General features: G+C 45.1%; 1 protein-coding gene and 1 long non-coding RNA gene across 4 annotated transcripts; one reads left to right on the forward strand and one right to left on the reverse strand.

Moving 5' to 3' along the window:
• Nucleotides 1–24982: 24982 nt before the first annotated feature.
• On the reverse strand, nucleotides 24983–113894 carry LOC137327001 (potassium voltage-gated channel subfamily E member 2-like). 3 transcript variants are annotated; one of them, XM_067992377.1, is made up of 2 exons: nucleotides 91034–91452; nucleotides 24983–27189 (listed from the first exon to the last, which is right to left on the reverse strand). In XM_067992377.1, the coding sequence occupies exons 1-2, from the start codon at nucleotides 91132–91134 to the stop codon at nucleotides 26775–26777; spliced, it is 516 nt and encodes a 171-aa protein (XP_067848478.1). In that variant the 5' UTR covers nucleotides 91135–91452; the 3' UTR covers nucleotides 24983–26774. The 3 variants fall into 3 exon arrangements, 1 of the variants encoding a protein (XP_067848478.1); XR_010964328.1 differs by lacking the exons at nucleotides 24983–27189; nucleotides 91034–91452 and adding exons at nucleotides 81722–82658; nucleotides 113762–113894; XR_010964327.1 differs by lacking the exon at nucleotides 24983–27189 and adding an exon at nucleotides 81722–82658 and having other exon boundaries at nucleotides 91034–91116.
• On the forward strand, nucleotides 36068–51724 carry LOC137327000 (uncharacterized). The gene is made up of 4 exons (XR_010964326.1): nucleotides 36068–36142; nucleotides 46880–47063; nucleotides 49405–49588; nucleotides 51470–51724. It is a non-coding gene; the product is annotated as an uncharacterized lncRNA (long non-coding RNA).
• Nucleotides 113895–144179: the final 30285 nt, after the last annotated feature.

Consider the following 144179-nt stretch of genomic DNA (forward strand, 5'->3'; position numbering starts at 1 on the left):
GGGGAGTATAACAGGGGGGAGTATAAGAGTATAACGGGGGTGAGAATAGCAGGGGGGAGTATAACGGGGGAGTAGAACAGGGGGGAGTATAACGGGGGGGAGTATAACCGGGGGGAGTATAACCGGGGGGAGTAGAACAGGGGGGGAGTATAACGGGGCGAGGGTATAATGAGGGGAGTATAATGGGGGGTGAGTATAACGGGGGGGAATATAACGAGTGGAGAGTATAACAGGGGGGAGTATAACGGGGGGTGAGTATAATTGGGGGAGTATAACGGGGGGGAGTATAACAGGGGATGAGTATAACAGGGGGGGAGTATAACGGGGGGGAGTATAATTGGGGGAGTATAATTGGGGGAGTATAACGGGGGGGGGAGTATAACAGGGGGGAGTATAATTGGGGGAGTATAACGGGGGGGAGTATAACGGGGGGGGAGTATAACGGGGGGGAGTATAATTGGGGGAGTATAACGGGGGGGAGTATAACAGGGGGGAGTATAATTGGGGGAGTATAACGGGGGGAGTATAACAGGGGATGAGTATAACAGGGGATGAGTATAACAGGGGATGAGTATAACGGGGGGGGGAGTATAACGGGGGGGAGTATTAAGGGGGGGGAGTATAACGGGGGGGAGTATAACAGGGGATGAGTATAACAGGGGGGGAGTATAACGGGGGGGAGTATAATTGGGGGAGTATAATTGGGGGAGTATAACGGGGGGGGAGTATAACAGGGGGGAGTATAATTGGGGGAGTATAACGGGGGGGAGTATAACGGGGGGGGAGTATAACGGGGGGGAGTATAATTGGGGGAGTATAACGGGGGGGAGTATAACAGGGGGGAGTATAATTGGGGGAGTATAACGGGGGGAGTATAACAGGGGATGAGTATAACAGGGGATGAGTATAACGGGGGGGGAGTATAACGGGGGGGAGTATTAAGGGGGGGGAGTATAACAGGGGGGAGTATTAAGGGGGGGGAGTATAACGGGGGGGGGAGTATAACAGGGGGGGAGTATAACAGGGGATGAGTATAACGGGGGGGGAGTATAACAGGGGGGAGTATAATTGGGGGAGTATAACGGGGGGGAGTATAACAGGGGGGAGTATAATTGGGGGAGTATAACGGGGGGGAGTATAACAGGGGATGAGTATAACGGGGGGGGAGTATAACGGGGGGGAGTATAATTGGGGGAGTATAACGGGGGGGAGTATAACAGGGGATGAGTATAACGGGGGGGGCGTATAACGGGGGGGAGTATAATTGGTGGAGTATAACAGGGGGGAGTATAATTGGGGGAGTATAACGGGGGGAGTATAACAGGGGATGAGTATAACGGGGGGGGCGTATAACGGGGGGGAGTATAATTGGGGGAGTATAACGGGGGGGAGTATAACAGGGGATGAGTATAAAGGGGGGGGAGTATAACGGGGGGGAGTATAATTGGGGGAGTATAACGGGGGGGAGTATAACAGGGGGGAGTATAATTGGGGGAGTATAACGGGGGGAGTATAACGGGGGGGGGAGTATAACGGGGGGGGGAGTATAACGGGGGGGAGTATAATTGGGGGAGTATAACGGGGGGGAGTATAACAGGGGGGGAGTATAACGGGGGGGAGTATTAAGGGGGGGGAGTATAACGAGGGGGGAGTATAACAGGGGGGGAGTATAACGGGGGGGGGGGAGTATAACAGGGGGGGAGTATAACGGGGGGGGGGGGGAGTATAACAGGGGGTGAGTATAACGGGGGGTGAGTATAACGGGGGGGGAGTATAACGGGGGGAGAGTATAACAGGGGGGGAGTATAACAGGGGGGTGTATAATGTAGGGAGTATAATGGGGGGGGGGGGAGTATAATGGGGGGGTGAGCATAACGGGCAAGGAGTATAGCCGGGGGCGGGGGTGCATAACGGGGGGGATTATAACGGGGGGTGAGCATAACGGGGGGGAGTGTAACGGGGGTGAGTATAAGGGGGGAGTATAATGGGGGGGTGTATAACCGGTGGGGGTGCATAACAGGGGGGAGTATAACAGGGGGAGTATAACGTTGGCGAGTATTAAGGGGGGGTGTATACGAGGGGAATATAACAGGGGGGAGTATAACAGGGAGGGAGTATAACGGGGGTGCATAACCGGGGGGGAGTATAACCGTTGGGGTGCATAACTGGGGGGGGGGGGAGTATAATGGGGGGAGTTTAACGGGTGGGGGGGATTATAATGGGGGGTGAGCCTAACGGGCAGGGAGTATAACGGGGGCGAGTATAACTGGGGGGGGGGTGCATAACGGAGGGGGGGAGTATGATGGGGGGAGTATAATGGGGGGTGAGCATAACGGGGGGGCGGGGGAGTGTAACGGGGGTAGTATAACGGGGTGAGTATAGCAGGGGGAGTATAATGGTGGGGGGGGTGGGGAGTATAACCGGGGTGGGGGGGTGCATAACAGGGGGGAGTATAACGGGGGGGAGTATAACGGGGGAGAGTATAACGGGGGGGAGTATAATGGGGGGGGTGAGCATAACGGGCAGGGAGTATAACGGGGGGAGTGTAACGGGGGTGAGTATAAGGGGGGAGTATAACAGGGGGAGTATAATCGGGGGGAGTATAACCGGGGGCGGTGCAAACAGGGGGGAGTATAACGGGGGGAGAGTATAACGGGGGGGGGGGGAGTATAGCAGGGGGAGTATAACAGGGAGGGAGTATAACGGGGGGAAATATAACAGGGGGTGAGTATAACGGGGGGAGTATAACGGGGGGAGTTTAAAGGGGGGTGAGCATAATGGGGGTGGTGAGCATAACGGGAGCGAGTATAACTGGGGGAGTATAATGGCGGGGGGAGTATAACAGGGGGGAGTATAACGGGGGGTGAGCATAACGGGGGGAGTATAACGGGGGGAGTATAACAGGGGGGAGTATAACAGGGGGGAGTATAATGGCAGGGGGAGTATAACGGGGGGAGTTTAAAGGGGGGTGAGCATAATGGGGGTGGTGAGCATAACGGGAGCGAGTATAACTGGGGGAGTATAATGGCGGGGGGAGTATAACAGGGGGGAGTATAACGGGGGGTGAGCATAACGGGGGGAGTATAACGGGGGGAGTATAACAGGGGGGAGTATAACAGGGGGGAGTATAATGGCGGGGGGAGTATAACGGGGGGAGTATAACAGGGGGGAGTATAACGGGGGGTGAGCATAACGGGGGGAGTATAACGGGGGGAGTATAACAGGGGGGAGTATAACAGGGGGGAGTATAATGGCGGGGGGAGTATAACGGGGGGAGTATAACAGGGGGGAGTATAACGGGGGGGAGTATAACGGGGGGAGTATAACAGGTGGCCGATGTGCGAAACCATCCATTCTGCACTACCGGCAAACATGAATTTCTACCCCATCATGTCCCACAAACCTCATATTCCTCGATCTAATTTTTCACCAGGTACCTGTCCCTCTCTCTCTTGTATTTGCCGATATAATCGGCCCCTCCTGCCTGCCTTGGCCGTCTAGTCCATACATTCACCATCCTCTGTGTAAAGTAGTTCAATCTACACGAACTTTTTGCCCTCCCGCTCTTCTAAGTTTGATGCTATATCCTCTCATTGTAGACTCTGCGACTATGTTAAACTTATTGACCTTTACCTTGTCAATGCCCTTTAGGATTTTTATAACTTCTATAAGACGACCCCCTGAGCCTTCTCCAGTGTAAACATTCTAAAGCCTCTGTAATCTTGCTTCATAATTCAGGTGGCTAATCCCAGCTATCAATTTAGTTGGAATTCCCTACACCCTCCGAATGCCTGGATGTCCTCCCCACAATACAATGACTAGAAATGTACACAATACTCGAGATCAGGCTGGACTAGCACTCTGTATGGCCCAGTCTGGCTACACAGCCCGAGAGTCGATTTGGCCTAACTGCTGCTGCCGCAGGTTTACTGATGGCTTCCATGCTCTCTGGACCGGAACCCTCACATTCTTCTCCTGTGTCATGTCCTGCAGAATAATACTATTGAGCTTATATTAGCTATGGCTTATTACTCTTTCCCAATCTTATGACTTTGCATTTATCCGCATTGAACAATATCTGCCACTCCTCAGTCCAGCTCCCTAATCTATCCAGGTCTGTATTTGTTCAACTTGTTTCATATTATTTGCAGTCCCTCTCTGTTTGGTATCATCTGCAGACATAGAAACATAGACAATCGGAGCAGGAGTAGGCCATTTGGCCCTTTGAGCCTGCTCCACCATTCAATATGATCATGGCTGATCCTCTATCTCAATACCGTATTCCCGCTCTCTCTCCATACCCCTTGATGCCTTCTGTGTCTAGAAATCTATCTAGCTCCTTCTTAAATATATTCAGTGACTTGGCCTCCACAGCCTTCTGTGGTAGAGAATTCCACAGGTTCACCACCCTCTGAGTGAAGAAATTTCTCCTCATCTCAGTCCTAAAAGTCCTACCCTGTATCCTGAGACTGTGACCCTTCGTTCTGGACCCCCCAGCCATGGGAAACATCCTCCCTGCATCCAGTCTGTCTAGCCCTGTCAGAATTTTATATGTTTCAATGAGATCCCCTCTCATTCTTCTAAACTCGAGTGAATACAGGCCGAGTTGACCCAATCTCTCCTCATACGACAGTCCTGCCATCCCAAGAATCAGTCTGGTGAACCTTCGCTGCACTCCCTCTATGGCAAGTATATCCTTTCTTAGGTAAGGAGACCAAAACTGCACACAATACTCCAGGTGTGGTCTCACCAAGGCCCCCAACCTCCTGATCGCTTCCCCCCTTCCCAATCGCCTCCTCCCCCTCCTAGGATGTACCCGAGGGCCGCTGCTGGCAAAGCAGCAGCGCAAAATCCAAAATCGAACGGGATAAACGTCCAAATAATCTGCTTTAATAATGTTGGCTGAGGGATAAACATTGGCCAGGACACCAGGAGAATGCCCCTGCATTTCTTCGAATAGTGTCATGGGATCTTTTACATCCACCCGAGGGGGCAGAGAGGGCCTCGGTTTAATATCTCATTTGAAAATCAGCACCTCCAACAGTACACCATTCCCTCAGTACCTGCATTAGATTACGTATTCGAAGCCTCTGCAGTGGAAGTTGAACCCACGACTTTTTGACTTGGAGGGGAGAGTGCTACCACTGAGCCAAAGCTGACACCTTGACATCTTGAAAACCATGAGATACACACAGGGCGGTGAATAGGGTCGAAACTGGATATCAACTAGGTGTTAAGTGACTAACACAGTGGGAGGTGGCATATCAGTGGGAGGTGGCATAACAGAGAAAAATAAATAGCTTTTACATTGAAAGGGAAAATATTACAAACAAATAAGATACAATGAATTGTTTCCACAACAATCTGAGATGTAATCTGTATTGACTGGGGTAGATTTTGATTTTTGGGCAAAGAGGCCCTTGTCACTTTGAGGCTCCGGCCCTGTTTGAATTCTCCAGGCGAGCTGCAGGGCACCAAACAAGCGTCCCGACACAGCTCGCCAGATTAAACACCGGAAATCGGGTCAGAACTGCCGCCAGCAAGGGGGATCCAGGCTGGCTGCGGCCAAGATTTTTTAAAATTTTTTTATTCGATCACGGGATGTGGGCGTCGCTGGCGAGGCCGGCATTTATTGCCCATCCCTAATTGCCCTCGAGAAGGTGGTGGTGAGCCGCCTTCTTGAACCGCTGCAGTCCGTGTGGTGACGGTTCTCCCACAGTGCTGTTAGGAAGGGAGTTCCAGGATTTTGACCCAGCGACGATGAAGGAACGGCGATATATTTCCAAGTCGGGATGGTGTGTGACTTGGAGGGGAACGTGCAGGTGGTGTTGTTCCCATGTGCCTGCTGCTCTTGTCCTTCTAGGTGGTAGAGGTTGCGGGTTTGGGAGGTGCTGTCGAAGAAGCCTTGGCGAGTTGCTGCAGTGCATCCTGTGGATGGTACACACTGTGCGCCGGTGATGAAGGGAGTGAATGTTTAGGGTGGTGGATGGGGTGCCAATCAAGCGGGCTGCTTTATCTTGGATGGTGTTGAGCTTCTTGAGTGTTGTTGGAGCTGCACTCATCCAAGCAAGTGGAGAGTATTCCATCACACTCCTGACTTGTGCCTTGTAGATGGTGGAAAGGCTTTGGGGAGTCAGGAGGTGAGTCACTCGCCGCAGAATACCCAGCCTCTGACCTGCTCTCGTAGCCACAGTATTTATATGGCTGGTCCAGTTAAGTTTCTGGTCAATGGTGACCCCCAGGATGTTGATGGTGGGGGATTCAGCGATGGAAATGCCGTTGAATGTCAAGGGGAGGTGGTTAGACTCTCTCTTGTTGGAGATGGTCATTGCCTGGCACTTATCTGGCGCGAATGTTACTTGCCACTTGTGAGCCCAAGCCTGGATGTTGTCCAGGTCTTGCTGCATGCGGGCTCGGACTGCTTCATTATTTGAGGGGTTGCGAATGGAACTGAACACTGTGCAGTCATCGGCGAACATCCCCATTTCTGACCTTATGATGGAGGGAAGGTCATTGATGAAGTAGCTGAAGATGGTTGGGCCTAGGACACTGCCCTGAGGAACTCCTGCAGCAATGTCCTGGGGCTGAGATGATTGGCCTCCAACAACCACTACCACTAGAGGAGCACACCTGCTCCTCCTTGGACCCACAAAAATAATTCAACACTCTCCTTTAGAGGGCCTCTTCCCTTCCATCACCCATGGAACTGATCGGAGCCTACAGTGCGCAGTTCCTATCTAAAATGGCAATCGAGGTCCTATTAACATCATGGACCCCGATTTCCCTGATAAAATGAGCCTGTCGTCTGAATCAGGCAGACACCTTGGACACCTTTCAAAATGGAGCCGGCTGCCTTGGGGGTGTTAACGGGGTGGTAACGCTATCGAACTTTGAGGTCGTTACTGCCCATTTAACGAGGGCACTCAAAATCAACCCCAATATGTGCACTACAAATAAAAATGCTATCATCAATATGCTAGTGACCATTTGTAAGATATAAACATTGTAGGAGCCCCCACTGCCTGAGCACTGAACTGGCACAGCGCCTGTCCAGGCCCCAGTACACTAGAATTTGATGGGCCAGGCCTTCTGGCAAACCCTGGAACAGGTTCAGCCCCCAGAACGGGCCTGGTGCCTGCAATGGAGGAGGAGAGTCAACTGCCCCTCAAAAGCAGAAAGAGGACTTACCTGCGAGGCTGCTGCTTGCCCCTTTTTGACCCTCCGATCGGAGAGGGGGCTGGGCCTAAAGGCTTAAGGCCTGCTTCGTCTGGGTGCCCTCCAGATGAGTGCCCAGCTGGCAAAAGAACAGGAAAACATGGCCCGAGGGCTCGGGATGCCCCATTTCCACCTCATTTGAATGAGTGGTGCGACCTGTGTCTATGGCAGGTCGCCCAACACCCCCAGCCCTGCCCTTGGGGGAAGCCCTGGAAATTCCAGGAGGGTGGAGAACAGGTGTCATGGGTCTCCACTCCTATTTCCTGTGCTTACCGCCTGAGGAAAAACTGTTTCCTGGGCGCTGGGCACAGGAAAATCATTCCCTATATGTAAAAGGATGAAGAATAATCCGAGCAGTAACTACTGTGATATTAACCGATGGGGTGAATTTTTTACACCCAACCCCACCCCCCGGACGGGCTGGAGAGGGGGTTAAATTCTTAAAAATGTGAAATCCGACCCCAACCCGGTTTAACCGGGACGGGTTGGGGGCTGGGTGAGTAACCTGCTCTCGCGAGACGTGTCATTAATTTAAATATGTTAATGAGACTGTGTGCCTTAGATTTTAGCGGCCATTCAGATTTAACGATCCTGCGGGCCGTGTTTCCCAGGGCTTGGAAAACCCTGAAGCTAAAGGGAGGTGAGAATGGCCGGATCCAGCAGATAAATGCCTTTCCAGCTCTGCTTGTGGGCCAGGAGGAGCAGGAGTGCTTCCCCCGGCCCCACAATCAAACCTGCCGCAATCGGCCTCTCTCCCCGTGATCCGACGACCTCCCCGCCTACCGTGACCTCCAGTCCCGCCCCCCGCGACCTGCAGGCCGATTCCCCAGTTTGATGCCAACCCACAATCTCCACCCCCCACCCCCCCCCACAACGATCTCTACCTCCCTCTCCCCCTCCTCCCCAGCTGCGGCCTTGTACTGCAGGCTTTCCCGCCCGACAGCCGACCAGCCTTTCAATCTGGCAGGCTGCTGGGCAGGAAATAAAGGGAAAAGATTCAAATGGGGAGGACCTCCGCATTCCCGGCATTTCTGAGCTTCCCGGCTGCTAAAAGTCACCCTCACTCCCTTCCCACTTTCCCGTAAATATCGAGGCTGTTGGATGAATTTTAATCCTGGAGCAGGGAAGAGGGCTGGGTGGGGAGAATTCCTGATGGGAAACCTGGACATCCTTACGATTTTGACGTAAGGACGTCTTTTTTTTTGTCAGTTTCCTGGTGGCAGGCCGTCAGTCAGATGGGGGGAGAGCCAGTGAGTAGATGCCAGCAGGTAAGCCTTAGATTGGGGGGGTGGGGGAGGGTTGGTCATGGTGGGAGCGGGGGTGGGGGCGGTCATGGAGATCGAGGTTGGGGGTCATTGGGAGGTCGAGGGTCAGAATCATCAGGGGTCAGTCATCAGGGGTCGGAATCACCGGGGGTCAGGTGTCGTCGGAAGGTCAGAGATAGTGGGGTCAGAGATCGTGGGGGAAGGGGGTCGGAGATCGTTGGTGGGGGGGGGGTCGCTGCAGGTAGGCTTGTTGGGCCTAGGGGAAGCACTCCTACGCCTTCAGGCCCACAAGCAGTGCTATAAAGGCATTTACCTGCTGTTTCGGGCCTTCTTGCCTCCTCTCACTTGGCATGAAGCAGAAGGCCTGGGAATCTCAGCCCCCAGGAGTTAAAAATAAAAAATCTGTAAAAATGGAGGCCCGCAGCCTGCTTGAAAGCTTTCACTGACCTACCCGCCTCCTATGAGTGGGTTGGTCACCCGCCCCTTGTCCTGCCTCCATTAAAACCGGAAGTGGTTGGAGGCGAGTTGGGGTCAGGTTTTAGTTTTTTTACAATTTTTATCTTCCCACCCGCCCCCAACCCACCCGTCCTTGGGGATTAAAATCTAGGCCATTGTCTCTAAGTATGCATGATCACAGAATAACAAATTTGTCGCCTTTTTCTATTACAGATTTCATAGAATCATAGGGCACAGAAGGAGGCCGTTTGAAAGTTACTACTGAATCTGCCTCCATCACCTTTTCGGGCACTACGTTCTGATCATCATAACTCGCAAGGTAAAAACATTTCTCCTCATTTCCCCTCTGGATTTTTTGCCAATTATCTTCAATCTGAGTCCTCTGGTTACTGAACCTCCTGGTACTGGAAATAGTTTCTCCCTATCTACTCTATCAAAATCCCACATAATTTTGAATCAAATCTCCCCTTAACCTTCTCAGCTCTAAGCAGAACAACCGCAGCTTCTCCAGTCTTTCCACATTACTGAAGTTCCTCATCCCTGGTAGCATTCTGATAAATCTCCTCTGCACCATCTCCAAGGCCGTGACATCCTTCCTGAAATGTGATGCCCAGAATTGGACACAATACTTTAGCTGCGGCCTAACCAGTGAATGATAAATTTATGGACAATTGGTTGCCAACTCCTTATGTAAGCAAATTTCAGACCGCAGGAGCTGTAGGACAGGTGAGGTTTGGGATGAAGTTCACAACTGGTCATTAGATTACAATATGGGGTGGATTACAGGGTTCGTGCATGTGTATTTGGAAGCACTTTCTTGCAACAAGTAGTACAGTAAACCAGGCCTGCCAACTCTCTCAGAAGTCTGACTGAGTGTGTATTCTTCTGATATCCAAAGTTTAGGAGATCACAAGAAGGTTTGTGACATATCCAGTGAGCTAAATATAATAACAAAGGTTTCTGTTTGACTTATGGCCAGTGCTAAAATACCAGGCCGCACTTTGGTTCATATGGAGCAAGGGTTTACCTACAGGAGTCGTGCTGAGCATAAAAGAAGCATTTGGTAAAATCCCCAAAACATAACAGGGGCTTTTCTCTTGCTGGGGAGGAAGAGGAAGCAAGAAATTGCACTACAGGAAGAAATAAAAACCCTCTATTAAAAGAAGGAAGAAAACTCGAAAAATAAGATACGGGGAATTCGAGGAGCTGGGTGATGGTGTAGAACAGGCGATAACGATTCAGACGGCCGCTATACACTTCTCCTGATTTTCATTTCCATTGAAGTCTAGGGAAATGCAGATCTGAAGAGATATATGACGGGCAGCTGAATCAATATAATTTTATCACTTTACACTATCACCCAAAGTCAAAATTATCCCAGTAGAGTCAACCTTATATTTGAAAAACTTATTCAGCATGTTATTTGAGCATGTGAGTGTCAGGAGACTGTAAACTTCTCGTTGTTCTATATTAGAACAGGACAGCTGATTCTAGCTATATGATGCTGTAGAATTTATCTATAATATATTAGTGCATAGCACACATTCCCTGTATCACATTTAACTCCTGTAACACTTGGTTGATAACACCCCTATTGTTATAAAACATGATATCTGATTAACCATGAGCAATATCATGGGAGATATTCTAGTGATAGAATCATAGAATCTTACAGTACAGAAGGAGGCCATTCAGCCCATCGTGCTTGTGCCGGCTCTTTGGAAGAGCTATCCAATTAGTCTTACTCCCCCGTTCTTTCCTCATAGCCCTGCAAATTTTTCTTTTTCAAGTATTTATCCAATTCCCTTTTGAAAGTTACCATTGAATCTGCTTCCACCACCCTTTCAGGCCGTGCATTCCAGACCATAACAACTCACTGCATTAAAAAAAACTCCTCATCTCCTCCTGAATTCAAAGAAAGATTGATTACGTTTGCATTTTTGTTAATTATACTTCAATTAAATTACACTAAAACATAGTTCATGTTAAATTATTTCTAAAACAGACAGTATAATCCAAATTTGACCAATAATTAGAGAACATTAGGTATTTGGTTATCGTTCAGTTATCAACCTGTATCACAACACAAAAAGAACAAATTTACAAGAGATGCTAATATGTTTATGGAATATAATAAACGTGGACAGTCTCATACAACTGGTTTGTCCCATTTCAATCAAATAAAAATGTTGTAGCAAATTAACTGCACCAGGGGGCGCTGTGCCACATATTACAAGTGTAAACAATTTTACAACACCAAGTTATAGTCCAACAAAATTATTTTAAATTCCACAAACTTTCGGAGTTTACCTCCTTCGTCAGGTGAACGGTGTGGAAGGAACCTGACGAAGGAGGTAAACTCCAAAAGCTTGTGGAATTTAAAATAAATTTGTTGGACTATAACTTGGTGTTGTAAAATTGTTTACAATTGTCAACCCCAGTCCATCACCGGCATCTCCACATCACATATTACAAGAGAATTGCAACACGGGGCTCGATTTTCAAAGGGCGGCAGGATGGCAGCGGAGGGCTCAATGGGCACGCGGGTAACCTGACTAATAAAATCTTACCGTTTCCCACGCGATCGTGAATGAATCGGTGGCCCTTAACACGGCTTCCAGGTTTGCCGTCCAAAAGCCGCACAATGGGCGGACTGCACACATGCCTGACAGGCTGTCAGCTGGAGTGGCTCTATTTAAAGGGCCATTGCTCCAGAGGCTTTTGCTGCAGCAAACACCAAAAAGGCACAATGGAGCAGCACAGGGGCAAGGCTGCTCCAAGGTTCAATGATGCCTCACTGCAGCAGCTACTGGTCGGGGTGAGGAGGAGGAGGGAAGTGTTTTACCCCGCGGACAGGAGGATGTGCTCTGCCTCTGCCACCAAGAAGGCCCGGCTCGAGGTGGCAGAAGAGGTCACCAGCAGCAGCAACAATCTCCCGCACCTGGGTCCAGTACAGGAAGCGTTTCAATGACCTAACTAGGTCAGCAAAAGTGAGTACACTTACTGATTCTCCTACATTCCGTGTTCCACATCACCAACCCCCTCCCTCCCCAACTCATTCTACACTGTCAAGACTACTCCATCGCATCACTCCTCACACACACTTAAGGCTCATCCTCAACTTACCTGCACTTCCTCACCTCCCCATTAGTCATCCCACCACTACCACTCACCCCAATCCTCATCCAATGTGATGGCTCTATCTCATACTCACCCTCTGATGCATCTCTTTCTCGGTCAGCCTCACCCAAAGCAATGTATTCATCGGTTGGCCACTTCACCATCACTCACTCACACGTCTGTACTTTCCCCCCTTCTAGGAGAAGAAAGCGCAAAATGCACGCAAGAGGGCGAGGACGGGAGGGGGGCCACAACAAGTAGTGGACCTCACAGAGGCGGAGGAGGAGGCCCTGCAGATCAGCCGCACCCTCGAGTACCTGTCCGTCGGGGACGGCGAGACTGGCACCCTACAAATGTCTGGTGACACAACTTTAACATTCATCACACACAACATGAATTGATGTTAACAATGATTGGCATGTTGAACACCTCAGTGTGCTCATCATAACATGACACATCTGTGATGATGCTTAATATTGCCTTCCGTTCTCTTACAGGCCCTTCAACGACCACAGTGATGGCAGAGGGTGATTCCTCAGAGGAGCTCCCGGCCTCTGAGGGCGCACTGTCACACCTTAGTGAGCCATCCACCAGCGCAGATGCTCACACCTCGGTGGGTCTTAGTAGTCAGTTAGTTGGGTTGGCACCTGGTAAGTCACTACACACAAGTGAAGATGAGCAGATACGTGGCGGGGCAGCTGTGGAGAGTCCGCGTCAGTGGGCGCACTCTTCTCCAGGCTTTGCTCAGCTGGACGCAGACGCTGAACCCCGAGGGCCGTCCTTTAAAAGGAGAATGATCGAGGGACAGCAGCACATTTGCGAGGTTCTGGAACAGGTGCTATGCACACTATCCACAATAGTGCAAAGGATGGAGGAGTCCAACTCCTGCATTAGTGGAATGGCGGCACAGGTAGGTGCGGGAATGTCTGCGATGGAGAAAAGGCTAGCCTCCGTTGAGCTTCAAGCACGGCTCATAAATGTGTCCATTCAGGCCCTGACAACGGTCGTTTGGACTCAGGGTGAACAACATTCTGCCGCCTTATACACTAGTACTGGCCTTACAAGGCATCACACATGTCCTCCAAACTGTTCTCCAGCAGGGTGGAAGGAGTGATGTGGCTCTAACCCAGGGGAGGGATGATGGCAAAAGGGGACATGGAAGTGGGGACGCCACTCAAAGCGCTCCCACGTCTCACCCGTTACCCCCTCTCAAACATTACCTGCAATGCTGCCTCCTCTCCAGGTGGCCGAGTCAACCCATGCACAGATGCAGGTGGAGCAGTCTTTGGAGGGGCCCTCACAGGCTCCAAAACCCAAAGGGCGTAGGCCCAAAGGATCTAAGCAGTCAGGGTGTGAACAAAGGGGATGCACCATTTAGAAGCGGTAGGAAGAGGAAGACTAAGGATTTGTGATCACGAAGGGTATGCACAAGGGTGTCTGGCGGACAGTCATGATTCTCATTTATATTTGGTTTTTGTTATATTCACATTAAATGTTATCACTTTCACCACTACTGCCAAATCTTGCCCATTCTTGACTGGCTTTTGTGATAGCGCCCTCTCATGAGCTTCACCATGAATGGCGACACTTGATGCCCCCCCAGTGGGTCACTTTACAGTGGAGTATGTGTAGCTGCAGGACTGTTTTGTGCAGGGAGTGAGGAGGGGCTGGTGTGGGCGCTGCTCTTTCCAGGTGGTCTGAGGACTGGACTCTTTCACACTTTCTGATGTTAGGAGAACCGTTCACATATCAGTGACTCCCTGGCCTCACGAGCAGCCAGGTGAGCCACTGCTCTGGCCATGGGTTCGTTCTCCTCCTCCTCCTCCTCCTCCTCAATGTGGATGGTAGATGTGGACGGGGCCTCCTCAAGCGGCACCCCTCTCTGTTGTGTCATGTTGTGCGTATTGAAGCGCTCCCCCAGAACGATCGAGGCACCTTAATCGCATCTTGAGCAGCCCTATAGCATGCTCAATTGTAGACTTGGTGGCGATGTGGCTGTCATTGTATCGACACTGTTGCTCGCTGATGGGGTTCCTCAGAGGTGTCATGTGCCAGGTGTGTAGGGGGTATCCCTTGTCCCCGAGGAGCCAGCCCTTGTGGGTGTTCAGTGCGTGGAAGAGCTCCAGGATTTTGGATTCCCTCAGAATGAAGGAATCGTGGCAGCTGCCAGGGAATCTGGTGCACACGTGAAGAAATCTTTTGCGGTGGTCACAAACGAGCTGAGCGTTGATGGAATGATACCCCTTTCTGTTGATGAACAGTCCTGGCTCGTGTGGAGACGCTCGGATTGCTATATGCGTGCAATCGATTCCACCCTGAATCCGTGGGAAGCCAGCCACAGAGTGGAATCCCACTGTCCTCTCCGTCTGGCTGAGGTCGTCCGTGGGGAAGTTGACGTATTGCGACGCCCTGCGAAACAAGTCGTCGGTGACCTGCCTTATGTACTTGTGTGCAGACAACTGAGAGAGCTCAGCGATGTCCCCGGTGGCACCCTGGAATGATCCGGAGGCGAAGAAGTTGAGGGCAGTGGTTACTTTAACAGCGATGGGTAATGAGATGCTGCTAGACCCAGCCGGGAGCAGCTCGGCACGAAGGAAGCCGCAGATGTCTGCGACCACCTGCCAACTCACCCTCAGCCTCAGTATTCACTGCTCCTCAGAGAGGTCCAGGAAGCTGAGCCTCGGTCTGTGGACCCTCTGGCGAGGGTAGTGCCTCCTGCGATGTCGCTCCCTCTGTGCTCTTGTGCAGGTGCCTGTGGCGCAGCACTGTGTTGTGGAGCTCCAAGTGGTGGAAGTGCACACCGTGCCTGGCGAGGATGGTGATGTTGCTCGTCTTCGGATGTAGCAGTGAACGCAGCCATCGTGCCCCCATCCTGATGGTGTCAGTTTGAGGGGTCCAAAAAGTTGGTAAATATGTGTAAACAGAAGAATTCTGAGTGTAAACCAAGGATTTTCAGTGTAAACACAAAGATCTCCCAGCCAAAAGTTTGCCTGAGACACCTGAGTGCCCTGTTGCAATAACTCACTTTTTATCCCCGTCTGTCAAACAAGCATTTAAATGTCCAACTGGCTGCTGGCTGAAACACGTCTCCTTGAACATGGAGTGTTTCCCACAACACGGGAAACACACTGAGGTTGAATTAAAATCGCACCCCTGCCTCAATCGCCACAAAACTAACAACTAATAAGATCAACGATGTCAGTAAGTGGTTTAACTATTGTCCAGCCGGCTTTAATTGCCAATGGGACTTCCGGATTCATGAAGTGTGCCCGCACGCAGATGCGTCCGTGGCAACCCCAGAAGTCGGCGGGTTGGAGCCGGCTTCCGAACCCGCTCGGGATTCTCCCAATTTTCGCAGCCCCCCCCCCCCGCCCCCAAAGCACCCACAATTGCAAGTTAAAATTGGCCTCATGGTAACTTGCCTGAAGTCAAATAAATGCTTAGTTGACATTCAGAGATAAGATGGATGAATTGTGAATTGGAGTCTGAAAGGATGGGCTCAGTGAAAATCTTTCTCGTTTAGCTAGTATCGGGTCAATTTTAGCACGTGCAGGAGAAAGCAGAGAAAATGTTACAAAATGCTTGTGAAATTGCAAAACATTCTAACAAATAAAATCATAAATTTAACTTGGAAATGAACAGAATTATAAGATAAAGGCAAAAATAGGGCTTTATTCCAACATTTAATATAAATTTGTCTTGCTTCAAAACCACCCAGCTCCTTCCACCCCTCAGACTGGTAAAATAAGAAACTGAATTTAAATCCTCAAACTGCCATGATAGGATTTGAATTTACGTTCATCTGGATTATCAGTCCATTAACATAACCACTAAACTGCTGTACCCAATGAGTTCAAAAGTGATCCTGGTGTGCAAGCCACATCACTGCTTTTTCCCTCTAGCAGTGCATTCACATTACAAGTGTAGTGTCAATGTGAAATGGTTTTAGCTTCACATAGGGATATGGGCCAAGTGCAGGCAATTGGGACTAGCTTAGTGGTATAAACTGGGCGACATGGACATGTTGGGCCGAAGGGCCTGTTTCCATGTTGTAAACTTCTATGACTCTATGACCTGTAAAAGGTGAAATTGAAGGAAAAGGAGTAGATCTGAGAAATGTCCATAAAACAGTAACAACCATGAAAAGCTGAACATCCCATCAGAGGAGATCTCAATGATATGCCTGTCACAATGGGAGAGGGACAGCCCCCTTTTCTAACACAGAGGCATCATTAATATGATTAGAAAACTGGCAAGGCTAGCTAAAGAAATCTTTTTAAAATGGTTGGGTCTCCTTCAATAGCTTCATCACTTACTCTGCCAGATTTCATCCATTAGGCTTCTTATATTCTAGGTTACAAAGATTTCGGAAATGGTGTGTATTTTTTCCTTACAGCCTTGTGAAGCGCCTTGGAATATTGGTCTACATTGTCAGCCTTGGTTCAGTGGTAGCAGCCTTACCTCTGAGTCAGAAGGTCATGGGTTCAAGTTCCACTCCAGAGACTTAAGCACAAAATCTAGGCTGACAATCCAGTGCAGCACTGAGGGAGTTCTGCACTGTCGTAGGTGCCGCCTTTCGGATGAGATGTTAAAACTGAGGCCCTGCTTGCCATCTCAGGTGGACGTAAAAAATCTCATGGCACTATTTCGAAGAGCAGGGGAGTTCTCCCTGATGTCCTGGCCAATATTTAGGCCTCAATCAACATTATTAAAAGAGATTATCTGGTCATTATCTCATTGCTGTTTGTGGGACCTTGCTGTGCACAAATTGGCTGTTGCGCATCCCACATCATAACAGTGACTACGCTTCAAAAGTACTTCATTGGCTGTAAAGCACTTTAGGATGTCCTGTGGTCATGAAAGACGCTGTATAAATGCAAGCTGTTATTATATCATTCATTGAATCCTTGAACGTAGAAGTAAAATTGCAGAAATTCCCCATTGCTCTATAATCGTCTTCATCTGTTCATGTGAGCAGCAGCTAACAGGCAGTGAAAGCGATGCAGAAGGCAATGGAAAGTGAGATGCATTGATTTTCTAATAGAAGAAATGTCATGAGGTGTGTGACAGTAACCCAGAGTTTGCTGCGGCAGGGCATTTAATGGAGTCTGCCCCTGCACGTTTAGGTTTTTAATTTTTCTTGCGCAGCGAGTTGCTGAAAGTGTGAGCTGATAACATCGCAGCGAGGGAACCCGAGTGAACAGGGCACGCAACAGGGTATCTCCTTAACCAATCAGATTGAAGGATTGTGAAATTAACAGCAGAAGGACTGAGAAGGAAGTGTAAATTAGAATGGGTGAATTCAATGTCAAATCAGGTAAAGAAAGAAAAATAGAGAGAGGGAAAGAAAAATTGGATTAAGAGAGAGAAAAAACAGAGACAGAAAGGAAAAGTAACATTTTTTGTTTTAATTTTAAATTTGACATTTTTAATATCTCCAACAACAATTAATACCTGAAGGAATGAGGTTCCACACTTGTAATAGTTAATTTTCAGTGCCAGAGGTTAATTGGCAGTAATTAACAATTGTTACGTCATTAAAAGGGTACTGATAATGACTTATAATGACAAGACTTAACTTTCTGTGGCGTGTTTAGTTTGTATCTACCCCACAAATACATCAACTCCACGCCATTCAATGCATTCCAATGGTGGGGCAGACAGCGAGGAGCCGTTTTCATGATGCTAATGGAGGAGCAGCGACACTCGGACAGCAACTTTTGGATATTGGCGTTTAACCGCGCATCTGCCCCTCGCCTGAAGTTGCTGTACCGTTTACACATCGATATCAGAGAGCTCCATTAGCCTCACTGTTATTTTCACAGCAAATTCTGGCCCAGTGTATCAACTGTCAGCACTTATGCTGCTTAACAGATCACATGGGAAAATGTGAGCTTACCTGACAATTCCACTCACATGGGACGAATGTATACAGTACGGAAAAATTTACCACACATGGAACGTTTACGACATCAAGTGAAACAAGAGAGCTCAGGACTGTAATTAAATGTAATTTTCTTAAATTTGAACTTGAACTTTCCATAATATTTACCAATCCCCACTGAAACTCTAACAACAATATCATCAAACACATTTTGTAAAAGAAGTAAATAACCAAGCAGATTTTTTTTACATATCTAAACAGCTATTAACATTTTCACAACTGTAATTAAAACCGCACACACCACCATTGCAGCATCTTTGGACTGTCTGTGTTAATACATCATGCATTAATTATGAATAAAGTACTGCAACTGTGATCTCATTCCTAAGGACTCATGAATATTAATTAAAAATACTTACATTTCAAAACTACATGTAAACTAAGGACATCTGGTCACTAAACTTTATTCTTTCTATATTCTTCAAATTCTATCCCATCAGTATTGTGAAACTTAAAAAATGGCAGCTAGATCTTGTTAGGAGCTAGCTCTGTTGTTCGAATTTGATTTCTGCTTTTCCTACTCATTCGTTGATGTGTCCTCCTATCTTGAGTAGGGGCTTTGGGTGGAAATTTGAAAACGCAATAGAAAAGTTCAAGTTCAAATTGAAAAAATTATATTTTAATTATAGTCCTGCGTTCTCTTTTTTTGTTTGCTTTTTTCTGTTTATTTTACTTACATTATTTCAAAAAATGTGGTTGATCTAAATTTGATTCCCAAATCCATTCTGCAAAGACCAAAAAGTAACAGTTCGAAATGATAGAGATATCTCCCAGGGAAGAATCGAGCTACTTGGATGGGCAGGCTTGTTGGGTCGATGTTTGAAATGTGTTACTACTCTGTCATTTCAGCTGATTACAAGGGTTTTACCTCTGGGGAGGCAGTAATTGATTTCAGGATATTTTTGGTCATTAAATCGCACACTGTAGGAGAACGCCCGTCTGAGAGTTACAGTGGGAGGTCTGGTCCATTTTAATAGGCATACAAAACGGTCGTCCATAGGTAGCTCACTGATTTTGGGCCTACATTGATCAGGCAGCTCAGAGACCGCCAGTCAGGTAAGCAACAGAGGGTGGGGGTCAGAGGTTCGAGAGGGTTTCACGGGTGAGACGGGAGAAATTTTTTTTGTGGGGCCCAGAGGAGCACTCTTCACAAAAATAGGTTTTACACTTACCTTACAGGGCCTCCACTGTAATATATCCATTACAACAGGTATGGGTGGAACCAGAGAGAACACAGCCGTGAAAGTGGACAACAGATGAGAGATGTTGGAGTGGTCAATGGTGTCAAATGCAATGGAGAAGTTGAGGAAAGATGGAAAGATCATGGGTGCTAGATAAAGGAGGGAGCACTGAAAGTTGAGGGCATGTTATTCTCTCTATCAAGTTAGCTTAGTGATTATTTGTCTGGTACCAATTTTAATGCAACACGGACATGACATGTTGATAAAAGGCCTTTCGGTGATTTACTGTGGTCAAGCCAATTCTAATTGCTGTTACTTGCTACTGTTCCAGTGAATTAACTGCTTGCACAGCAACTTCTAGCTATTTTCTGATACCATGAGCCAAGAAAATGTACAAACTCATTCATTCTTAAATAGCTATAATACAAAATTACCATCAAAAACCTCAGTCGTTCATGCTTGAAGAGCCCCATAATTAATATACTTATACTGAACTAACCTTATTAACAGTGGTGCTGTTTACATCATTGGACAGAGACCATGGGGAGACTGCCTATTGTACAGTTATTGCTCTTTAATTCTTCATGCTGTCTTAACAGATCAGCTATAATCAAGTGTTAATCAGAACAAAACATTCAGGATTGTTTTCTTCTATTTGTTGACCCACATTAACTCATGATGTGGAGATGCCGGTGATGGACTGGGGTGGACAAATTTAAGGAATCTTACAACACCAGGTTATAGTCCAACAGTTTTATTTGAAAACCACAAGCTTTCGGAGGCTTTCTCCTTCATCACTAACTCAGGTAAACAAACCTAACACACGGTATCAAATTTACACATGAGAAATGATTATTATTTCAATTTGTTGGCATTTTCTGGCATAAAACTGAGCTGTGACTCAGGTTATGGGTTCAAGTCCCACTCCAGAGACTGGAGCACAAAATCCAGGCTGACACTCCAGTGTAATTCTGAGGGAGTGCTGCACTGTCGGAGGTGCCGTCTTTCGGATACAATGTTAAACCAAAGCCCCATTTGCTCTCTCAGGTGGACGTAAAAGATCCCACAGTATTAATCAAAGAAGAGCAGGGGAATTCTCCCCGGTGTCCTGGCCTATATTTATCCCTTAACCAACATCACTAAAAAACAGATTATCTGGTCATTATCACGTTGCTGTTTGTGGGAGCTTGCTGTGAGCAAATTGGCTGCCGCGTTTCCTACATTACAACAGTGTCTACACTTCAAAAGTTCTTCATTGGCAGTAAAGTGTCTTAGGATGTCCTGAAGTTGTGAAAGGCACTCTATAAATGCAAGTCTTTCTTACTTTTTATAAGCTTCATGGAATCTTCACAGCAAATCCCCCAAAACTCATTGACAAACAGTGAGACTGCAAGAGAAGCTCCATGTTAAAGACACTTTAATTTGTGCAAGATTTATGTTCATTTGATATCAAAATGTTACAGCACTCTTCTTAGTGAGTCCAATCCAGGTTTAGCTGCTGGAGCTAATTCAGGGGAAGTAATGGGTGTCTATCACAAAGGCCACAGCAGCTAATGCAGAGATCTAGAGGTTCAGTAGACACTTGATTGGGGAAGCAGTGAATTGAGGTCTATGGTCTTTAAAGGAGCTTTGACCGTGGCTAGAGCTTTTGTCACAAGAAGCCATGATCAGAACATGGTCAGAATTAGTTATTTTATGTACCCGAGTAAAACAATAAATGATTGACGAATTTATGGTTCAGCAGTTTGATATCAGCCTTGCCTTGTGACACGTTAAACTTATCACTCAAGTAGAAATTTTACGTTCAAAGAGATAGAAAATCAAAGCTCCTGTACATGTTATTTAACTCTTCCAAACAGGATCTAATAACCTTTGGTGGTTATCTGAACACAGCTCCAGCCAAGTTCCTGTAATTACCTGGAATGCAAGTGACCTGCTATAAATGAAAATGCATGTGCAAAACAAGCCGTTCCCTTGATAAACAGAAGTCTAAGGATAAGCAAGGACGGAGTACCAGAGAAGGCGATTGGCAGGAAAATCTTTACATCTGATACACAGGGATATTTGGCCCTGCTGAGCACAGACAAACACATACCTGATCCAAGTGGGATTCTGACTGAAGCGTGCGAGGAGCTGCAATTGCTCTGTGTTATCAGTGTGAGACTCTTTTGCCATTAAAATAACAGCATGGGAGGAGCAGGAAAATGTGTTGCATTTCATCTGTGTTCATTTGCTGCACAAGCCAGTGTTGGTTTACTCTGTGTACTTTGTCTGTGGCATTGTATATATTAGATATTATTCATTGGTATATAGTTGGGAGAAACATGAGTGTGTCCTCCATTGAATGAAATTTGTATTTTTAAAATCAGATTATAAACCTTTGCTTATGGATTATTTGGCTTCAATGTATTTTGAATCATGGGATTCATACTGTGGTCCCAGTGTAACACATCGGGCGCTGGTTGTGCCTGTTCCCCACGAGATTGACCTTGCCCGACAAGATGAGGTCAGCTCATTAGCATACTTTGATGGCGCTCCCAGTACGTTACGCCTGACGCGTTGGGTGCACACTGAGGCCAATACCTTTTAAAGGGCTGCTCCTTGTAATCTCACTCAAATGGATATTGTTGAGTTGCTGGGCATCCAAGACCATGCAGTCACTGCCTCAGTAGCCATGGTGCCTTCACTTGCCTAAGTGAAGTCCAAACACCTAATGATTTTTGCCTTTTCCTGAAAATTCTTCTGTTCTATTGATCAACGGAATGTAGTTTTGCTGGGAAAAATACATCTGCAATACAAGTCATCACTTCTTCCAGAACGTGAGACCCAGCCCCCGCCCACCCCTGCAAGATGCTCCCGGAGCCCGAACCTACCACCTAGTTTGTGTCGGTAGTCTGGAAGTCGGCCGGCAGAATTTAAATGAGGCTCGGGAGTTAAAATAGCCCAGACCTTATGGCTGGAGCATTGGGTGAGTGTCCAACTCACCTCACCACCCATCTGCCCAAAATCAGACTGGAGTTAAAATCAGGGCCATGTAGACTATTTTTTCTAGTGGTCGATGCCTGGACCCTTATGAAGAAGGTCTTAATTCAATAATCATAGAATCACAGAAAGTTACAGCACAGGAGGCGGCCATTCAGTCCATCGTGTCCGTGCCAGCCGAAAAAGAGCTATCCAGCTTTATCCTGCTTTCCAGCACTTCGTCCGTAGCCCTGTAGGTCATGGCACTTCAAGTGCTCATCCAAGTACTTTTTAAATGAGTTGAGGGTTTCTGCCACTACCACCCTTTCAGGCAATGTGTTCCAGATCCCCAACACCCTCTGGATGAAAAAAATTCTCCTCAGCTCCTCTAAATCTGTGCCCCCGGTCACTGACCCCTCTGCTAAGGGTCCTCCCTATCCACTCTATCTAGTCCTGTCATATTTTTATATACCTCAATTAAATCTCCCCTCAGCCTCCTTTGTTCCAAAGAAAACAACCCCAGCCTAGCCAATCTTTTCTCATAGCTAAAATTCTCCAGCCCTGGCAACATCCTCATAATTCTCCTCTGTAACCTTTCTAGTGCAATCACATCTTTCTTGTAATGTGGTGACCAGAACTGTATGCTGTACTCAAGCTGTGGCCTAGCCAATGTTTTATACAGTTCTAGCATAACCTCCCTGCTCTTATATTCTATGCCTCAGCTAATAAAGGAAAGTATCCCATATGCCTTTTTATCCACCTTATCTACCTATCCTGTTACCTTCAGGGATCTGTGGACATGCACTCCAAGGTCCCTCTGTTCCTCTACACCTCTCAGTATCCTCCCATTTATTGTGTACTCCCTTGCCTTGTTTGCCCTCCCCAAATGCATTACTTCACACTTCTCTGGATTGAATTCCATTTGCCACTTTTCTGCCCACCTGACCAGTCCATTGATATCTTCCTGCAGTCTACAGCTTTCCTCCTCACTATCAACCACACGGCCATTTTTTTTATCATCTGTAAACTTCTTGATCAAGCCCCCCACATTCAAGTCCAAATCATTAATATATACCACAAAAAGCAAGGGATCTAGTACTGAGCCTTGAGGAACCCCACTGGAAACAGCCTCCCAGTCGCAAAAATATCTGTCAAACATTATCCTTTGTTTCCTGCCACTGAGCCTATTTTGGATCCAACTTGCCACTTTCCCTTGAATCCCATGGGCTTTTACTTTTTTGACCAGTCTGCCATGTGGGACCTTGTCAAAAGCCTTGCTAAAATCCATGTACACTCCTTGTTACCGCCTCAAAAAATTCAATCAAGTTAGTCAGACACGACCTTCCCCTAACAAATCTACGCTGATTGTCCTTGATTACTCCGTGCCTCTCTAAATGATGATTTATGGTGTCCCTCAGAATTGATTCCAATAATTTGCCCACCACCGAGGTTAGACTGATTCGCTTATAATTACTCGATCTATCTCTTTCTCCTTTTTTAAACAAAAGTACAACGTTAGCAGTCCAGCAGTCCTCCAATCCTCCGGCACCACACCTGCAGCCAGGGAGGATTGGAAAACGATGGTCAGAGCCTCCGCTATTTCCTCCCTTGCTTCTCTTAACAGCCTGGGATACATTTCATCCGAGCCTGGCAATTTATCTACTTTCAAAGATGCTAAACCATTTAATACTCCCTCTCTCACTATATTTATCCCATCTAATATTTCACACTCCTCCTCCTTAACTACAGTGTCCGCATCGTCCCCCTCTTTTGTGAAGACAGACGCAAAGTATTCATTTCGAACCACACCCACAACTTCTGCCTCCACACGTAGGTTACCTTTTTGGTTTCTAATAGGCTCTACTCTTTCCTTAGTTATTCTCTTGCCCTTTATGTATTTATAAAACATCTTTGCATTTTCCTTGATTTTACTTGCCAGTATTTTTTTTCATGCCCTCTCTTTGCTTTCCTAATTTTCTTTTTAATTTCACCCCTGCACTTTCTATACTCCTCTAGGCTTTCTGCAGTATTGAGCTCTTGGTATCTGACGTAAGCTTTCCTTTTTTGCTGTATCCTACCCTGTATGCTCCTTGTCATCCAGGGGGCTCTTGATTTGGCAGTGCCACCCTTTTTCTTTCTGAACCCTCACAATCTCTCCCTTGAATGGCTCCCATTGCTCTGAGGCTGATTTACCTTCAAATAGCTGTTTCCAGTCCATGTTTGCTAAACCACTTCTCAGCCTAGTAAAATTGGCCTTTCCCTAGTTGAGAACTTTTACTCCTGTTCTATCTTTGTCCTTTTCCATAACTATGCTAAATCTGACTGAATTATGATCACTACCAGCAAAATGCTCTCCCGCTGATACTCCTTCCACCTGCCCAGCTTAATTCCCTAAAACTAAGTCCAGAACTGCCCCCTCTTGATGGGTTTGCTACGTACTGGCTAAAACAGTTCTCCCGAATGCAATTTAAGAATTCTGCACCCTCAATACCTTTTACACTGTTGTTTTTTCACCGAACATCGCTGTAACCATTTGTCAGGTTATTGATTTTTCTTTTTTAGCTCCTTAATGATGTATATTTGCACTGTATTTAATTTCAAATATACAGTTCTTTAAAAAGCAACTATATTTAAATAAATTGAAAAAGGCGCCTAAGATCCTAGAGCCTGACTGAAAGCTTCACACATGAACTGTGAGACAAAGCACTGTGAATAATTATCAAGTGTACTTGCACATTACCCCCAAGGAGCTTTCAAAGTGACACGTCGGAGTTAAGACCTTGGTAACAGTCTGTTTGTTATATTGAGTAATTAATGAATAACTCAATTGCACAATTAAGTGGTTGACATTGGGAAATTTATTTGGTTCTGCGCTGACATTTTGACTCCTTATCTTGGTGCATTAAGCCTAAACAAAAAAAAAATCAGAATGAGACATTGAAGTGTGCCTCACAGCAGTTTATCTACTATTCAGTTTTTTTTAAAAAGCTTCTTTTGAATCTGTGCTTAAATGATCGGAACGCAATCTGATTTTTAAAAATTGTATTGGTAAAAATCAATCACACGATGGGCTGTGAAGCATAAGATTTGGTAAAATGGAAGCCTTCCCTTAAAAGCAAGTCTGACACGAGCAAGTTCAATTAAAGATCGAATAGTGTGTGTGTGGATATTTGCCCATTGATTTCTATGGCACTGTTTAGACTTCTTTTTACTGCAGCCCTCTGAGCTGAAGCAATCCTGCATCCTTTTAACCCGTGCGCTGACTGTATAATTAATCTCTTTAATAATTGTGCAATATTTTTAAAGTTTACTGCACTGTACGTGATCAAAAGTTATTCTCCCTAAAAACACAGTGTTCTGTGTACAAAGTTCTGGATAAATGCTCGCAGAGGAAATGGAAATTTTTTGCTGAGTAACTCCAGTTAAAGGAATAAAACTTATGGGTCTTACTGGCACACAATTGTAAATGTTGTAAAGGAAGTTACCTGTACTTTGAAGTCTCTCAGTCCTCCACTCTCACCCAGGGCCCCATTTTAAATTCCCCCACCTGGTGGAAATGGGAGAGGGGAGGGGGCCAGTTATAATGAGGGCAACCATTTACTCCCTCCGATCCCATTTCTATCCCGCCATATGCCAATGTTAACCTACTCTTTTGAGTGGGCGAATGGGACACCCACAGCAAGTCTGCAGAGTCCTGTTTAAATATGCGGATCGGGGCCTAATTATGTCATAGGGACCTGATCTACAATTTTAATTGGAGGCCTGAGCATGGAGGGGTGGGGGGGGAGCAGTGACCTGTCGGGAGCGGGATCGTAGGCCCAGGCAGGTAAGTAATTAAAATTAATTTTAGGTTTCCCTGTGAGCCAGAAGGAGCAGGAGTTCTCCTTGAGACCTTACAAGGAGGCCTTGGGCCTCCCTTGCCCCTTCCCCCTCCCCCCATTGCATCCAGACCCCACCCAATCACTTAGCTGGGTCGCCAGCTGCGAACCTCCTACCACCGAATTCCCGCTCCCGCCCAACGGCCAGGGAGTGAATCTGGCAGGTCAGCGAGCAGATTTATGGTAAATGGGGCCCGGCCATTAAGGTCGTCCAGGTCTCTACATCCTCGGGTTCTCCACCCGACTTGCATCGTACCCAATCCACCCCACCCCCCCGCCCCTTTAAAATCGGGGCCGTGGAAATTCTCCAAGAGGAAGATCTTAAAGTTCCACCTCTGTGATTGACTGGAAGGAGTGCCCCTTTGACCCATTGCATCTTCAGTGAATTCTATTTCCTGATGACAATATTACAGGAAATGGGCTTCTTGGTCACACTACAGGGACAATTCTAACTAGAACACCTCTGACTGCCCATTTTTGAAAGGATAAAACATGTGCTTACAAGAGGGCTGCCAGACACCAGTCGCTGTACAGGTCCCTTTTAGGGTGGTTTAATGTGTAACTGAGGTGTGGCAGTTTCACATGAAGACCGTTAAGAGGTTTTTAATTTAATTTAAAGATTCCTGTTTCTCTTAAGAAGAAACAACGGCACAAGAAGGCTACGCCGTTTGGTTATCCGTGTTTTCTTATTTCAGTTCATCTTATCACAGTAGGAGGAGTTATTTCTTTATCAAGTGATGTTTGTTGCTAGCGATTATTTATATTGTAATGTCACGGTGTCATCTTGGTCCGACAGGTTCTGCAGAGCCTTGGCCACACTTTCGTTGACGTAGAAATTTGAAAAATCTGAGTTCAAAGCCTTTTCCCTCCTTTTCTTTGCGTTGTTAGCGATGTACATGTGGTATGGGTCTTGGGTGTGTTCTTGTCTCCTTGACCTCACAGTGCTGGCCAGCATAGAAATAATAATGAAAGTGAAGATGCCAAACATTACCAGGATGTACAAATAAGCAAATTCAAAATCTTCTTCCTGGAGGGTTTTATTCAAGGCTGCTGCCTGCTTTTGTTGAGCCAAATAGTCTTTGTAAAACAGGATGAAAAACTTTTCAAATAGGAGGGTTATGTTCGACATTTCTGAGCTGCTTGTATCAGCAGCTGCCATTGCATCAGTCCTAATGGAAAAGAAATTTAGAAGGAATTCTGATTAGTATTTCAGTGCCTTCCTCTTTTTTTCCCTCCTCCTTCCCACCACAATATTTTCCTCTAGCAAGGACAATGGAAACACAGATCCTACGCTCAACCTTGCCTTGTGACCCCAGTGACGCCCTGCAGTCAGCTGACTTGCTGCACGCAGAAGCATAGATGGAATGTCTGGAGATTTTTTCCATACCGTGGAAAATACCACCCAGGTAGTTAGCAGCAAACCGTATTATACATATAATCAGGAGGGCCCTAATAGATATACAAATCTATAACTCTATGGCAGGAGGGTCGGTAATCAGTGGACACAGATTTAAGACAATTGGCAAAAGAACCCAGGGGGGAGGTGAGGAGAAATTGTTTTCACACAGCGAGTTATTGTGCTCTGGAATGCACTGCTTGAACGGGTGGTGGAAGCAGATTCAATAGTAACTTTCAAAAGGGAATTGGATATATACATAAAAAGGAAAAATTTGCCGGGCTATGGGGAGAGAACAGGGGAGTGAGGCTAATTGGATAGTTCTTTCAAAGAGCCGGCACAGGCATGATGGGCTGAATGGCCTCCATCTGTGCTGTATTATTCTGTGATAACTAAGTGCAAGCACTGAACACAATCCCAAATACAGTACACTGTTGCCTTTCAGACAGGACTAGGCAGCATTGTTGTGCTGTGGACCAAAATATTGATACCAATGTGTTTTGAGGGGAGAGGGTTATCATTGTTTTACCCCTGATACCTTCTTCGCCCCTCTCCCCCAACCCACTTTTCTCTTTGTTCCCGAAGGCGGTGATTCACACTGGAGTACAGTTGCCAAGAGTTCCAGCACCCCTGCTGATATTCCATCTAAGTACTGTAGTTATAATAGGCTATTTGATTGTCGAGAGCATCACAGATGAAGCTAATTTTGTATTCACCTGACATCCACACACAAACACTTTCCATCAAAGGGGTCAATGGATAATGAGGTGAGTTTTATGTGACTCCATGCCTCGTGCAGACCCTCGTTTGGTGGGAGGATGGATCAGAGAATCAGGCGCAGAGGTCAACAAACTGATTCATGCCAATCCCTGATTTTTACAGTGATCAAAATTACGGAGTGAATATTGGCACCACTGTGTCAGCCGATGAGATGGAGGCGGGGGTGGGACTTGTGGTTTTAATTTATAGAGTCTCCGAGCTCATGACCGAAAGTACAGTAAACAGAGTCTCCCAAGTATTGCAGGATTATTTCTCCAGCAAAGTGCAGTGAGTGGAGGATAGTTACATAATACAAGCTATGTGTGTAAAATCAATCCTAGTTACTTACGATGTGGAGATGCCGGTGATGGACTGGGGTTGACAATTGTAAACAATTTTACAACACCAAGTTATAGTCCAGCAATTTTATTTTAAATTCACAAGCTTTCGGAGGCTACCCCCTTCGTTCACCTGAGGAAGGGGGTAGCCTCCGAAAGCTTGTGAATTTAAAATAAAATTGCTGGACTATAACTTGGTGTTGTAAAATTGTTTACTAGTTACTTACAGCAGAGATTGATGGGGGAATTACCCAATCATCTCCATTTTGGCCAGGACTTGTGCTGTCACTATGTGCAGCCTTAAAATTAATTAGTGCCACGCAAAATTTACTTGAAATGATCAGGAGTGGGAACCCTGGTTAATTTATCTCCTCCCTATCCCAGGAACACTGAGGCCAATTGTAGTCTCCTCGGCACAGCCCTGATTGAGATCCAACAACTCATTATAGGTGAGGGGCCTTTCTAGTCTGTATGACTCAGTACCACACCACAAAGGACACTTACTCATGGAGCCACTGAGAAAGGCCATCACTTAATTTTTTTTTTAAGCTGTTGTCTCTGTCCCCATGCTGCCCTCCTACTGTTTCAGGGAGAGTGTTTTGAGCACTAAACCAAGGCTGCCATCATAAAGGTCTCTTCAGTGATTTTTTTCCTCCCTCCCTTCAAGAATGGACTTGAATGTGAGGGGGGCTTGATCAAGAAGGTTGCAGATGATAAAAAAATTGGCCGTGTGGGTGATAGTGAGGAGGAAAGCTGTAGACTGCAGAAAGTTATCAATGGACTGGTCAGGTGGGCAGAAAAGTGGCAAATTGAATTCAATCCAGAGAAGTGTGAGGTAATGCATTTGGGGAGGGCAAACAAGGCAAGGGAGTACACAATAAATGGGAGGATACTGAGAGGTGTAGAGGAACAAAGGGACCTTGGAGTACATGTCCACAGATCCCTGAAGGTAGCAGGACAGTTGATACGGGATACTTTCCTTTATTAGCCGATGCATAGAATATAAGAGCAGGGAGGTTATGCTAGAACTGTATAAAACATTGGTTAGGCCACAGCTTGAGTACTGCATACAGTTCTGGTCACCACATTACAGGAAAGACGTGATTGCACTAGAAAGGGTACAGAGGAGATTTACGAGGATGTTGCCAGGACTGGTGAATTTTAGCTATGAGAATAAATTGGATAGGCTGGGGTTGTTTTCTTTGGAACAAAGGAGGCTGAGGGGAAATTTAATTGAGGTATTTAAAATTATGACAGGACTAGATAGAGTGGATAGGGAGGACCTATTTCCCTTAGCAGAGGGGTCAGTGGCCAGGGGGCATAGATTTAAAGTAATTGGTAGAAGGATTAGACAGGAACTGAGGAGAATTTTTTTCACCCAGAGGGTGTTGGGGGTCTGGAACTCACTGCCTGAAAGAGTGATAGAGGCAGAAACCCTCAATTCATTTAAAAAGTACTCGAATGTGCACTTGAAGTGCCGTAACCTACAGGGCTACAGACCAAGTGCTGGAAAGTGGGATTAAGGTCGATCGCTCTTTTTCGGCTGGCACAGACACGATGGGCTGAATGGCCTCCTTCTGTGCCGTAACTTTCTATGATTCTATGAATTCACCTATACAGAGCAACAAATTGAAATAACAATTGAGACTGGGATCTGAACACTATCTGAATGAGATAGGGGGGTGGGGGGAGAGGGATTTTGTGCTCATCAAGATGAAGGATGTTATTGTTGGAAACTAGAACACTTTTTCCATTCTTATTATACACAAGCAAAAAAAAAGATAAAATGCATGTAAGGCAATGTGTGGGAAATAAACCGGAGGAATTAAAAGCAATTATGTCACAGGAAATATAGATTTAATGGTATCAACAGAAACTTGGCTGCAATCTGGATGGGAGTGGAAAATAAACATAATCAGAATATAATATTAGAATGGGTAAGGAAGGAGGAGGAGTGGCAATATTGGTGAAGGAGGATGTACATGCTGTGGTGAGGAATGATGTTCTCAAAAAAAGAGGTTCAGGCAGATGCAATATAAATAGAGATCAAAGATTTGTAAAAAAGGGATTGTTACATTAGTGGGGTTGTGTTACAGGCCCTTCTAATTGTGCGAGGGAAATGGAAGAGGAAATCTGTAGATCGATCAGATCTAAACTAACTGAGGACCCAGACAGATTGCAACCATGTTAATGAGGCAAGAGGGGCATCCCCAGGCCTCCCTTCTCATTTTCCTCTTCAATCCTCAGTGGGGCACCCAGTAGAAGTGGGTCTTTAGGTCCTGCACCCAGCTCCTCTCCAATCAGAGGTTCAGAGAAGGTCGGGCAGCAAAGACAAAGCTGCTGTTTTTTGCTGTTCTTAATGCAGGCAGCCATTCCCGCTGTTGCAGGAAGACTTTCCTCCCCCATTTCCAGGTACTAGGCTCTGCCGGGGGCAGGCCTGTGCCAGGGGAGCATCTTGCCCATGTAAATAACCTGAACCCAGAAATAAAAGCGGCTTCGGGTCATTGCAGGGGTAGCGCCCTTTGGTTGTGCTCTGCTTGCTTGGGAACCAGGCACACATGGCACAGGAAAGCTGGCCCCATTTCAAGGAAAAGTGGATGGAATCTCTTGTGCATCACTGTAAGCCAATGGCCTAAATTATAAATAGATGGAATAGCAGAATTTGATCCCTAAACTACTGTTTAAAAATCCAGGAATCCAGTATAATAAAAACAGAATTTGATATATTCTATCACTGTAAATTGGTGGCCCTGCTCATAGTCCACATCAGCAGCTTCAAGGTGTTTTTCCTTCATTGGTCTATGCCATGGAATCTCATGAGCCACATATTCCATTAAAATCAAGGTGACAGACTTAGCTCAGTGGCAGGACTCTTGCCTCTGAATCACAAAGGTTCTGGTTTCAAACCCCACTCCAGAGACTTGAGCACCTAATCTAGGATGACACTTCATGTGCAGTGCTGAGGGAGTGCTGCATTGTTGGAGGTGTTAGATTTCGGAAGAGATGTTAAAATGAGGCTCCATCTGCTCTCTCATGTAGATTTAAAAGATCCCCTGGCACTATTTGAAGAACAGTAGAGGAGACCTTCTAGTGTCCTGGCAAATATTTACTCCTCAACCAACATCACTGAGAAAAGATTGTCTGGTCGATTAACTCTATGCTGTTTGTGGGATCTTGCTGTACACAAATTGGCTGCCACTTCTCCCTGCATTACACTGGCTGTGAAGTGCTTTGGGACGTCCTTAAGTCATGAAAGGCGCTATATAAATGCAAGTTCTCCCATTAACAAGTATAACAAATCTAGATTTTCTGATTTAGGATTTATCCATGAACGAAACAGTAGCACTAAGAACAGTGCATAGAATTCAAAGAGGACGATCCAGCCAGTAGGAAATATAAACATAAATAGAACTCATTTCTCTGGGCTTTACGGTCTGCATTGCCAGGGTTGGAGAGCAAGATATGGCCCACAGTCAGTAGTTTGAACACCCCTGATCTAAATGTTTCAAAAGCCCTCAACAGCTCTATTATTTGAATCAAAGTACAAGGATTTTTCCAAATAATAAAGTAATAAAACTGTATGGCAGCCAGCAGTTATATAGTCACAGTATAATATGGTACAATATCCTGTTTACTCAGCATTTTGGTAATAGCATGAGAACAGTCAGGTTACAAGTATTGAGGCTCTCTCATTTCTTATTTTAATAGCTAAATTCAGAAAGCAATTCTCTTTAGAGAGTAAATAATAACCGTACAATTAACACTGACTGTAAATATAATGAAAGGTATTATAGACAATGGACACACCTGGCTTCTTACGTACAAAATCTCTTTTGATCTTGAGGCTAACCAAGAAAAGATATTCTTTCATTGCGGAAGCAGGTGTTTAAATATAAAGATTGTATACTCACTGGGGTTCAAGCTCTTTTTTTTGTAAAATTACCATGAAGACCTGGAAGCACTAAAATCTGAAGCAATAGCAAATTCACTGCGCAGTGTAGCATACAAGTGTCCCACCAAGTAACCTTGGCTGAGTCGGAACGATAACTAAACAGATCAAAAATTGCTTACTGCATTATAAATAGTTCTTAATTACAATATCTAATCTGCTACCGACTGGATAATCAAATATTATGCACATTCTAATGAGTAAATGCACCACCTGGTGTGCTGCTGAGCTATGCAGGTCAAAGAGGTCCCAGGCTTGGCCCCCTGCCCTGTGCTCGGGTAGCTGGTCTCAGCAGTGCTGGCAGTAGTGGGACTACAGCTGGCCTCAGTACTGCGCGACTAAGGAGGGGCAAAACCTCAGCCGCCATTCCCTGTTCTGATTGCTATCCAGGTGGAATGCGGAGGTGTGGGGTCAAAATGTTTCCATTCTAACTCCACACAAAATATCCCTATCACTGGAGAGCACCAAAAAAAGACGTTTTTAGAAGAACAAAACAGACCAAACACTTGTGTGGACAGAATAATTAAGAATGGAATTTGTTACCCTGTGCTTGTCTCATTTGTGAGGCTATTGAGCCATTTGCAGCACAGAAGGAGGCAACTGGCCCATCGATGTCCCTGCCAACTCTTTGCTAGAGCAATCCAAAACTAATCCCACTGCCCCATGCTCTCCCCCTGGGCCTATAGAACCACAGAAGTTTTGCAGCACAGAAGGTGGCCCAAATTACAAAATAATTTTCAAACATAGTTTGTATTTCTGACATTACCTTCACCCAGAGTCTCCATTGAAGAACAACATAAACATAAAAGGCAAGCTCCACGAGTATGTTGACAGAATGAGGGAGCCAGATTTAGCACTGTAAAGGTCAGGAGCTCATGGACACGGTTCTCCCAGAATCTGACCTAAACAAGTGGTAGTATGAAAGCAGCTTATCAGGGTTACGCCATCATGGAATCTCGGTTGCGTTGTCCAGTGGTTTGGATTTATTTCTCAATTAAATGATCATTACTGCTAGCCCCCAAGACCTCAACTAGCAGAACATGACAGTTTGAGGCACAAGCCTCCTCACCGTCACCATAGCACCGTCAACATTGAAGAAATGTGATCGAGAGTAACACTGAACTGGAAACCCGTTTCATTTTACAGGATTGTGTTCATTTTTCACATAAAGACAGATCACATTGTTAAACCAACAGGAGTAATTACTGTTCTTAACAAGTGGCAGCGGGCAGGTCTAGCATCATCAAGACCACTGCAACGATCACCTTTAATGGGAGATGCCCTCCGTAGAGAGGATTGGTTTATGCCAGCTTTCCCTTCCACTGCAGAGTGCTCTTTGTATGAAGTGTTCCACCTAGTGGCCCAGTTAAGAGCTAGCAACAAGTTGAGACTAGAGTTCAAACTGAGGCTCCATGGCTTGGGCACCATGGTTTCAGAGTTTATTTAATTTAATTTAAAACGTAAATTGGGTGACAATTTTGCCAAGCACCTCCATTCCGTCCACTTGTGATGTTGGATAAAGCAGTCGGCCATTCTGCAGTTTCCTGAAAGTGAGCTAGATAAACCAACCCTTATGGAAATTATCCATTTTTCCAGGAGGTGAATAAAAATGTGATTAAACCATTCCCACCTTGCAATAAAGCAAAACCCCCCACTGCAAACTGAAATATTGGTGGGACAACTGGTATAGTAACAAGAAAGAAAGTTGCCTCAAAATACCTTGTTACAATTACAGTGAATTGAGAGAAAGCCTGTCAAATCAAATACAAGGAAAGCAGCTTTATTCTAGGTTGTAAAATAAAAGGTACACCATGTCTACTTATCCTTGTAGTGGAACTAGATTAAATATTATGCGATAGAAATTGGTATGGATTGCGCCATTTTTTCAGGCGTAAAACAGGTGCAAAGCATACCAATTTAGCAGCGGGACTGCCTGCGCTCAATCTGTGCTGGTTCCTTCTGCTAAATTCACGGGGTCCTTTTTTTAGGCAACCTGTGTGATCAGCAGGGCCCCGCCCCTCCCACCGTAGTCCGTACCAATCCCCCCCCCCACCGGGACTGACCTGAGGGCCGCTGCCGGCGAGGCAGGCAGCCCGACATTGATCTCTTCGCTCAAGCAAATTGCTGATGAGGCCCAAGAAACAGTTTCCATCGATCCTCGGGCCTCTCGGTTCACGTGAGTTTGTCAGACCAAAGTCTGCCCCTATCTGTCCGCTATAGAGTAATCTATGGACTACGGTGAAATCATTTAAATGTAAGGAAAAGTTAATCTGTACAAGTGAAAGCCTCTGTTCCACATCAAATAGGATGTCTATCACCTGGTCATGGGCCAAGATATCTTGTATTTTCAGCATTCAAATGTGTTGAGTAAATTGGTCACTCAATATGTCCCACTAGATTGCTTCATGATATCATTGGATTCCATTTGGGAAAAGAAAGTATCTATATGGGATGACTTTTATGTTCTACACAAACAAATTATTCAGCTGTAAACTGGCAGCCAGGAAAAATGTCAATTGGTTATTTGCACACTTGACTTCTTATTTCAAAATAGGCACAGTACGCTTCTCAGGATGACGTACTATCATAACGCTTCAATCCCAGTTTCCTGAGTCCATGCCACAGGATTGCTAGGAATGAATGAAAGGTTTGGCTTTTAAACACCTTTTTAAGGGAAAGTAATTAGGTCATTATCCCTTCAAATATATTCAACAACTTGCAATGTTTAGGCTATTGTGAAAACAATCTCATGATAAAGTTTTACAAAAACAGATTTAGGAGGGGAATAAAACATTAACCTAGAATAACTGTTGGCAATATGAGTGTACAAACATTTACTGAGTTAATATGAAATTCTTCTCTCTGCTATTTTAAGGAGGTGTTAAATCATGTAAAATAACTAGGTTAACGCCAGTGTTAAAATAGTGGACAGAAGAATGTCATACAAACATGTTAAGCATCGCCTGCAAATATCGCCAAGAGTAATTTCAAGGCTGGTGTATGTCTAAATTTGTCATCTCTTTTTACTGCCTGTGCCGATGTGATCACAATTTATTTTCCAGTCGAAATGTTTGCTACATTCACCAGTGCCACAAGATGGTGCCATAATACCATATATCTAAACACAGGCAAACAGAACACCAAGAACGTTAAGAATTCTGAAGCCAGGATTTGTGTTACAGGGGAAAAAACAGCAGGCATTCTTCCATGGCCACCTGGATTGTGGTTCACTATTGGAACCTCTGAACAGGTCATAAATTTTAAATACCTGGAAGAATGTGTTTTTGTAGCAAAATAAGTTTTAACGAATCTGACAAGTACTGCAAATTAAGATATGCATGGCTCTCTAATTCTATCCAGTATTCCATAATGGAATGTGAAAGTAATGTCATATTCAGTGTGCCACTTAAGAACAGATGGGACAAGAAAATGCCAATGAACGCACTGAGCAAACATTATCTGACACATTGGGCATGATTTTGACCCTAAGCCAGGAAGGGGGCAGGGAGTCAAATTGCGGACAGGAGACCCGGAAGTACGGGTTTCCCGGATGTCCTTATGATTTTGACGTAAGGACGTCTTTTGTTTTTTTTTTGTCGGTTTGCCGTCCGACTGACCAGCCTGAGTGACAGGCTGGCCTCAGTCAGATGGGAAAGCAGCCAGGGAGAGGACGTCTTCAGGTAAGTCTTTGTTTGTATGGATGGGGGGAGGGGGGCCTGGGTGGGCATGGGGCACAGGGGCATGGGTTGGCACAAGGGCATGGGTTGGCATGGTCGTTTGGAGGTGGGGGGAGTCTGTCACGGGGGGCGTCAGGATCGGGGGTCAACGGGGAGGTCCACGATCTTTGGTGGGGGGGAGATCAGGAGGGTGTCCGTGATCGTTGGGTGGGTGGTCGGAGATTGGGGGAGGGGTCCATGATCGTTGGGGGAGTCGCTGCAGGTAGGCTTGTTGGGCCTGGCGTGGCGTAAAAGAGAAGGCCCTGGAATCCCGGCCCCCAGGGGTTGAAGTTGGAAACTCTGGAAAAATGGAAGCCCGCAGCTTCCTTGAAAGGTTTTAATCAACAACCCACCTCCTGGGAGCGGATTGATCGCCTGCCCCTCGTCCCACCCCAGTGAAAACTGGTTGGGGGGGGCAGGTCCGAAATGGTTGTGATTTTGAATGCCCCCCTGCCGCCAACCCATCCGTCTTTCCCTTTTAAAATTGTGCCCATTATGTAGATTTTGCACGGTCATAGAGTCTCCTTAACTTAATTTAAAAAAAGAAAGACTTGCATTTATATAGCACCTTTCACAACCTTGGGACAGATTAAACTTAAATGTAGGTATAAAAAAAACACCAATTATTTTGAAAAAGGAGTACACTGTGATAGCTTGAACAAAATCTTAATTCCTGCCAGGTCAACAAACATATCTTATGACGCAAATTGAATAGTTTTGAATAATAAAAGTCAATGGATCATGAAACAAGTGGGAAACAAATGAATACAGATTTCACATCACAAGACCATGACATAAATGAAGCCTTTAAGCACTGCAACAGTTTCCTTTTACAGAAAATAAGACATTATTACAATTTATTAGTTTATTTCTGAAATACTCTGAACAACATTATGAAATAAGAAATGCTTTTAGGTTCTGTGCATTGGCTTGATTCTGCTTTACAATATCGGCATGATTATACACCGAGAATCACATTTAAACTGTCTGCAGGAAAACCTTTGAAAGTTAGAAAAATATTTTAATGTTCAAGAGGGTTCCGGGTTTCAGCCATGAAACTGTTTGCATAAGCCAGACTACAAATGTAAGACCCTTCAATTCTGCTGACAAACTTACAGTATAGTTTTATTTGAGCAGCAGCTGGCTCAAACTCTGCCCCTTCCTCTTTACATTTGAAGTTTGTATTTTATTGGAATGATGATTATAAAAACAATCTAACATTGCTTTCTCGGTGCTAAACTGTATTTCTCGCACTGTTGTATAAAGCTACTGAAACTTGACTCCCAATTTTTTGATGTCATATATTTTACGTTATGATGATATGGAACACTTGTTATGTGGCATGTGCTTCATTATGGCTTGTAAAGCACTTAGCTCCTGGGCCTGTACTGTAACAGGGGATAAGTATTTAAAAACAATGCTAATGTGATAACAAATGTTAAGGTGCAAGCACAGTACAAAATCACCAAGATGGCCAAACAAATTGAATTTGGCCACAATCCAGAATCAATTCCTTCAGAGTTATTTTAAAAGGGAAGATCGCTGAACCCATCGAGAATCCCAAACCATCCCTTACAAATATTTGGAATGAGGCATGTGTTCCCCTTTAAAGGCTGTAACAATATCCATTCACTTATTTCTGAAACATTTTAAAGAACATTATGAAGCAATAAATACTTTATGGGTTCTGTGCATTGACTTAATTCTGTTTTACAATATCACTACTATTAGAAATATTTGTGAAAATCAAAATTATCTGCAGGAAAACCTGTACTATAGTTTCTGGCTCAGTTGTTCAGATCTGGGTACAAGTTCAATGGGATTGGATTAGGTGAAGTCATTTCGACCTGAAAATGCAAACCAAGGATAATTGTTCATCCTGAACAAACAGGATAAATGTATTTTATTTTCACATTACGATACATGCTTTGTTATTTATGTTCATGTTCTATCATGCTGTGCATAGAAATTAACTTATATTGATGATGAGGGAACCAGTCAAAAGTTATTCAGAAAGAAAGAATTAACTTGCATTTATATAGTGACTTTCACAACCTCAGGCTGTCCCAAAGTGCTTCACAGCCAATGAAGTACTTTTGAAGTGTTGTCATTGTTGTAGTGTAGGGAGTATACTGTGAGCTCACTTATAAGGACATCTGGGAAAAATCAGAAAATCTACCTCCAGGTCACAGTTTTTCCCCTTATCCTGTAGGTTAGCTTGCCTTGTTGTGACAATATGTTTATTATAAAATCCAGTCTCACACCTTCATGTTGTCATTTATGTACTCAAAATACAGATGAGTGCTTTATAGACTGATATCACTCTGTCCAGGGCAGTTTCTCCAATTTGATTCAAAACCATTTAGCTACATCCATCACTGTTCCAATATACCAACCAGAGCACTATTCTGTGTGGAAGGAGTGGAGGAAGAGAGACATCAGTGAAGTCACTTAGCTGAAGTAATGGAGAAATTTCTGGTGGGACAAGACACTGATGGTTCCAGAGAGAAACACAAAAGCAAAGACCTACTGAGAATCAAGATCTTAGAATTCATAGAATCATACAGCACAGAAGGAAGCCATTCAGCCCATCGTGCCTGTGCCGGCTCTTTGAAAGAGCTGTCCAATTAGTCCCACTCCCCCACTCTTTTTCACCATAGCCCTGCTAATTTTTCCTTTTCAAGTATATATCCAATTCCCTTTTGAAAGTTAATATTGAGTCTCCTTCCACCACCCTTTCAGGCAGTGTATTCCAGATCGTAGCAAATCGCTGCTTTAAAAAAAAGTCTCCTCATCTCCCCTCTGATTCTTTCGCCAAGATCACGTGAGAACCAAGAGGAAACAGAGGAATTGGGGATTGGGAAGGGAAGACTTACAAATAGACTCCCAGAAAATGAGGGTAATTTTATGTCCATTAGCTCTTTCAAGAATAGCTGGAAAAATATTTATTTAAAAATGGAGGAGAAGATACCTGCAACAAGATCATTAACCCATGTATGAAGAACATTTACAATTTTGCTACGAATAGAGAAGGGAGCAAACCTTCTCCCGAGACTGCAGGTTATAGAATAAATTCACCAGTCTTGAACATCCAGCAGGAAGTTCCACTCAAAAGGAATGGAGGTTGGAGAATCAACACAACGGTGTTAGCACCCTATCTCCGACCTACACAACGATCGAGTGTGGCTTCCTGCTAAGAGCACAGGACCAGTGAATTTACTTTTATAAGGATAAGGAGATGATAAAATCTTCCACGGAACACAACGTGTTGTTGGGACAGTGGATGCGGCAGCTGCAGAACGTAACTAGTTGTAGTTTTAAGTATGGATTGTAAGGCTGCAGGAAACTTTCTTAGAATTTTACCATGTTGCAGGTTTATCTGTGATTGGTTGTGATTTCATGATTTTCTGATTCTATTCTATGGTTCCCTCCCTCAGGAGATGAAGTGAGTTTGGGAGAACCCATGGTACAGCAAATTATATATAATGTGATGAGGGAATAGCTCACTGGCTCAAACAGCTTTTACTTGTTCCATATTTTCTTAGGTTCTTAACACTATCCCTTCATTTCAAGAATCTTAGCTCTGAAATTATCTGATATCTATGGTTCCAGGGAGAAAGAGAGAAGCAAACACCTACTGGGAATCAAGATCACAGAATTCATAGAATCATACAATACATAAGAAAGAAATACATTCAGCCCAATGTACCTGTGCCAGCTTCTTGAAAGAGCTATCCAATTAGTCCCACTGATACTAGCAAACAGATACTTAATGCAGTCACCTGAAATTCCTCTCTCCACTATTTTACTGGAGGTAATAACCCATTTATTTTAACACCTCTGCTTAAATAGCAGAGAGGGTTATAAGATGAGCATGTCAAGCATTCATCCTTAAATATCCTGTGGCATCATTTCAAAATATTAGTTAAAACAAGAAAGAAATTGTACCTTTCATATCCTCAGGACATACCAAAGCATTGCACAGCTTATGAATTACTTTTGAAGTGTGAACAAACAACATATCAAAAGTTTATGGGCAGTGGGTCATCAGCAGAATTGGTTGGACAGCAGGAAAATTAAACCACTGAACACGACTGACAAAAACAAATAAGCAATCTTAGCAAACCTACTGTAAATAACACGATGCAAATGTGGCAGCCTATTTGTGCATAGGAAAATGCTCAACAAAGTACATTGTTGAACAGAGTAAAGGGACCTTTATTCCACATCTGTCACATCTTTATCTGAAAACATATTACACTGCCATTGCAAACAAATGGGAAAGTGTTTCATTTCACTAGTTTACCAAGAGGAGCAGAAAAAAAGCACTAAAAAAAAACATAAATTTTGAAGCTGGCAACTTCTTCCAATTGAGATTCTTCTTAAAATAAAAATCAAACTAATGTCATAAATACGGGGGTATGATTTACACAAAGCTGTGATTTAGAATCCTAAAAGTACCAAAAATAAAAAAAAACTCACAAACTCTGGAAATTTGAAATGAAAATGGGAAATACTGGAAACAGACAACACAGCGAAGGTTTATGGGTTGTGGCTCTTCATCAAAACTCACTGGTCGGACAGGAAAAGTAAACCACTGTACAAGACTGACAAAAAATAAAAATAGCAATCCTAACGTAAATAGCATGATGTGGAATCTGTGCAGCTTTGTTTTTTATATTCCTTACACTATACAGTTGTTGCAAATTCTTTAAAGAAAAGCACTCAAGAAATAAAAAGGGAGCACAGATTGTAATCTCCCAAAAGAATATCTCAAGCCAGACCATTCCACCTCTAATAAAGGTTCCGATCCAATGCTTCAACCTACATTTCTCTGTCAATCCCACCTGACAAAGGGTCCCATCAAATATGTTAACCTACCTTTCTCTATCAGACTCACCCGATAAAGGGACCACCCAATGCATTAATCTGTCTTCATCATATCCATTCAATAGTGGGTCCCTTCTGATTCATTAACCTACCTTTCCCTTTTAGACACATCTACTATGATTTCCAGCACTTTACGTTCTTGTTTATATTAAGCTGTATAAGCCTAATTAAAACCATACTCACTGGATGCTGCTTCTATCAAGATCCCAACTCTCATAAAAATATCTCGGGCCAGATTTTGCTGTAGCAGAGCACCTAACAGCATCTGACATTAGTTAGAGTTGCCCCTGCACCGTTCAGCTCAAAATCTTTTTGCCCACAAAGTTGCTGAAAGTGCGAGCTGGTAACGGCGCAGCGAGGGGTAATGGGGCATCTGGGACCTGAGTGAACAGGGCAAGCAACAGGGTATCTCCTTAACCAATTTAAGGATTGGGAAATAAACACAGCAAGGACTGAGAAGGTGGGTGAATTAATGTCAAATCAGGTACAGAAAGAGAAATAAAGAGAAGGAAAGATTGGATTAAAAGAGAGAGAAAAAAAGAGACAGAAAGGAAATGTAAGGAAAAACATTTAAAATTTGACATTTTTAAAATCTCCCCGAAAATATTCAAAACCTGAAGGAATGAGACTCCACACTTGTAATGGTTAATTTTCAGTGCCAGAGAGGTTGATTGGCAGTAATTAGCTATTACCTCATTGTTAAAAGCGTACTTACGCTACTAATTACTACCCCTAAATATCTGCGGCGGGTTTAGTTCGTATCTACTGCTCAAATACAGCAACTTCACACCATTCAATGCCTGTCAATGGTGAGGCAGACAGAGAGAAGCCGTTATCGCAAAGCTAACGGTGGAGCAGCGCAACTTGGACAGCAACTTTTGGACATTCGTGTTTAACCGCGCATCTGTTCCTCGCCTGAAGTTGCTGTACCATTTAAGCATAAATAAGCCATTAGCCTCACCGTTGTTTTGACAGCAAATTCTGGTCCATAAACTTTTTTAAACTGAACACTTTTCCATATTTTAGAAACTCCCTTTGTTACCATTATCCAATGACTGTACATTTTAATTCTGTGTTTTAAGGAACTGTGGGAGCTAAATTGGGCCGTGTAGCGCCCGTTGCATCGGCGCTGTGCGGCCTCTCGAACATCCAAGATGGCGTTTTGGCTGCGCACTTACATTTCCTGCGTGACGTGCGCTGGATGCCATCTTGGTATAGGTAGTAGTGCATGCGCAAATACCGAACGCAGGAAGCATGTAAAGTAAGGAGAAAATGGATACAATCAGTCTGGAATGCTGATTTAAAGTGTTAGACGCCATTTTGGCACTTAACACTCAACTCAACGCAAAGTCTTAACCATCTGAACGTGTCTTAGAGTGCCTGGGGGATCTCCACCAGCGCTATTTAAAGGGACCATGCAGGATTTACAGGTTAGTGGCTGGGTTATTGCTTCTGGCTGCCGAGACGTTTGTAACTGTTTTTGGAGGTCTCCTATAATTGAATACTAGGACGCGGGGACATAGCCTAACATTTAGAGCCAGGACATGCAGGAGTGAAGTTAGCAAATGCTTCTACACACAAAGGGTGGGAGAAGTTTGGAATGCTCTTCTGCAAATGGCAGATGATGCTAGCTCACTTGTGAATGTTAAATCTGAGATTGATAGGTTTCTGTGAACCAAGGGTATTAAGGGATATGGGGCTAAGGCGGGTATATGGAGTTAGGTCACAGGTCCACCATGATCTCATTGAATAGCGGAACAGGCTTGAGGAGCTAAATGCCACTGCCGCTTGCTGCCTCCTTACGTGCCACCTTCTCCTGCAAGGAAGCGGGACGTGTGTTTAGGTGATGTGCCTGTCATGGTTGAATAGTTGCCAGTGTGTGTGGCCTGTGAGTTGCGGGTGGGCGGCTTGAAACAGTGGTAATGTGTAAGGGTGAGAGGAAGCATCTGATTGGAAGATTTGAGTACTGATAGAAAGAGTTTGTTGGTATGTGGGTGTTGTGGGGGGGGGTGTACAGTGGATGCGGCTAGTGGTGTAGATGGTAACAGACACCAGTTGACAGTTGACCTCGCTCAACTTGACCACTCGTGTCAAAGCATTGAACTTCTTCCTGCACTGCATCCATGCTCATGGTGCTGTGCGCCTGGCATTGACTTCGTCCCCCGCTGCCTCCCACTGACTTTTGAGCATATGTCTGGAGGACCTCTTGCCCCCCTCTTCCCCACCCCCCACTGTGGATATGGGATGCCCCTCCTTCTGTCCACCTCTTGCACCAAGGTCTCTAGTGCATCAGCAGAGAACCTTGGTGCACGCACTCTCGCAGGTCTGGTACCAACTCAGATCGGCAGATTGGTGAGGTCTGGTGTGCAGATCGGAGGATGTGGGATTTAGTAGTGCGTAACCTTTATTCAATGTTTTAACATAACTCATCAGTGTGTAAACATAGGGATGGGACCTGCATCTGTGTTTTACATGTGTGATGTCTGATCTCCGTTCAGACTTGGTGCAGGCAGCAGACCATTATTTTTAGCAAATAACAGGTACTGGCTGCCTTTAAGAGATTTTAAGAGACATCCTCCCTTTAAGAGATTGGGGCTCCTCTGCTGGTGGAAAGTGCTAATTGCATTGAATCCCCATATCAACGCTGATTTTAACGTTACTTGAAGGTAAGTCCTCAGGCCTCACAAAAGTCTCATCCTGCCTGTGCAGGGGCCATAATAGGCCTTATCGAATTTTCCCCGCTGTGTTCCATGGCCTACCTATTCACAACTTCATTAAATCTATTTTTTTCTAATGGGGTTCAATTGCAACCTAGATTCCATCCTGTATAAAAAAAAAACTCTTTGTATTGACTAAATAATACAGCAACTTTAGTAAACACGCAATACTAATGTAATGTTTGAGCACCAGGAGACAGTTTTTTGGGTGAGTTTTTTTTTTCCCTCCAATTTCCTCCCCTCTTCTTTTAAAGGTGCCATTGCATGCTGAGGTATGGTTCTATAGGTGCCAGGAACTCCCTCGGTATCTAGCCCAAGTGGTCATTCTTCTTCCCCTCTGAGCCTTGGCAATGAGCATCAACAAGCTATTCATCAGTGTAGGGATCAGAGCCTGGCCTGTTCCTGTCCTCATCCACAGCCCACACACATGCACTTTCAAGCAGTAGTACATGAACAGCGATCAGAGGTGGAAACCCTGGCTGATTTCCGTTCTCATGCCTGGGGCATGAAGGCCATAGCAACGCCACGAAGGCCACCCGAGTTGAGATCAGCTAATTCGACACAGACTGCACTTGGATGAGTTGTGGTATCAAAAGGTTGGATGGGTTCATTGAAAGCATTCTTAAAACTTTTTTTTGCTTTCAGGCTCAGCGTGATGCGACATACAGTACAGTAACCCTTTTATTCGAAGGAAGACGCCTCTGATGGTGCGGAGAGAGGGTTTTACAAAATCACCCTGTAATTTGGATCAACAATTAGGAAAATGTTCTTTTTTAATAATGTTGAATTAGAAGAGTATTTTGCTCAGGAAAGTAGGATGTAATTATATAGGGCTTCACTGTATGTGTTTGGGTAATTAGAAGAATGTTGCAGTGAATGCTTAAAGAAAGACCCATTTCAACCCTGTCTTAATGGCCGCGGCATTTAAAAGAACAAGCTGTGACAACTGGATTTAATAGGGTTTGATTTTACTCTTGGGCTTCGAAGTGGCGGGCACCTGACAGTGTGTTATTAGCTTGCACCCGAATGCATGCTGAGACTCCGTATGTTTCAGGTCAACCCAATAGCATTTGTGCCTTTGTTACCTCTAGACTTGACTATTCCAATGCTCTCCTGGCTGGCCTCTCATCTTGCATGCTGCATAAACTTGAGCATCAAGTCCCGTTCACCTATTACCCCTGTGCTCGCTGACCCACAATGGTTCCTGGTCCAGCAACGCCTCAATTTAAAAATTCTTATCTTTATTTTCAAATCCCTCCATGACCTCGCCCCTCCCTATCTCTGTAACCTCCTCCAGCCCTACAACCCTCCGAGATCTCTGAGCTCCTCCAATTCTGGCCTCTTGCGCATCCCTGATTTTCATCGCTCCACCATTGGTGGCAGTGCCTTCAGCTGCCTAGGCCCTAAGCTCTGGAATTCCCTCCCTAAACCTCTCTACCTCTCTCTCCTCCTTTAAGGCGCCCCTTAAAACCTATCTCTTTGACCGAGCTTTTGGTCACCTGTCCTAATATCTCCTTATGTGGCTCGGTGTCAAATTTTGTTTGATAACGCACCTTTGAAGCGCCTTGGGACGTTTTACTACGTTAAAGGCGCTATATAAATGCAAGTTGTTGTTGTTGTGACTGAACTCCCAGCGTGCATGGGGGCACCTCTCATTGAGAGTTCGCCCATTATTGGGCAGGGAAATTGTGTCTCACTGTAGCATTTTAAAAAGGGGCCTAAGTGCTTTTGTAGGCAAAGGAGAATGATACATGATTACCATGCAGCCTTGTCCACAATTGGTATTCACTCCAGCAGCACAACGCCCTGATTTACTAATGAGGTAATATTGCAGCAAGCATGCTCTTTCCTGCAGATGCTCACTGGGGTCTGTGGCTGAGCTTGTTGGTCAAGGGTTGGCGATGCATATTAATTGCAATTGCACAGATCAACACACCTGGCTTGCAGTACTGAAAAAGGTTAATGACTTCACCAGGTATGTCAAAGTAGAAGATTCCACCCTAACCTTATTTTAATGCTATGTATTAGGAATGCATGGCATGTACAGTTATCTCCCACCCACAATGTCTTACAGTATTGCTTGCCATGAACTCTCATTATGCAGCAGGGTACACTTCACAGCCACTCTCTAACCCAGTAAACACTCATTTATTGCACTCTCAACTGCTGTTTGCCCTGATAAATCCTTCAATCTCTGTATCTGCATGGCGTACATTCATGCAATCACTCCCACAACAGGCAGCATGCAAATACATGGCTTTCCATGTCAGCCGTGGCTCAGTTGAAAGCATTCTCGCCTCTGAATCAGAAGGGTGTGGGTTCAGGTCCCACTCCGTGGACTTGAGCACAAAATCTAGGCTGACACTCTAGTGCGATACTGAGGGAGTGCTGCACTGTCGGAGGTGCCGTCCTTTGGATGAGATGTTAAACTGAGGCCCCACCTGCCCTCTCAAGTGGACTTAAAAGTTCCCATGGCACTATTTCAAAGAAGAGCAGGGGAGTTTTCCCTGGTGTCCTGGCCAATATTTATTCCTCAACCAACACCTAAAAACAGATTATCAGGTCGTTATTACATTGCTGTTTGTGGGACCTGGCTGTCCGCAAATTCGCTGCCGCGTTTCCTACATTACAACAGTGAATACACTTCAAAAGTATTTCATTGGTTGTAAAGCGTTTTGGGACGTCCTGAGGTCGTGAAAGGCGCTATATGAATGTAAGTCTTTCTGTTTATCCCTGTATACCCTCCGACCAATTTCAATTTGTCAACCTCCTTCTATTCACCTGGCAAGAGAAGACTGTGCATAACAAGCCAGAGAGAACACACGCTCAGGAGCATTCTCCAACCTCCATCTTTATACCCCCAGGGCAGGGAGAACACTGAGGAAATAGCGATAGGGAAATAGAAGGCCTGGTGCCAGGTCATGGTTTGCACTAAAGTTTTCCTGTTATTTCTTCTCATCTTATTTATTTTCTCGCTCACTCACTGGAATCGAGCCAAAATGCTGAAGCAAACTTATGCGTAAAGCGACATCGCAAGTGTTGCCATGACAACGGCAGTGTAACATTTGTTTCTCTTCTCTCTCTCTCTCTCTAGATGAACCACGTGAAGCTGAGTCAATGTCCAGGGAACCAGGGAAAGCCAACACCTCACAACCTGCACTATCCCTCACTCTACCCTTATAAAGCATCAGCTGAGGTACATTCACTCCAGGAAATTTTGAGAGCGAGATTGAAGAGAGTGCACTGGGCGATACACAGAACACGAGTGAGCTACAGCAGTAAGTGAATTCATTGGAGAAGCAGGAATCTGTTGTCTGGAGGGCCAGCTCCTATCTGTCCTCAGCTAATTAGGGTAGGGACCTGGACTTCAGGGTAAGGTTGCCAACCCTCCAGGATTGCCCTGAAGTCTCCAGGAATTAAAGATTAATCTCCTGGACACTGCTGCGAGCAACCTGGGGAAATATCATAGGGGCATTAAAAAAGTAGTGCGTTTTTTTCATTTACTTTGAACGCTTTCTTTTATTAGTTATAAAGATATTGGAGATGGGAGAAAAGGATTTTTGCCTGGGCGGGGCATCATGTGATAAAACCTCTAGGAATATGCCCAACCAGAGTTGGCAACCTTACTTCAGGGGCCTACTTTTAAAAGAACGATGCTTTCTGAGCATCAACAATTACTGCATTCATTGGAGATTGTGCCAAGCAGATGACCAGATGATGGCCAGTGTGGAGGGGTCCACGGCCCACCTGTGTGCTGTGTTGATGCACAAAATTGAAATAATGAAATCCACTATGGAATGTGTGGCTACTCTAAGGACATCTGTGTTCCACTACCTAATCTGGTGCTTCTTCCACATGTTCCTGCAGGGGCAGGAATATATGAGATGTGTTTATGTGTTACAGATTTTCCTGCAGGGACCTCTATGAGCATGAGCCTGAGATGATCCCTCAGAGTTCCTAAGCCAATCTTAGCATCTCTCTTGAATGCTCAGATTCCTGCCATACAAGACTTGGGTTCTGTGTGTAACAGGTTGTCTCCTCCGCCTTGGACAGGATTGGTGATTGCATAGAAGGAACGGCAGGTAAAGGCTTAACAGTCTAATTATTGTTGTGCAGGTCGGTGAGCATGGTGAGATGGTTCCCAGTAGCAGGAGTAGACATGCAATGGGCTTGGACGATGTTGCTCTCTCTCTTGGGAGGACACCCTCCCGCCATGTCCTGCCGGGCCAGGCTATCTCTGCAGCTGTCAAAGTAGCGCAGCCAGCAGCTGGACCATTTCAGGCTCCTGTTTGCAGAGGTTGAGGACCAACTCAATCCCAAGTGCTGGTGACAGACAGACAGCAGCCAGCCACTTCATCTATTCCTGCCATTGGGGGAGCATGTAGAAGAAGCACTAGATTGGGTTGTCAAGAATTAAATGGAAGCACTAGAGTGGCAGGGCGATAAAATTTGTTGGCGGTTCAGTTGCGTTGATCAAGAAATTGGACCTTTGCCTACACCTTGATTAGCGTATTTAAGGGGCCTAATGCCTGTTTTACGCAGATCCCCTGGACACTTAAAAATCGCCGGCTTCCAATTTGGCAGCTGACGCACTTCTGGGAGAGGATCAGGTGTGGGAAACTGACTCCCAAAATTAATTCCCGCACTCTCCTTTTTTGCCCTCAGAACAGGTGCAACGTGAGCCAATTTCTCCCCTATCGTGTCCAGAGAGTGTCCTTGTTGTGATGTCGGAATGCTGCATTAGCACGTGATTGGAATGGTATGTTTGGCAGCTCGACAGCAGGTCAAGACAATGTAGGTCAAGGAGCATATATTAAGGAACAGTGAAAATGCAGTGAGGTCTGTTGGTTTCAATTTTGTGCGTCAACACAATGAATGGCTCTAGCAGCTGACAAAGCTGTCTCATTAGCTGCGTCCTCAGCCTTCTGGACATCACCTCTTGCTGATATTCACTGCCGTCTTCCCTGGGTGGTCCACGTTGATTTCTCGTTGTACTATGAAGTTGTGGAACAAGCAGCAAATGACAATAATGTGTGAGTCTTTAGCTTGGCAGTACTGTAGAGCACACTCTGATCTGTCAAGGCATCTGACTCTTTGCTCAATGATGGCTCATTGATGTGTGTACTTCATCATACTCACGTTTGGTAGAAGTACACTGCTGTCATAGATGTGTCATAAGCCACAGTTTCAGAGGGTAGCGTTGGTCTCCTAAGAGCAAGTTTTCAATTTTTTTTCTGGGTCAAGTAGTGGGCCCACTTGGATTGCCTTAAAATAAAGGCATCAAATTGGCTGCAGGGGAAACTGGCATTCAGCTGCATGCTCCGAAGTACAGATGGTCACAGATGAGTTGCACATTGATGGAGTGGAAGCCCTTGTAGTTAATCAATGCACCACTAGAGTGTGCAGGAGCATGTTGGGCTGCATGTATTCAATCAATGACACCCTGGACTTTGGGAAATCCTGCCACCTGGATAAAACCCAGGGCTCGCTCCTGCTGTTGCAAATTATTCACTGGGAAAGTATTGGAGTTCTTAGCTCTGGGAAACAACATATTGGTCAATTTCTTAATACATCTATGGACTGCAGATTGACTGATAGTTGCAATGTTCTCTGTGGCAGCTTGGAATGAGCCTGAGGCAAAAATACTTCAAGATTGAAGTGATCTTGACAACCGCTGTCAATATAATGCCATCCCTTCCCTGGAATCTGGCTGTAGGTCAGCTTGCAACATACAGGACAATGTTATCGCAGCCTCCATGGTGAATCATAGTTTCTACATACATTGCTCCTAAGACAAGTCCAGGTAAGTCCACCATTGCCTATATATGTAGTTAGGAAGGAAATGGCAGGTGGTACAGACTGCCTATAATGTAACCTGACTTGCCTGGCATCACTCCATTTCCTCCTCTTCCTCCAAATAGCACATAGAAACTTAGGAATCGCTAGATGAAAAAAAGGTTTGCCTTCTACCAACCTGGTAGTCACATGATACAATGATACTGGAGTTATTGACTAATCATATCAATCAATCTCCATCAATTAGTCTACAACAGACCCAGAAATGACATGAGGAAAATCCCCAGTGGTGGAGAAGTCCAAAGTTACCTCTTCCTCCCAAGCATGCCGCACTTACCACAAATAGAGAGGGATTCCTATAGGGAGACCCATTATCCCAAAGAGTATCTTTTACAAAAAAATTAGTGCAACAACAGCCCCAAAAAATGAGCAAAAAAACAAAGATGAGCAAAACATTGTTTTATATTCATTCTGGAGATAGGAACATGAGTAGGCCATTCAGCCCCTCGTGCCTGCTCCACCATTTGATAAGATCATGGCTGATCTGTGATCTAACTCCATACACCTGCCTTTAGCCCATATCCCTTAATACCTTTGGTTGCCAAAGATGTGGGCATTGCCGGCATTTATTTCCCATCCCTAGTTGCCCTGAGAAGGTAGTGGTGGACCTTCTTCTTCAACCACGAAAGCAGCTTGCTAGGCCTCTTCAGAGGGCAGTTAAGAGTCAACCACATTGGTGTGGCATTGGAGTCACATACAGGCCAGGCCGGGTAAGGACGGCAGGTTTGCTTTCCTCAGCAACATCAGACAGCTTCATGGTCACTTTTACTGATACCAGCTTTTTATTTCCAGCTTTTTTGAACTGAATTAAAATTCTCAAACTGCCATGGTGGGATTTGAACTCATGTTCTCTGAAATTATTAGTCCAGGCCTCTGGATTATTAGTTCAGTAACATGACCGCTACACTGCCGTACCCAGTTGGAAAACAAATATAAAACACAGCTGTAACCTGGAGGTTGCCCCTTTAAACATTTTTTATTGAAAAGCATGGCCTAGCAAACATAGACATGCAATTTATTTGGGCAAAATTAAGGCTGTGAATTTCCTTAGGTGTTCTTCCGATTAGCCGCCATAACCTAGGTGGCCGAAGGGAGAATCCCTAAGGAAATTCCCAGGTAAGGAGCTGTGTATTAACAGCATAAAGGACAGAAAATGATGTCACTTCCTCTGTGCTATCATATTAAAATTAAGCACCAACCTATATCTGGTAGCAGCTTCCTGCGTTTTTTGCCGCCAGAAGTTCACACGAGTCACACTGTGGGCAGAGATCAGAGGTTCGGAGTAACCGATCTGCACCCACGTTTCCAATCCATAACGTCCGGATTGCGTGCATTTTGTGCTTGAGCACATAATGTTGGCTGACACTCCAATGCAGTGCTGAGGGAGTGCTGCACTGTCGGTGGTGCCACCTTTTGGATGAGACATTAAACCGAGGTCCTCTGCCCTCTCAGATGAACGTAAAAGATCCCTCGGCACTGTTCTCCATGGTGTCCTGGCCAAATATTTATCCCTCAACCAACATCACTCAAACAGATTATCTGCTCATTATCACATTGCTGTTTGTGGGAGCTTGCTGTGCGCAAATTGACTGCTATGTTTCCAAAATTACAACAGTGACTGCACTTCAAAAGGTACTTCAGTGACCGTTAAGCATTACAGTGATGAAAATCAGCAACAAACATATTTCATAAAATGCAACCGTGCACTTACAGCACCATCAACATTTGAAATGTGTGTAGGACAACTGGAATGTTGCTGACTTTACTAGAAATCCACCCAGGGAAAGTGATGACTTCCTCGAACTAATTGTACTATTTTTCTAAAAAGGAAACAGAATCAAACAAACTTTATCAAGTTGCTGGGAAACTGCTGTTTGTCCCATCGGGGAAATGTCCTCTCAACTGGTCACTGACAAGAGCAGGGAACGTGGAATTAAATGGAGCCTCATTGAATGACATTGCCTCCAAATTGATTAATTTCACTGGAGGGTGGGGGAAAAATTGCTTTAAGGTCTGAAGTGTACATCATTCGAGTCAATTGCACAGTGATTTCAGACAGTGACTAGTTTCAGCACAACACTAAAGTGACTTCTAAGGTCACAGAGCTAAAACGATTGAATTAAATTGATCCATTAAACAGCTATAAGGGGATGAAACACTATTCTTACTATAACAGAAACTGATGCTTCAATAGCATTTTGTAAAATTTTTCTGTATTTTGTTCCTGTTCCATTGAATAATGTAAACATGATTAATATAACTCATAATTAATGTAACTTATAATTAATATAATGCAAGTCATAACTATATCTGAATTAATAAAATTCAACAGAAATAATTTATAATTAATAGAACTCGTAATTACTAGGAATAAATTGATATAGTTCACAATTGATATAACTTATATAATTAATATACCACTGAGTAATTTACTCCCTCCCCTGTTTTCGTAGCAATTGATGAACTCTTCATATCAGTCACTGTGTTAAACGAGTAATAAATCTTTTAAGTTCACTTTTTAAACGTGTACCAGACTAAAAAAAAGGAGTTTGGTTTTTTTAACACAAAGAACAGGTCAGGCAACCCAGAACACAGAAAACAACACCTTTCCACACCTATACTCCTGGTATCACTTCGCATTTTTCTGTGTTAAATTTCATCTGCCACGTGTCCGCCCATTCCACCAGCCTGTCTATATCCTCTTGAAGTCGATCACTGTCCTCCTCACTGTTCACTACACTTCCAAGTTATGTGTCATCTGCAAATTTGGAAATTGTGCCCTGTACACCCAAGTCCAAGTCATTAATATATATCAAGAAAAGCAGTGGTCCTAGTACTGATCCCTGAGGAACATCACTGTATACCTCCCTCCAACCGAAAAACAACCGTTCACCACTACTCTCTGCTTCCTATTACTTAGTCAATTCTGTATCCATGCTGCTACTGCCCCCTTTATTCCATGGGCTATGATTCTATGATTCAGTGGTATTCCAGCTCTGTGTGAAGGTGAATCTGTGCTCTTCTTTACGATTTACTGCATTCCACACACATAGTCTGGGTTTTTAGAATCATAGAATCATAGAAGTTTACAACATGGAAACAGGCCCTTCGGCCCAACATGTCCATGTCGCCCAGTTTATACCACTAAGCTAATCCCAATTGCCTGCACTTGGCCCATATCCCTCTGTACCCATCTTACCCAGGTAACTGTCCAAATGCTTTTTAAAAGACAAAATTGTACCCGCCTCTACTACTGCCTCTGGCAGCTCGTTCCAGACACTCACCACCCTTTGAGTGAAAAAATTGCCCCTCTGGACTCTTTTGTATCTCTCCCCTCTCACCTTAAATCTATGCCCCCTCGTTATAGACTCCCCTACCTTTGGGAAAAGATTTTGACTATCTACCTTATCTATGCCCCTCATTATTTTATAGACTTCTATAAGATCACCCCTAAACCTCCTACTCTCCAGGGAAAAAAGTCTCAGTCTATCCAACCTCTCCCTATAAGTCAAACCATCAAGTCCCGGTAGCATCCCAGTAAATCTTTTCTGCACTCTTTCTAGTTTAATAATATCCTTTCTATAATAGGGTGACCAGAACTGTACACAGTATTCCAAGTGTGGCCTTACTAATGTCTTGTACAACTTCAACAAGACATCCCAACTCCTGTATTCAATGTTCTGACCAATGAAACCAAGCATGCTGAATGCCTTCTTCACCACCCTATCCACCTGTGACTCCACTTTCAAGGAGCTATGAACCTGTACTCCTAGATCTCTTTGTTCTATAACTCTCCCCAACACCCTACCATTAACGGAGTAGGTCCTGGCCCGATTCGATCTACCAAAATGCATCACCTCACATTTATCTAAATTAAACTCCATCTGCCATTCATCGGCCCACTGGCCCAATTTATCAAGATCCCGTTGCAATCCTAGATAACCTTCTTCACTGTCCACAATGCCACCAACCTTGGTGTCATCTGCAAACTTACTAACCATTCCTCCTAAATTCTCATCCAAATCATTAATATAAATAACAAATAACAGCGGACCCAGCACCGATCCCTGAGGCACACCGCTGGTCACAGGCCTCCAGTTTGAAAAACAACCCTCTACAACCACCCTCTGTCTTCTGTCGTCAATCCAATTTTGTATCCAATTGGCTACCTCACCTTGGATCCCGTGAGATTTAACCTTATGTAACAACCTACCATGCGGTACCTTGTCAAAGGCTTTGCTAAAGTCCATGTAGACCACGTCTACTGCACAGCCCTCATCTATCTTCTTGGTTACCCCTTCAAAAAACTCAATCAAATTCGTGAGACATGATTTTCTTCTCACAAAACCATGCTGACAGTTCCTAATCAGTCCCTGCATCTCCAAATGCCTGTAGATCCTGTCTCTCAGAATACCCTCTAACAACTTACCTACTACAGATGTCAGGCTCACCGGTCTGTAGTTCCCAGGCTTTTCCCTGCCGCCCTTCTTAAACAAAGGCACAACATTTGCTCCCCTCCAATCTTCAGGCACCTCACCCGGTAGCTGTCGATGATTCACTATGCTACCGTACGGGTACGGTAGCATAGTGCTTATGTTACTGGGCTAATAATCCAGAGGCCTGGACTAAAATCCAGAGTCATGAGTTCAAATCCCACCACGGCAGCTGGCGAATTTAAATTCAATTAATTAATTAAATTCAATTAATTAAATAAAATCTGGAATTAAAATACTAGTATCAGTCATGATGGCCATGAAACTACCGGATTGTCGTAAAAACCCATCTGGTTCACTAATGTCCTTTAGGGAAGGAAGCCTGCCGCCCTTACCCGGTCTGGCCAATATGTGACTCCAGACCCACAGCAATGTGGTTGATTCTTAATTGCCCTCTGAAATGGCCTAGCAAGCCACTCAGTTGTAAAATCTCGCTACGAAATGTCATAATAAGAATAAAACCGGACGGACCACCCGGCATCGGACACGACAACGGCAAAACAACAAGCCCAGTCGACCCTGCAAGGTCCTCCTTACTAACATCTGGGGACTTGTGCCAAAATTGGGAGAGCTGTCCCACAGACTAGTCAAGCAACAGCCTGACATAGCCATACTCACAGAATCATATCTTTCAGCCAACGTCCCAGACTCTTCCATCACCATCCCTGGGTATGTCCTGACCCACCAGAGGTGGCGGTACAGTGATATACAGTCAGGAGGGAGTGGCCCTGGGAGTCCTCAACATTGACTCTGGACCCCATGAAATCTCATGGCATCAGGTCAAACATGAGCAAGGAAACCTCCTGCTGATTACCACCTACCGTCCTCCCTCAGCTGATGAATCAGTCCTCCTCCATGTTGAGCAACACTTGGAGGAAGCACTGACGGTAACAAGGGCACAAAATGTACTCTGGGTGGGGGACTTCGATGTCCATCACCAAGAGTGGCTCGGTAGCACCACTACTGACCGAGCTGGCCGAGTCCTGAAGGACATAGCTGCTAGACTGGGCCTGCGGCAGGTGGTGAGCGAACCAACACGAGGGAAAAACTTACTTGACCTCGTTCTCACCAATCACCCTGTCGCAAATGCATCTGTCCATGACAGTATTGGTAGGAGTGACCACCGCACAGTCCTCGTGGAGATGAAGTCCCGTCTTCGCACTGAGGACACCATCCAACGTGTCGTGTGGCACTACCACCGTGCTAAATGGGATAGATTCAGAACAGATCTAGCAGCCCAAAACTGGGCATCCATGAGGCGCTGTGGGCCATCAGCAGCAGCAGAATTGTATTCCAGCACAATCTGTAACCTCATGGCCCGGCATATTCCTCACTCTACCATTACCAACAAGCCAGGGGATCAACCCTGGTTCAATGAGGAGTGTAGAAGAGCGTGCCAGGAGCAGCACCAGGCGTACCTAAAAATGAGGTGCCAACCTGGTGAAGGTACAACTCAGGACTACATGCATGCTAAACAGCGGAAGCAACATGCTATAGACAGAGCTAAGCGATTCCACAACCAACGGATCAGATCAAAGCTCTGCAGTCCTGCCACATCCAGTCGTGAATGGTGGTGGACAATTAAACAACTAACGGGAGGAGGAGGCTCTGCAAACATCCCCATTCTCAATGATGGCGGAGTCCAGCACGTGAGTGCAAAAGACAAGGCTGAAGCGTTTGCAACCATCTTCAGCCAGAAGTGCCGAGTGGATGATCCATCTCAGCCTCCTCCCAATATCCCCACCATCACAGACGCCAGTCTTCGGCCAATTCGATTCACTCCACGTGATATCAAGAAACGGCTGAGTGCACTGGATACAGCAAAGGCTATGAGCCCCGACAACATCCCAGCTGTAGTGCTGAAGACTTGTGCTCCAGAACTAGCTGCGCCTCTAGCCAAGCTGTTCCAGTACAGCTACAACACTGGCATCTACCCGACAATGTGGAAAATTGCCCAGGTATGTCCTGTCCACAAAAAGCAGGACAAATCCAATCCGGCCAATTACCGCCCCATCAGTCTACTCTCAATCATCAGCAAAGTGATGGAAGGTGTCGTCGACAGTGCTATCAAGCGGCACTTACTCACCAATAACCTGCTCACCGATGCTCAGTTTAGGTTCCGCCAGGACCACTCGGCTCCAGACCTCATTACAGCCTTGATCCAAACATGGACAAAAGAGCTGAATTCCAGAGGTGAGGTGAGAGTGACTGCCCTTGACATCAAGGCAGCATTTGACCGAGTGTGGCACCAAGGAGCCCTAGTAAAATTGAAGTCAATGGGAATCAGGGGGAAAACTCTCCAGTGGCTGGAGTCATACCTAGCACAAAGGAAGATGGTAGTGGTTGTTGGAGGCCAATCATCTCAGCCCCAGGGCATTGCTGCAGGAGTTCCTCAGGGCAGTGTCCGAGGCCCAACCATCTTCAGCTGCTTCATCAATGACCTTCCCTCCATCATAAGGTCAGAAATGGGGATGTTCGCTGATGACTGCACAGTGTTCAGTTCCATTCGCAACCCCTCAGATAATGAAGCAGTCCGAGCCCGCATGCAGCAAGACCTGGACAACATCCAGGCTTGGGCTCATAAGTGGCAAGTAACATTCGCGCCAGATAAGTGCCAGGCAATGACCATCTCCAACAAGAGAGAGTCTAACCACCTCCCCTTGACATTCAACGGCATTACCATCGCCGAATCCCCCACCATCAACATCCTGGGGGTCACCATTGACCAGAAACTTAACTGGACCAGCCATATAAATACTGTGGCTACGAGAGCAGGTCAGAGGCTGGGTATTCTGCGGCGAGTGACTCACCTCCTGACTCCCCAAAGCCTTTCCACCATCTACAAGGCACAAGTCAGGAGTGTGATGGAATACTCTCCACTTGCCTGGATGAGTGCAGCTCCAACAACACTCAAGAAGCTCGACACCATCCAAGATAAAGCAGCCCGCTTGATTGGCACCCCATCCACCACCCTAAACATTCACTCCCTTCACCACAGGCGCACTGTGGCTGCAGTGTGCACCATCCACAGGATGCATTGCAGCAACTCGCCAAGGCTTCTTCGACAGCACCTCCCAAACCCGCGACCTCTACCACCTAGAAGGACAAGAGCAGCAGGCACATGGGAACAACACCATCTGCACGTTCCCCTCCAAGTCACACACCATCCCGACTTGGAAATATATCGCTGTTCCTTCATCGTCGCTGGGTCAAAATCCTGGAACTCACTACCTAACAGCACTGTGGGAGAACCGTCACCACACGGACTGCAGCGGTTCAAGAAGGCGGCTCACCACCACCTTCTCGAGGGCAATTAGGGATGGGCAATAAATGCCGGCCTTGCCAGCGACGCCCACATCCCGTGAACGAATTTTTAAAAAATATATCTCTGCTAGGGGATCCGCAATTTCCTCCCTAACCTCCCATAACGTCCTGGGATACATTTCATTAGGTCCCGGAGATTTATCTACCTTGATGCACGTTAAGACTTCCAGCACCTCCCTCTCTGTAATATGTACACTCCTCAAGACATCACGATTTATTTCCCCAAGTTCCCTAACATCCATGGCTTTCTCAACCGTAAATACCGATTTGCACTAAGAGTTTGGAATGTGTTCCTTGCTGATGTCAGTAATCTCTGTCACGCTATCTCTCTGCAAACTACACATCAAATACCATAATAATTACCTCAATTGCCTGAGGAAAACATCATTATAGAAGGAATGTCAGAAAGGATCCACCCATGCCTCAGGATCTAGGTCCCTATATAGATTGTTGGAACTGATCAAAAAGCAACTGCAGTCTGGTCTCTATACCTGCCAACTTTGGTGATGATGCAGAAATTAAAGTTATGAGTTGCTTTGACCACCTTACACACTGATTGTCTCTGAGTACTGGAGGCAGAAGATTAAGCCTTTGGCTATTACAGCAAGGAAGTATTTGATCCTTAAGGTGACTCTACTTTGGTCGTAAGAGATTCAGTAAGGTAAAGTCAGTGTGGAGCCCGAATCAATCTTGAGCAATATCTAACAATGTCGCAAATACATTTACTTCTTGTCTCCTTGGCAGAGAGCATCAATGTGCGAGTTGGGGGAAGGGGCCAATTTGCATAGGTACAACTAATACTGTCCTTGCCTATGCCCATAGTATATGCTTTTGGGTTTATATCGGTTTCCTGGACCTGAAAAACAGGAAGTTTGCAGGCAATCCAATGCAGCAGATGGTCTACCAAGTGCAAGTAAGCAAATCCTAGGTTTTACCAGGACAATATTTGACTTAGATAGTAGATTCATTGACAGCTACAACTGTGCACACCCACAGGTTAATTAAGCTGGCCCCATTCAAATCCAATTCTTTATTCAAGAGAAGTTGCTGTGATTTGAATCCATCCCAGACTGGTGGAATGAAAGTCTTCTCTGGCTATAAGGGTCCTATGTGAAATGAATCTTGGCAGCTTCCATCCGTTCTCAGTGGCATGAGCCTACTGCAGCACAAAACGGCCTCTAATTTGGCACTAATTGTCAATATCACTCAGACCAGTGTAAGGATGGTTGGTGTGGGAAATGAAAAATATGCCAGACTGGTGCATAGAATTACATAGATTACACAGAATGTACAGCACAGAAACAGGCCATTCGGCCCAACAGGTCCAGGCCGGTGTTTATGCTCCACACAAGCCTCCTCCCACCCAACTTCATCTAACCCTATCAGCATATCCATCTATTATTGTCTCCCTCATGTGTTTATCTAGCTCCCCTCAAATGCATTTTTGCTCTTCGCCTCAACTACTCCTTGTGGTAGCGAGTTCCACATTGTATCCACTCTCTGGGTAAAGGAGTTTCTCCTGAATTCACTATTGGATTTATTAGCGACCATCTTATATTTATGGTCCCTAGTTCTGGTCTCCCCCGCAAGTGGAAACATCTTCTCCACGTCTAATATTTTTACAATTAATAAATGAAAGTATTCAAAGAAATTGAAAAAAACTCCATTTATTTAATGCCCGTAAGATTTTTTTCTCCAGGGTTGCTCGCAGCAGTGTCCAGGAGAGTATTCTTCAATTCCTGGAGACTCCAGAGCAATCCTGGAGGATTGGCAACCCTACATGTGGGCCTAATAAATATGTAAATATAAGTTCTTTGTTCCTACGCCAAATGTCACAATTATTTTGCGAGGCTCCGCCCACAGCATTAGCCTCCCCCCGTAAAAACTGGGTGCATTTTCTGTGGTCTTGTCAGCGGTTTTCTGGATAGACTTCTGTCGCCGGATGGTGTCATTTTGATCTTTCTGTTGTCAGGTACCAATTTATACCCTACAGCATGTTTAAGGCCTGCTGCTTTTCTTGTGGCAATGGTTGTGTACACTTACGATGAACAATTTACCCTTTAAGCCACACTGGCCCTTGCTTTAGCATGGCCACATGGTATGGATTCAATGGGTTTTCTGGTGAAGAAAAAGATTCTTCAACTTTCTGTACATTCAACAGTTTTCCCTCCTGGAATAGGTGTACATGTATTTCAAATCAGATCATTTGCACAGGTCAGGTACTTAATTATTATGGGTAAATTCACTTATGTCCCAGAAATTTTTCAACAAACATCTGATTAAAAGGCTTTAGTTTGTGCCAAGAACGTGACAGAAAACAGCAGACCTCAGAGTGGGATATGATTGGTTCAGCACTAACCGTGCACAGTTAAACTGTCTTAATGCTTGCCAGTCCAGAAATAGTCCCTTTGAAGATTATTAGCAAACAGGTCAATACTAAGAACTCATATAGGGGACTGAGTGACTATCTGTTTGATCCCTCTTGTCAAAACTATGTAAATAACAGAGTCCACTACAACCTAACAGACTTTGGTAGTGCATTGGGTAATAAAATCCTCAATGAATGCTGCCGGTTTAACCCTTAGGCACCAAGAGCCAGTTCTGTGACCAGTTCGAACTGGCCTCGGGGGCCAGGGTAAATCGTACCAAGAGCGAGGCCATGTTCTTTGGGAACTGGACCGACCGATCCTTTGTCCCCTTCACTGTCAGTTCGGATTACCTGAAGGTGCTGGGGATCTGGTTCAGACGGGCCGGGGCGTGCACCAAAAACTGGGAGGAGCGTATTGCCAAGGTCAAGCAGAAACTGGACTGTGGGACCGACGATCCCTCTCGATCGTGGGCAAGAACCTGGTCATCAGGTGAGAGGTGCTCTCGGTGTTGCTGTACGTGGCGCAGGTCTGGCCCATACCTCGCTCTTGCGCCGCGACAGTCACCCGAGCCGTCTTCCACTTTATCTGGAGATCAAAAATGGACCGTGTCCGCAGGGTCACGATGTGCGGCTGCATCAAGCTGTGCGTAGAGCCTCGGTACGCAAACACAAAGTGTCACTACGTGCTGAGGTTCTATCTGTCCCCGGTGCTGAGAAGGATGGGCCTGGCCATGCTGCAACGGAACGCTCCATCCAGTTGGACCGTTCCGCCCCACCTGTCCTTCATGGAAAAGTTTCTAAAGAAAAACACCTTTGACCACAAGACGATCAGCAAGTGGTCCACACGAAATGTGTTCGAGACCTTGCGGGAAAAGGAGATGGTCGATCTTGTCGGTTGGTTCCCCGAGCAGACTGTCAATATCATTTGGCAGAACGCCTCATCGCCAGAGCTGTCAAACAAGCACCAAGACCTAGCTTGGCTGGTGGTGAGAAGGGCCCTTCCCGTCAGATCCTTCATGCACTCCTGGAGTCTCAGCACCACTGCGCGCTGTCCCAGAGGAGGCTGCAGTGGAGGCGAGACCGTCACCCATCTCCTTCTGGAATGTGCCTTTGCAAAGAAGGTCTGGAGAGAGATGCAGTGGTATCTGTCCAGGTTCGTCCCGAGCAGTTCCGTAACACAGGACTCTGTGCTCTTCGTGCTGTTCCCGGGGACGCACACCGAGACAGACATCAACTACTGCTGGAAGACCACCAACTCGGTGAAAGACGCCCTTTGGTCTGCCCGAAACTTGCTGGTCTTCCAGTGCAAGGAGCTGTCCTCGACCGAGTGTTGAAGACTGGCACATTCCAAGGTCCAGGACTACGTGCTCAGGGACGCACTGAAGCTGGGTGCGGCCGCCGCAAAGGCTCTGTGGGGAAAGGCAACCGTTTAGAGCCTTTCCGCCACTGTATACCGAAGGGCTGAAATCAGGGAAAAAACCCTCTCGGGCAGAATGTAAAATTCAAACTTATGTAATGAAATGTAATGTAACTGTAATGAATCTGCAATGAATCATCTGTATTGATTGTGATGCAATGAGGCACCCTAGAGTGTCATGAACTGTAATTATGTACAACGTGTTCATTGAACTGTACTTGATGTAACCTGCAAATTGTATGATCTGTATTGTGTACATTTGGAATGTGATATGACAACTGTATTGTATGTATTGCTGCAAATTTTATGAATAAAGTTTATTTTTTGAAAAAAAACATTTAGAGCCTTCCCGCCATTGTATACCAAGGGGCTGCAATCAGGGAACCCCCACCCTGGGCAGAATGTGAAATTCAAATTGATGTAATGTACCTGTAATGAATCTGTAATCAATAATCTGTATTCAGTGTAATGCAATGAGGCACCCTAGAGTGTCATGAACTGTAATTATGTATAATGTGTTCATTGAACTGTACTTAATGTAACCTGCAAATTGTATAATCTGTATTGTGTACATTTGGAATGTGATATGACAACTGTATGTATTGCTGCAAATTTTATGAATAAAGTATATTTTAATGAAAAAAAATCATCTGGTATGAGCCAGTTCCACGGGTCGCTGGTGAGTTCACTTGCCCACTGGCAGCCCTTTCCATTTTGGTACAATCTTACACTTTAGATCTGGTCATGTATATCAATTCAGAGCAACTAAACTAATCCCAAGTCTCCAGGGGATGAGTTCTTAGGTAAGATTAGAGAACGAGCTCTATGGCCTTAAATGAAAATGCTTAAAGGGAAACTTCATCTGGATAAATAAAATATTTAATGGTATAGAGAAGACAAACAAAGAATATTACCTCAACGGAAGTAGGACATAAATATATATTAATAAAAAATAAATTTAAAATAGATATCAGGAAGAAATTCAAATGTCAGTAGGGTGAGAGGAAGTTCGTGTGGAGCATAAACACCGGCATAGACCAATTGGGCCGAATGGTCTATTTCTGTGCTGTAAATTCTATGTAATTCTGTACTTTTGATTTTCAACTTCAGTCTATGACTCCTCCTTTTACCCTCAATGGTCTCCTATACTACAGGCCTTCACCTTGATTTTTCGATGATAATAAAAATCTTCAGAGAAAAAAGCACCCCAGCAAGGTAGTTTTTAACCTATCAAAATCCACCTCCACTCCAAAATGGCCAAAAGGAATAAGGTGGAAAAGTACCTCAGCATCCACAAGGTAAGAAATTTGTTCTATACAATGGGAGAAAGAAGTTCCCAGCTCTGTATTTGTACAAAATTATAATCAAATGAATCACTTGTCAAGTCACACAGAAGAACCTTTCACACCAACATGAGGCACTTAATATGTCACATAGAATAATTACACACATGCAATAATTTTCTGTCATGGGCACAAGTCATGCTGTCTCATAATTGGCTGGAATTTTTGTTATTTTATGAGGAAGTTTAAACAGAATTCTGCAATTCGGACCAGACCCTTTAATAACATACTATAACATTTTAAAAGTGTATAACTAAATAGCTTTTACCAAAACAGTGATTAAATATTTCTCCAATTTCTACCAACTAACAGGCTGTTACCTACAGATGTTGAAATGAGCAATAAAACTGCATACAACTATCCTGACTTAATTCTTTTTCATTAAGGTGTAGTCAGGTTCTGTGGCTTGTTTGCAAGTTTATTCATCTCTTTTCTCATTTGAACAAATTCCAAATGATCATTATATGGGATAGGGCTGATTTTGTGGTCTGGCCCTCCCAGCAAGTAGCATTGCTCAGAAACAGGCTGAACAACTGCAACTGGGGCTGTTATTGTTCGAGGAGAATACGAGGTGATTTCATACAGGTGTTTAAAATTATGAAGGGATGGGACAGAGTAGATAGGATCAGACTTGTTTCCAGTGATTGAGGGGTCTAAAATGAGGGGACATAGATGTAAGATTAAATATAAGCGATTCAGGACAGAGAGGGTTGTGAGGCTGTGGAGTTAGCGATTGAAGCAGAGACCTCGTCAAAATACATTAGACAGGTGCTGGAAGGAATAATGGGGTATGGGAACAAGGCAGTCACATGGGATTAGAACTACTGCTTATATAGAGGATAAACACCATCTAGACTGGTTGGGCCGAATGGCCTGTTTCAGTCATGTAATTTCTATATAATTCTCCAAGATGTGCACCTTACAAACTTGCTTCCCCACAGTGGGGCTGGATCCCAGAATAACCCTTTGAGTTTAATCTTTATTCATATATTATTCACATTATTATAGCGAAACATTTTCTCCTTCATAAACTTAATAGCTAAATTGCTGAAGCATTGCCAGAATTCACAGTAATCAAATTTCACACCCAAATTAATTTTCAATAAACATTTATATTTTTAACTATTCAATCATGGAAGTAAAAGGTAATCCCATGAACTGGTGATAAGATGCCCCAATGATCCAATGGCATATAGTGACCCACTCACTTAATAATCTTGCTGTTAAGTCAAATGTAATGAACTGGGGCTGCCCTGGCAAACAGGGCATTAATGACTTGCCTTATGCAAGAAAGGATAGCAAACTAATCTGGCTGAAGTTGCCTGTTCCCTTTGAAATGAGCCAGTGGGCAAGAAATTAAGCACTGTAGTGACTCTCTAAATGTTCTCTGTTTCTTGATGAAGTTTGTAGATCTCCCTTTATCAAAGTTCTTCCAGGGCTTCTGGGGTGACCATAGCCTCCATACATAACCCCAAGGAGATATTTAAATAAGATCTCCTGGTGGCTGGGATTCTATATGAGGGCTTGAATCACCTGTGGTGCTGTTGTACAAGCCCACCTTCCTGGGTTGTTCCATCTCGTCCAACAAATAGATGGTAAAGAGGGGAATCCACATGGGAAAAAAGTACTTTGCTGCCTCCCCCTTCATTTTAAGTAAATTCCCCAAACAAGAAACAGTCTCCAAAATAAAAAAAAGCAAGAAACATTTTGACAAAAAATAATCTAAAGTAAGGTTATGAGCCTCGAACAGCACAATGAATCGGAGCAATTCACTTTTAAGATTCCAGCATCAGCCTTCCTCAACTGCTCTTCTGTGTTGCCCCTGTTTTATTGTGGCATAAGTTAGATTGGCGGATTTTACGGCATAAATTATGGAATTTAGGACCGATGGGCCCTGAAATTCTCACCTCCCCTTGACATTCAACGGCATTACTGTCGCCGAATCCCCCACCATAAACATCCTGGGGGTCACCATTGACCAGAAACTTAATTGGACCAGCCAGATAAATACTGTGGCTACAAGAGCAGGTCAGAGGCTGGGTATTCTGCGGCGAGTGACTCACCTCCTGACTCCCCAAAGCCTTTCCACCATCTACAAGGCACAAGTCAGGAGTGTGATGGAATACTCTCCACTTGCCTGGATGAGTGCAGCTCCAACAACACTCAAGAAGCTCGACACCATCCAGGACAAAGCAGCCCGCTTGATTGGCACCCCATCCACCACCCTAACCATTCACTTCCTTCACCACCTGCACACAGAGGCTGCAGTGTGTACCATCCACAGGATGCACTGCAGCAACTCGCCAAGGCTTCTTCGACAGCACCTCCCAAACCCGCGATCTCTACCACCTAGAAGGGCAAGAGCAGCAGGTACATGGGAACAACACTACCTGCACGTTCCCCTCCAAGTCACACACCATCCCGACTTGGAAATATATTGCCGTTCCTTCATCGTCGCTGGGTCGAAATCCTGGAACTCCCTACCTAACAGCACTGTGGGAGAACCGTCACCACACGGACTGCAGCAGTTCAAGAAGGCGGCTCATCACCACCTTCTCAAGGGCAATGAATGCCAGCCTCACCAGCGACGCCCACATCCCATGAACGAATAAAAAAAAAATTCCACAGAGGATGTCCCAGTCTGCCTTGTGACTCAGGTGGGATCCCCAGGGAACTGGCATAAACAGCCAATTAAGCTATGTCCCGGAGGCTTCACCGCACTCCCGCCAGATATATGAGTCATAGAGTCATAAAGTTATACAGCACGGATAGAGGCCCTTCAGCCCATCGTGTCCGCGCTGGCCATCAGCCCTGTCTACTCTAATCCCATATTCCAGCATTGGGTCTGTAGCCTTGTATGCTATGGCATTTCAAGTGCTCATCCAAATGCTTCTTGAATGTTGTGAGGGTTCCTGCCTCCACAACCCTTTCAGGCAGTGAGTTCCAGACTCCAACCACCCTCTGGGTGAAAAAGTTCTTTCTCAAATCCCCTCTAAACCTCCCGCCTTTTACCTTGAATCTATGTCCCCTTGTTATAGAACCCTCAACGAAGGGAAAAAGCTCCTTAGTATCCATCCTATCTGTGCCCCTCATAATTTTGTACACCTCAATCATGTCCCCCCTCAGCCTCCTCTGCTCCAAGGAAAACAAACCCAATCTTCCCAGTCTCTCTTCATAGCTGAAGCGCTCCACCCCTGGTAACATCCTGGTGAATCTCCTCTGCACCCTCTCCAAAGCGATCACATCCTTCCTGTAGTGTGGCGACCAGAACTGCACACAGTACTCCAGCTGTGGCCTAACCAGTGTTTTATACAGCTCCATCATAACCTCCTTGCTCTTATATTCTATGCCTCGGCTAATAAAGGCAAGTATCCCATATGCCTTCTTTACCACCTTATCTACCTGTTCCGCCGCCTTCAGGGATCTGTGAACTTGCACACCAAGATCCCTCTGACCCTCTGTCTTGCCTAGGGTCCTCCCATTCATTGTGTATTCCCTTGCCTTGTTAGTCCCTCCAAAGTGCATCACCTCGCACTTTTCCGGGTTAAATTCCATTTGCCACTGTTCCGCCCATCTGACCAACCCATCTATATCGTCCTGCAGACTGAGGCTATCCTCCTCGCTATTTACCACCCTACCAATTTTTGTATCATCAGTGAACTTACTGATCATACTTTATACATTCATATCCAAGTCATTAATGTAGACCACAAACAGCAAGGGACCCAGCACCGATCCCTGTGGTACCCCACTGGCCACAGGCTTCCAGTTACAAAAACAACCTTCGACCATCACCCTCTGCCTTCTGCCACTAAGCCAGTTTTGTATCCAAAGTGCCAAGGCACCCTGGATTCCATGGGCTCGTACCTTCTTGACCAGTCTCCTGTGGGGGACTTTATCGAAGGCCTTACTGAAATCCATGTATACCACATCCACTGCGTTACCCTCATCCACACGCCTAGTCACCCCCTCAAAAAATTCAATCAAATTAGTCAGACATGATCTTCCCTTGACAAAGCCATGTTGACTATCCCTGATTAATCCTTGCTTCTCCAAGTGGAGACTAATTTTGTCCTTCAGAATTTTTTCCAATAATTTTCCTACCACTGATGTTAGGCTCACTGGCCTGTAGTTCCCCGGTTTTTCCCTACTCCCCTTCTTGAATAATGGTATTACATTAGCGGTTCTCCAGTCCTCTGGCACATCCCCTGTGGCCAGAGAGGTTCTGAATATATGTGTCAGAGCCCCCGCAATCTCCTCCTTTGCCTCACACAGTAGCCTGGGATACATTTTGTCCGGGCCTGGGGATTTATCCATTTTTAGGCCTGCTAAAACCGCCAATACCTCCTCCCGCTCGATGTTAATATGTTCGAGTATATCACAGTCCCCCTGCCGTATTTCTATGTCTACATCGTCCTTCTCCATAGTGAAAACAGATGCAAAAAATTCATTTAGAACCCCTCCTACATCTGCCGGCTCCACACACAGATTGCCATTTTTGTCCCTAATGGGCCCTATTTTTTCCCTAGTCATCCTCTTACCCTTAATATACTTATAAAACATCTTAGGATTTTCCTTTATTTTGCTCGCCAGTGTTATTTCATGGCCCCTCCTTGATCTCCTAATTTCTTTTTTAAGTATCCCCCTGCACTTTTTGTACTCCTCTAGGGCTTCCTCCGTCTTTAGCCTTTTGTATCTGCCAAAAGCCCTCCTTTTTTTCCTAATCCATTCTCGTATATCCCCTGACATCCAAGGTTCCCTGGAGTTCTTGGAACCACCTATGGTGAGAGATCAGGAGACCCCCCGCAGACCTCAGGGCCATGGTGTCATCCTGGTGTTAAACCCATCATTTGCATACCGCACCTTATCTAGGGTGCACAGATCTTACACCTGCCCTCACTTCTGGCAGAAATTAGGACTGAACTTAAGAGGAGAATAAAGCAAGCATATCCTTTCTAACTCCCAAATTCCAACAGCCACACTAGATCTACCAGGTGTATGCGCTATCAAACCATCTGAATTGTGGGGGCCCATGTCTCTACTGTCCCCGAGGAGAACTTTCTTACAGTCATGGTGGAAACAATTCACTCAGATCAATTTGTTAGATAAGTAGTGTATCCAGCAAATTACTGAGGTACATCCCCTGGACCTGATGGCTTCCATCCTAGGGTCTTGAGGGAAGTGGCAGTAGGGATTGTGGATGCTTTGGTGATAGTTTTCCAAAATTCCCTGGACTCAGGAGAGGTCCCGGCAGATTGGAAAACTGCTAATGTAACACCGTTATTTAAAAAGGGTAGTAGGCAGAAGGCTGGAAATTATAGGCCAGTTAGCTTAACATCTGTGGTGGGTAAAATTTTGGAGTCTATTATTAAGGAGACAGTAACGGAACATTTAGATAAGCATAATTTAATAGGACAAAGTCAGCATGGCTTTATGAAGGGGAAGTCATGTCTGACAAATTTGCTTGAGTTCTTCGAGGATATAACGTATAGGGTGGATAAAGGGGAACCAGTGGACATAGTATATAGGCCTCCTAATAGTTGCAACTCTGCTGGAAGAAGTATTAATCAGGAGATAGTCGGGGCATGTAATAAGGGAACAGCCATAATTATGGGGGATTTTAATTATCATATTAACTGGACAAATCAAATTGGGCAGAGCAGCCTTGAGGACGAGTTCATTGAGTGCATCAGGGATGGATTTCTTGAGCAGTATGTAACTGATCCTACAAGGGGGCAGGCAACCTTGGACCTGGTCCTGTGTAATGAGTCAGGATTAATTAATAATGTCCTAGTTAAGGATCCCCTTGGAACGAGCGACCACAACATGGTTGAATTCCATATCCAATTAGAGGGTGAGAAGGTTGATTCTCAAACTAGCGTACTGAGCTTGAATAAAGGAGACTATGATGGTATGAGAGCGGAATTGATTAAAGTGGACTGGGAAAATAGATTAAAGGGTAAGACGGTACATGAGCAGTGGTGTTCATTTAGGGAGTTATTTTACAACTTTCAAAATAAATATATTCCACTGAGGAAAAAAGGGTGTAAAAGAAATGACAGCCATCCGTGGCTAAGTAAAGAAATCAAGGATAGTATCCGACTAAAAACAAGGACATATAAGGTAGCCAAACTTAGTGGGAGGATAGAAGATTGGGAATTCTTCAAAAGACAGCAAAAAGTAACTAAAGGATTGATTAAGAAAGGGAAGTTAGATTATGAAAAGAAATTAGCAAAAAATATAAAAACAGATAGCAAGAGTTTCTATAGTTATATAAAAAGAAAAAGGGTGGCTAAGGCAAACATAGGTCCCTTAGAGGATGAGACCGGGAAATTAATGGTGGGAAACATGGAGATGGCAAAAATGCTGAACAAATATTTTGTTTCAGTCTTTACAGTAGAGGACACTAAGAATATCCCAACACTGGACAAATAGGGGACTCTCGGGGGGGAGGAGCTAAATACGATTAAAATCACTCAGGAGATGGTACTCAGTAAAATAATGGGACTCAAGGCGGATAAATCCCCTGGACCTGATGGCTTCCATCCTAGGGTCTTGAGGGAAGTGGCAGTAGGGATTGTGGATGCTTTGGTGATAGTTTTCCAAAATTCCCTGGACTCAGGAGAGGTCCCGGCAGATTGGAAAACTGCTAATGTAACACCGTTATTTAAAAAGGGTAGTAGGCAGAAGGCTGGAAATTATAGGCCAGTTAGCTTAACATCTGTGGTGGGTAAAATTTTGGAGTCTATTATTAAGGAGACAGTAACGGAACATTTAGATAAGCATAATTTAATAGGACAAAGTCAGCATGGCTTTATGAAGGGGAAGTCATGTCTGACAAATTTGCTTGAGTTCTTCGAGGATATAACGTATAGGGTGGATAAAGGGGAACCAGTGGACATAGTGTATTTAGACTTCCAGAAGGCATTCGACAAGGTGCCACATAAAAGATTATTACTTAAGATAAAAAATCACGGGATTGGGGGTAATATTCTGGCATGGGTGGAGGATTGGTTATCGAACAGGAAGCAGAGAGTTGGGATAAATGGTTCATTTTCGGACTGGCAACCAGTAACCAGTGGTGTTCCACAGGGGTCGGTGCTGGGTCCCCAACTCTTTACAATCTATATTAACGATTTGGAGGAGGGGACCGAGTGCAACATATCAAAATTTGCAGATGATACAAAGGTGGGAGGGAAAGTAGAGAGTGAGGAGGACATAAAAAACCTGCAAGGGGATATAGACAGGCTGGGTGAGTGGGCGGAGATTTGGCAGATGCAATATAATATTGGAAAATGTGAGGTTATGCACTTTGGCAGGAAAAATCAGAGAGCAAGTTATTTTCTTAATGGCGAGAGACTGGAAAGTACTGCAGTACAAAGGGATCTGGGGGTCCTAGTGCAAGAAAATCAAAAAGTTGGTATGCAGGTGCAGCAGGTGATCAAGAAAGCCAACGGAATGTTGGCTTTTATTGCTAGGGGGATAGAATATAAAAACAAGGAGGTATTGCTGCAGTTATATAAGGTATTGGTGAGACCGCACCTGGAATACTGCATACAGTTTTGGTCTCCATACTTAAGAAAAGACATACTTGCTCTCGAGGCAGTACAAAGAAGGTTCACTCGGTTAATCCCGGGGATGAGGGGGCGGACATATGAGGAGAGGTTGAGTAGATTGGGACTCTACTCATTGGAGTTCAGAAGAATGAGAGGCGATCTTATTGAAACATATAAGATTGTGAAGGGTCTTGATCGGGTGGATGCAGTAAGGATGTTCCCAAAGATGGGTGAAACTAGAACTAGGGGGCATAATCTTAGAATAAGGGGCTGCTCTTTCAAAACTGAGATGAGGAGAAACTTCTTCACTCAGAAGGTGGTAGGTCTGTGGAATTTGCTGCCACAGGAAGCTGTGGAAGCTACATCATTAGATAAATTTAAAACAGAAATAGACAGTTTCCTAGAAGTAAAGGGAATTAGGGGTTATGGGGAGCGGGCAGGAAATTGGACATGAAGCTGAGTTCGGATCGGTCAATGCCCTGTGGGTGGCGGAGAGGGCCCAGGGGCTATGTGGCCGGGTCCTGCTCCGACTTCTTGTGTTCTTTAGATTTGTGGTTGGGGATCAGATCAGCCATGATCTTATTGAATGGCGGAGCAGGCTCGAGGGGCCGATTGGCCTACTCCTGCTCCAATTTCTTATGTTCTTATGTTCTTATAGCCTTTACAAATAGCATCAGTGCCCCCGGACTAGGAAGAGAAGAAAAATCAGCCTAGGTTCCTACTTCTGATCACTATCTAGTAGCCCCTGTCAGAAATGCGTACGTGTGAACATTGCATGAGGGCCGAAAAGAAAGAAAGAACTTGCATTTATTGCCTTTCACGACTGAAGTCCCAGAGCACCTCACAGTTAATGAAGTACTTTTGAAGTGTAATCACTGTTGTAATGTAGGGAAACAATGGCAGATAATTTGCAAACAGTAGATCCCACAAACAGAAATAAGATAAATGTTAATTGAGGGGTGCCAGGAGAAATCCCCTGCTCTTCTTTGACTAGTGCTATGGAATCTTTTGCATCTGCCTGAGAGGGCAAACAGGGCCTCAGTTTAACATCTTATCCAAGAGATAGCACCTCTGACAGTGTAAGACTTCATCAGTATTGTACAGAAGTGTCAGCCTAGAGTATATGCTAAGTGGTGCTTGTAACCTGGTGTTGTAAGATTCCTTACTTCTGATTCAGAGACAACAGTGCTACCACTGACTAGAGCCTGCTGTGATCTTCCCTACAATCAAATACTCTGCCAAGAAAACTGTCTAGGCTTACATATGAAGAATGACCATTTGGATGAAGTACTGGAGGGCAATTGGCACCTATGGAATTGAGCCTTAATAGAAGCTAACACCTTAAGGAGAGATGACGAGAATACTGGAAAATGATAACTCTCCATAATGCAAAAATAATGCATACAACCACTGGATCCAAATATTCTAGCATTAAAAGTACTGTCAGAAGGAGCATGGCTGAGTCATCAGATTCATTACGATATAAATACTGATATTAGATTGGGGTGGGAGGGGTTGTACGAGGGGTGTGAATGTGCCCCGAATGTTTTTGGTGTCCAGGGCCCCAAGAATTCTTAATCAAGCTCTGTTTAAGACAATCTTACAAGGGTTTTACTGTACTGTGGCTTCCAAATACTTCATTTTCCATTCACATACAGTTTGTATTGTTCATGGCCTTCCCCTCCCTATTTGTGTAACCCTTTCCAGCCCTACAACTCCCCTCTCCAAACTTTCCATTCCTCTGACTCTAACATCTTGTGCATTACTCCCTCCTTTTAACCCATCATTGGTGCCCGTGCTTTCGGCACCTAGGGACCATGTTCTGGAAATCCCCTCCTAAACCCCATCCAGCCCTCCACCTCCCTCTCCTGCTTTAAGACCCTGCTTAAAACCCATCTCCTTAATAACGTTTCTGTGAAGCACTTTGGCATGTTTTTCTACGTCAAAGGAGTGTTGTTGTTGCTTTTATGTTATTGCTCAAATTTCACCACACTAAATTGATTTGCATCTTTTCAAATAACGTTTCGGTTGCACAATGTTTATAAATATTTAACTAATCATCACCTTAGGCTTTAAAGGAAATTAATCCACGTGTCTCAGGAGAAGGCATTGCATCATAGAGGTTATTGCAACTGAAGCACCGGGTGTCCTTGGCAAGGAATTAAATGTTATCTGAGAAGCTATGAAATAACTCACACCGTGTGAGAAAATTTGTGAAAGTTGACAGTGAGGACAATACACTATTCATACCTGATAATTCTCTTTTTTTCAGTACGTTTCTAATTATCTGCTATGAGAAAACAAGACCAGTTGTACTAAGTGAATGGAAAACTTCATACACTTTAATCAGTTGCAGCAATAATGACCAAGCAAGGTTCACAAAGTAATGGAGCATGATAGTAAGATATGGACTCTATAAATGATGAACATCAGATTGTCATGAGAATGTGCTGTCATTGCAAAACATCTAGGGGACAGTCCAATTAGTCATCGGTTTACTCTACTCCTTCGATTGTTGTCTTGGTATTTGGGTTAGATTTTGCTGGACAATCGCCTATAATGGGCCTGTTCTGGCACAGACTGAGTCAGTTCAGATCGAACTGGCCCACAGAACCAAACTTGAACTCAGACACACACACACACAAAATGATAACATGTTCTACTAGAATGGTGGCTAGTCCTATCCCTAATGTAAATACATTCAAGTTTTGGGGTAGATTTTTGCCTTTACTGCCTGGGTGTAAGTATCAGCTAAGCAAAGCACAGAGAGGAAAATTGGGCAGGAAGATTGGCGTGCCTGTTATAGAACTCACCCAATTTTCCTTTCGTTAATTTAAATGGAAGGGTCAGGCAGCTTCTGTTAGAGACGTGTAATTCTCCCTGACATATTCTCCTCTCTGCGATCTTCCCAGGCAATGTTTAAATGCCCAAGTAGTAAAGACAAAAATCTACTCCTTTGTGTTTGGCAACATATTTAAAGAATAAATATTTATTGCCCCTCCCCCCAACCGGAACCCCCCCATATTCCTCGGTTCAGGTCATTCACCAGTGCGGAACTACCCCTGGCTTTGTGCCTGGAAGCACAGCAGAAAAGCCAACCTCGTTCCAGGCCTGAAAGACCCGCAACAGCAGTTCCATGTCCTCCAAAATCAGCAACCAGGATGCCTCCACCTCCTGGGGGTGAAATTTGTCTTGAAGCAATGGAAAAGCAGTTCAGGCCGGGTGTAAAACGGGCTACCTATGTCTGTTCTGCTGGGTCCCTGGAAAGGCAAAAACTTACCTTCTGTGGCTGCAAGTGTGCACCTAGACCCTGCTCAGATCAGAGGATTGTTTGAGAGACAGTGCCAATAATTCCCAAATTAGAGGCAGTTTTCTTCCCACTAGAAACTGAATTCAGGCTGCCCAAACTCATTTCACATAGGACCCTTAAAGCCAGTAGACCAAGGAGACTTTCACCCCATCAGTCTGGGCTGGATTTGAACTCAGGTTCCAAGGGTGAAAAGCTAGCTTTAACCCACTGTGCCTTCCAGTTCCACGAAGATTGTTATACTTGATAGGGAATGGCCAAACAGCCTTGTGTCCTGAGACAGGTAGAGGCTGATCCTTAGTAAGTAGTCAGAAATAATGAAAAGGCAGTTGAATATAACTTGGTTTCCATAAAAATATTGATTTCAGTTTTGTCCTTTGTGTTCTTAAATCTAACATGACCCGGGGTCATACAGCCAGCTATACAAAGATAAACCCAGTGAACCATTAACGTAATAACATTCAAAAGTCAAGGTCGCGAAAGGCCATTCACACCATTGAAGCTCTAAGCTCCCATACCCTAGCGTGCCCATTATAGTATCCAATTGCATTTTGAAAGCAGGCCAATATTTCCATCTTTACCACCTGGCCTGGCGGATTACTCCTAACATTTGTTATTCTTTTCCCTCGAAATAATACTGTGCAATGTTACAAACACACCTGAACATTGGTATGAAACTCCTTTTTTCACCTCTTTAATATTTAATCATTATTTTTCTGTTTCCTTCATTTGACATGCAGAGAAACCACATAAGAACTTGTTAAATCATTTGTTTCTAATAACACACGGCATGATTTCAAGACACAGAATTACATAGAATGTACAGCACAGAAACAGGCCATTCGGCCCAACTGGTCCATGCCAATTTTTATGCTCCACACGAGCCTCCTCCCACCCACTGTCATTTGAATTTCTTCCTGATATCTATTTTAATTTTATTTTTCATTTATTTATGTTTTTGACCTGCTTCCTTTGAGGTAATATTCTTGGGTTGTCTTCTCTATACCATTAAATATTTTATTTATCCAGATGAAGTTTCCTTTTAACCATTTTCATTGAAGACCATAGAGCTCGTTCTCCAATCTTTCCTCAGAACTCAACCCCTTCACACTTGGAATTGGTCTTGTTGCTCTTCTCTGTTCCATTTCTACTTTTTTTTGTGGCGTGTCGTAACCAGAATTGTACACAATACTCAAAATGTAATCTGACCACTGCAAAGCCCCAGCATAACCTCTGGAAATAAGTACTCCACTGTATGTCCAGTATTCCATTAGCTCTTTTAACAGCTTCACCACGTTGTCTATACACCGAAAGCCACGTGTCCACTATTGTTGCCACCAAGGAGGTGCCCATCAGTGCAAAGAGCACAATCCTGACAGTGCTGTTGCAGGGACACTGCTGCAACACCAGAGGAGGTGGGCAGAAGTGTCCCAAAGGTGGTTTCAAAGCCGAGACTAAGACCTTCAGCAAGTACGAGATGGGCCCAGGCTGGAGGGACAAGAGGCTGCTGCAGGGTCCCCTCCATCCACTGGGGCCCTCGATGCCTTTACCACCACTTCCTGGGGCCTATTCCGTATGACATCCCCAGGAAGCAGCGGTAAGTGAGCGGAAAAGGGGAAAATCTTCCAGGGACCCATCGTCTACTGACTTTTGCATGTGGCAGGTAAGGAATGAGTGGCAAGTAACGGTCCCGACAGGGGCCAATAAATGGAAATGCCAGTCAGGGCAGTGAGGCGGCAGTAAGACTTGCCGCCCAAATTTTCCATCATTCTTCATTGCAATTCTGCTAATTTCGGGTGGAATTTCAAACGAAAATCCAGCCCAATACATCCTCTACAGAGTTGTTCTTAGAGAGTTATCTATTACAAAGGCATTAAGTAGTTATACAATAATATTGCACAATGTCATTTTCAGGCCATGATTATTTACTAGAAAATAAATAGCATATTTAAAAGACATGGTCTTAAAATGATAAAACATTAGTCTATCTCCCATGCCGGATTTGTATAGGGTAGTTCATGCCTGATGAACCTGATTGAATTTTTTGAAGAGGTGACTAAAGTAGTGGACAGGGGAATGTCTATGGATGTTGTTTATATGGACTTCCAGAAGGCATTCGATAAAGTCCCTCATAAGAAAGAGATTGTTAGCTAAAGTTGAAGCTCATGGAATTAAGGGCAAATTATTGACCTGGTTAGGAAAATTGGCTGAGTGACAGGAGACAGAGAGTAGGGATAATAGGCAGGTACTCAAATTGGCAGGATGTGACTAGCGGTGTCCCACAGGGATCTGTGTTGGTGCCTCAACTATTCACTGTATTTATTGGCAACGTAGATGATGGGATAGAGAGCCACATATCCAAGTTTGCCAATGACACAAAGATACCAGCATTGTAAGCAGTATAGATGGAAGCATAAAATTACAGAGAGATATTAATAGATTAAGTGAATGGGCAAAACTGTAGCAAATGGATTTCAATGTAGGCAAGTGTGAGGTCATCCACTTTGAACCTAAAAAGGATAGATCAGAGTACTTTCTAAATGGTGAAAAGCTCAAAACAGTGGAGGTCCAAAGAGACTTAGGGGTCCATGTACATAGATCATTAAAATGTCATGGAAAGGTACAGAAAATAATCAAAAAGGCTAATGCAATGCTGGCCTTTATATCTGGAGGACGAGAATACAAGGGGGTAGAAGTTAAGCTACAGCTATACAAAGCCCTGGTTAGACCACACCTGGAGTACTGTGGTCAGTTTTGGTACCACACCTTAGGAAGGATATATTGGCCTTGGAGGGAGCGCAGCATAAATTTACTAGAATGATACCTGGACTCCAAGGATTAAATTACGAGGTGAGGTTACACTAACTAGGATTGTATTCCCTGGAATTTAGAAGATTAAGGGGTGATTTGATTGAAGCTTTCAAGATATTAAGGGGAACATCCAGGCTTGGGCTCATAAGTGGCAAGTAACATTCACGCCAGACAAGTGCCAGGCAATGACCATCTCCAACAAGAGAGAGTCTAACCATCTCCCCTTGACATTCAATGGCATTACCATTGCCAAATCCCCCACCATCAACATCCTGGGGGTCACCATTGACCAGAAACTTAACTGAACCAGCCATACAAATACCGTGGCTACAAGAGCAGGTCAGAGGCTGGGTATTCTGCGGCAAGTGACTCACCTCCTGACTCCCTAAAGCCTTTCCACATCTACAAGAACACAAGTCAGGAGTGTGATGGGAACAACACCACCTGCACGTTCCCCTCCAAGTCACACACCATCCCGACTTGGAAATATATTGGCGTTCCTTCATCGTCGCTGGGTCAAAATCCTGGAACTCCCTACCTAACAGCACTTTGGGAGAACCTTCACCACACGGACTGCAGCGGTTCAAGAAGGCGGCTCACCACCACCTTCTCAAGGGCAATTAGGGATGGGCAATAAATGCTGGCCTCGCCAGCGACGCCCACATCCCATGAACGAATAAAAAAAAATTGATAGGGTAGATAGAGAGAAACTATTTCCGCTGGTTAGGGAGTCTAGGACGAGGGGACATAGCCCAAAAATTAGAGCCAGGACTTTCAGGAGTGAAGTTGGGAAACACTTCGACACAGTAGAAGTTTGGAACTCTCTTCCACAAACGGCAGTTGATGCTAGCTCAATTGTCAATTTTAAATCCGAGATTGATAGATTTTTGTTAACCAAAGATATTAAGGGATATGGGGCTAAGGTATGGAGTTAGGTCACAGATCAGCCATGATCTCATTGAATGGCGGAACAGGCTCAAGGGGCTAAATGGCCTGGTCCTGTTCCTATCTTCCTATGTTCCTATGTTCCTATGGCATTGCACATAGAGAGTCAAGACCAAGTCCAGTATTCAGGTCAACAGGGGTTAGAGGGTGGGGCTATTATTGGACTCAGGAAAGGTAGGGGAGGAAAGAAGGAGAGGTAGAGAGAGAAATGGAGGAAAGGAAGAGAGAAAGAAGGAGAGAAGAGGATAGGGGAGGGAAGGAGAGAGGGGAGGGGAAAAGAAGGAATGGGGATAAGGAGAAAAGGAAGGGTGGGGGAGATGAAGGGAGCTGAGGGTAGGGGAAAGGAGGTAGGTTGTGATTGAGGAGTTCCAGTACTCCATTTGTGATAATAAAGATGACATCAAACACTGACAGCTGCTCAAGATCCAGAACTTAAATATTAGTGAATTTTCACAGCTGGAAGTAGACCATGATTCACAAAAAAAGTACTTTTTAAACATTCTAATCCCCTTTTCTCTCCTAGTTATAGTTCTACTTTTTTCCAGGTATTTTACTAATTTTTCCTTTTCTTGTGTTTTTTTGAATTATTTACTCCTTTTCTAAACTTTTATAATTGATGTCTTCTCTTCATTGTACTATTCACTGGCTAGTAGCCAAAGCTACAGGTTAGCAGCAAGATCCTGACCCATTATTTGATTAGAGATGAGTAGTAACTTAATTTTTAAAAGTTGATGTATTTTTGCTCAGAATTTGCATTTTGCTGTCATGTATTTTTGTATCCGTTAAGGTGAGGAATGTTATTACAAGGAAATGGAGTGTTTTTCTACTTTTATTACCCAGTAGTAACACCAACCACTTCTTGGTCAAGTAAAGCATAGCCAAATACAGAATATGAGCCCTCTGCTCACCAGCCTTGCCCAGACTGGTCCAGTGTGGTTTATTTCTACTTCCCACATCAGTTATCATTACGGTCTCTCTGAATGTTGAGTTGGACTTACACTGGAAACTAGGGCGAGACTGTACAACTTCATCTCATCTCATCAGGGAAGGAGGTGAGGAGGGTGAGGGGGCTGACTGGTAGTTCTAGGGGGTCTGAAATTCCAAACAGTGCATTGTCCAGTTCCTCCACTGTCAATAGTTCAACAACTTTCTCACGATTTTTTATGCGCTGTTACAGAAGTTGGACATTTCAACAAATCCGGTAAAGTATGAGAGAATTGCAGAAAAGCTGCAAAAGGGACAGCGTTGTGGAAAACCCAATCCTTCATGATAATCATTCAAATTGATAATTTGAAAGAATTCCAGCTGTGTTGGAAGAAACCCATTAGAAAAGAAAGGATAGAAAACAGAGAGCAGGAATAAATGGATCATTTTCAGGTTGGCAGGCTGCAATTAATGGGATGCCGCAAGGATCAGTGCTTGGGCCTCAGCTGTTTACAATCTATCTTAATGACTTAGCTGAAGGGGCCAAGTGTAATGTATCCAAGTTTGCTGACGATACAAAGCTTAGTGGAAAAGTAAGCTGTGAGGAGGACACAAAGTGTGCAAAGGGATATAGACGGGTTAAGTGAGTGGGCAAGAAGGTGGCAGATGGAGTATAATGTGGGGAAATGTGAGGTCGTTCACTTTGGTAGGAAGAATAGAAAAACAGAATATTTTTTAAATGGTAAGAAACTATTAAATGTTGGTGTTCGGAGAGATTTGTGTGCCCTCCTACACAAAACACAAAAAGTTAACATGCAGGTACAGCAAGCAATTAGGAAGGCAAATGGTATGCTGGCCTTTATTGCAAGGGTGTTGGAGTACAAGAGTAAGGAAGTCCTGCTACAATTGTATAGGGCCTTAGTGAGACCACACCTGGAGTGCTGTGTATAGTTTTGAACTCCTTATCTAAGAGAGGATATACTTGCCTTAGAGGTGGTGCAATGAAGGTTCACTAGATTGATTCCTGAGATGAGAGGGTTGTCCTATGAGGAGAGAGTGAGTAGAATGGGCCTATATTCTCTGGAGTCTAGAAGAATGAGAGGTGATCTCTTTGAAACATTTAAGATTTTGAGAGGGCTTGACAGGGTAGATGCTGAGAGGCTGTTTCTCCTGGCTGAAGAGTCTAGAACTAGGGGGCAGAGTTTCAGGATAAGGAGTAAGCCATTTAGGACTGAGATGAGGAGGAATTTCTTCACTCAGAGAGTTGTGAATCTTTGGAATTCTCTACCTCAGAGGGCTGTGGATGCTCAGTTGTTGAGTATATTCAAGGCTGAGAGCAATAGATTTTTTGAATCTAAGGGAATCAAGAGATATGGGGATCAGGTGGCAAAGTGGAGTTGAGGTCAAAGATCAGCCATGATCTGATTGAATGGTGGAGCAGGTTCGAGGAGCCATATGGCCTACTCCTGCTCCTATTTCATATGTTCTTATGAAAGCTGAAGAAATTTCCCTGTGCTGCAACAATATAAGTTTTACTGAGGATCTAATAAGACATCCTGGTGGATAAGACCATCCTATGTGAAGAGAAGTAATTTGGGACAGGGAAGAACAAGTTGTCCCTGGTGTAGAAGAAAATTAGCAAGAGATTACTAATGAAGTGAATACAATCTCTCTGGTTAGATGAAACACCCAGGCTCTCAAAAAGGGATACTGTGCTCTAAAAACCAGGGCTGGGTTTCTGGCCAGAAATACAAGGTCATCTTAGGCAAGTTATGGGGATTGAGAAATCCACACAAAGAGCACAATTCTTCGATTATACTGTCTCATGTATATGTCAGTTGTGAGCCAAGGCACAGCCCATTGCTGGTGCAAACTGTTGTGCAATTAAAATATCTTGGCTAAGCAAACCAGATTTCTGCAGATTTGTGGTTAATTGATTAATTATAGAAACTGCATTGGGTAGAATTGGGACAAAAACGTATTGTCCTGGCTCCACTTGCACCACAAACTGGACAAAAGGAAGGAAATTACACCTTTGAGCTGCCCGTTAATGAGTTTAAATTCTAGTCCACAATTCAGGATGAAGAAGAGTCCCAGTCCATAATATATTTTCCAATGTTTGTTACAATTGTACCTTTGAAGTGACATTTTCTCTATCTCACTGAATAATTATCATTCTTATGACTCGACAATCCTTCCCTGTACAACACTCGATGTTCTTTTTCCAGTAATAACAACATCCAGGATTACAATCTTAATTAAGATTACAGTATATAATTTTGGATAAGAAATCATTTCTAAAGATATCCTCCTTCACCCATTACCTTTATTCATTCCTTAAATTTAACATTACCCCTAGTAAGTTTGAGGAGTTTACTTATGGTCAGCTCTTCTCTTGGGGTTTGAATATCGGAATACACAGAAAGGGCAGGAATTGAAAGGCTCCACTGCCAGTATAGGCATGATTGGGATATAAGACTGCAACATTGTGCTCTCAGTCCCTGCCCTCAAGTCTCATTTGTGTGCTCTTTTAGTAAGATTTTTTTTATTAGCAATTGCAAGTAAGTAAATTCGATGTTTAAAGTTTAAAATTTCCAAGTATTTTGAACCTTACACAATAGCAGCTTGATGCCTTGCTTTCTGCTGATTGGGAACCCAAGTCCTACTCGTTCAGCAATTAATCAACTGCCTAGTGACTGCCAGAACGTCAAGTATTTAAAGGCCCAGCACCCTCACAGGGGTAGATTTTGACTTTGTGCAGAAGTGTAAAGCGGGTGATAGTGATTCAACAGCCTGATTTACATCTCTCCCAATCTTTTATTTCCATTTGAAGTCAATGGAAATAAAAATCGGGAGAGATGTAAAACAGGCTGCCGATTCGCTTTCACCCGTTTTACACTGTCGCACAAAGATAAAATCTACCCCACAGTATGTTCTGAGTAAAAAAAAGCTTGATGTACTAGGTTGTTTTCTGAATTGTATTATTTTAAGTTGCACAATTCATTTTCCAATAAAATATAAGTGCCGTGTGAAACTTCCATGTGCATTTTATGGGTTCAATAATAATCACTTTATAATGGCAAAGCTGCAATTTGAAAAAAACCTGCACCACAACTTACAATATCCTTTCCTGGGGTTGAACATCACCACAACAGCCTGTTGGAGAGGGACACCAGGTTCCATGGTGTCCCTGCTGGTGACAAACTTTTGAACTATCAAAAAAAATACTCAGATTACTATTTTTTTAATGAAACAGGGAGTACGTTGAACAAAAAGTACTCCTCCTAGCTCTCCTTTCCCCTCTAATAAAAATGCATTTATGCCTGTAACTGTTTCAAATAAATGTTCTTCATGCGTATACTTAGAATATAAAATTAAACCAAATTTTGAATTCAAGTTCAATAAGGTTCCGAACTCACAACTTGTAGGGGGTGGTGGTGTGTGTCAGCTTCACCTCTGACTTCTGAGCGGTCCGAATCGCTCCCACTCCCTGGGTTCTAGACCTTGGACTTATTTGGGGGTTGTGACAAAAAAATGCAGCAGACAACTGGGTTTGGTACAAGAAAAGAAACTGGGTTTATTGAAGTCACAAATGAACCTATAACATTAGGATAACACTGAGATACAAAGAACACTTAGTTAAGAATGGGGAACACACGGCATAACGAGGGAAAATCACCCTACTAATCCCCTTACCCTTGTCCCACCCCCAAAACCTAACTAAATTGAACTAGGAGAGGTCAGGAATCATGCTCACCAAACCAGGGTTCCTTGACAGTTCGAAATCCAGCCAGGTAAGCCGGTTGCAGTTTTGGGGTACGCTCTTTGTGTCCTCTGGGCCCTGCCGTCCCCACGTGGTCCTGGTCTGTGGAATCTGCGAAGGTTCTTCAGTTGGATAGAGTCTGTTGGTACGGTAAGGCGCAGTTGTGGGTGGACGATCTTCGTGTAGGGCTGCTCCAAAACTGCTGTTTAAAGCTGAACTGCTTAGAACCTGCTCCAAAACCAAATTTTTTTCTGCTTCGTAGCTGGTCCCCAGTTATACTGTTTTTTGAATTTCTTATCTGATTCCCAAAACAAGGTTAGTTCTTTGTCTGATTATGGTGGGCTTCTTCCGGTGATTGTTGGTTTCCTGTCCCCATAACTAGGCTTGAACTGAAAGCCATTGTATTGATGGGTTTGCATAATTGCATTGATTGATTTATGCAAGGTTTTGAAGGGCTTTAGTTTCGTGTAAGCTGAAGTCTTTCTCTGGGTTGATTGTTTTAAAGGGCTACTCTCATTGTCTGGTTTTCAGGAACAATCCACACTGTCCCAACAAGCCCAGGCATGTCTGCAGGGATACATATTTAACCCAGCAGTTGGGTCCTCTGCCATAAAAGTCTAAAAAGTCATATCCTCGTTGATGATATGAAAAATGTGGGAATTTTTAGAACCCTTCAAACTCGAGTCAGTTAAGTTCAATGCTTAGCCACAAAGGGATCGATTTCAACTTTTGCCGCAAAACTGGCGGTCGGCAGGCAGAGCTTCTCCTGGCATCACAAAAATAAAAGGTGAGAAAGCTGTTAAGACATTTTAGAGCGGCCTCCAGGACTTCAAGGATTCAAAATCATGAGGGGTTTAGACAGAGCAGAGAGAGAGAAACTGTTCCCATTGGCAAAAGGGTCAAAAACCAGAGGACATAGATACTGGTGGAGCTGAAATCCGAGATCTCAGCAATCGTGGGGTACACTCATCAACAACCTGCAACATGTGGAAATGACGGCTATGATCCATAATGCAGCCTGAACAGCACTTGAGACTCTCAGCACCCATATAAAATGGGCACTGCACAAAAGGCCACTTCTCTCATGGTGGGTCTTTGCTCTTAACATAGGAACATGAGTAAGCCATTCAGCCCCTTAGAGGCATAGAGTACAAAAGCAAGGAGGTTATGATGAACCTTTATAAAACACTGGTTCGGCCACAAATGGAGTATTGCATCCAGTTCTGGGCACCGCACTTTATAAGTAAATTCCTCCAACTTACCAGGGGTAATGTTAAATTTAAGGAATGAATAAAGGTAATGCCTTAGAGAGGGTGCAGAAGAGATTTACTAGAATGATTCCAGAGATGAGGGACTTCAGTTACGTGCATAGACTGGAGAAGCTGGGGTTGTTCGCCTTGGAGCAGAGAAGGTTGAGAGGATATTTGATAGAGGTATTCAAAATCATGAAGGGTCTGGACAGAGTAGATACAGAGGAACTGTTCCCATTGGCAGAGGGTTCAAGAACCAGAGGACATAGATTTAAGGTGATTGGCAAAAGAACCAAAGGCCACATGAGAAAAAACTTTTTTTTACACAGCAAGTGGCTGTGATATGGAATGTACTGCTTGAGAGGGTGGTGGTGGCAGCAGATCCAATCATGGCTTTCAATAGGGAATTGGATAAGTCGTTGAAGGGAAAAAATTTGCAGGGCTACAGGGATAGGGCGGGGGAGTGGGACTAACTTGGATTGCTCTTGCAGAGAGCCGGCACGGGCTCGACGGGCTGAATGGCCTCCTTCTGTGCTGTAACCATTCTATGATTCATGGGTGCTAAATTGGGCCGTGTAGCACCCATTGTTTCGGCCACCCGAAGTGCCAAGATGGCACTCGTTTCTAGCGTGACGTGCGCCGGACGCCATCTTGGTATAGGAGTTAGTGCAGGCGCAGATAACGAACGCCGGAAGTGTGTAAAGTAAGGAGAAAATGGATACAATCAGTGTGCAATGCTGATTTAAGGTGACAGACACCATTTTGGGACTTAACGATCAACTTGACGCACAGTCTTAACCCCAACCATCTGAACGTGTCTTAGGTGGGCGCCCACCAGCGGACCCCCACCACCACCAAGGGACCATGCAGGATTTACAGGTTAGTGGCTGGATTATTGCTTCTGGTTGCCGAGACATTTGTAACTGTTTTTGGAGGTATCCTATACTTGAATACTAGGACTAGGGGACATAGCCTAACATTTAGAGCCAGGACGTGCAGGAGTGAAGTTAGGAAATGTTTCTACACTCAAAGGGTGGGAGAAGTTTGGAACGCTCTTCTGCAAACGGCAGTTGATGCTAGCTGAATTGTGAATTCTAAATGTGAAATTGTTAGATTTCTGTGAACCAAGGGCATTAAGGGATATGGGGCTAGGGTGGTTATATGGAGTTAGGTCACAGGTCCACCATGATCTCATTGAATGGTGGAACAGGCTCGAGGGGCTAATTGTCACTGCCACTTGCTGCCTCCTGATATGCGCCACCTTCATCTGCAAGAAAGCAGGATGTGTGCCTGGGTGATGTGCCTGCCATGGTTGAATAGCTGCCAGTGTGTTTGCCCTGTGAGTTGTGGGCGGGCGGCTTGCAACAATAGTAATGTGTAAGGGTGAGAGGAAGCATCTGATGGAAAGAGTTTGTTGGTATGTGGGTGATGGGGGGTGTAGTATGTGGAGCAGTGGATGCGGCTAGTGGTGCAGTTGGTAGCAGATGCCACATGATAGTCAACCTCACTCATTTTGACCACTCGTGTCAAAGCATTGAACTTCTTCCTGCACTGCATCCATGTTCATGGTGCTGTGCTCCTGGCATTGATTTTGTCCCCCGCTGCCTCCCACTGACTTTTGGGTATATATATCTGGAGGGCCTCTTGCCACCCCCCTCCCACCTCCCACTGCGGATATAGGATGTCCCTCCTTCTGTCCACCTCTTGCACCAAGGTCTCCAGTGCATCAGCTGAGAACCTTGGTGCACACACTCTCGCAGGTCTGGTACCAACTCAGATCGGCAGGTTGGTGAGGTCTGGGGTGCAGATTGGAGGATGTGGGATTTAGCAGTGCACAACCTTTATTTAATGTTTTAACATAACTCATCAGTTTGTAAACATAGGGATGGGACCTGCATCTGTGTTTTATGTGCGCAATGTCTGATCTCCATGCAGATAGCAAGTAACAGGTACCAGCTACCTTTAAGAGATTTTTAAGAGACAGCCTGCCTTTAAGAGATTGGCGCTCCCCTTGCTGGTGGAAGTTGTGAATTCATGGAATCCTAGTTAAACGCTGATTTCCAACGCAGATTGCAGGTAAGTCCTCAGGTTTGACGAAAGTCTTGTCCTGCCTGAGCAGCGGCCATTGGGCGCGGGGTAATAGCGGATAGTGCTACCCCCGCCCAATAACAGGCTCTATCCAATTTTCCCCCATGGATTCTATGATTAGGCCGCTTAATGGGTGCCGCATGTTCTGCCTACTTGTACCTCAAAATTGCAATCGGGATCCTTTGTACCCCATAGGACCCCGATTTGCAAATTAAAAAAGACCTCCTGCCTACCTGAATCAGGTAAGCTTTCCAACTGCCAGTCTAAATGTCCCTACCGAGGTGGCAGCAGCTGCAGCACCGGCGTAAACAAGGTGGTAAGTGACCTGACGGCATTCTCCAACTGGTACCACCCTGTTTAAGCGGGCAGCCACAGTTAAAATCAACCTTAAAATTTTGAAGTGTCGAGCTACTTCTTTGAATGTACATCTGAATGTCAAAGAAAATGCAGTCAATAGAGTGGGTGACGTGAGCAAGATTTTGATCACTGAGTAGGTCAAGCCTACTAAAGCTGCTCGCTTTAAAAAGATTCTACCTGTTTAAAAATGATGCTGTATGATTCATCTACCCACATAATAAACTTGCAGAGCCACTTGTAGAGCCTTATGCTGCGTATTTGACCCAATATACACATGAATTGGACTGTATGGCATCACAAACAACATCTTTGGGCAGTCCTTTGCTGTGATGTGCTGTGTTAGAGGCATGAGTAGCAGGTTTTAAGCTCCTACTTTCCCATATTACAAGTTACTGATCTCAACTGGGTCATTCGGGGAATTATTGGTTGCAGGTTAAGTGACTATTGTGCCAGTCTGAATGTCAGAGTGGTGCTATGCCAGTCCAATGGCAGACAGGAGGCCCTGAAAGTGTCCAACAAAAAATTTAATTTCCACATCTTCTGCTCCCTTTTCAAGCAAGTGGGACTCTTGGGGAAGGTAATCAAACCTGTCTGGGTTCAATTACTTTTCCTCAGTAAAGGTTTCAGGCCTTCATAAGACCCTTGCGGGGGGAACTCGTGCCAGCTCCCAGCTTATAATGGCAGAATGGGCACAATTTCCGCTTACGCCCTCCCCGCCCAAATTTAAAGGGGCATTATAAACAGGAAATTGGAGAGTAGACGTGAGAGAAGCATCATCTATCAGATCAGAAACTGGTACACGCTGACAGTGGAAGAGCCCAGATTGCCAGTCATGATATATGATGTTGGTAGAAATTATAAAAAAGGAAGAAAAAAGTTAAAGTATGACAAATTTGAAAAATATGTAAAATGGAGCCTGTTGGCCAAGGGCATTGAGACAATATTAAATAGAAAGTAAAGTGTTCAATAAACTTTAACAATAAAGTAGTTAAAGAAAGTCAAAAATGACATTACAGACTATTTAAAACAAACTGTGTTCAGATCAAATCCATTTTCTCAGATATCCGAACTGTTGTATTATTTTACATTAGATGAGATTAGATTAGTCAGCGCTGTGAGTTAACTTCTCTTTGGTAAGTGAGGCAGTGTTATAATCTAGTGTATTTTGAATGTAGCTCAGTCTAACACAAGCAGGGTAGGATACTTCTTTAGGGATCAGTGCTCCAAGACTCAGTTTGTACGAAAAGGCAGAAAGCTTTTGAAAAGTGATGAATAAAAACTTAATCTCTGCTTAACATGTGAGATGTATTGGGGGTTTTTCCTCTTGAGTTTAAGAAAAAAATCTTTGTAAGAGCAGAGAATTTTTGTGAAGGGTTTTGTGATACCTCCTACAAGTTGCTGGTAAATTGAAGATGGTTTTTAACATAGTGAAGATATTACAAGTTTAGGATCTTCTTTAGATATTCTCCCAGATACAATGGGGCTGGTCATTCTTGAAAGTGGTTTGAGCATCTTATGTTCAGTGGTGTGTCTGTGCTGCCCAATTCTTAACTATATAATAGCATAGCCCCGGGGTGTAACAACATGATCTGATCTGGATATTGTGTCTCTCGCACATGCCCTCACACACACTTCTCCAATCTTTTCAAAGGTGGACTGAGAACCACTTGATGAAAGAAGGCTAGGTATGAATGACTAAGCTGCTTTATTTCACAGATAAAGAGTGAACGTACAGAAGAACAAGTCAAACCAAATTCACTTATTTAATTCTATCTCACTTCTCTGCTCAGAAAATGAGGAAAAATGATAAACCATGTGTCCTGCCCTTTTCATTGGCTGACCTACTTGTTTTTGGCATGCCCTTGTCACTAGGCAACTTCTGATCACAAGACCTGATCTCCTGCAGTGCTAGCTTACAGCTCTGTGCCAGGAGCTGTTTCTCATAGTCTGTTGTTCAAAACCTGATTGCCTCCCAAATATGGGCTTTCCCTTCTCTTCTGTTAATTGGGACTCCAGGAAGCAACGGCACACTGCCTTGGACATCTTCCTGGGCAGGCATTTCCCAGCAGGCCTGTCAGCCAGGTATATTTTCTCCGCAGGCACCTCATGCGATGCTCACATGAATAGAATCATCCTGGTCACAGTGGAAGTGAATATTAATTGGCTACCTACAATGAGTTGATGAATTGCTTAACATCCTTGATTATCCTGGAAAATGGGCATAGGATGAAAGAATAGACCCTCAATGTATCAGTTTGAAATAAGTTGTGAGTTGTGGGATCCCCTAAATTGGTTTGTATGGCTTTAATGCACATTCTTCAATGCCTGCAGCCAGTGGTCTTTCCTTTCAAACCTGTGCAAGATCACTTTGTTTTAAAACACAACGCTTAAACAAAATTTCAATCCCAAAATCCTTTCCATGAAGAAAAAAATGATCAAACATCCCAAAACATGACAGAGGGCAAGATGGTTGCGACTGGCAAATGAGTTTATTACAGTGCGTTGGAACAAGGTAGGGCTGCCTCCTGTCTAATTTGCCTGTCCTGGAGAGGTCGGTTAATGTTTTCCAGCATTGAGTAGCCTTGTGGTGGTTGCTCACTCTTAAGTCCGCCTCGATCCATGGGGTCTGAATCATGCCATTCATGAGCTTCCTTCACTCAGGGCTAAAAAAGTTGGGTCAACCTTTTCTGAATTAAAGACACTAACTGAAGAGTCTTTAAATATGTGGGCTCAGTTCTCTGAAGAAAGACCAGCCTCAGACATTGCAGTGAGCCACATTATTGCTGACACAAAATGGCTGCCTTGACCTTATCAGCTGCAACCGGATTTTCCAATGAAAACAACTGACTCCTTTGTGTGTGATAAGTTTGTTTTCATAATATCATTTAACCTATGCAGTGTCAAAACGCGTAATTTAATTTCTGTCTCTGGGAGACTGTAAATTTCCATCTCACGCACCGTGACATTGTCAGTGACACTAGTATCAGAGGAACAGAGCTGCTCAAACACCAGGAATAGCTTCAATTCCAATGATTTCAATGAAAATCTGGCAGTTTCTATATTGGGCAGTCGATCTGCAACATCAGTTAAATGCCTGGGTGGCAAATTGAAAATCGACCCGGAAGGTTCCAGATTTGCTATGCCTCAATCACTGCTTCCAAAACTTAATCATCATTAAAATTAACCACATGATGACTCCTCCCTCCCTCAGGTATGTTATTCAGTCTTAGCCTCACCCTTTACCTCTAGAAGAAAAATAAATTAATGGCCATTGCCACTTTACATTTGGCCAATGATAGTGCTTTATCCTTTCATTCATTTGAAAGGCAATATTTAAGATTAATGACAAATAGATCAGAAGAAAGTTTACTTTAAATCAGTATGACCGTCCTGATTTTGCAAGCTGCGGTACGGATACATCTGCACCGGCAACAGAGATAGTCAACTTCCCTGAATTTTGTGAGCAATGGTCTCCCTTCATTTGTTTTTTGTATCAACTACCTGCGTTTCTTTTCCACGCTGCATAGCTTGTTGACTGCAGGTTGGAAAATCCAGCAGCTCTTATAAAGAGATCCTGCTCACCGTTAAAGAGGACTGCCTGCGATTATTCTACTGAAAGTGGAGAGGGGGGGGGGGAGAAAAAACAGATTTGGAATCAAGGTGTGCACCTTCAGTAAAGACTCGGAGGTGATGCAGGAATTGCAGCAAAGGAGGGCGGTAAAATTCCAGGTGCAAGCTACAGAGATGGAAGGTGGTGAGCAAGTGAATGCAGTCTCCCACATTTGCTGTGCCCGACAGCAAATGAGGAAGATTGTACATATGCATATTCTTCCTTCGTGCAATGCATGGTCCCAATGTGAAAGTTTATCTTCACTATCAGGCATTCATATAGCACCTTTCATGACCTCAGTGAGGTTATGCACTTTGGCAGGAAAAATCAGAGAGCAAGTTATTTTCTTAATGGCGAGAGACTGGAAAGTACTGCAGTACAAAGGGATCTGGGGGTCCTAGTGCAAGAAAATCAAAAAGTTGGTATGCAGGTGCAGCAGGTGATCAAGAAAGCCAACGGAATGTTGGCTTTTATTGCTAGGGGGATAGAATATAAAAACAAGGAGGTATTGCTGCAGTTATATAAGGTATTGGTGAGACCGCACCTGGAATACTGCATACAGTTTTGGTCTCCATACTTAAGAAAAGACATACTTGCTCTCGAGGCAGTACAAAGAAGGTTCACTCGGTTAATCCCGGGGATGAGGGGGCGGACATATGAGGAGAGGTTGAGTAGATTGGGACTCTACTCATTGGAGTTCAGAAGAATGAGAGGCGATCTTATTGAAACATATAAGATTGTGAAGGGTCTTGATCGGGTGGATGCAGTAAGGATGTTCCCAAAGATGGGTGAAACTAGAACTAGGGGGCATAATCTTAGAATAAGGGGCTGCTCTTTCAAAACTGAGATGAGGAGAAACTTCTTCACTCAGAGGGTGGTAGGTCTGTGGAATCTGCTGCCCCAGGAAGCTGTGGAAGCTACATCATTAGATAAATTTAAAACAGAAATAGACAGTTTCCTAGAAGTAAAGGGAATTAGGGGTTATGGGGAGCGGGCAGGAAATTGGACATGAAGCTGAGTTCGGATCGGTCAATGCCCTGTGGGTGGCGGAGAGGGCCCAGGGGCTATGTGGCCGGGTCCTGCTCCGACTTCTTGTGTTCTTTAGATTTGTGGTTGGGATCAGATCAGCCATGATCTTATTGAATGGCGGAGCAGGCTCGAGGGGCCGATTGGCCTAGTCCTGCTCCAATTTCTTATGTTCTTATGTTCTTATGTTCTCAGGACGCCCCAAAGTGCTTTACAGCTAATAAAGTACTTTGGAAGTGTAATCACTGTTGTAATGTAGGAAACACGACACCCAATTTTCGCACAACAAGCTCCCACAAACAGCAATGAGATGATTACCAGATAATCTGTTTAAGTGACGTTGGCTGAGGGATAAATATTGGCAAGGACATGAACTCCCCTGCTCTTCTTCAAAATAGTACCAAGGGATCTTTTACGTCTACCTGAAAGGACAAGCGGGGCCTCGATTTAACATCTCACCCAAAGGACTGCATCCCGTCAGTGCAGCACTCCCTCAATACTGCATTGGAGTGTCAGTCTAGATTTTGTGCTCAAATCCCTGGAGTGGGACTTTGAACCCACAACCTTCTGACTGAGAGGCGGAAGTGCTACCAAATGAGCCAAGGCTAACACTTGAAAGCGTGCCTTAGCAAACTTAAGGCTTCAAAAATAAAAGGAGGCAAAATCCTTGATACACAAATAGAGAAATGTTCACTAGATTTCAACATTCAATGAAACAACAACAACAACCTTGGTTTAAGAAACACTCCAAACAGACTGCTCCTCGTGGCCCACGAAGAACCATTAAAATTGTTTTAAAAAGTCACTTACCTGGGCCTCCTGTAGCGAGCATCCTTGCTGCCGCCAACTTTTGCCGACAGGTTGAAGACTCCACGGGGCTTAGTCCGTCCCGCAGTTAAAATGGCGTACATGTCCCGATGATGTCATCAGGAAGCGACACTGCCATTTAAATTAGGCCCCCGCTCCTCTGCGGCGGGCAGTTTTCCTGTGCCTGAATTCAGGCAAGTAAAAGTGGTGGAGGGCGGGAATGCTTCGGGAAAGTGGTGCGAACCTCTCCACCGCCATTTAAAATCCCCGCCCGCACCATTCCCGCCAGGCGGGGGTGCGCGAAACCGGTCCTTAGCTGTCTACGTTACTGAGTACCGCTGAGTAACATCCAAGAAAGTTGAACAGTTTAAAGAGGAAATTTATTGTAATATAAGACACTTGGGTTCTGGCAGTTTTTATTAAAACCTTCACACACATCACATAAAACCAATGAACATAGCTTCGCCAACTTTAGCTTCAAAGCTAACCATTTACAATGCCCCTTATCAAAGTACCACCAGGCCTTACAATAAATAACTGTTCCCTGGTAATTTCAAACAGGTTGTTTGGCGCACTCTTTCCCTTAACTACCTACAGGTTGAGGCCTGTTTGCCTCCACTTAACTGAGCTGTTTATATGTGCTGGAACAAAATAAAAAATGCCATTTTAACTTTTTAACTATTCCACTTTCACCTCAACTTAAACAGCAGCATAGGTTATCGGTCGTAGGGCCGATAATACATTATTCGCATCAACACCCATAGTGCTGCTGCGCATCAGGCTTTGCCTCCTCATAGAATCATAGAATCATATAGAATCATAGAAGTTACAACATGGAAACAGGCCCTTCGGCCCAACATGTCCATGTCGCCCAGTTTATACCACTAAGCTAGTCCCAGTTGCCTGCACTTGGCCCATATCCCTCTATACCCATCTTACCCAGGTAACTGTCCAAATGCTTTTTAAAAGACAAAATTGTACCCGCCTCTACTACTGCCTCTAGCAGCTCGTTCCAGACACTCACCACCCTTTGAGTGAAAAAATTGCCCCTCTGGACCCTTTTGTATCTCTCCCCTCTCACCTGAAATCTATGCCCCCTCGTTATAGACTCCCCTACCTTTGGGAAAAGATTTTGACTATCTACCTTATCTATGCCCCTCATTATTTTATAGACTTCTATAAGATCACCCCTAAACCTCCTACTCTCCAGGGAAAAAAGTCTCAGTCTATCCAACCTCTCCCTACAAGTCAAACCATCAAGTCCCGGTAGCATCCTAGTAAATCTTTTCTGCACTCTTTCTAGTTTAATAATATCCTTTCTATAATAGGGTGACCAGAACTGTTGACAGTATTCCAAGTGTGGCCTCACCAATGCCCTGTACAACTTCAACAAGACATCCCAACTCCTGCATTCAATGTTCTGACCAATGAAACCAAGCATGCCGAATGCCTTCTTCACCACCCTATCCACCTGTGACTCCACTTTCAAGGAGCTATGAACCTGTACTCCTAGATCTCTTTGTTCTATAACTCTCCCCAACGCCCTACCATTAACGGAGTAGGTCCTGGCCCGATTCGATCTACCAAAATGCATCATCTCACATTTATCTAAATTAAACTCCATTTTATCTAAATTATACTCCTTGTGGGTCAAGTGGAGCAAGTGGCAAGTGTCAGTGGGGGAACATTTAGGGAACAGTGATCATAGTATCATAAGGTTTAGATTAGTTATGGAAAAGGACAAGGAGCAACCTAGAATAAAAATACTTAATTGGAGGAGGGCCATTGCAGTGGGTTAAGAACGGATCTGGCCCGGGTAAATTGGAATCAAATATTGGCAGGCAAAACTGTAATCGAACAATAGGCAGCCTTTAAAGAGGAGATGGGCCAGGTACAGTCTAGTTACATTCCCATGAGAGGGAAAGATAGGGCAACCAAAGCCAGAGCTCCCTGGATGATGAAAGAGATAGAGAGTAAGATGAAGCAGAAAAAGGGGGCGTATGACAGATGCCAGGTTGATAATACAAGTGAGAACCAGCCTGAATATAGGAAGTACAGAGGAGAAGAGAAAAGGGAAATAAGTGCGGCAAAGAGAGATTTTGAGAATAGACTGGTGGCTAACATAAAAGGGAATCCAAAAGTCTTCCAAAGGCATATCAAAGTAAACGGGTAGTAAGTGGAGGGGTGGGGCCAATTAGGGACCAAAAAGCAGATCTACGCATAGAGGCAGAGCGCATGGCTGAGGTACTAAATAAATACTCTGCATTTGTCTTTACCAAGGAAGAAGATGCTGCCAAAGTCACAGTAAAGGAAGATGTAAGTGAGATACTGGATGGGCTAAAATTTGATAAAGAGGAGGTACTAGAAAGGCTAACTGTACTTAAAGTAGATAAGTCACCCGGTCCGGATGGGATGCATTGTAGGTTGTTGAGGAAAATAAGGGTGGAAATTGCAGAGGAGCTGGCTATAATCTTCCAATCTTCCTTAAATACGAGGGTGGTGCCAGAGGACTGGAGAATTGCAAAAGTTACTCCCTTCTTCAAAAAAGGATGCAAGGATAAACCCAGCAACTATAGACCAGTCAGTTTAACCTCGGTGGTGGAGAAGCTTTTAGAAACGATAACCCAGGACAAAATTAATAGTCACTTGGACAATTGTAGATTAATGAAGGAAAGCCAGCACGGATTTGTTAAAGGCAAATCGTGTTTAACTAACTTGATTGAGTTTTTAAATGAGGTATTAGAGAGGGTTGATGAGGGCAATGTGGTTGATGTTGTGCATATGAACTTTCAAAAGGCGTTTGATAAAGTGTCACATAATAGGCTTGTCAGCAAAATTGAAGCCCCTGGAATAAAAGAGGCAGTGACAGCATGGATATGAAATTGCCTAAATGACAGGGAACAGAGAATAGCGATGAACGGTTGTTTTTCAGACTGGAGGGAGGTCTGCAGTGGTGTTCCCAAGGAGTCAGTACTGGGACCACTGCATTTTTTGATATTAATGAACTAGGCTTGGGTGTACAGGGCACAATTTCCAAATTTGCAGATGACACAAAACTTGGAAGTGTAGTAAACAGTGAGGAGGATAGTGATAGACTTCAGGAGGATATAGACAGGCTGGTGGAATGGGCGGACACACAGTAGATGAAATTTAACACAGAGAAGTGTGAAGTGATGCATTTTGGCAGGAAGAATGAGAGAGGCAATATAAACTAAATGGTACATTTCTAAAGGAGGTGCAGGAACAGAGAGACCTGGGGATATATGTGCACAAATCTTTGAAGATGGCAGGTCAGGCTGTGAAAGCAGTTAAAAAAACGTACAGGACCCTTGGTTTTATAAATAGAGGCATAGAGTACAAAAGCAAGGACGTTATGTTGAACCTTTCTAAAACATTGGTTCGGCCACAGCTGGAGTATTGTGTCCAATTCTGGGCACTGCACTTTAGGAAGGATGTGAAGGCCTTAGAGAGGATGCAGTTCCAAGTTTACACTTCCAAGTTTTGTGTCATCTGCAAATTTGGAAATTGTGCCCTGTACACCCAAGCCTAGTTCATTAATATCAAAAAATGCAGTGGTCCCAGTACTGACTCCTTGGGAACACCACTGTAGACCTCCCTCCAGTCTGAATGGTTCCAGGGATGAGGGACTTTAGTTACGTGGATAGACTGGAGAAGCTGAGGTTGCTCTCCTTAGAGCAGAGAAGATTAAGAGGAGATTTGATAGAAGTGTTCAAGATCATGAAGGGTCTAGATAAAGTAAATAAAGAGAAACTGTTCCCATTGTTGGAAGGATCGGTAACCAGAGGACACAGATTTAAGGTGATTGGCAAAAGAACCAAAGGTAACATGAGGAAATATCTTTTTACACAGCGAGTAGTTATGATCTGGAATGCGCTGCCTGAAAGGGTCGTGGAAGCAGATTCAATTGTGGCTTTCAAAAAGGAATTGGATAAGTACTTGAAGGGAAAAAATTTGCAGGGCTACGAGGAAAAAGCGGGTGAATGGGACTAACTGGATTGCTGTTACAAAGAGCCGGCACAGGCTCGATTGGCCGAAAGGCCTCCTTCTATGCTGTAACCATTCTATGATTCTATGATTCTGATGGCACAGAAATCTGAGATCTTAGCAATCATGGGGTACACTCATCAACAACCTGCAACATGTGTAAATGAGGACGATGATCCATAATGCAAACTCAAGACAAAGCACTCAAGACACTCAGAACCCATATAAAAGGCACAAAAGGCCACTTCTCTCATAGTGGGTCTTTGCTCTTAACATAGAAGTTTACAACATGGAAACAGGCCCTTCGGCCCAACATGTCCATGTCGCCCAGTTTATACCACTAAGCTAGTCCCAGTTGCCTGCACTTGGCCCATATCCCTCTATACCCATCTTACCCAGGTAACTGTCCAAATGCTTTTTAAAAGACAAAATTGTACCCGCCTCTACTACTGCCTCTAGCAGCTCGTTCCAGACACTCACCACCCTTTGAGTGAAAAAATTGCCCCTCTGGACCCTTTTGTATCTCTCCCCTCTCACCTGAAATCTATGCCCCCTCGTTATAGACTCCCCTACCTTTGGGAAAAGATTTTGACTATCTACCTTATCTATGCCCCTCATTATTTTATAGACTTCTATAAGATCACCCCTAAACCTCCTACTCTCCAGGGAAAAAAGTCTCAGTCTATCCAACCTCTCCCTACAAGTCAAACCATCAAGTCCCGGTAGCATCCTAGTAAATCTTTTCTGCACTCTTTCTAGTTTAATAATATCCTTTCTATAATAGGGTGACCAGAACTGTTGACAGTATTCCAAGTGTGGCCTCACCAATGCCCTGTACAACTTCAACAAGACATCCCAACTCCTGCATTCAATGTTCTGACCAATGAAACCAAGCATGCCGAATGCCTTCTTCACCACCCTATCCACCTGTGACTCCACTTTCAAGGAGCTATGAACCTGTACTCCTAGATCTCTTTGTTCTATAACTCTCCCCAACGCCCTACCATTAACGGAGTAGGTCCTGGCCCGATTCGATCTACCAAAATGCATCACCTCACATTTATCTAAATTAAACTCCATCTGCCATTCATCGGCCCACTGGCCCAATTTATCAAGATCCCGTTGCAATCCTAGATAACCTTCTTCACTGTCCACAATGCCACCAATCTTGGTGTCATCTGCAAACTTACTAACCATGCCTCCTAAATTCTCATCCAAATCATTAATATAAATAACAAATAACAGCGGACCCAGCACCGATCCCTGAGGCACACCGCTGGTCACAGGCCTCCAATTTGAAAAACAACCCTCTACAACCACCCTCTGTCTTCTGTCGTCAATCCAATTTTGTATCCAATTGGCTACCTCATCTTGGATCCCGTGAGATCTAACCTTATGTAACAACCTACCATGCGGTACCTTGTCAAAGGCTTCGCTAAAGTCCATGTAGACCACGTCTACTGCACAGCCCTCATCTATCTTCTTGGTTACCCCTTCAAAAAACTCAATCAAATTTGTGAGACATGATTTTCCTCTCACAAAACCATGCTGACTGTTCCTAATCAGTCCCTGCCTCTCCATATGCCCGTCGATCCTGTTTCTCAGAATACCCTCTAACAACTTACCCACTACAGATGTCAGGCTCACCGGTCTGTAGTTCCCAGGCTTTTCCCTGCCGCCCTTCTTAAACAAAGGCACAACATTTGCTACCCTCCAATCTTCAGGCACCTCACCTGTAGCTGTCGATGATTCAAATATCTCTGCTCGGGGACCCGCAATTTCCTCCCTAACCTCCCATAACGTCCTGGGATACATTTCATCAGGTCCCGGAGATTTATCTACCTTGATGCGCGTTAAGACTTCCAGCACCTCCCTCTCATAGGAAAAGGAGTAGGCCATTCAACCCCTTAAAGTGTTTGGACTTTCTATGAGTACCTGTGGTGTATTTTTTCCAATTGATGTTGGTGCATCTTTGTTGTTCAGCTGTTTACCTGCTTTGCCGTTTAGATTTTTTGCCACAAATTAATATTCCCTCAAGCTTCAAAAAGCTGCTGTCATGTGCTACCTCTGCCTTTTTCCCCACAGACGTTTCATTGTGCGCTGCCTATATGGGTATGCCTTCGGGCATTCCACTGTATCTGCAGCTTGAGAAGGAGCCAGAGGAGGATCAGAGGACATATGTCAGACAGGTGTGTTTCTATCTTAGATGATCAATAAGGATTATACAGGGCTACACAGTTGATCCCACAACTTAAGGGCGTGGGGTATGACGAAAGACTGACTACCCTGGGCCTTTTCCCTCTTGAAAAGAAAAGACTAAGAGGGGATATGATAGAAGTGTTCAAAATTATGAAAGGTTTGTGTAAATTGGATCCAAGTAAGCTTATCTGCCACGTACAGAATTTAGACAGAAAGAATCATATTTACAAATTAAGGACAACAAAAGAAAATAGTAAATGCAGGAGGAACTTTTTAACCAAAAGGTTAGTAAGTATGTGGAACTGATTATCGGCACGGGTGGTGGGACAAAAAACCGTCACAGGTTTCAAGAAGGAACTAGACAGGTTCTTGTCAACAAATTGGATTCGGGGCTATTGGAATTTTTAAAAATTTATTCTCGGTTGTGGGCGTCACTGGCCAGCATTTATTGCCCATCTCTAGTTTCCCAGGGAAGGTGGTGTGGGCCTTCTTTTTAAACCGCTGCAGTCCGTGTGGTGAAGGTGATTCTTTGTAGTGGTTTGATACAACTGAATGGCTTGCTAGGGTGTTTGCCATAACTCAGTGGTAGCACTCTTGCCTCTGAGTCAGAAGGTTGTGTGTTCAAGTCCACACTCCAGAGTGTCTGACTGACACCTCAGTACAGTTCTGAGAGAGTGCTGCACTGTCGGAAGTGCCATCTTTCAGATGAGACGTTGAACCGAGGCCTAGAGTCCCCTCTCTGGTGGAAGTAAAAGATCTCATGGCACTATTTCGAAGAAGAGCAGGGGAGTTCTCTCCAATGTCCTGGCCAACATTTATCCCTCAACCAACATCACTAAAACAGATTACCAGGTCATTGTCAAGTTGTTGTTTGTGGGACCTTGCTGTGCATGAATTGGCTGCTGTGTTTCCTACATTACAAAAGTGACTACACTTCAAAATAAGTACTTCATTGGTTGTAAAGTGCTTTGGGACATCACGAAAGGTACTATCTAAATGCAAGTCTTTCTTTCTTTATATGTGTCGGTGCATTTGGAAAGTTGATGAATTGTTGGCAGAGTGCCATGCATTCTCTCTTTGTGATGTTCCACCAAGCTTACCGTGAAGTATGATTAAAATGCCTTGTAAAAAAAAAATTGTTAAACTATGCAAAGTGAGCATTTACCATGAAAGTTTCAACATTTCTTCCTCACCAGTTCCCAGTTTCAGGCCACAGCTGAGACAACCATTTACATAATTCAATAACCTGCAACCAGGCTGGTCTGGCAGTACTCTTGACTGGAGGGTGCCCCTCCACTCCAAAAAGATCCATCCTTTTGTGTAGCACTTCCTGCAGTAACAACTCCCAAGTAGTGTCTTTAAGCGCTGCTAGTGTTGGATATTCCACCACCTGACTCCTACGTCCTCCCACACATCACGCACTGTGCGCCAAAAATGTACTTAAATGAGCTGACCCCACTTTATTGATCAAGATGAGCTCAGTGTGCAGGTGGTGCAGGCAGCACCCACACAGCAGCAGTCTCTGGAACCATATTATTGGGCCCATCACAAAGTATGCCCAGCTCATCTATTTAACAGTTACAAGAAAAGTTATGCAGAAATCTCCTTAGAGCAGAGAAGGCTGCGAGGAGATTTGATAGAGGTATTCAAAATCATGAAGGGTCTAGACAGAGTTGATAGAAACTGTTCCCATTGGTGGAAGGGTCAAGAACCAAAGGACACAGATTTAAGGTGATTGGTAGAAGAACCAAAGGCGACATGAGGAAAAGCTTTTTTACACAGCGAGTGGTTATGATCTGGAATGCATTGCCCGAGGGGGTGGTGGAAGCAGATTCAATCATGGCTTTCAAAAGGGAATTGGATAAGTACTTGAAGGGAAAAAAATTGCAGGGCAATGGAGAAAGGGCAGGGGAGTGGGAATAGCTGGATTGCTCTTGTGAAGAGCCAGCACGAACTCGATGGGACGAATGGCCTCCTTCTGTGCTGTAACCATTCTATGATTCTGTGTATGGCTGGTAGGATGCGGGTTCCACCACATTGAATTTGCTTTCACCAGTCAGGCCTGCCTTGTGCAGCCAGTATTGCCTACCCTACGGTTAGCTGTAATTCTTCCAATACCTACCAGTGCAGAGCAGACAGGTTCTTTCATGAACAAAGATTGCTGATATTTAATATCTTCAGGACATTTTGATCTAATGCACTGATCCTGTGTTTTTGCCTTTTAAGTAGCAACTGATAGATTTCTTTCCAGAGTCAGCATTGCATCAGTTAATATCACTCTCACCTCTGACTTGAGCATGCAATCTGGGCAGACACCAGTGCAGTGCTAACACAGCATTAATATACAAACAGATTTAGCACAAAAGTAGTAATATACAAACAGATTTAGCACAAAAGTAGTCACACACCATTCGTGCTCCAGATTTGCATTTCCTGGAGCTCAATGTTTGAGTTTAAATTGGAATAATGTTATATTTATCCAAGACCCAGCCAGAGGTTTCTGAAAAAGGACTCTGTCATTTGATTCTCATTTGTTTAGGTAAAGCTAAATATAGTATTGCTCTTCATCTGCTGATTTATTTTGCTCCTATATACATTTCTGTCCTACAATAAATATAACTTGAAATATATGGTCTATCAGTGTGGTGATTTTCAGCTTATTGGAGCAATCAAGATGGTAAGATAAGCATCCTGTACATCTTTCAAATTGTACTTCAAGATAAAAAAGAACTTGCATTTACACAGCCCAATTCACAACCTCAGGAAGTCCCAAAGTGCTTTACAACCAATGAAGTAGTTTTGAAGTGGAATCACTGTTGTAATATAGGAAACATTAAAAGAACAATTATAATTCCATGGCTCACTAATCTATTGACTTTATGCAGAAAATTTGTAGGAGACAGAGAAAACTACCCTGCTGCTGTGAGTACAAATAAAGAGAGTCTTAGGAGAAGCCCAAATTATGGCAACTCATACTGTAGAGCATGTAGGGATAAATCTCCCACTGTAATTGTGTTGCTGGTCAATTGGTAGAGTGCTCACCTCAGAGCCTAGAAAGCAGTAGGTTCAAGTTCAGTTATGTTATGTTAGCATTACGAAGCCTTGCATGATCAGTCGATTATTTTGGGAATGTCTAATCTGATATATCTGTGGTGTATATTGGGGGAAAAAAAGTAGATTACACTGATTTACATATTGATGCAGTCATACATTTTGTTCATATTGTACATTTTGCTTATACTATCTTTACAGAAATATATATTGATGCAACAAATCTGTTAAGTCCATTGCATATTGATATAGTTGTAGAAAAGTGACATCTATCTATAATTCTGGACAGGTAATGGCATTTTCAACTTCAGTAGATTAATGGCCAAAACTGAGATACGGCAACATGCCATTCATTAACTTGAATTCATTGATGGCTGAACTAAATTTCCCATTCTGAAGCCAATTTATAGTATGTTATTAATTGGTTTGCTGGGTCAGCTTTGCATTATAGATTGACCACCAACTTCATAAAGACCAAAGCTATGAACTCTAGATGCACCAGGTCAAACTTACAATGAACATAAAGTCATGAGGGGGGTTGGGGGGGTACGAGGATAATACTATGAATAGTTTTACATATCTGGGCACTGTATTCAGTTGTGAGGCACAGTTGGATAACAAAATCAACAAGTGCATCAAAAAAGGCCAGAGCAGCAATAGTGTTTTAGGGAGCGTATTCCATGATTCCGTGCGTGTTTCCACGAAAAACACAAATCGGTGGCCTTCCATATAGCTCACATTCAAATTGAAACCTGTTTTCTAAATCAAGCTAATGGATAATGTTCACAAAACCAATCTGATTCAATTTGACTATACAAATAAAACAAATAACAATAAAACAGCTGTACTTCACTTTCCTTACTTTGTCCTTTTGAAAACACTTTTGTTTAAAGCACAATATAATCTCCAGAATCTTTAATAGTACAATCCAAAATATAAAGGATAAAAAGTTTCATTGCAAAAGCTATTGAAATTAGTCAATTTGGGAACTTCAACATTGCCTTGTTGAACATTCAACCCTTGTCAACAAGTATTAATTAATCATTTGTTCAACAGAAAAATCCAATTTAGGATTTAGGAAACAGATTCCTGCAATTGTTTCTGTGAGTGAGTGCATTTCCTTTCATTGTGTTAACAGTTCAGAAGAAAAAAAAAGTTCTTGGTCAGTTTTCTTGAAATCACAAAGGTATTTAGAGGAGTGGATCAACCTTGCCATATGTCACTATTTACGTGTAACAACCGATTTCCCTAACAGATCAGTAAGAATGGATACCACCAAAAGGAGGGCAGAACCAGAAAATCAAGCCAACCTTCAAGAGTATGAAGACTGATACGATGCCTTGAGTTTGCCAGTAGCTAATGTCAGGGAGCTGGAATATCCAAGCCTTGCTATCAAATACCTGAGCCTTACAGCAAGAACTATCTTTTCTATGAACTTGTTGATGGTGTCTATAGAGCAGGTTAAACAAGCAATTGTCCTGGTTGAGAAATATATTAAAGCAGTTAAGGAAAACATTAGCAGCCTGGCTAAACCTTGCTTGGGAGAAGATAAAATATTGTTCCCTCCATCATTAGGAGTGAGTGCCAGGATACAGCTACAAGACAGTGGACAGAAGCTATTAGCATCTCACAGCCTGAACCTTCCCAAGGCCAGTAGTAGTATAGCTTCATTTTTGTTAAGGGATCTGCAAAACCTTCAGTGGATCAGCCCAAACCAGTTATCTTTAGTGATGATGAACTGGACAACAATCTGTGAAACTTGATGACTTTCATGTTTTGTTGAAATTACAAATTGGAGATGTTTGCCTTCACAGTCTGGTATCTAAATTTCTCACTCTTGCATGGCTGCATACAAAATGGAATCCATTTCTGAGATGGATAGCGTATTAGCAGACTTTATAGGAATGCCTCAGCTGTTTCCCATAAGGTTAGGTTATTGTAAACACCTGAACAAAAAAAAATTGTCTTCATTAGGCAGAAAGAGGGAATTAGAGGAACAGATAAATGTTATAAACAATTATAAAGAATTAGGCAAAGATGAATTAGCCAAGTAAGGCAGAAAGTAGAATGGGCCTATACTCTCTGGAGTTTAGAAGAATGAGAGGTGATCTTATTGAAACATATAAGATTCCGAGGGGGCTTGACAGGGTAGATGCTGAGAGGTTCTACTGGAGAGTCTAGAACTAGGGGGGCATAGTCGCAGAGTAAGGGGTTGGCCATTTAAGACTGCGATGAGAAGGAATTTCTTCACTCAGAGGGTTGCGAATCTTTGGAATTCTCTACCCCAGAGGGCTGTGGATGCTGAGTCATTGAATATATTCAAGGCTGAGATAGAAAGATTGCTGGACTCTAGGGGAATCAAGGGATATGGGGATTGGGCAGGAAATTGGAATTAAGATCAAAGATCAGTCATGATCTGATTGAATGGCGAAGCAGACTCGAGGGGCCATGTGGCCTACTCCTGCTCCTATTGCTTATGTTCTTATATAAAGTGCACTGAGGGATACAAAACAAAGGAATAGGCTAGATTTTCTTCCCATTGACTATGAATGGGTAGAAAAACCTAGCATATTGCCTAACGGGCATAGGAACCAGCCCAGTAACGTGTTCACACTATAATGATGGTGACAGCAACATCCAGCAGACGTATACTATCAATCTGCACAGGGATTTGAATTTCAGAGAAAGAAAAGTTTGTTTCTGTTTCTGGGTATTTTTAATTGGTAAAATTTCGACACTTCTATGTTACAGAATTCTGATTTGTTGCAGTCAAAAGGATTTGATTTTTTTGAGTGATCTGATTCTGCTTTTACTTTTATTGGTAGACTTTGTTCTCTGATCATAGGTATAAAGTTCTGATTTGTCATTCCTTTATTAATATGAAATTTGAATAAATCAGCTGCGAGTGTGCTGCCAAATTTGTGTGTAGCAACGTAGGAAGAGTCCAAGTGTAATGAATGAATTTTGATGGGCAAAATGCACACATACTATTCTTATAATACTACTAGTTGATTTCCCATGGCAATGCACCAGGGTAATCAAGACCAATTAGAATTTTTCAGGTTGAGCAAGGCTAGAAGGTGCGGAATAATGGAACTAATGTGGGAGAGGGGAAAAGGAGGAGGCAGATAGGAGCAGGAAAGGAGGCAGGGAGGGACCATAAGACCATAAGAGATAAGAGCAGGTGTAGGCCATTTGGCCCTTCGAGCCTGCTCCTCCATTTAATGAGATCGTGGCTGATCTGATTTTTACCTCAACTCCACTTTCCCGCCCTTTCCCCATATCCTTTGACTCCCTTGCGGATCAAAAATTTGTCCAACTCAGCCTTGAATGTATTCAATGACTCAGCCTCCACAGCTTTTTGGGGTAAAGAATTCCAAAGATTCACGACCCTCTGGGAAAAGAAATTCCTCCTCATTTCTGTCTTAAACGGGCGACCCCTTATTCTGAGATTATGCCCCCTAGTTTTAGATTCCCCCATGAGGGGTAACATCCTCTCAGCATCTACCCTATCGAGTCCCTTCAGAATCTTATATGTTTCAATAAGATCTCTGAGGGGTGGTGAGAAAACGGAAGGGGAGAGATAGGGCAGGGGGAGAGGTCACAAAATCACTTCTGGGCGATGCTGCAGGAAAAGCATTTCAGCCGGTGGCGGTCCTGCCAAAAGACTACTAGTGGGGCCGGGGTAGTTTAAACCTGGTGGCAACGGATGCGGTCTGAGGATTTTTGCTGCACAGTTGCCCACTGGGACTCTATACTGAATGGATGTCTGTAAAGTACTACGGGGGTTGCTTATGGAGAGAGAAGGAGGGGAGTGCCTGAAAGAGGAAATTGAGAAGTGAGTCAACCTTAATGAGGATAGATGTCTTATGAAATTGCCCCTGGTGGTTACAGAGATCACAGAAAGATTTGGAGAAATGGGAGCTCAGTGCTGGTGAATTTTGTGGAAAGATCCCTAAATAGCCATTAGGTCCCTCATTAATATATTCAAGGGGCCTAATGCCTGTTTTAGGCAGCCACCAGGGACGCCTGAATATGACCCAACACAATATGGGGTTGCATGTATATCAGGCACCTTTGGGGCACGGGATGTTTTGCCTGGAATTTGGTTCCTTTTTACCCATTTTCCACCAGGAAGAGGGTGCAATGAGGACCAATTTCTCCCTCAGGGTGTCTATTTGATTAAGACTGTGTAGTGCTGTGGATACTAGAATAGCCCACCCTTACTTTCTCTCATTCTCTAGTGACAGAAATAAAGAGAGAATACTTGAGGTCATGATCCTGAGGTTGGAGATTGCAATCTCATAAGTGAGACTCTTCCCAATTATGGGGCCATAGGCAAGTCTTGCAAATGTACTGAGTGCAAAATGTCACCAACTAAGTTATGTTACAGAATTTTGAATTGGCTTTGAAAACAATTTCCATCTCCTCCCTCACTACTATTATAGTATGAATATTGGAAAAGTTAGCAGATTAACTGACAACTATTGGAATGGCCTCCCTGATCAAGATGGATCAGCAAACTGGACAGAACCTTCTATCTTCAGCCACAAGCTCTTAAAATTGGAAATACAGTTAGATATCCATTTGGAATGTGATGTCACTTCAGTTACAACCACATTAAGACATGTGTGAACTGAAGATAAAATGAAAACCTGGAAATGTGAAGCAAATCAGAAAACGCTGGAAACACAAGACCAGGTCAAAATCTGAAAGAGAAAAGGGAGGTTAATGCTCCTGGTAGAACATGCATGTCCTAGCATACAGCTTTTTCTGGACCGCTGCCAGGTCCAAGTATTTAACATGGCACTCACTCATTCAATGGCAAATTGCAATGCATGTTACTTCCTTAGTGAATTTGAAGCCCGCCTCTCCACCCAAAAGGATCTAATTGAAAGACTCTATTACAAAAGGTTGCCAGTATATGCAAGAACTTTTTACTTAATAGATCATTTTAGCAATTTTCATTGAGCCGTAATCCACAAATATTGCACAGTGCACAGCTACATTAATAAACTTTCAACATTTATACTGGGCAAGCACCTTGTTAGATGCTTCAAAAATGCTAAGGTATCATTATTTTGAGGTGCATCATGTTTGGCTGCCATTTTTTTGGTTATCATTTAAAAAATCACATTCTCAGAAATTGCATGTTTCAAAACCATATGTTCTTGCAATTCCTTTGGCGATTCATAAATTGTGATTAAAAAATGTCGATTTCTACCTTTTTCAAAAAAGGGAAATACCTAGCCCCAGATTACAATGTGTGTTTATCCCTCCACTTCAGACTTTGGATGTTTCAGGCTCTGTTTTTCTTGTCGAAGCTCCAAGGATGTATTTTATTTCTTCCTAGACTAGAATTACACTACATAGCATTTACAGCACAGAAACAGGCCATTTGTCCCAACTGGTCTATGCTGGTGTTCATGCTCCACATGAGCGTCCTCCCTCTTCATCTAGCCCTATCAGCATATCCTTCTATTCCTTTCTCCCTCGTGTGTTTATCTAGCTTCTCCTTAAATGCATCCATGCTATTCACCTCAACTACTCCCTGTGGTAGCAAGTTCCACATTCTAACCACTCTCTGGGTAAAGAAGTTTCTCCTGAATTGGGATCCAATCTTATGACTTAATAATGATGCAGGTAGAATCACACAGTGCTCTAAGTCTCGGGGTGCTTCGGATTAATTTTCTCAGTAGTGGACGATAGTCCAGTTGTACGTACATTGCATAATTTCTGCTTTTTTTAACTATGAAGAGAAAGACCCTAGAGCTGAATTGAATTTGACTTTGTTACTGTTTTATCTTCATTCATTTTTGTATAGTTGTACAGTTCCGACCACTTATAGTGGGTGCAGTGGTGGTAACCCGACTTGCTCGCTATAAGCAGTGGACAGTAAAACCAAAAAAGCAAAGTAACCAACATTTTTTTTAAAAAACAGGAAAGCTCACTTAGCAACTGCGTCTCCTAATTGTTAGCAGTTGCATCCAGAATCTCATCGCTAAGGTAATCGCACTTTAACGAGGTGCGAACAGCTGATTGAAACTGCTTGAAGACCTGAGTTTGGCTGAAATCAGCAGAGCCTTTTAAATTGGTAAGTACTTATTGAACTGCCCGGAATAGTCGGTGCACTTAATACGTTATAAGTGATACCTATGTAATTAACGCCTATGGTGATGACAAATAGTAAGCGCCATTTGGCCAATGTAGGCGGCTGCCATATTAAGCGTGGACGGTGTAAGTGGTGGGGACTGTACATAAATAAAACCACTATGTGGCCAAAGTTCCTTGGCTACTCCAGCAAACTCCTGCCATAACTTTAGTGGGAAAGTGTGCCAGAACAGCAGCAAACTCTGCCGAGACCTAAATACTCCGGCCTTAGGCCAAAATGCCCAGGGTGGCTTTGTGGGGTTGGAGCCTTTACCTGTGAGAATGGATTTGGATATTTTTATATTTCTAATTTGAATTTTGTATTTTAGTAACTTTTTCATAGAGCTCTTAAAAAAATTGAAAATATGCACTTTCAAAGTGACGTGGTTAGGCTCTGGTGACAGCAGAAAGGTGTTTCAGTGAGGTGCACGTGCTATCCAGGATTGATGTTAGTTTACATTTTCTAGAACAATAAGAAGCTTTTTGTGTTATTTAATTTTAACTGAATCTGAGCTAAGTTTTTATGAATAGAATTTTGCAAATTTAATCAGCAGAAATCTGGGACTAATTCCTATCGTTTGACCTTCAACCTGGCCTTTAGACTTTGAATCGAAAGCAAAATACTGCAGATGCTGGAAATGTGAAATAAAAACAGAAAATGCTGGAAATACTCAGTAGGTCAGGTCAGAAGTGGAAGATGTTAGAAATGAACAGCCTTTAAGCGATAGCAGAGCCAGAGGAAAGGAGGGGTAGGGAAAGAACCAAAGGGAAGGTCTGTGATTGAGTGGAGGGCAGGAGTGATTAAATTACAAAAAGGAATGATGGTGCAAAGCAAAAGAGGGTTATAATGGGACAAGTAAAGAAGCAAAATATGGGTCCAGAGGAGGTGTGAATGGTTACAGCAGAATAGCAGAGAGAGAGGGAAGCATGGAAAATCTGGCAAAGCAGAGAAGGCTTCCTTGGCTTTGGAATGTGGTAGAAGAAAGGCAGGTGGACCCCAGGGGTACAACCCACCCCTCTGGCCATGTAGCAATAGGGGATCCCCAACCCAAGTACCAGGCCAGACCTCCTCCACTCCCAAAACCACTGGGAAATCTTGTATCAGGGGAATGAAACATTAACTCTGTTTCTCTCTCCACAGATGCTGCCTGACCTGTTGAGTATTTCCAGCATTCTCTGTTGTTATTTGCCTTTGGACTTCCTAAGTTGCCAGAAGAGATTCCAAATTTCCGTGTGTCATTCCCCTTCGTTGTTTTCCTTCGAACAATCGTCTCCAAGGTTTTGTCTTTTTGCTCATTCAACCATCCTTGAAACCCAAATTATCTGTATGACTTGATTTGATGTGAGCAGTGGGTCTTGTGAAATGGTTGTTTGGTCAGCTATATTAGCCATTGTGAAAATATTCTTATCTCTTTTATACAACAATGCATTGACCTCAATAAACCTTCCCATTGCACAACGCAAACAAGCTCTTCTGAGAGGTTTTTGTTTCTGTTGTAATCATAAACAACAGAGTCACATCTTACTCCATAAAACAACATGCCCTTAATGCCCTCTATTTGCCTAATCATTTGTCACAATTGTCTTTTTGAATACGTATTAAATTTAAACAACAAACATTTGGCATATCTCTACTAAGTGATTGTTCTAATCACAAATAAACATTAAGACATTTCATTTTTACAAAATGACCAAATCACTATCATCCTTATTCATTGACACAACAATAATGTTATCCACCAACAAACATACTGTATGGTTCCAGCATCCTCAAGGACACCATTTTCTCCAAGGTGAGTCATAGCAGACCCACTGGCAGTGAAAAATCTGCTTTCACCAAATTCCTAATTTTATTGTCATTTGGTTTAAATAAGCTAAGGTCTTAAGAGCAGATTTTTGTGCACTGCAACAGACATTTTCTTCTGCTGTTGCAACGTTCAAATGGAACTCCCACATCTCCATTGCTAACGCTTTCTCCATGAAGCTTAGTTTCCTCTGTTATACCAAATATTTCTTTTCTCTCCATAATTCTTAACTGTCTACAAACTCAAGTCTTGAACACACTTCCATATTGGGGAGACTCTTGTAGCACTTCTCTCTCACACCTGGACAACATGGTCCTGGACAGAATACAAGATAAAGCTTCTTGTGCAATTGATAATCTTTCCCTCCCCACCAGCCTCCAACCTCACTCCACTACCTTTCTTCTCTACTTTGAAATATGTTACTTTGCTTCTGACTTCTGAATTTTCCTCTCTTGTTCTTTGAGAACTCTTCCTAATCCTGCATTTTCACAGAGTTGAAGTCAGGACTCAGTTGAATGTCTCCTAACTCATTCTTTCGTTGGATTTCAAAACAGTAGAACTCAAATACCTTCTTCAACGCGACCATCCTCCTCTGATCTCAGGGCTTTTAAATTTCAAGTTTGCTTCACCTAAATACCACTTGATTCATCCTGTCTTTTGGGTCAGTGGTGGCACTCACACCTCAGGAGTCAGGAGGTCGCGGGACCAGAGACTTGAGCCGCATAATCTAGGCTGACGCTTCAGTGCAGTGCTAAGGGAATCTTTCAGATGAGACGTTAAACCAAAGCCCTATCTGCCCTCTCAGGTTTACATAAAAGATCCCTTGGTACTATTCGATGAAGAGCAGGGGATTTCTCCCACTGCCCTGACCAATATATATCCTTCAATCAACATCACCAAAACAGAGTATCCGGTCATTATCTCATTGCTGTTTGTGGAACCTTGCTGTGTGCAAATTGGCTGCTCTATTTCCCTACATTATAACAGTGACCATACTTGAAAAGTACTTAATTGATTGTGAAGCATTTTGGGACACCCTGATGTCATGAAAGGTGCAAATTCTTCCTTCTTTCTTTCTTTTCTTTCATCAGAAAATATAAGAGCAATCTTCTTACCTTAAAAACTCTAGTTAGATCATTGAATTTTTTCTGGCATTGCAGCTATGTTCTTGGTGCAAAGCTCCTGGCATTGACATACTCAGCAATCTCTTCCCACTGCCTACTTAGTATATGCCTGGAGGGCTTTCTGCCCTCTGAGGAAAAAAAATGACCCTCCTCCTCTTCACTGCCTACACCAAGACCTCCAGTGCAGCCTCTGAGAACCTTACACCATAAGACCATAAGAGATAGGAGCAGGAGTAGGCCATTCAACCCCTCGAGCCTGCTCCTCCATTGAATGAGATCATGGCTGATCTGATTTTTACCTCAACTCCACTTTCCCGCCTTTTCCCCATATCCTTTGACTCCCTTGCTGATCAAAAATTTGTCTAACTTAGCCTTGAATGTATTCAATGACTCAGCCTCCACCGCTTTTTGAGGTAAAGAATTCCAAAGATTCACAACCCTCTGGGAGAAGAAATTCCTCCTCATTTCCATCTTAAACGGGCGACCCCTTATTCTGAGACTATGCCCCCTAGTTTTAGATTCCCCCATGAGGGTTAACATCGTCTCAGCATCTACCCTATCGAGTCCCCTCAGAATCTTGTATGTTTCAATAAAATCTCCTCTCATTCTTCTAAACTCCAATGAGTATAGAACCAACCTGTTCAATCTTTCCTCATAAGACAACCCTTCCATACCTGGAATCAACCGAGTGAACCTTCTTTGAACTGCCTCCAATGCAAGTATGTCCTTCCTTAAATAAGGGCACCAGAACTGTATGCAGTACTCCAGATGTGGTCTCACCAGCACCCTGTACAGTTGTAGCATGACTTCCCTGCTTTTATACTCCATCCCCCTAGAAAGAAAGGCCAATATTCCGTTTGCCTTCCGGATTACCTGCTGCACCTGTATGTTGACTTCTTGTGTTTCATGTACGAGGACACCCAGATCCCTCTGTACCACAGCATTTTGTAGTATTTCTCCATTTAAATAATATTTTGCTTTTTTATTTTTCCTCCCAAAGTAAATGACTTCACATTTTCCCACATTATACTCCATCTGCCAAATTTTTGCCCATTCGCTTAACCTGTCAATATCCCTTTGCAGACACTTTGTGTCCTCATCGCAACTTGTTTTTCCACCTATCTTTGTATCAGCAGCAAATTTGGCCACAAGACGCTCTGTTCCTTCATCCAAGTCATTGATATATATTGTAAATAGTTGAGGCCCCAGCACTGAGCCCTGCAGCGCCCCACTAGTTACAGATTGCCATTTTGAAAATGACCCCTTTATCCCGACTCTTTGTTTTCTGTTAATTAGCCAATCCTCTATCCATGCCAGTATATTACCCCCATCACCATGAGCTCTTATCTTCTGCAGTAACCTTTTATGTGGCACCTTATCGAATGCCTTTTGGAAATCCAAATATACTGCATCCATTGGTTCTCCTTTATCCACCCTGCCCGTTACTTCCTCAAAGAACTCTAATAAATTTGTCAAACATGATTTCCCCTTCATAAAACCATGATGATTTTCCTTGATTGTATTATGAGTCTCCAAATGTCCTGATACTACTTCCTTAATAATGGATTCTAGCATTTTTCCAAAGACAGATGTTAGGCTATTGGGTCTATAGTTACCTGCTTTCTGTCTCACTCCCTTCTTGAATAGGGGTGTTACATTTGCGGTTTTCCAATCCGCTGGGACCTTTCCAGAATCTAGTGAATTCTGGAAGATTACAACCAATGCATCCACTATCTCTGTAGCCACTTCCTTTAAGACCCTCAGAAGCAAGCCATCAGGTCCAGGGGACTTGTCAGCCTTTAGACCCATTAGTTTACCTAGTACTTTTTCTCTAGTGATAGTGATTGTTTTTAGTTCCTCCCTACCCTTTGCCCCTTGATTCTCTATTATTATTGGTATGTTATTAGTGTCTTCTACTGTGAAGATAGTTACAAAATATCTGTTCAATTCCTCTGCCATTTCCTTGTTTTCCATTATTATTTCCCCAGTCACATCCTCTAAGGGACCAATGTTTACTTTAGCTACCCTCTTCCTTTTCATATACTTGTAGAAGCTTTTACTGTCAGTTTTTATATTTCTTGCTAGTTTACTCTCATAATTTATTTTCTCCCTCTTTATTATTCTTTTAGTCATCCTTTGCTGGTTTTTAAAATATTCCCAGTCTTCGGGCTTACCAGTAATCTTTGCCATGTTGTATGCTTTTTCTTTTAACCTGATACCATGCTTGACTTCCTTAGTAAGCCATGATTGGTTCACCCTTTTTGTGGAGTCTTTCAGGGATATATTTTTGTTGCGAGTCATAAAATATCTTTTTAAATGTTTGCCACTGCTTATCCACCATCATACTGTCTAATCTGTTTACCCAGTCCACTTTAGCCAATTCCGCCCTCATTCCTTTATAATTGCTCTTATTTAAGTTTAATACAGTAGTTTTAGACCCAAGATCCTTGTTCTCAAACTGGATGTGAAATTCTATCATGTTATGATCACTGCTTCCCAAGGGATCCTTTACTTTGAGATCATTACCAGATCCAAAATGGCCTGTTCCCTGGTTGGTTCCCCGACGTATTGGTCTAAGAAACAGTCCCTAATACACTCTATGAACTCCTATTTTTGCCAATTTGATTTGTCCAATCTATGTGAAATTTAAAATCGCCCATGATTATTGCATTACCTTTTTCCAAGCCCCCCTTATTTCCTGATTTTGCCCTGCAGTGTAGCTACTGTTAGGGGGCCTATATACTACTCCCACCAATGATTTCTTTCCCTTGCTATTTCTTACCTCCACCCAAATTGATTCGACATCTTGATCTTCTGAGCCAAGATCATTTCCCACTATTATACCAATTTCATCCTTTATTAACAGAGCTACCCCACTACCTTTACCTTTTTTCCTATCCTTCCGAAATGTTAAATAACCGTGAATATTTAGCTCCCAACCTTGGTCACCTTGCAACCGCTTCTCTGTAATGGCCACGAGATCATACCCATTTGTTTCTATTTGTGCTGTCAATTCATCGATCTTATTACGAATGCTGTGCGCATTCCGATAAAGAACCTTTAATTTTGTCTTTTTACCATTCTTTCCTACCCTGGCCCCATTTGCTCTTGCACTCATATGTTTGTACACTCTGTCCCTTCCTGATACGCTCTGTTTATCATTACCCCCATCACTTTCCTGTACTACTTCCTTGTCTTTTCTCTTTATCAATCTAAACTTCGCCCCACCTGAGCCCTCCCCCCTCTATTTAGTTTAAAGCCTTCTCTACCGCCCTAGTTATTCGGTTTGCCAGAACACTGGTCCCAGCATGGTTCAGGTGAATCCTGTCCCAACAGAACAGCTCTCTCTTTCCCCAGTACTGATACCAGTGCCTCATGAATCGAAACCCACTTCTCCCACACCAATCTTTGAGCCACGCATTCATCTCTCTGATCTGATTTACCCTGTGCCAATTTGCTCGTGGCTCAGGTAATAATCCGGAGATTATCACCTTTGTGCTTCTGCTTTTTAGTTTAGTCCCTAGCTGCTCAAACACCCTCAGCAGAACCTCTTTCTTAGTCCTACCTATGTCATTAGTACCTACGTGGACCATGACAACTGGATCCTCCCCCTCCCACTCCAAGTTTCTCTCCAGCCCTGAGGAGATGTCCTTAACCCTGGCACCGGGTAGGCAACACAGCCTTCGGGGCTCTCGCTCTTGGCTGCAGAGAACAGTGTCTATCCCTCTAACTATACTGTCGCATACTACAACCACATACCTTTATACTCCCCGCATTTGAATGGCCCCCTGAACCACGGTGCCGTGGCCAGTTTGCTCATCCTCCCTGCAGTCCCTGCACTCGTCCACAAGGGCAGCAAGAACCTCGTATCTATTGGACAAGTGCAGAGGCTGAGGCTCCTGCAGTGCTACCTCCTGGATCCCCGTATCTGCCTCACTCGCAGTCACACCCTCCTGTCCCTGACCAATTCTACAGTATTTAGTCTAAGGGGCGTGACTGCCTCCTGGATCAAAGTGTCCAGGTAACTTTCCCCCTCCCTGATGCCTCGCAATGTCTGCAGCTCGGACTCCAGCTCCTCAACTCGGAGCCGAAGTTCCTCGAGCTGCAGACATTTACCGCAGATGTAGTCGCCCTGGACAAAACTGCCCAATAGCTCCCACATATTGCAGCTGCAACACATCTCCTGCCCTGTCATAACTATTTTATTTATTTAATTGATTATTACAATGCCAATCCAATTATTTTTAGGTTGAACCAAGTACTAGCCTTGTCTAATTTATTAAATTAAGTTTAGTTTTTTTTTTAAATGTAGTTTTATGCTATAAGTTACTTAGCCCACAGTCCTAAGAAAGAAGAAAACTGAAGAGATATCACCTCCAACCACCTACCTGCCTTACCTGTGACGTCACACTGCAGTTTTGTTTTGTTGTTGCTTGACCCGCTCTCGGGACACTCCTCTCCTCTCTCGGGACACTCCTCTCCGCTCTCGGGACACTCCTCTCCTCTCTCGGGACACTACTCTCCTCTCTCGGGACACTCCTCTCCGCTCTCGGGACACTCCTCTCCTCTCTCGGGACACTACTCTCCTCTCTCGGGACACTCCTCTCCGCTCTCGGGACACTCCTCTCCTCTCTCGGGACGCTCCTCTCCTCTCTCGGGATGCTCCTCTCCACACTCGGGACACTCCTCTCCGCTCTCGGCACGCTCCTCTCCACACTCGGGACGCTCCTCTCCTCTCTCGGCACACTCCTCTCCACACTCGGGACACTCCTCTCCGCTCTCGGGACGCTCCTCTCCTCTCTCGGGACGCTCCTCTCCTCTCTCGGGACGCTCCTCTCCTCTCTCGGGATGCTCCTCTCCGCTCTCGGGACGCTCCTTTCCGCTCTCGGGACACTCCTCTCCTCTCTCGGCACGCTCCTTTCCGCTCTCGGGACACTCCTCTCCTCTCTCGGGACACTCCTCTCCTCTCTCGGGACACTCCTCTCCTCTCTCGGCACGCTCCTCTCCGCTCTCGGGACACTACTCTCCTCTCTCGGGACGCTCCTCTCCGCTCTCGGGACGCTCCTCTCCGCTCTCGGGACGCTCCTCTCCTCTCTCGGGACGCTCCTCTCCTCTCTCGGGACGCTCCTCTCCTCTCTCGGGACGCTCCTCTCCTCTCTCGGGACGCTCCTCTCCTCTCTCGGGACGCTCCTCTCCTCTCTCGGGACGCTCCTCTCCTCTCTCGGGACGCTCCTCTCCTCTCTCGACACGCTCCTCTCCTCTCTCGGGACACTCCTCTCCTCTCTCGGGACGCTCCTCTCCTCTCTCGACACGCTCCTCTCCTCTCTCGGGACGCTCCTCTCCTCTCTCGGGACGCTCCTCTCCTCTCTCGACACGCTCCTGTCCTCTCTCGGGACACTCCTCTCCTCTCTCGACACGCTCCTCTCCTCTCTCGGGACACTCCTCTCCTCTCTCGGGACACTCCTCTCCGATCTCGGGACACTCCTCTCCTCTCTCGGGACACTCCTCTCCTCTCTCGGGACGCTCCTCTCCTCTCTCGGGACGCTCCTCTCCTCTCTCGGGACGCTCCTCTCCTCTCTCGGGACACTCCTCTCCTCTCTCGGGACGCTCCTCTCCTCTCTCGGGACGCTCCTCTCCTCTCTCGGGACACTCCTCTCCTCTCTCGGGACACTCCTCTCCGCTCTCGGGACACTCCTCTCCTCTCTCGGGACACTCCTCTCCTCTCTCGGGACGCTCCTCTCCTCTCTCGGGACGCTCCTCTCCTCTCTCGGGACGCTCCTCTCCTCTCTCGGGACGCTCCTCTCCTCTCTCGGGACGCTCCTCTCCTCTCTCGGGACGCTCCTCTCCTCTCTCGACACGCTCCTCTCCTCTCTCGGGACACTCCTCTCCTCTCTCGGGACGCTCCTCTCCACACTCGGGACACTCCTCTCCTCTCTCGGGACGCTCCTCTCCTCTCTCGGGACACTCCTCTCCTCTCTCGGGACGCTCATCTCCGCTCTCGGGACACTCCTTTCCGCTCTCGGGACACTCCTCTCCTCTCTCGGGACGCTCCTCTCCTCTCTCGGGACGCTCCTCTCCTCTCTCGGGACACTCCTCTCCTCTCTCGGGACACTCCTCTCCTCTCTCGGGACACTCCTCTCCTCTCTCGGGACACTCCTCTCCTCTCTCGGGACGCTCCTCTCCTCTCTCGGGACGCTCCTCTCCTCTCTCGGGACGCTCCTCTCCTCTCTCGGGACACTCCTCTCCTCTCTCGGGACGCTCCTCTCCTCTCTCGGGACACTCCTCTCCTCTCTCGGGACGCTCCTCTCCGCTCTCGGGACGCTCCTCTCCTCTCTCGGGACGCTCCTCTCCTCTCTCGGGACACTCCTCTCCTCTCTCGGGACGCTCCTCTCCTCTCTCGGGACACTCCTCTCCTCTCTCGGGACGCTCCTCTCCGCTCTCGGGACGCTCCTCTCCTCTCTCGGGACGCTCCTCTCCTCTCTCGGGACACTCCTCTCCTCTCTCGGGACGCTCCTCTCCTCTCTCGGGACACTCCTCTCCGCGCTCGGGACACTCCTCTCCTCTCTCGGGACACTCCTCTCCGCTCTCGGCACGCTCCTCTCCGCTCTCGGGACGCTCCTCTCCGCTCTCGGGACGCTCCTCTCCGCTCTCGGGACACTCCTCTCCTCTCTCGGGACACTCCTCTCCTCTCTCGGGACACTCCTCTCCGCTCTCGGGACGCTCCTCTCCTCTCTCGGGACGCTCCTCTCCTCTCTCGGGACGCTCCTCTCCTCTCTCGGGACGCTCCTCTCCTCTCTCGACACGCTCCTCTCCTCTCTCGGGACACTCCTCTCCTCTCTCGGGACGCTCCTCTCCACACTCGGGACACTCCTCTCCTCTCTCGGGACGCTCCTCTCCTCTCTCGGGACACTCCTCTCCTCTCTCGGGACGCTCCTCTCCGCTCTCGGGACACTCCTTTCCGCTCTCGGGACACTCCTCTCCTCTCTCGGGACGCTCCTCTCCTCTCTCGGGACGCTCCTCTCCACACTCGGGACACTCCTCTCCGCTCTCGGGACACTCCTCTCCTCTCTCGGGACGCTCCTCTCCTCTCTCGGGACGCTCCTCTCCTCTCTCGGGACGCTCCTCTCCTCTCTCGGGACGCTCCTCTCCGCTCTCGGGACACTCCTCTCCGCTCTCGGGACACTCCTCTCCTCTCTCGGGACACTCCTCTCCGCTCTCGGGACACTCCTCTCCGCTCTCGGGACGCTCCTCTCCACTCTCGGGACACTCCTCTCCACACTCGGGACGCTCCTCTCCGCTCTCGGGACGCTCCTCTCCGCTCTCGGGACACTCCTCTCCACACTCGGGACGCTCCTCTCCGCTCTCGGGACGCTCCTCTCCGCTCTCGGGACGCTCCTCTCCTCTCTCGGCACGCTCCTTTCCGCTCTCGGGACACTCCTCTCCTCTCTCGGGACGCTCCTCTCCACTCTCGGGACACTCCTCTCCACACTCGGGACACTCCTCTCCACTCTCGGCACGCTCCTCTCCGCTCTCGGGACGCTCCTCTCCACACTCGGGACGCTCCTCTCCGCTCTCGGGACGCTCCTCTCCACTCTCGGGACGCTCCTCTCCACACTCGGGACGCTCCTCTCCGCTCTCGGGACGCTCCTCTCCTCTCTCGGGATGCTCCTCTCCGCTCTCGGGACGCTCCTCTCCTCTCTCGGGACGCTCCTCTCCTCTCTCGGGACGCTCCTCTCCGCTCTCGGGACACTCCTCTCCTCTCGCGGCACGCTCCTCTCCACACTCGGGACGCTCCTCTCCTCTCTCGGGACGCTCCTCTCCTCTCTCGGGACGCTCCTCTCCGCTCTCGGGATGCTCCTCTCCTCTCTCGGGACGCTCCTCTCCGCTCTCGGGACGCTCCTCTCCGCTCTCGGCACGGTCCTCTCCGCTCTCGGGACGCTCCTCTCCGCTCTCGGGACGCTCCTCTCCGCTCTCGGGACGCTCCTCTCCGCTCTCGGGACGCTCCTCTCCTCTCTCGGGACGCTCCTCTCCGCTCTCGGGAAGCTCCTCTCCGCTCTCGGGACGCTCCTCTCCTCTCTCGGGACGCTCCTCTCCGCTCTCGGGACGCTCCTCTCCGCTCTCGGGACGCTCCTCTCCTCTCTCGGGACGCTCCTCTCCTCTCTCGGGACGCTCCTCTCCTCTCTCGGGACGCTCCTCTCCGCTCTCGGGACGCTCCTCTCCTCTCTCGGGACGCTCCTCTCCTCTCTCGGGACGCTCCTCTCCTCTCTCGGAATGCTCCTCTCCGCTCTCGGGACGCTCCTCTCCTCTCTCGGGACGCTCCTCTCCGCTCTCGGGACACTCCTCTCCTCTCTCGGGACGCTCCTCTCCGCTCTCGGGACGCTCCTCTCCGCTCTCGGGACACTCCTCTCCTCTCTCGGGACGCTCCTCTCCTCTCTCGGGACGCTCCTCTCCGCTCTCGGGACACTCCTCTCCTCTGTCGGGAGGCTCCTCTCCGCTCTCGGGACGCTCCTCTCTGCTCTCGGGACGCTCCTCTCCGCTCTCGGGACGCTCCTCTCCTCTCTCGGGACGCTCCTCTCCTCTCTCGGGACGCTCCTCTCCACTCTCGGGACACTCCTCTCCACACTCGGGACGCTCCTCTCCTCTCTCGGGACACTCCTCTCCTCTCTCGGGACGCTCCTCTCCACTCTCGGGACACTCCTCTCCACACTCGGGACGCTCCTCTCCTCTCTCGGGACGCTCCTCTCCTCTCTCGGGACGCTCCTCTCCGCTCTCGGGACGCTCCTCTCCGCTCTCGGGACGCTCCTCTCTGCTCTCGGGACGCTCCTCTCCTCTCTCGGCACGGTCCTCTCCTCTCTCGGGACGCTCCTCTCCGCTCTCGGGACGCTCCTCTCCGCTCTCGGCACGCTCCTCTCCGCTCTCGGGACGCTCCTCTCCTCTCTCGGGACGCTCCTCTCCACTCTCGGGACACTCCTCTCCACACTCGGGACGCTCCTCTCCTCTCTCGGGACGCTCCTCTCCTCTCTCGGGACGCTCCTCTCCGCTCTCGGGATGCTCCTCTCCTCTCTCGGGACGCTCCTCTCCTCTCTCGGGACGCTCCTCTCCGCTCTCGGCACGGTCCTCTCCGCTCTCGGGACGCTCCTCTCCGCTCTCGGGACGCTCCTCTCCGCTCTCGGGACGCTCCTCTCCGCTCTCGGGACGCTCCTCTCCTCTCTCGGGACGCTCCTCTCCGCTCTCGGGAAGCTCCTCTCCGCTCTCGGGACGCTCCTCTCCTCTCTCGGGACGCTCCTCTCCGCTCTCGGGACGCTCCTCTCCGCTCTCGGGACGCTCCTCTCCTCTCTCGGGACGCTCCTCTCCTCTGTCGGGACGCTCCTCTCCTCTCTCGGGACGCTCCTCTCCGCTCTCGGGACGCTCCTCTCCTCTCTCGGGACGCTCCTCTCCTCTCTCGGGACGCTCCTCTCCTCTCTCGGAATGCTCCTCTCCGCTCTCGGGACGCTCCTCTCCGCTCTCGGGATGCTCCTCTCCGCTCTCGGGACGCTCCTCTCCTCTCTCGGGACGCTCCTCTCCGCTCTCGGGACACTCCTCTCCTCTCTCGGGACGCTCCTCTCCGCTCTCGGGACGCTCCTCTCCGCTCTCGGGACACTCCTCTCCTCTCTCGGGACGCTCCTCTCCTCTCTCGGGACGCTCCTCTCCGCTCTCGGGACACTCCTCTCCTCTGTCGGGAGGCTCCTCTCCTCTCTCGGCACGCTCCTCTCCGCTCTCGGGACGCTCCTCTCCTCTCTCGGCACGCTCCTCTCCGCTCTCGGGACGCTCCTCTCTGCTCTCGGGACACTCCTCTCCTCTCTCGGCACGGTCCTCTCCTCTCTCGGGACGCTCCTCTCCACTCTCGGGACGCTCCTCTCCGCTCTCGGCACGCTCCTCTCCGCTCTCGGGACGCTCCTCTCCGCTCTCGGGACGCTCCTCTCCGCTCTCGGGACACTCCTCTCCTCTCTCGGGACACTCCTCTCCTCTCTCGGGAGGCTCCTCTCCTCTCTCGGCACGCTCCTCTCCGCTCTCGGGACGCTCCTCTCTGCTCTCGGGACGCTCCTCTCCTCTCTCGGGACGCTCCTCTCCGCTCTCGGCACGCTCCTCTCCGCTCTCGGGACGCTCCTCTCCGCTCTCGGGACGCTCCTCTCCGCTCTCGGGACGCTCCTCTCCGCTCTCGGGACGCTCCTCTCCGCTCTCGGCACGGTCCTCTCTGCTCTCGGGACACTCCTCTCCTCTCTCGGCACGCTCCTCTCCGCTCTCGGGACGCTCCTCTCCTCTCTCGGCACGCTCCTCTCCACTCTCGGGACGCTCCTCTCCTCTCTCGGGACGCTCCTCTCCGCTCTCGGGATGCTCCTCTCCGCTCTCGGCATGGTCCTCTCCGCTCTCGGGACGCTCCTCTCCGCTCTCGGCATGGTCCTCTCCGCTCTCGGGACGCTCCTCTCCTCTCTCGGGACGCTCCTCTCCTCTCTCGGGACGCTCCTCTCCGCTCTCGGGACGCTCCTCTCCGCTCTCGGCACGGTCCTCTCTGCTCTCGGGACACTCCTCTCCTCTCTCGGGACGCTCCTCTCCGCTCTCGGGACGCTCCTCTCCGCTCTCGGCACGCTCCTCTCCGCTCTCGGGACGCTCCTCTCCGCTCTCGGCACGCTCCTCTCCGCTCTCGGCACGCTCCTCTCCGCTCTCGGGACACTCCTCTCCTCTCTCGGGACGCTCCTCTCCGCTCTCGGGACGCTCCTCTCCGCTCTCGGGACACTCCTCTCCGCTCTCGGCACGGTCCTCTCTGCTCTCGGGACACTCCTCTCCTCTCTCGGGACGCTCCTCTCCGCTCTCGGGACGCTCCTCTCCGCTCTCGGGACACTCCTCTCCTCTCTCGTGATACTCCTCTCTGCTCTCGGGACGCTCCTCTCCTCTCTCGGGACGCTCCTCTCCGCTCTCGGGACACTCCTCTCCTCTCTCGTGATACTCCTCTCCGCTCTCGGGACGCTCCTCTCCGCTCTCGGGACGCTCCTCTCCGCTCTCGGGACGCTCCTCTCCGCTCTCGGCACGCTCCTCTCCGCTCTCGGGACGCTCCTCTCCGCTCTCGGGACGCTCCTCTCCGCTCTCGGGACGCTCCTCTCCGCTCTCGGGATGCTCCTCTCCGCTCTCGGCACGGTCCTCTCCTCTCTCGGCACGCTCCTCTCCTCTCTCGGGACACTCCTCTCCGCTCTCGGGACGCTCCTCTCCTCTCTCGGGACGCTCCTCTCCTCTCTCGGGACGCTCCTCTCCTCTCTCGGGACGCTCCTCTCCTCTCTCGGGACGCTCCTCTCCTCTCTCGGCACGCTCCTCTCCGCTCTCGGGACGCTCCTCTCCTCTCTCGGCACGCTCCTCTCCGCTCTCGGGATGCTCCTCTCCTCTCTCGGGACGCTCCTCTCCTCTCTCGGGACGCTCCTCTCCGCTCTCGGGATGCTCCTCTCCTCTCTCGGGACGCTCCTCTCCTCTCTCGGGACTCTCCTCTCCTCTCTCGGCACGGTCCTCTCCTCTCTCGGGATGCTCCTCTCCTCTCTCGGGATGCTCCTCTCCGCTCTCGGCATGGTCCTCTCCTCTCTCGGCACGGTCCTCTCCTCTCTCGGCACGCTCCTCTCTGCTCTCGGGACGCTCCTCTCCGATCTCGGGACACTCCTCTCCTCTCTCGGCACGGTCCTCTCCTCTCTCGGCACGGTCCTCTCCTCTCTCGGGACGCTCCTCTCCTCTCTCGGCACGGTCCTCTCCACTGACTAATCAAATGCTCCTCACCCCTTACTGCACCGAATCCCCTCACTGACCCAATTCCCAATTATAGACTCTGTCAAAACCAGACTCCGTCAATAGCTGCTACTCCGTGCTCCCTCACTCCTTGGTGCCCACTCGTTCACACCTTCAGCGATTTGCTCAGCACATTGTTCCTTGTTCTGTGCAGTCAGAGTGCACCTCCCCCTTAAGAGATGCTCGTTGCCTTTGAGTAGCATCATGGACTCCCAATTTCACCCCACAGTTTAACTGTTTAACTGTCAACGATTTAATTCAGGTATCAGGCCAGGAACAACAGAACAGGAATCAGATGGTATGCAAAAATTAGATATATAGTTAGCTAGAAGTTAGTGAAACTTTACCTGCATTTTTGTAAGTTCACTAATTTCAGGAATCATGCCTGAGGATTGGAAACTGGCTAACCTAACTCTTATATTATTTTGAAAGATGGACAGAATTACAGAATGTGATCCCAAAACACCAGTAAAAATCTTGGAATCACATTCTAATAAAAATCAAATTTTGAATAGTCACTATCAACTGGTGACCCTGATTATTGGGAATACCAGCTGCTTTTTACATTAAAGGCAAGGCCAATGGTCAATATACAATGGTCAATATACAATGGTCAATATACAATGGCCAATATACAATGTCATAGAATGCAAGCCCCAAAACAATATAATGCTGGAATCAGGACCGGCACATAATCTAGGCTGGCACATTACTGCAGTACTAAGAGGGTGCTGCATTGTTGGAGGAACTTCCTTTCAAATGAAAGAAAGATAGACCTTGAAAGGAGTTGCATTTATATAGTACAAAAACAGAAAATGCTGGAGATACTCAGCAAGTCAGGCAGCATCTGTGGAGAAAGAGACAGAGTTAGTGTTTCAGGTTCTGACGAAGGGTCATCGACCTGAAACATCAACGCTGTTTCTTTTTCCACAGATGCTGCCTGACTTTCTGAGTATTTCCAGCATTTTCTGTTTTCATTTCAGATTTCCAGCATCTGCAGTATTTTGGTTTTGCATTTATATAGGACATCGCAAAGCGTTTCACAGCCAATGAAGTACTTTTTGTAATGTAGGGACACGCAGCAGCTCATTTTACTGCATTGAAGTGTCAGCCTAAATTCTGTGCCTCTGAAGTGGGATGTTAAATGAGGGGCCTGTCTACATGTTCAAGTGGATATAAAAGATCCAATAGCACTATTTGAAGACACGCATAGAGTTCTTCCAGTGTCCTGGACAAGCCTCCTCCCTCAACTAACATCATCAAAACAGATTATCTGGTCAGTCATTCATTTGCTGGTTTTGGGACTTTGCAGTATGTAAATTAGTTATGTGCAACAGAAGGTGGAGAAGAGTGTGGCTGGAGAGTTCAAAGAATATAAGAGGCTTACAATTGACACCAGCAACTGCCCTAGGTTTACCACAACAGAGTCAGCTGTTTGGCCATGACAGAGGATCGGTATATGAGCAAGATCAGCAAGGCAGTTGTGACTGAGATAAGCCATTGCGTCCAAGATGTCCTGCACTGTGTCTATAGCCTGTGTTATTGAAATACCCACTGCAGATGCCACAGGTGTTGCCACATGTTCAAGAGCAGACTGAATTGTAGACAACTGTTGGTCCAACCTATCCACACCAACTTCCACTTCTATGTTTATGGAGGCAAGTGGCTGTTCAACCTAGACCATGTGTTCTAACATCTTCCATTAGAAAATGTGCCCTGTAAGGTATGTATCTCCATGCAACTTAGGAAGGCCACTCAGCATGCCAGACATCCACCTGCTTCACCCAAAATTTCTTCAGCCACATCTTTATTCAGTTCTGGAGTAATGTGCGTATCCGTGCAGGTGCCTGCTTCAAGTGGTGAGTGGAGCTGTTTGGGTGTGCCTTAATCACTTTGCCTGCTTGCTCTGTGAAGAAAGCAGATGGAACATTATGAGTACATGTGAACATTTATCTGTTTGTGTACTGTTATTGCACACACTGTTCTCCACTTTTATACAATCAGATCGTACGGACACATTGATGTAACATGTTGTATAAATTGTAGAATATATAATGGTTAATATGGAGCAAACAGTTGATCTGTGCACCTTTTCAATCTCTAGTCTCAAAGTCTTCAAGAGCCATCTTCCTGAATAAATTCACTATTTAATTCTTATACTGTGAGAGATTTCTGCTGATAGTGTCCATCACTTGTTTCACTCTGTGCTCTATGATTATGTACGAGTGTTGTCTTTAAACATAAGGGCAATGGGGATTGGAACAAGGTGACTTTAATCCATGGAAATTTCTTCCTGCAGTACATTACCTTTGCCGACATGGCATAGATAATGCAATTTACCAAATCCTGTTATTTCACTTCTACTAGCTTACTTGTTACATCCTTGCAAACATTTCTCTTTGTGAATACTGCATTTATTTGAATACAGTTTTTTTTGCGGATATCTTTAACTTTCCTTCCTTTCTGTAGATGTCTTGTGCTGCTAGTTCACAGTAATAATCTTGTCTTACCTTTATGCCTTCTTTTTAAGGCATACATTTTCTTCCACACTTCCCATCAGGTCCTCATAGTAGGGGACCCAGAGTTCACATTCTCTGTGACCTCTTTTATGCTTGTTGATCTAAAAGATATTATAAGCTAATAAACCAAGCAATAATGACAGTTCTTCAAAATTGTGTGTTAACGGGAAATTTTATAATGGGGAGATTGTTGTAAAATCCCATGAGTGGGCCTTGTGCCTATTCTGCTCTGAATCATAGAATCGTTACAGCACAGAAGTTGGCCATTCAGCCCATCGAGCCTGTGCCGGGATTGCTTTTTGCAGTCAGGCTGTGCTGGGGTCGTTAGACAGTCTCATTCCTGGGAAGTGAGAGTCTCATGAAGCCTCCAGAAATTAGGTTTGTCCAGGATGATGTGTGCAGTCATACTCTAGCCCCCCCACCCTTTCACTTGCAATGGAAGGCCTTTCATGGCTTTGGAGCTTTTCTTTTTAAAGCTGTATTGTGTTAGTTTGGAACTGTTTCTCAGCTAACTTTTTGGAGGTTCCTTTTTAACATTTAATTTGTTTGATCTTTTGTTTTTGACTTATATTTTGACTTGTCCTCATTTGCTTGGAGCCGTGGAACAGGGCATGAGATACTGCACTGCACCTCCTGACTCCCCAAAGCCTTTCCACCATCTACAAGGCACAAGTCAGGAGTGTGATGGAATACTCTCCACTTGCCTGGATGAGTGCAGCTCCAACAACACTCAAGAAGCTCGACACCATCCAAGATAAAGCAGCCCGCTTGATTGGCACCCCATCCACCACCCTAAACATTCACTCCCTTCACCACAGGCGCACAGTGGCTGCAGTGTGTACCATCCACAGGATGCACTGCAGCAACTCCCCAAGGCTTCTTCGACAGCACCTCCCAAACCCACGACCTCTACCACCTAGAAGGACAAGGGCAGCAGGCGCATGGGAACAACACCACCTGCACGTTCCCCTCCAAGTCACACACCATCCCGACTTGGAAATATATCGCCGTTCCTTCATTGTCGCTGGGTCAAAATCCTGGAACTCCCTTCCTAACAGCACTGTGGGAGAACCGTCACCACACGGACTGCAGCGGTTCAAGAAGGCGGCTCACCTCCACCTTCTCGAGGGCAATTAGGGATGGGCAATAAATGCCGGCCTTGCCAGCGACGCCCACATCCCGTGAACGAATAAAAAAAAAACCCCACTTACCCACAGACTTGTGTATCCACATTAAGAATCCATTCATTTTTGCCTGGCAATTTTTTGTTTCCTTCATTCCCTATAGCCATAACAAACCCTCCCAAAGGATTCAAAAGTATTTTGAAACATTAACATAAGGTCCAATAATTTTTGCTGCCCCATGTAGTGTCTATTTGGCCACATCACCTTAAATTTCAGCTGAAATGTTGCTGCCACCCCCTGCCCCAAATTTGACCAGCTCCTTGCAAAGCAAGCTGTGATTGAATATGCAAATGAAGTGACCCCTGAAATTTGCTGGCAGTCAGCTCACTGCACAGTTGGTTATGTTTGTGCTTTAGCCAGGACCACAAAATCAGCCCTAAAAATTTGTAACACCCCCCAAACGCAATAGCCTACATTTTACAATCAGCATTTAAAATACCATCGATCATAACATCTGGGCTCATTTGTTCTTTATATCATGACATGAAGCCTTGTTATTTATATAATATTAGACAGCTGTTTGCATTTAAAACTCTACCTTCTGAATTTCGTTTTTTTACCTTATCTGCGGCCCCTGTGTTTTGATAGAGGTCTGCATAGCTGGCTATAGATTTTAAAAATGAACAACTCAAAAAGTATACTGTTCTTTTACTTGCCTCCTCAGCATCTACTCTCACATCTTTACAGTTTTCAACACCACTGTGATAAATGTTGCCGTGATTTGTGAAATGGAAAAGTTTCATATTGATTTCAGCCAAGTTGAGATTTACACATGCTGGCAAGGCAGGCAAGTTTGAAAGTTGATCTCCACCAGGGCTCAAAACCACAAGCGGGCTTGTGTGATTGTGAAACAATGCAGACTGTTAACCGGTGTGATAAGATGTAGCCAGACATCTAACCAGACATCTAACAGAGGATAAGGCAGAGGCAGAGCACAATGTGAAGCTGCAGCCTTGAAGCTTTTACAAACACAGTGGACTTTGCAGTATTCTTCTAAATCAAGGCACTTATGCTAACTAATACTAACATCAGTGAAAGGTTGACTAATTACTACAGATAACACGCGTTTCAGAGGAAGACTCCATATCGTGACCTCATTCCAGAGAATTCCTTACAAAAACATAATGCCCCTCCCTCTTCTATTACAATGACTTTGCATAAAAAGGTGTGCATTGTTACAGTATTTAAAATTATATACTATTTTGAGCTGATTCTGACCTTTAGCCCCTGTCTTAATTTATTGTGGCCCATATTTGAATTGTATTCTTGGTATAACTTTGGATTTTATGTGCTTATTTGTTGTCTTTCAAGCTAAAAAAAGGTTTTATAAAAGATTCGAAAACTGCTCACTCACGACCAGACTGGATGGAGATGATAGTTTTTGTGCTATTTCCATGGTCCAGGCATGCTTGGTATAATGAAATATGCGTCAGGGCTGAGCTTAACTTCCAGCTTCCCAGAAAAAATGACATCTTCCCCAGCGGTCCAGACACTTATATTGGATACCAATAGCACAGTCGCTTCTGGAGGCTTTGATATGCATCACCTCTTCACGGCTTCTTGACATCTCTGAGTAGAATTACCATTTGGCCGTTTTTTCACTGGCTTTGTGAAATTGCCGTGGACTGCCTGTTCACAGTTTTAACTGGCCATACAATGGCTATTGTTTTCACACTGCGTGTTGAAGGATTCTTTATCCTCTCATTTATTTGTCATTTTTATATCATTTTCCCCATTTTAGGTCATCATATAGCCACATGTAGCTTTCATATCGAGGATCCAGATAAATGATGGATTATGGACACTGATGGCACTGAAGATAATAATTTTACAAATTTGCAGTCCAACATGGAGGCTTGCACACGTGGAACACATATCAGGAATTTGGGGGTGGAGATCTGTAGGTGCTGCAGGATTTTCCACCCATTAAATATTAATGGATCACCATATAAGAATTCCCAGTATGTCCTTGCAAGAATTCCCAATGTGGCCACACAAGAATTCCCAATATGTCCATGCAAGAATTCCCAACATGTGCTCTGGTTATCTGATATCATAAAATCTACCCTTATAAGTCAGGGTTTGAATGATGCAATAAATGAAGAGAGTAAATCTTCAGGAGTTACAGTCATTCAAAGCCTAGCTCCTTGAACACACTCCCAAACATGCCTACTATACTGATTAGTTTTGTGGGTTCTTTTTGGAGAGGTAGCGAGGGGTAGGGTGATGTAAGTGTTGAAGGAGACAAGGAAATAAATGGAAAGCAAAAAGCAAAATACTTCAGTCGCTGGAAATTTGAACTAAACTCAGAAAATATTACAGACACTCAGCAGGTCAGGCAGCATCTATGGAGAGAGAAACATAGGGTTAATGTTTCTGGTCGATGACCTGAGGTTCTGAAGAAAGGTCATTGACCTGAAATGTTAATCCTACCTTCCTCTCTCCACAGATGCTGTTTGACCTGCTGTCTATTTGTTGTGATATTATGGTGATGACTGTAAACAGCATCCCTTCTAAAAATTTTCATTTGTGTTTTATGAACACATTAGTTCTATATGCACAGAATGCATATTAAAAACATAATCAATGCTAATAACATGCACATCAGATAAATGAAGAAGAGCAATCTCTCATTCTCATCCATTTTTATGTCTCTACATGAGGGAATATGTAAGAGATTCCCAGCATCCTTCTGACACCCATATGGACTATGTACTAATCAAACCCAGCATCTAAGCTCCTTTTCCACAACCCTCTCCCACCTTGCTCAACCTAGTCCTTTGCAAAGAAATGGCCCTCAACCCTGTCAGTGAGCAATGCCATCCAAGTATATTGTGCAGTGTCACATCCTTAATGGGATCCTTAATCCTCTGCAAGAACCATGCAATCTATAATGTTCTATGTATTCTGTATCATGTATCATGATTCTGGATAATATCCCTTGAAATTAAAATCAAATAGTTTGAGTAACCTGTGAAAGTTAAGACATGAGCAATGATGCTACAGTCTTGTTATGTCAGGTTAGACAAACATTAGGTTCAATTTTACGAACTTGCAGGGAGCCTCATCTGCCAGGAGCACATACCAGGAGGCTGTGAGTACACTTCCCAAGGTTTCTGCCCAATAATTCCCGATATATGCTCCCAGTGGGTGAAGCTCCCCATTGGCATTCATAAAATCAGCTCGAATTACCACAGTGAGTAGAACTTCACAATACAATGCTGATAAATGTCTTATTTTGTGCAAAAGAAATCTTCAATATATATATTTATTACTAAAATCAGTCTCATTGTTGGTATTTGCTTCCACATAGAGTAATACACGTCTCAGGCCCATAATCTGGTCCAATATTTCTGGGATCAACCCTGGTTCAATGAGGAGTGTAGAAGAGCATGCCAGGAACAGCACCAGGCGTACCTAAAAATGAGGCACCAACCTGGTGAAGCTGCAACTCAGGACTACATGCATGCTAAACAGCGGAAGCAACATGCTATAGACAGAGCTAAGCGATTCCACAACCAACGGATCAGATCAAAGTTCTGCAGTCCTGCCACATCCAGTCGTGAATGGTGGTGGACAATTAAACAACTAACTGGGGGAGGAGGCTCTGTAAACATCCCCATCCTCAATGATGGCGGAGTCCAGCACGTGAGTGCAAAAGACAAGGCTGAAGCGTTTGCAACCATCTTCAGCCAGAAGTGCTGAGTGGATGATTCATCTCTGCCTCCTCCCGATATCCCCACCATCACAGAAACCAGTCTTCAGCCAATTCAATTCACTCCACGTGAAATCAAGAAACAGCTGAGTGCACTGGATACAACAAAGGCTATGGGCCCCGAAAACATCCTGGCTGTAGTGCTGAAGACGTGTGCTCCAGAACTAGCCACGCCTCTAGGCAAACTGTTATAGTACAGCTACAATGCTGGCATCTACCCGACAATGTGGAAAATTGCCCAGGTATGTCCTGTCCACAAAAAGCAGGACAAATCCAATCCGGCCAATTACCACCCCATCAGTCTACTCTCAATCACCAGCAAAGTGATGGAAGGTGTCGTCGACAGTGCTATCAAGCGGCACTTACTCACCAATAACCTGCTTACCGATGCTCAGTTTGGGTTCCGCCAGGACCACGCGGCTTCAGACCTCATTACAGCCTTGGTCCAAACATGGACAAAAGAGCTGAATTCCAGAGGTGAGGTGAGAGTGACTGCCCTTGACATCAAGGCAGCAATTGACCGTGTGTGGCATCAAGGAACCCTAGTAATATTGAAGTCAATGGGAATCAGGGGGAAAACTCTCCAGTGGCTGGAGTCATACCTAGCACAAAGGAAGATGGTAGTGGTTGTTGGAGGCCAATCATCTCAGCCCCAGGACATTGCTGCAGGAGTTCCTCAGGGCAGTGTCCTAGGCCCAACCATCTTCAGCTGCTTCATCAATGACCTTCCCTCCATCATAAGGTCAGAAATGGGGATGGTTGCTGATGATTGCACAGTGTTCAGTTCCATTTGCAACCCCTCAAATAATGAAGCAGTCCGAGCCCACATGCAGCAAGACTTGGACAACATCCAGGCTTGGGCTGATAAGTGGCAAGTAACATTCGCGCCAGACAATTGCCAGGCAATGACCATCTCCAACAAGAGAGAGTCTAACCACCTCCCCTTGACATTCAACGGCATTACCATCGCCGAATCCCCCACCATCAACATCCTGGGGGTCACCATTGACCAGAAACTTAACTGGACCAGCCATATAAATACTGTGGCTACAACAGCAGGTCAGAGGCTGGGTATTCTGCGGCGAGTGACTCACCTCCTGACTCCCTAAAGCCTTTCCGCCATCTACAAGGCACAAGTCAGGAGTGTGATGGAATACTCTCCACTTGCCTGGATGAGTGCAGCTCCAACAACACCCAAGAAGCTCGACACCATCCAGGACAAAGCAGCCCGCTTAATTGGCACCCCATCCACTCCCTTCACCACCGGCGCACTGTGGCTGCAGTGTGTACCATCCACAGGATGCACTGCAGCAACTCCCCAAGGCTTCTTCGACAGCACCTCCCAAACCCGCGACCTCTACCATCTAGAAGGACAAGGGCAGCAGGCACATGGGAACAACACCACCTGCACGTTCCCCTCCAAGTCACACACCATCCCGACTTGGAAATATATCGCCGTTCCTTCATCGTCGCTGGGTCAAAATCCTGGAACTCCCTTCCTAACAGCACTGTGGGAGAACCTTCACCACACGGACTGCAGCGGTTCAAGAAGGCGGCTCACCACTACCTTCTCAAGGACAATTAGGGACTGGCAATAAATGCTGGCCTCGCCAGCGGCACCCACATCCCATGAACGAATAAAAAAAAAATCTGTACGGTTGCCTATGCATTTATCAGTTTTTTGTGACCTGCAAGGTGGAAAGCTACAGAATAGATGGACAGTGATTGAAGTGGATTAGTAACTAGCTTCATCTTTGGACACAAGGGATGGTTGTGTATGGAGCTGTTTTGGAATGTCAGGAAGTGACTAGTGTGAATCCCCAAGTGTTAGTGCTATTCACATTATATACCAATCTCTTGGAAGTGGCGATAGAACAAACATGTTAGAATTTACCTATGACACCAAAGTACGGAGGGAAGGGTTGCAAACAATCAAGAGCCAGCTGATCAGGTGCAGAGGGGTCTAGATTCGAAAACTGGAGTGAGAAGAAGCAAATTAAATTCAGTGCTGACAAGTGCAAAATGATGAGACAAAAGAAGAATAAACATTGGAACTAAATGGTGTTACTCTACAGGATACAACACAGGAAAGGGATTTGAAGTATTGGAAAAAGCATTAACGTCATCTGCACAGTATGCAGGAGCAACAGCAACAACTTGCATTTATATAGTGCCTTTAACACAGTAAAATGCCCCAAGGTGCTTCACAGGAGTGTTAGCAAACAAAATTTGACACCGAGCCACTTAAGGAGATATTACGAAAGGTGACCAAAGCTTGGTCAAAGAGGTAGGTTTTAAGGAGCGTCTTAAAGGAGGAGAGGAGAAATGATAAATAAGATCTTGGGTTCTTTAGCACAAGGATTAGAACATAAATCACTGGATGTGATACAGATCACTGGTTTATCCCCATCTGGAATATTATGTGCAGTTCTGGTTGTTGTATTACAGGAAGGACATAATGTCATGGAAAAGATGCAACGAATGTATACTAGCTGGAATGAGAGACTACATAATGACATCAGGGTAGTGAGTATGTAAATCTTCAAAATTTCTTTGGGAAGGGAAAGGAGACATTATGCTATTTTAACTTGTATTAAAATTTCTTTCCTGAAACCAGCCATTTGTAAACCTCTGAACTGACGTTGTGTGCATCTATGAATATTTCCAGGAGGGGTTGCTGGATCGGAGTGGAATTCCTAGCTGAATTTTCCCTCCCTGACATGTGATGCTGAGGCCAATTGTAACACCCTATCCCTACGTCAGCTTAGACCAGCTAACAGCACAAATTAGGGATCAAACCTGGCACCTTTGGTCTGTAGGCTCAATGTCACAATGCATAGCTCATGTACCTACTGATCCAGTGAGGGAACATACTGACATTTGTGTGTTTTTTTTTAAATAAACACTTTACAGCTCCTCTTTAATTTGCTTGTCCTAACTTGCAGTTGTCAACTGTGCGTGCTTTTAAATTGTAATAGATTGCCATAATGTAATTTGAAATCCCTAAGAGTTATTACCCAGCCATAGAACCACTAACCTGAAATCAGTAAATTAATCAATCTCTGAAGTCATTAAAGTAAACAAATCTGTAACAGTTCTTGATATAACCAATATTTATTGTTGAAATGTAAAAGCACTAATGTGGTTACCCAGTAACCATAAGTAGAATATAGTTCGTATTCCATTGCTCAAAAAGTTCTCCTCATGTAACGTCTACCCTCATATGTCATGTTAAACTAATTAAATTAAGGGGCTTTCCTGAAGCTCAGTTGGTAAGCCTAGGATGGTACTGAGCCATACTGATAAGGTAGATCCCAGGCTTGATAGTTGAACAGAGTTTGCTGATCTCAGCCAGGGTGTCAGTAAGGCCGATTAATCTCAGTGCCCCTGGGCTAGGGAGACAACAAAAAGTCAGCAAGTGTTCCCGCCCCTAATTGCTATCCAGTGAGCTCTGCTGGAAAGTGGCTGTCAGGTGAGGACAGAATCGGACTCATTTAAGGTGCCCTTCATGGTTGCAAAACACCAGCCAACCCTCACTGTCAAAACTATCATATTAAGAAATGCCAGCATGTGGCACCAGAAGGCATCTGGCATCTGTGTAACTGTACACCAACATGAGTCAGTGCCATCAAGGCCAGTGAGGGGCACATTGGGAGTTAAGAGTAAATATTATCAAAGTGCAAACTGTATTGATATGCGGACTGCACAGTGGGCTCAGTGATATCATTGTAAACCATTATTTTACTTGCTGTGCTGAATATTTATGTTATGACATAATCTCTGAGAAAGATGAGAATTGTTTAATGGCAATAATGTGATATAAACAAAGAACAGAAATGGACCAATATAAAACACCATTCCTTAACTAGACAGCATTTCAGTTTTGGGAGAAACCTTTTTCTGATAACACTAATTCTTTGTCCCTTTTCTTTCTGGTGTCTCTGATCTTGTGTACCTTGTGGTAGCCTCTACCTACCCCACCCTACTGACTAGCTCCTCATTTGTACTGAAAGCATGTTTTACTTCTTTTTAACGATCAAAGTTCACGTAGGGTAGAATCATAGAATCACAGAATCATAGAAACGTTACAGCATGGAAGGAGGTCATTCGGCCCATCGAGTCTGTGCCGGCTCTATGCAACAGCAATCCAGCTAGTCCCACTGCCCCGCCCTTTCCCCATAGCCCTGCAAATCTTTTCCTTTCAAGTACTTATCCAGTTCCCTTTTGAAGTCCATGATTGAATCTGCCTCCCACCCCCTCGGGCAGTGCATTCCAGATCCTAACCACTCGCTGTGTAAAAAAGTTTTTCCTCGAACATATTAACATCGAGCGGGAGGAGGTATTGGCGGTTTTAGCAGGCCTAAAAATGGATAAATCCCCAGGCCCGGACGAAATGTATCCCAGGCTACTGTGTGAGGCAAAGGAGGAGATTGCGGGGGCTCTGACACATATATTCAGAACCTCTCTGGCCACAGGGGATGTGCCAGAGGACTGGAGAACCGCTAATGTAGTACCATTATTTAAGAAGGGGAGTAGGGAAAAACCGGGGAACTACAGGCCAGTGAGCCTAACATCAGTGGTAGGAAAATTATTGGAAAAAATTCTGAAGGACAAAATTAGTCTCCACTTGGAGAAGCAAGGATTAATCAGGGATAGTCAACATGGCTTTGTCAAGGGAAGATCATGTCTGACTAATTTGATTGAATTTTTTGAGGGGGTGACTAGGCGTGTGGATGAGGGTAACGCAGTGGATGTGGTATACATGGATTTCAGTAAGGCCTTCGATAAAGTCCCCCACAGGAGACTGGTCAAGAAGGTACGAGCCCATGGAATCCAGGGTGCCTTGGCACTTTGGATACAAAACTGGCTTAGTGGCAGAAGGCAGAGGGTGATGGTCGAAGGTTGTTTTTGTAACTGGAAGCCTGTGGCCAGTGGGGTACCACAGGGATCGGTGCTGGGTCCCTTGCTGTTTGTGGTCTACATTAATGACTTGGATATGAATGTATAAAGTATGATCAGTAAGTTCACTGATGATACAAAAATTGGTAGGGTGGTAAATAGCGAGGAGGATAGCCTCAGTCTGCAGGACGATATAGATGGGTTGGTCAGATGGGCGGAACAGTGGCAAATGGAATTTAACCCGGAAAAGTGCGAGGTGATGCACTTTGGAGGGACTAACAAGGCAAGGGAATACACAATGAATGGGAGGACCCTAGGCAAGACAGAGGGTCAGAAGGATCTTGGTGTGCAAGTTCACAGATCCCTGAAGGCGGCGGAACAGGTAGATAAGGTGGTAAAGAAGGCATATGGGATACTTGCCTTTATTAGCCGAGGCATAGAATACAAGAGCAAGGAGGTTATGATGGAGCTGTATAAAACACTGGTTAGGCCACAGCTGGAGTACTGTGTGCAGTTCTGGTCGCCACACTACAGGAAGGATGTGATCGCTTTGGAGAGGGTGCAGAGGAGATTCACCAGGATGTTACCAGGGCTGGAGCGCTTCAGCTATGAAGAGAGACTGGGAAGATTGGGTTTGTTTTCCTTGGAGCAGAGGAGGCTGAGGGGGGACATGATTGAGGTGTACAAAATTATGAGGGGCACAGATAGGATGGATACTAAGGAGCTTTTTCCCTTCGTTGAGGGTTCTATAACAAGGGGACATAGATTCAAGGTAAAAGGCGGGAGGTTTAGAGGGGATTTGAGAAAGAACTTTTTCACCCAGAGGGTGGTTGGAGTCTGGAACTCACTGCCTGAAAGGGTTGTGGAGGCAGGAACCCTCACAACATTCAAGAAGCATTTGGATGAGCACTTGAAATGCCATAGCATACAAGGCTACGGACCAAATGCTGGAATATGGGATTAGAGTAGACAGGGCTTGATGGCCGGCGCGGACACGATGGGCCGAAGGGCCTCTATCCGTGCTGTATAACTCTATGACTCTATGACTCTATGACTCATGTCACCTTTGGTTCTTTTGCCAATCACCTTAAATCTATGTCCTCTGGTCCTTGACCCTTCCGCCAATGAGAACAGTTTCTCTCCATCTAGTCTGTCTAGACCCTTCATGATTTTGAATACTTCTATCAAATCTCCTCACCAACCATCTCTGTTCCAAGGAGAACAACCCCAGCTTCTCCAGTCTATCCATGTAACTAAAGTCCCTCATCCCTGGAATCATTCTAGTAAATTTCTTCTGCACCCTCTCAAAGGCCTTCATATCTTTCCTGAAGTGTGGTGCCCAGAACTGGACACGATACTCCAGTTGTGGTCGAACCAGTGTTTGATAAAGGTTCATCATAACTTCCATACTTTTGTACTCTATGCCTCTATTTATAAAGCTCAGGATCCTGTATGCTTTGTTAACAACTTTCTCAACCTGCCCTGCCACCTTCAACGATTTGTGCACATATACCCCCAGATCTCTCTGTTCCTGCACTCCTTTTAGAGTTGTGCCCTCTAGTTTATATTGCCTCTCCCCATTCTTCCTACTGAAATGTATCACTTTGCATTTTTCTGCGTTAAATTTCAACTGCCACGTGTCCGCCCATTCCACCAGCCTGTCTATATCCTCTTGAAGTCTATCACTATCCTCCTCACTGTTTACTGTCCTTCCAAGTTTGTGTCATCTGCAAATTTGGAAATTGTACACCCAAGTCCAAGTCATTAATATATATCAAGAAAAGCAGTGGTCCCAGCACTGACCACTGGGGAGCACCACTGTACACCTCCCTCCAATCCGAAAAACAACCGTTCACTACTACTCTCTGTTTCCTGTCCCTTAGCCAACTCTGTATCCATGTTGCTACTGCCCCCTTTATTCCATGGGCCGCAATCTTGATGCTAAGCCTACCGTGCGGCACTGTATCAAACGCCTTTTGAAAGTCCATATACACCACATCAACTGCATTACCCTCATCGGCCCTCTCTGTTACCTCATCAAAAAACTCTATCAGGTTAGTTAAACACAATTTGCCTTTAACAATCCATGCTGGCTTTCCCTGATCAATCCACCCTCAACCAAGTGATTGTTAATTCTGTCCCGGATTATCGTTTCTAAAAGTTTCCCCACCACTGAGGTTAAACTGACTGGCCTATAGTTGCTGGGTTTATCCTTACGCTCTTTTTTGAACAAGGATGCAACATTTGCAATTCTCCAGTCCTCTGGCACCACCCCCGTATTTACGGACGTTTGGAAGATTATGGCCAGTACCTCTGCAATTTCCACCCTTGCTTCCCTCAGCAACCTAGGATGCATCCCATCCAGACCGGGTGACTTATCTACTTTAAGTACAGCTGGCTTTTCAAATTTTTAGCCCATCCAGTATCTCAACTATATCTTCCTTTACTGAGACTCTGGCATGTGATAATTTCCAAAATAACAAATTACAGTATCTCAGCTCAAGCTAAGCTGCTGAAGGCTGATAATGTTCTCCAAAGCACGTGAGCGTCTTTAGTAGCATCACGTGACTCCCCGCATGATTTCACAGCCAGCACTGGAAATTTCCATTCACCTATTTGCCTCTAGCAATTTTCTTTGTTCCATTTCTTTCTGGTGCCTCTAATCTTGCATGTCTTATGGTAGCCTCTACCTACCCCACCCTACTGACTAGCTCCTCAATTTGTACTGAAAGTATGTTTTATTTCTCTTTACGATCAAAGTTCATGCAATAGTTTTTGGAGGATTAAAAAGGTCATGTTCACAAAGTAATAACAGAAACTGCTGGAAATACTCAGCAGGTCAGGCAGCACCCGTGGAGAGAGAAATAGGGTTAACGTTGCAGGCTGATAACCTTTCGTCAGAACTGGAAGAAGTTTGAGATTTAACAGATTTTAAGCAAGTACAGAGCCAGGGAATGGTAGGGTTGGGGGGGAGAGAACAAAAGGAAAAGTCTAAGGTGGAGGGCAGGAGTGATTAAATGACAAAAGGGAAGATGGTGCTCGACGAAAGGGGGTGGTAATAGGACAAAGGACAAAGTCAGCATGGCTTTACGAAGGGGAAGTCATGTCTGACAAATTTGCTTGAGTTCTTTGAGGACACAACGTACAGGGTGGATAAAGGGGAACCAATGGACGTAGTGTATTTAGACTTCCAGAAGGCATTCGACAAGGTGCCACATAAAAGATTATTGCTCAAGATAAAGAATCACTGGATTGGGGGTAATATTCTGGCATGGGTGGAGGATTGGTTATCTAACAGGAAGCAGAGAGTTGGGATAAATGGTTCATTCTCGGACTGGTAACCAGTAGCCAGCAGTGTTCCGCAGGGGTCAGTGCTGCGTCCTCAACTCTTTACAATCTATATTAACGATTTGAAGGAGGGGATCGAGTATAACATATCAAAGTTTGCAGATGATACAAAGATGGGAGGGAAAGTAGAGAGTGAGGAGGACATAAAAAACCTACAAGGGGATATAGACAGGCTGGGTGAGTGGGTGGAGATTTGGCAGATGCAATACAATATTGGAAAATGTGAGGTTATGCACTTTGGCAGGAAAAATCAGAGAGCAAGTTATTATCTTAATGGCAAGAAACTGGAAAGTACTGCAGTACAAAGGGATCTGGGGGTCCTAGTGCAAGAAAATCAAAAAGTTAGTATGCAGGTGCAGCAGGTGATCAAGAAGGCCAACGGAATGTTGGCGTTTATTGCTAGGGGGATAGAATATAAAAACAGGGAGGTATTGCTGCAGTTACATAAGGTATTGGTGAGACCGCACCTGGAATACTGCATACAGTTTTGGTCTCCATACTTAAGAAAAGACATACTTGCTCTCGAGGCAGTACAAAGAAGGTTCACTCGGTTAATCCCGGGGATGAGGGGGTGGACATATGAGGAGAGGTTGAGTAGATTGGGACTCTACTCATTGGAGTTCAGAAGAATGAGAGGCGATCTTACTGAAACATATAAGATTGTGAAGGGGCTTGATCGGGTGGATGCGGTAAGGATGTTCCCAAGGATGGGTGAAACTAGAACTAGGGGGCATAATCTTAGAATAAGGGGCTGCTCTTTCGAAACTGAGATGAGGAGAAACTTCTTCACTCAGAGGGTAGTAGGTCTGTGGAATTTGCTGCCCCAGGAAGCTGTGGAAGCTACATCATTAAATAAATTTAAAACAGAAATAGACAGTTTCCTCGAAGTAAAGGGAATTAGGGGATACGGGGAGCGGGCAGGAAATTGGACATGAATTTAGATTTGAGGTTAGGATCAGATCAGCCATGATCTTATTGAATGGCGGAGCAGGCTCAAGGGGCCGATTGGCCTACTCCTGTTCCTATTTCTTATGTTCTAGGTCAGGCAGCATCCGTGGAGAGAGAAACAGGGTTAACGTTTCAGGCTGATGACCTTTCGTCAGAACTGGAAGAAGTTTGAGATTTAACAGATTTTAAGCAAGTACAGAGCCAGGGAATGGTAGGGTTGGGGGGGGGGAGAGAACTTAAGGAAAAGTCTGTGATAAGGTGGAGGGCTGGAGTGATTAAATGACAAAAGGGATGGATGATGATGCTCGGCAAAAGGGGGTGGTAATGGGACAATAGATGGGTCTAGAGGAGTTGTAAATGGCAACAGCAGAACCATTACCATAAGACCATAAGAGATAGGAGCAGGAATAGGGCATTCGGCCCCTCGAGCCTGCTCCGCCATTCAATGAGATCATGGCTGATCTGATTTTTACCTCAACTCCACTCTCCCGCCTTTTCCCCATATCCTTTGACTCCCTTGAGGATCAAAAATTTGTCAACTCAGCCTTGAATGTATTCAATGACTCAGCCTCCACAGCTTTTTGAGGTAAAGAATTCCAAAGATTCACAACCCTCTGGGAGAGGAAATTCCTCCTCGTTTCCATCTTAAACGTGCGACCGCTTATTCTGAGACTATGCCCTCTAGTTTTAGATTCCCCCATGAGGGGTAACATCCTCTCAGCATCTACCCTATCGAGTCCCCTCAGAATCTTGTATGTTTCAATAAAATCTCCTCTCATTCTTCTAAACTTCAATGAGTATAGACCCAACCTGTTCAATCTTTCCTCATAAGACAACCCTTCCATATCCCGAATCAACCTAGTGAACCTTCTCTGAACTGCCTCCAATGCAAGTATGTCCTTCCTTAAATAAGGGCACCAGAACTGCACGCAGTACTCCAGATGTGGTCTCACCAGCACCCTGTACAGTTGTAGCATGACTTCCCTGCTTTTATACTCCATCCCCCTAGAAAGAAAGGCCAATATTCCATTTGCCTTCCGGATTACCTGCTGCAAGTGTAAGTTGACTTTTTGTATTTCATGTACAAGGACACCCAGATCCCTCTGTACTGCAGTATTTTGTAGTATTTCTCCATTCAATTAATATTTTGCTCTTTTATTGTTCCTCCCAGAGTGGATGACTTCACATTTTCCCACATTATATTCCATCTGCCAAATTTTTGCCCATTCGCTTAACCTGTCAATATCCCTTTGCAGACACTTTGTGTCCTCATCGCAACTTGTTTTTCCACCTATCTTTGTATCATCAGCAAATTTGGCCACAAGACACTCTGTTCCTTCATCCAAGTCATTGATATATATTGTAAATAGTTGAGGCCCCAGCACTGAGCCCTGCGGCACCCCACTAGTTACAGATTGCCATTTTGAAAATGACCCTTTTATCCCGACTCTTTGTTTTCTGTTAGTTAGCCAATCCTCTATCCATGCCAGTATATTAACCCCAACACCATGAGCTCTTATCTTCTGCAGTAATCTTTTGTGTGGCACCTTATCGAATGCCTTTTGGAAATCCAAATATACTGCATCCATTGGTTCCCCTTTATCCACCCTGTCCGTTACTTCCTCAAAGAACTCTAATAAATTTGTCAGACATGGTTTCCCCTTCATAAAACCATGTTGACTCTCCTTGATTGTATCATGAGTTTCCAAATGTCCTGCTACTACTTCCTTAATAATGGATTCTAGAATTTTCCCAATAACAGATGTTAGGCTAACTGATCTATAGTTACCTGCTTTCTGTCTCACTCCCTTCTTGAATAGGGGTGTTACGTTTGCGGTTTTCCAATCCGCTGGGACCTTTCCAGAATCTAGTGAATTCTGGAAGATTACAACCAATGCATCCACTATCTCTGTAGCCACTTCCTTTAAAACCCTCGGATGCAAGCCATCAGGTCCAGGGGACTTGTCAGCCTTTAGACCCATTAGTTTACCTAGTACTTTTTCTCTAGTGATAGTGATTGTTTTTAGTTCCTCCGACCCCTTTGCCCCTTGATTATCTACTATTATTGGTATATTATTAGTGTCTTCTACTCTGAAGACAGATACAAAATATCTGTTCAATTCCTCTGCCACTTCCTTGTTTTCCATTATTATTTCCCCTGTCTCATCTTCTAAGGGACCAATGCCAGCATCTGCTGTCCGAAAAAATGGGAGCAGTGATTATGATCTGAAGCTATTGAAATGAATGTTGAGTCCGGAAGTTTGTGAAGTGCCTAATCGAAAGATGAGGTGCTGTTCCTCGAGCTTCTGTTGAACTTCATTGGAACAGTGTACGAGGCCGAGGACAGAGAGGTCAGAGTGGCAATGGGAAGGAGAATTAAAAAGCTCAGGGTCACGCTTGCGGACTGAATGGAGGTTTTCAGCAAAGCGATCACCCAATCTGCGTTTGGTCTCCCCAATGTAGAGGGAACACATCGTGAACAGCGAATACGGGGAATACTAACTTGAAAGAAGTACAAGTAAATCGCCGTTTCGCCTGGAAGGAGTGTTTGGGGCCCTGTACGGTGGGAAGGGAGGAGATGAAAGGGCAGGTGTAGCATCTACTGCGCTCGCACGGGAAGGTGCCATAGGAAGGGGACTGGGTGTTGGGGGTGATGGAAGAGTGGACCAGGGTATCGTGGAGAGAACGGTCCGTTCAGAATGCTGAAAGGTTGGAGGTGGCAGAATTGGCGGAGGATGGTCTCTTGAATGTGGAGGCTGGTGGGGTGGAAGGTGAGGACAAGGGGGAATCCTATCGTGGTACTGGGAGGGTAGGGAAGGGGTGTGGGCAGAAGTGCAGGAAATGGGATGGACACGGTCGAGAGCCCTATCAACTACAGTGGAAGGGAATCCTCGGATGAGGAGAAAGGAAGATATATTGGAAGCATTGGTGTGGAAGGTGGCACCATCAGAACAGATGTGGCAGACAGAGAAACTGGGAGAATGGAATAGAATCCTTACATGAAGCAGGGTGGGAGGAAGGATAATCAAAGTAGCTGTCGGAGTTGGTGGGCTTACAGTAGATATTGGTTGACAGCCTATACCCAGAAATGGAGATAACAGAGTCGAGGAAGGCAAGGGAAGAGTCGGAGATGGACCATGTGAAGGAGATGGAAGGGTGGAAATTGGAACCATAGATGACCTTGAGCTTGCGGTCATTGCCATTTTAATTTTCCGTCCCACTCCCACTCTGACCTCTCTGTCCTCGGCCTTCTACACTGTTTCAATGAAGCTCAACGGAAGCTCGAGGAACAGCATTCATCTTTCGATTGGGCGTTTCACAACCTTACGGACTCAACATTGATTTCAATAACTTCAGATCATAACCACTGCTCCCATTTTTTGGACAGCATGTGCTGCTGTTGCCATTTACAGCTCCCCTAGACCCATCTTTTGTTTCTTTACTTGTCCCATTACCACCCTCCTTGCCTTGTACCATCATCCCTTTTGTCATTTAATCACTCCACCCTATCATAGACCTTCCCTTTTGTTCTTTCCTCCCCTCCCCTTCTTCTCCTCCTCCCTTTCCCTGGCTCTGTACTTGCTTGAAAACTGCTAAATCTTTACTTCTTCCAGTTCTGATGAAAGGTCTTTGACCTGAAATGTTAACTCTGTTTCTCTCACCACAGGGTGCCTGACCTGCTGAGTATTTCCAGCATTTTCTGTTTTTATTTCAGATTTCCAGCATCCGCAGTATTTTGCTTTTGTTTTAATGTTCACTAAGTGGTGTATAGTTCTTAATGCATTCCCCAGCACTGAGCCACACTAACTTCAGCTGGCCATGCACGTCATCTGAATCTGAATGGGTAAATTCAGGGAGGGCCAAAGCAGCTTGGATCTACTTGCATACATCTGATAGTTTAGCACTGGACCCTTAGTGATCTGTTTATGAGCTAATTTCCAAAATAACAAATTACAGTATCTCAGCTCAAGCTAAGCTGCTGAAGGCTGATAATGTTCTCCAAAGCACGTGAGTGTCTTTAGTAGCATCACGTGACTCCCCGCATGATTTCACAGCCAGCACTGGAAATTTCCATTCACCTATTTGCCTCTAGTAATTTTCGTTGTTCCTTTTCTTTCTGGTGCCTCTAATCTTGCGTGTCTTATGATAGCCTCACCTTACCCCACCCTACTGACTAGCTCCTCAATTTGTACTGAAAGTATGTTTTATTTCTCTTTACGATCAAAGTTCATGTAATAGTTTTTGGAGGGTTATAAAGGTCATGTTCACTAAGTGGTGTATAGTTCTTAATGCATTCCCCAGCACTGAGCCACACTAATTTCAGCTGGCCATGCATCACCTGAATCTGAATGGGTAAATTCAGGAAGGGCCAAAGCAGCTTGGATCTACTTGCATACATCTGAAAGTTTAGCACTGAACCCTTAGTGATCTGCTTTCCAAAATGCAAATCACAATGTCTCAGCTCCAGCTAAGCTGCTGAAGACTGATAATGTTCTGCAAAACATGCGAGTGCCTTTAGTAGCATCTCATGACACCCCACATGATTTTACAGCCCGCGCTGGAAATTTCCATTCACCTATTTGTCTGTAGCAATTTGCTTCTTGGTGATGAACTGAAAAACTAAATAACTTGCTTATGGCTAGCAACCAACAGCAACTCCAATGGATTATTTCTCCTCTCCGCAGGATCTTGTGTTTTGTGTCGTATTTGTCTTTCCTCTCTCTCTTTTCTCTCTTCTTTGTCAAAATGATACAGGGGCTTAGCCTGCACAGGGGGGCACAGTGAAGTGTAGAAATGCAGTGGTTATAGGGGATTCAATAGTCAGGGGGACAGATAGGCGTTTTTGCAACCTCCGACGTGTGACCTGCATGGAGTGTTGCCTCCCTGATGCCAGACTAAAGGATATCTCTGAGAAGGCGCAGGTCATTTTATGGGGCGAAGGGGAACAGCCAGAAGTCAGAAAGGATAAATAAGACGGAAGCTAAGGCTTCAAACTAGCAAGATGGGGGGAAGGATCTGGTAGCAATAACAAAAGCTTAAAGACAAAAGAAACAGGAGATGAGTGTAAAGGTCAGAGCAGGGTAAGGAATAAAGATAACATAAACGGCCAAGGAACAAACAAAGTTATAAAACAGAAGTAGAAAAGAAATGGTTAAAAATAAAGTAAAAGGAATAACTATTAAAAACAAATTAAACTGCCTGTACAGCAATATACATAGTGTCCAAAATAAAATGGGGGAGCTGAAGGCAATAATCCATAGCGAGAAAAAAGGGGACATAACTAACAGAAGGATAGAAACAGAATCCATATGGATTGAAATAAAAAATCAGAAGGGATCAATCACGCTATTGGGGTATAATACAGACCACCTAATAGTGGAAAGGAGGTGGAGGAAGAAATATGTAAAATGAACAAATATGTGAAATGAGTAAAGGACATAGAAAAATAACCTTGGGAGATTTTAACTACTCCCAAATAAACTAGCAAGAAGAGGTAGCTAAAGGGGTACAGATTTTACAATGTCTGCAGGACTCCTTTCTTACCCAGTATGTAAAAAGCCCAACAACAGAGGAAACACTGTTGGACCTAATAATGGGAAATGAACCAGAACAGATAAGAGAAATAAGCATAGGGGAACATCTAGGCAATAGTAATCACAACATAATAAGGTTTAAGATAAAGATTGAGAAAGACATAAGTAAGACAAAGATTAAAGTAATAAATTGGGAAAAAAAGCTGATTTTACGGGGATGAAAATGGAACTAGGGAAAATAAACTAGAAAAATTTACTGACAAACAAAGAAGTAGAACAGCAGTGGCAAACATTTAAAACGGTGATCAATCGAGTCCAGGAGAAATATATCCCACTAAAATGCAAGAGCAAACTAGCCAGTAATGACACACCATGGATGTATAAAGAAATAAGGGCAAAATTGAATCTGAAGAAAAAGGCATACATTAAGTACATAAACAACAAAGGAGAGGATGACAAAAGGGAATATGGAAAGGATAGGAAAGAAGTTAAAAAAAACAATTAGATTTATCAAGGAATATAAAAAGAAACAGCAAAGTATTCTACAGACACATTGGGCCTGATTTTACCAGGCCTGCGGGTTTCCGGCGGGTTGGGTTTCGGGAGCGTGGTCAACACGCGCGGTGAAATTAGTGGGTTGCCCGCGTGATCGTAGCAGGCAACACACTAATAGGAATCAATTACCTGCTCCTCCGGGGTCCACGCTGCTGGTCTGCGCGTCGGGCGGGCTGCGCATGCGCAGTACGATCTGTCAGCTGGAGGCTCTCTAGTTAAAGGGGCAGTCCTCCACTGACAGATGCTGCAACCAATGGAACAAATTTCAGCATGGAGCAGCCCAGGGGGAAGGCTGCTCCCAGTTTAATGAT

Source organism: Heptranchias perlo, chromosome 11 (assembly GCF_035084215.1).
Source record: "Heptranchias perlo isolate sHepPer1 chromosome 11, sHepPer1.hap1, whole genome shotgun sequence".
Classification (NCBI taxonomy): Eukaryota; Metazoa; Chordata; class Chondrichthyes; order Hexanchiformes; family Hexanchidae; genus Heptranchias; species Heptranchias perlo.

Coding starts and splice junctions, on each gene's coding strand:
- LOC137327001 (XM_067992377.1), bottom strand. CDS start 91,134: ATGTACGCCATTTTAACTGCGGGACGGACTAAGCCCCGTGGAGTCTTC. Junction 27,190..91,033: donor GCTCGCTACAGGAGGCCCAG/GTAAGTGACTTT, acceptor CTTTTCCATTAG/GACTGATGCAATGGCAGCTG.